Raw genomic sequence first — 106,830 nt, 5'->3', positions numbered from 1 at the left:
ATAAGTTAGCACAGCACAGTTACATAATGGGGAGTCATAATGCTTCAAAGTACCTTATTTCAAAATCCCCGCCTTGATCTGTTAGCAGTCTTTCTGGTGCACCAAATTTGTAAAATAAATCAATAATACAATTTGCTGACCTCATCTGCTGTTTTGCTTTTAAGTGGGTATGCCTCTGCCCATTTGGTGAAATAATCAACCATGACACATATGTACTGATTGCCACCATCTGTTACTGTGAGTTTACCCATTAGGTCCATTCCAACAAGCTCCAGAGGCTCTGTTACCTGAGAAGGAAAACAACACATGAGCATCGCAGTACATCACTGTTGACATGTTTAAAAGCTGAAACTGTCTTGTACCTCTATAGGACTGTACTCCGTCTTCTCTTTGACAGTGGCCCTCTTTGATAGGCACTGGGGACACTGAAGAATCTGAACAAATAAACACTATGAACTTTTCTGTGTTACACTTTTGTACCATAATGTGTAATTTACCTCATTATTTTTTAACTCACCCACTTGCGGATGTCCTACTCCATGCCAGGCCATCTTTTAATTATGGCCTCGTGAGTCTTTTCCCTTCCAAAGTGTCCACCAATGGCTGCAGTGGAACTCAACGAGCTTGTTGGCTTCTTTTGCTGATACCACAACTTTTGCAAGGTGCTCAGCCCTATCTCTTTTTCTCCTGCATATGTAGTGCAGATCCCCATCTAGTATTGAAATGTCATAATTATACACAGTATTGAGTGTTATCATAGTAGATGATGTTCTGAAGACCACTTGTCTGACATTGTTACCTTTAATACTGAAGGACTCAGCTCTTCTCTTGATAACAAACTTTGTTTGCTAGTCAAGCCATCAGGATAAATATGGTTTATAAGTGAGAATGTAAGAATAGCTGTAGGGCTAACTAGAGGGGATGGATCCAAACGTTGTTAAACAACGTTTGGATCCATCTCCTCTAGTTAGACCTACAGCTATTCTCTCCCTCCAACACACACACAGGCAAACAACTACTCACTAAACTACACAGGCAGTGGAGACGCACAGCTGATCGACAGCTTGGACACAAACGACCATATACAAAAAAAAAAAAAAAAAAAAAAAAATTCAGATCCAGTCGTCATGACTCCACTCCGGAGGGATTCCCCGATCATTTCTTACAGTTTCTCATCAAGATAAAAACATGTATTATATGGATTCAACTTGTGCTGGACTTACTTTTCTGGGGTTTACCGTTACGGCCCGTCTACACTACAGGCGTCGAAAAAGCTTGAAGCTGGGCGTGTCTGAGGCTTGGCGATTTTTTGCGAGCAACGCGACCAACAACCAATCACATGAATCTCCCGCCCCCGACATACAAAGCAATAGCAATGTTAAAACGAAGTAAACTGGATATAAAATCCCCAAACAGGCGAAAACCTACCAGTTTCATCCACTGTCTCTGCCACCTCCCTCCATGCCTCGCTCCTCCGGTTTGTATCCCGGTAGATCAACAGAAACTGATCATACAGCACCGGGTGATTCACTACCGCTATAATGAATTTTCCCTCCATTTTTTTGAATATGAGGAAATGACCTGCGTAGTCTCTCCCAGTAGAGATGGGCGAGTCATGATTCATCCGGATCATTAACCCGGATCCTAGTAATGAGCCGGTCGTGACGAGTCTCCCTCTCGATTAACCCGAGTCCTTTGAGTCCTACACCTGATGTGACGTAACAATTAAAACTATAAATTACGTCACTCTTTACTCTCTTTATAACGTGTACAATCACATTACAACGTTGTTGTATCCAGAGATCCAGCAGACTCGTCGCCATGCACGAATCAACAGCAAATTCAGCCCCTCCTCCGGCTCCCGCGAGAGTCCCGTGAGCCGTGAGTGAGCCGTGAGTCGTTGGACTCGCGGGAGCCGTGAGTGAGCCGTGAGTGAGCCGTGAGTGAGCCGTGAGTGAGCCGTGAGTGAGCCGTGAGTCCGCAAATCTCTGAGTCTGCTGCGACTCGTCGAGGGAGCCGTGGGACTCGCGGGAGCCGTGCGAGCCGGAGGAGGGGCTGAGTCTGCTGTAGATTCGTGCATGGGGACGAGTCTGCTGGATCTCTGGATCTGCTGCCTGCTATATGTTACGGCTCTGAGTCAAGGGCGCCGGAAGCGGGGGGGCCAGGGGGCCATTGGCCCCCCCACTTTACGGCCCTGCCCCACATTTTCGCAGCAGCGGATGCCGCGGAACCCTGTACCCATCCCGTTTCAATAATTCCCCTCTACTCTAAAGTCGCATCTAAAAAGAACGCCATCTGATCTAGCTGTGTATATTTTGTTATTGTTGATTGTTATATTCAATCTCATTAGCTACAGGCATTTTTGAAGCTTGTAAAGGGAAGAACACAGCTCGCCTCTCACTCGCCACTCTGCTCTTCTACAGCGCCGCTTCCCCTCCCTCCGCTGACATTATGAATGTAAGGCATAGTAATCATAGATAACACCGCAGGGTCCGTTACAGTTTGTTTTCATCTGATTTCAAATAAACAAAGTCTTGGCTTTCAGAATATTAAACTTGTTTCGGCAAATTCAGGTGATAAATACAGCTTTGAAGCTTTTAACGGCATAATTACAAGCGGAGAACGGAGTAATTTGACGTCACAGCAAGCATAACAACAGCCGGTGTTTCTCCTGAAAGTTTTCCCCGGGAAACAAACGCAAAAATACACAAACGTGCTATACACACACACACACACTCGCGAGCTCCCCCCAGACCAGTAATCCAAACGAAAATATCTTCCCTCCGTACTACTTTGATCATTTGCTCCGCTAATAATCAATCAGATCGATCCAGAGAAGAGGAAACTTTAAGGCCTTTTTCTCAAAATGATGACTCGGTGACAGTCATTATATCATGTGACATATTTTGCTTAATATAGTACAAAAACAATCTTGATATCATTAGAAAGCTAGGAATCTCCTCTTTCCAACAGTGTATACAACTCAAAATGTGTCTTCGGATCAATATGACTGATTTCGATGGAGCAGGTCACTTTGCATTAGGTAAAATACAGCAGGCAGACATAACAGGAAGAATATGTACATTTTAATCCAATCAAATAGGACATTGTCACACCATTCAAATGTATCCATGTACATTACAACCAATAACAAAGCTTAGATGTGTTTATTTGTTACGTTGTTTACGTTATGTGTTACGTTGTTCAGTGTGTGTCAGCCGTTAACCTAGATAGATAAACTTGCAAACATGTCAGAAGAACCGGCGCATAAGAAAACAAAATACAGTCAAACTAAGCTGAAATTCAACAACTTGAATGTCACATCCCTGACATCCACAACTCCGGAGCCTGGTCCTTCAACCATAGAACCAGCGCAGCCAGATGAACCCCAGCAGCAGCTCTGCATCGTTGAACCGAAACAGGCTGGTTCCGACTGCATGGAGGTTTGTTGTCGGGACATTGTGACGGGCAAATAAAAGCTTATTTGGGCAAAGAGAAGGTACTTCAATGCAGAATGGTACAAAAACAGAGAGTGGTTAATTATTTGCAAAACCACTAAACGAGCCTTCTGTGAAATATGCAGATGTGCTGCTGTCAAACGGCTTGTAACTTTCTCCAAATGTGGAGATGACAGCTTTGTAAATACCGAGTTAATAACTGGAACTTTTCACAGAGCTTACTTCAGTCAAACACCAGTCAACATTCAGCTTGTCAAACAAGAGCAGCAGGAAAAAAGAAGAGATGGAATGAGCAACTGCGCTGTCATATGTGTGGGCTGGTCTGTATAGTTTAATGTACAGGAAAGGAGTGAGCAGAGGGTTGAGTTGTCCATTCTTGTTCTGTTTTCTCTGACTATCTTCCTCCTGAAGACCCTCTCAGACTTTCATTTGCTCGCGCTACTAAAGAGACACGTTACCATGGAAACCAAACAATGGTGTAGCTGTATTGAAGTCCGAGTGGAAAGAGTAACATTTGGTGCGTTATGTTAGAATGAAACAAATCAGATTTAGTCAGAAATCGGGAGAAATGCGGGATAAATATGACCCCGGGAGGAAAACGGGAGTCTCCCGCGAAAATCGTGAGGGTTGGCAAGTAGGCTATGTCACATACACATGCACTTTTTGCCCCCCCCCACTTCTGAAATGAATCCGGCGCCGCTGCTCTGAGTCCTCGTAGGCTACTGGTCTCTCTCGATCATTGACCTGGATTCACGGATCCCGCGATTTTTCCGGCTCTAAATTAAGTTTCAGTGTAGACTTCTAACAAAATGGTCATGTTGTGCAACAGTCTCCTGTAATAATATCTGCATTTCCAATAAGGATCATACTTGGAAACTCGTTTATTTTGAACATGGCACACAAAAAGAAACAAATGATAGAAAATTGCAAAACAGTTAGAATATATAAAATGTAATTATACAATTATTATTATTATTATTATTATTATTATTAAATGAAAACACAATTGTGCAAAATTAGCTCAAGTACAGGAACATATTAAAATAACTATATACATATAATGCAAAACACTTATTTTTTAAAATGCACACACACACACACATGTTTTATTAAAGCAAAAGACACTGTGTAGCGGAGGTTAATGTAACGTTAGTTTAATATGCTGGTTAAATGCAACAACTTTTCGGTTTCACCGGTAGGATTTCTACGGTCTTGGTCATGCTGATTCATATGACTCAAATGACTCAAATGACTCAAATGACTCGTATGATCCGGATCTCTTCAATGATTGACTCAGAAGACTCAGAGTCCATAAAATGATCCGGATTTGCCATCTCTATCTCCCAGCATACACGCGGTTTGATTGGCTAGAGCTTGTACTGGCAGATTTGCATAAACGGGATTTGATTGGCTGACGCCAGCTTCGAGCAAGCATCGAGCCTCAAAAGTTGAACATTGTTCAACTTTTGACGCCGATAGACGCTCGCGATGCTTGCAACGCCTTGCCATGCTACCCACAATGCAGTTCGGCGAAGTTTGAAAATATTCTACGTCACCCCATTCAAATGAATGGGCGAAGCGTTGACAGCATTTTTTGACGCCTGTAGTGTAGACGGTCCGTTACTGTGACATATCAGTATTAGCCATGGAAGCTATTTTGTTTGTTTCATTCCAAGCTATGCATCAAGCTTGGAATGAAACCCTTTTGGGTTGGAGGGGAGAAGGGGTACCCGGGCGCCATCATGACTACTGTAGCACATATATTGGCATACAAGAAATAAAAAATAATTGACAGCCACTTAAAATAGCTGCTTTAATTACCGTTTGCTTTCGTTGCTCAAATATTATAACATGTTAAAGTTTCCTCACCTTTTGTTTGTCGAAGTGCACCTCAATAAGGTGCACCGGGATACTATTTGGCAGCTGTGTGGCTCGCGTCTGACTTCTGTGGTTGCGCTCCCTGATAGTGATATGGACTGTATACACAGAGTCCTGAAAAGGTGGGTCTCTAAAAAAAAGTCTCCAAGCTCTGTGTGTCACCAAAGGCAGAGAAAAATCATTTTATTTTCCTCACTCACCTGCTGCCTTTATATTGTGATGTGAACGCGCCTGCATGGGCACTGATTAACTGAACTGGGAACAGGTGTGTTAATCAGCGGGCGGAGACTCACAGCTGAGAGACTAAAGGCAGTGGAGACATGTGAATGGAGGTTGGAGGACGCGTATGTGACTCGGCACTCTTTTGGGTGGGAGGGTGTCGTTTGCAGCGGATTATGGCAAGCCATTTGAGTATTTATTCCATATCCTTGATATCAGACGGCAGCTGCCTATTAGTTGGCTCTTTGATTTCACTTGTTAGATATATGTCACACTTGTTTGGCACTCTGCTTTACTAGTTCAATAAAACATTATATAGTCACTATGGCAAGCCATTTGAGTATCATATCCTTGATATCAGACGGCAGCTGCCTATAGTTGGCTCTTTGATTTCACTTGTGAGATATATGGTCAAACTAGTTTGGCACTCTGCTTTACTAGTTCAATACATTATACTAGTCACTCTTTTTCAGCAACTAGTGGCACTTTTGTCCGACTAGTTACCACATAAGCCTTACTAGTGACGCCAGGAGCAGCACTAGTAGCACCAAAGTCCCAACTTGTAAGCTTTTTGATGAACTAGTGACCCTCTGACCGTACTAGTGACTTTGGTACGTATCAGTTTACTATCTGTTAATATAAAAATTGCTTCAGCTTTACGTATGTAAACTGTTGTTAGTTTAAAATCTAACAAAACATAATTGATATTCTCTTCACTTTTGTATGCAAAAATCTTAATTTATAAGGTAGCTAGTACTAAAGCTGCCGGATAGAAGTAATGAAGTAAAAAGCACAATATTTACCTTTATGATGTTGTGGAGTAGAAGGTGGCGTGAGAAGAATATACTTAAGTACAGTACAAGGTACGTACTATGAGCAGCTTTTTTACGGAACTTTAATTTGAGCTACTGCTGGGTCATCTGTAAAAATGCATTAAACAAACTTCCTCTATTAATTGTCTGTTTTTTGTCTTTTCATTTGTATTGGAGATTTGCATAACAAGATACTACAAAGAAAGGTAAAACAAAGATTACTTTCAACTTTTTTTTATTGATACCAAAAAATTAAATCTTGAGTCACAGCTTAATGGCATCAACATTCAAATGACTCAAGGAAGATTTAAAAAAACAAAGACTTAAACAGTATAAATCAGCAGGTAACGTAGACTTTTCTTTTATCTTAAAGATATCAAAAACATGTGAATAAGGTTCAGAGGGTGGTGGGCGATGGTGTGGAGTGAGTAATGACAAGAGGAGCGTTCGCAGAAGATCTGAGCCCACAACAGCTCCGCTCTGCAAGGCGCTGACATTTGATGCCACTCAAAGTTTTTCTATTATCAAGCAAAGTTTTTAGAAAACAAACTCCTTACAGATCTGTTACATTTTCCCAGAATGCTGCTGAAGAGAAGGGAACTGAGAGGTTGGATTTTGTTTCCCAGTCAGCCAAGAAGAACTCCTCAAAGACGTATTATTGTAGGCCTGACATATTTCTGCCACAAACATGTTCAGGAAACCGTTGTCTTCAAAACGAGAGAGCCGGAGTGGTGAAATGCTTTCAGGTTTTAGGACTCATAACTGCACCAGTGACTATTAGTTTAAACTAAGCCACGGTCCAAGTGTTTATTTAATCACCCTGTTAGCAACAATCCAAACTTTTAAATTATTTGAAAAAAAGGCTTGTAATGTTTGATTCATCTGAATTTGTGATGCAGAGTTTTAAATAATCCCTTTACATTGTGTCCATCACCGTGAATCCTCCTTGTCAGACTCAAACATGGTGTAATCTGACGCCTGCTGCTCCGCACCTCGTCTGTCGTCCCTCTGCAGCTCTCTGACGGCGAGGATTCGTACGAGCATGGCCTCCATGGTGCTGTCGTCCAGAGGCGCGGAGGAGAACCATAGGGGGCTGTTGGGAACACAACACTGATCCGGGTGGAGGTAGAACAAGTCGCTGCGCTGCCTCACCGACTCTGAGCTAGAGGACGAGAAGACACAGAAAATGAAGATTGTCAATAAGTGAATCCCCCTGAAAGAGGAGAAAAAACGAGAGATAAAGAGTCAAAAACATGACTAAACTCAAAATAAAATGACGCACCACTTGGAGAGGTAGAACTGGTAGAGTCTGACTGGACAGCGGAGAGGGTTCTCCGTGTTCTCCATCATCTCCACGATGTCCTCTTTACTCTCAGTTCTCTTACGCTTCTTAGCTGGGATGCCGTATGAATCTGAGGAACACACATAACCACATCCACAAGTTCTGTAAGGCTCAAACAGCAGTCCCATTGGCTCACTGGTCTTAGCCATGCCTTTCTTGGTTGAAAAGCCCATTTTCATTGAATTTGCACTTCCCTGTCGAGGCAAGCTAGTACACAGTCATCTGCTCTACGATACGCTGAGTGTTGTTGACATCGCCATCTTCATCCACACAATGTTAATGCAGGAGGCCTTTTGGTAAATTCATAATAAAATAGATGTTACCAATTATTTAGGTAATTTTAACTGCAATATCGGAAAAAAAAACGTTCATAAAATAATCCCCATGTTAAAGAGATAATGTGCAGGCGGTCATTAATTTAAAAAGGACACCCTAAAGGACCATGCAGTTTTCCCGTTAATTTGTACTTCCTGTCTGTCTTCTTCTGACGTCCAGTGCTCTGTTTAACCTCTTTCCTTCTCTTGTTTTCCTTTTCTTTACTGAGGAGTTTAGCCATCATGAATCCACAGTTTTGTGCTCTCCATAAATATACATTACATTTAGCTGACGCTTTTATCCAAAGCGACTTACAATAAGTGCGTTCAACCAACAAGATACAAACTTGAAGAAAACAGAATCATATAAGTACATCAGGTTTCATAGAGCAAAAACATTTCAAGTGCTACTCAACTGGCTATAGATAAGCCAGTCCTTTATTAGTATATAAGTGCTTTGTTAGTAATTCTATCGCTCGAAGTGGAGTCGAAAGAGATGAGTTTTCAGTCTGCGCCGGAAGATGTGCAAGCTATCTGCTGTCCTGATGTCAATGGGGAGCTCATTCCACCATCTTGGAGCCAGGATAGCAAACCCACGTGTTTTTGCTGATGGGAACTTGGGTCCCCCTCGCAGCGAGGGTGCAGCGAGTCGTTTGGCTGATGCAGAGCGGAGTGCTGGGGTGTATGGTTTAACCATGTCCTGGATGTAGGAAGGGCCAGATCCATTCGCAGCATGGTAAGCAAGTACCAGTGTCTTGAAGTGGATTCTAGCTGTTACTGGAAGCCAGTGAAGAGAGCGGAGGAGCGGCGTGGTGTGGGAACATTTAGGAAGGTTGAAGACCAGACGAGCCGCTGCATTCTGGATGAGCTGCAGAGGTCGGATGGCACATGCAGGTAGACCAGCCAGGAGGGAGTTGCAGTAGTCTAGGCGTGAGATGACAAGAGCCTGGGCCAGAACCTGCGTCGCTTTCTGGGTCAGGAGGGGACGTATCCTCCTGATGTTGTAAAGCGTGTATCTGCAGCAGCGGGTTGTTGCAGCGATGTTTGCAGTGAAGGACAGGTTGTTATCTAGGGTCACACTCAGATTCCTTGCAGTCTGAGTCGGGAAACCAACAGAGGTGCCGATGTTGATTGTTAGGTCAAGAGTGGGACAATCTTTTCCCGGAAGGAAAAGCAGTTCAGTCTTGTCAAGGTTGAGCTTGAGGTGGTGAGCAGACATCCACTGAGAGATGTCCGCTAGACAAGCAGAGATGCGTGCGACGACCTGGGTCTCTGAGCTGGGAAAGGACAGAATTAATTGGGTGTCGTCAGCGTAGCAGTGGTATGAAAAACCATGCGGGCTAATGACTGATCCGAGCGAGTTTGTGTACAAGGAGAAGAGGAGGGGACCAAGAACAGAGCCCTGAGGGACCCCTGTAGTTAATTGACAAGGGTCGGACTCGGACCCTCTCCAAGTTACCCTGTAGGTACGGTCTTTGAGGTATGAGGTGAGGAGGGAAAGTGCAGAGCCTGAAACTCCAAGTTCTTGGAGAGTGCAAAGGAGGATCTGATGGTTCACCGTGTCGAATGCAGCAGACAGGTCCAGAAGGATGATGACAGAGGAGAGGGAGGCTGCTTTAGCAGTGTGCAGTTCCTCAGAGACAGCAAGGAGGGCAGTTTCTGTTGAGTGACCTGCCTTGAAACCAGACTGGTGCGGATCCAGAAGGTTGTTCTGATGGAGATAACAGGAGAGTTGTTTAAAGACAGCGCGTTCAAGTATAGAAGTATAAAAAAAAAAGACCCCCAAAGAAGGTAGATTAAGAAGGTCCACAGCAACGACAACATGAAACACCCTTTAATTTACTGCAACGACATGTCGGGAAACCCCGCCAAGGGGGTCCCATGCATAGTGCGCCGTAAGAAACTGCTTCTTAAATTTCAGTTTCGTTGCTCCGCGGGACTTTACTGGCATTTATCCGGACCAGTGACCTTGTATAAAATTCACAAGTAGACCTTTAATAAAAAGGTTTGAGTACCCCTGATGTACACCTTCTACCGAGGCGCCATCGAGAGCATCCTCAGCAGCTGCATCATGGTGTGAAGCTGCACCCCCTCCAAGAGGATCATTGGTGCCTCCCAAAACTCCTGGACCTCCACAACACCTTGAAGCACTCAGCATTGTGGGGGACCCCTCCCATCCCCCATACTACCTCTTCACCCTCCTGCCTTCAAGGAGGAGGTTCTGCAGCCTCCGGTCCAGCTCCACCAGACTCAAAAACAGCTTTTTCCACCAGGCTGTCAGGATGCTGAACTCTCTCCCCTCCCTCCCACCTCTCCACACTCAAATATATTGATAATAAAGTTGACTTTGACAATCCTACTGGTACCTGACTCTGCCTCGTTTCGGGGGTAGAAGCGCAGGAAGGTGTTCTTGCTGTTGTCATGGTTGGTTTTGGTGCAGCGCATGACGTGGGTGAAGGACAGCTGGCGGTGCTGCTCCACCGTAGTGAAGCCAAAGTACTTGCAGCAGAAGAAGAGCAGAGTGTTGAGGAGGACGATGGGGGAGTACGCTCCCAGCTGTTTACATTCCCAGAGAAACTCCTCCTCCACACGGGAATTGATATAACCTGCAGAGAGGGAGGACAGCTGTCAGAAGTCTGATCACTCTGAGCGGGTCATAGGCGGAGAAAAGACACTACGACTCACCGCTGGCTGAGACTGAGGGTCTGAAACTCTTCAGGATCTGGGTGAACATTGTGGAGAACTTGCTGTAGGTCAGATCACTGAATATATTCTCCATACGGGCGTTCTCAAACAGGTACTGAAGAGAAAAGACAACATTTAAGTCCGATAAATAAACAAAACTGTGTGAAAGCACTTACATCAGACCCTTCAATAACAATCGACAACACAGTGAATGTGATGAAACTATTATAAAGGGTCCCATTATTAATAGAATTAGCATTATAATCACATGATGTCCAATATATATTAAATGTACACAAACGTTAAATGTCATATGGAATAAAGCAAAAAACATATGACCCTATATCTGTATGAAACAGTTACTAATGGAGAAACAAGCTTATATGAGGAATGTTTTCACATTTCTATTACGCATTATGAATGATGGCACATGGTGATTATGTGGCGTCTTATTTTGACTGACTATCCTGCATAATGTACGTAAATGTATTTAACAAAAAAAGATACGGTAATGTAGATTCTTCACAGTTTTTTCATATCAATAACTGTGGTTGATTTATTTATTTGATTCACACACATACATATAATTCATATGAAAATAAATACAATATAAAGTATGTATGTTCCTCATACATACTTTAGATAAAAATGTGTAATATTTATATACGTAAAAAAAGCAGCAGTACAGAGGGCATGTCCTATAATAATATAACATAGCATCTATGAGAGTGCATAATAAAATGTGTGTGTAGTGTTGCTCATCTTGCCTGTTGGATGCTGAGGCAGAGGTAGAAGAGGCCGTCGGGGGGGTACGGCTCTCCGTCAGGACGTTTCACCTCAGTGATGAAACGACACAGGCTGTCGCTCAGCTCTGCCGCGGAGCAGCGGAGAATATCTTTGTTGAACGTCACGGCACAGGCTGACAGGAGAAGAGGCAGGAGGACGTGTCAACAATGTTGTGTTGGGTTATCATTTACTTCATACGTTGTTTATTGAGTTCAGGTTCCACTGACCTATCTGTTGAGTTATCTAAATTAAAAAAAGATTCTTCTTGAAGTGAATTCTAATCTAGATTGTTTGGGCTTAAGCTGAAATACTACCATGCGTGCCAAAAAAATATACATTTTATAAAAATGTAATAATAATATCTCAATAATGATAGAAGTTTTAGTTTCAAATACCTTTGCACAAACAATTGCAGACATCTGGCAGTTGTTAAGATTTGTTCCAACTCAAAAAATTAAACTTTTAGTTTAGGTAAAGAAAGTTGAAGTAAAAAAGGAAGAAAGACAGAAAGACATACAGGAAACCAGGTCCAGGTCAGTTTGAGATTCCCTCCACTGTATCCATCTCTTCCAGGCGGCGATCCCACGTTGACTGTTCAGTTTGTGGCGCTTCCTCGTACTGACCTCCTCTCTTTGGGACCTCTCCGCTTTAGCCACGTTGGAAGGCTGTTGCGGTTTATGACCCTTTAAAAAGAGAATTTAGACAAGATCAAGCCACAGAGAGATGAGACCAAAGCATCTAAACTCCCAGGTGGTTTGTTACCTTGTCCTTGTTGTGGACTGTCCCCACAGTCTGTTGTGATAGCAGAGAGACTGGTGCAGGACTCAGTGAGCTCTGGGAATCCCCTCTCAGCTCCAGAGGAGGAGGGGGGGGCTCATTGGCCTGGCACAGCTCTAAAACCGGAGAAGGTTTTTCGCTGTTGTTTGGTCGACTGAGCGATGCAGAGCTGCTGCCAGAGGAGGAATCTTCCTCGTTGGTAAAAGTGGCCTGATGATCTGAGTCCAAGTCATCGCTACACTTACTGCTGTGGTCTAGAAATAGATAGATAGAAAATAAATAATTAGATTCAAGTATAAACTATTGTGAATCCAGATTGTTTGAATGTTTTTGGTTTTTCTAAAGCTCCTTCCAGATATTTTTTATCAATACATTTGAAATATTTTCTACTACGTTAAATGATTACCTATACTAAGAATGATCAATAAGCGCAGTAGTATTCTTCAAGTCCTAACGATACTCATCCCTAGAGTAAATATTCACTGAGAGAAGAAAGTTGAAAGGAAGCATAAACAGCGCTAAATAAAAAACAAAGAAAAACAAAGACGAGAAAACAGAATGAAAGACACTCTGACTAAATGAAAGGAATGCATGAATAGATTGACAAATGTAGGGGGAGTCTAATGTAAATTGCAGCCTCCACTTCCTCTAAAAATGAGTCAAAAAAAGTGTCAGACTCAAGGACACGAGTGGAAGCTCTTATCCGTTTATCCTGTGGGATAACAACCTCCCTCTGTCATCTTACACAGAGCTGTTTTAGATAAGTGAAATAAAAAAAACAGCTCCGTGCCTTGACAATAACTGTGTTGCAATTGTTAATCTAAAAAGAGAATTCATCTCTAGAGTTTTTTTATCCTGTGAGCACTAAAAGGAGTTTGTGCAACATGCTGAGCATTACATCAGAGTCTGCCTTAACTCCTGAATGACAAAGTAGATCAGAATCAGATCAAAGGAGGACCAATGTCTTACCCTTTGGAGCACGGTTTTCTCGTCTTTGTCCCTCTTTTGTTACCAGCGTGTCTTCTCTCTCCTTCCTCTCATCCTGTGCTTTCTTCAGATCAGACGTGAAGCTGAGTTCTCCCTCCTGCAGGTCGTTCATGGATTTCCCGGTTGGATTAGGTAGAAACACGGGCACAGGCAGCTGCAGCAGGACAGTATGACAAAGACAGGGTGGTACGTTTGAAGGTAGCACCTGGAGGTTTTGTTGCCTAACCAGGGGAACCAATGGGAGGAGGGATAGAGTGGGGAGGCTGGATGTGTCTTAAATGTCAGAAAGATGCCTGAAAATACTAAATGTTATCCCTTTAAAACAGACATTCAACACTTTTCCACACACTCTTTTAAATGTCTTTACTGAAATCTCAATCTACTGTCAACTTCAGCTGTTCTTTTTTGTGGCTGTGTTCAAATATGACCTGATGTTGCTGTATGACAGAGAATGATTCATCCAAATTAAATTGTAAAGAAATGTAAAGGATGTCATGTCGTTGGTGTCTATCCTGACCAATACAAATAGGTTTGAGGTGGAGCAAGTACACAAATATTTGCAAAAAAAATGTAAGTAAGGGCATCTTCATTTGGAAAAAAAAACAATTAAATGTGTGTGTGCTTACCAGTGCATCATGTAAGGAAGAAGGGAAACACTGATGTCTAAATGTGATCAAGGTTAGCAGGAGTTTTACATACCGGTATGGGCAGGCCCACCAGCCTCGGTGTGTACTGGCTGTACATGTTCATTGGCAGAGGAACGTACACTGGCACTGGGACAGGCAGGACTATGACTTTGGGGAAAGACTTGTCTTCACACACAAAAAAAGGGGAAAAAAACAGAATCACATGTCTTTTTTCAGGATAGAGGGTAAACGTGTACAGTACATCTTTGCACTAGTATATTTTCCATAAGAAAATATGTGTGTTGGTCACGAACTCGCTGATTCAATAAAACTGGCTAACATCTTTGATTTGGTAAGGATCAAAGAATGGATTCACAAGAATCAGACTAGCATTTTAGAAATCCTGAAATGATGTTTACCTGTCTGTGTCTCTGTGTTGACAGTCTGCGTCGTGCAGGAGACTCCTTTGTTGTGGACCAGCGGTGTGCAGAGCATGGACTTATTCTTCAGCTGCTTGGGGGAGGTTTGAACACTGGCCTGAAGAACAGACACAACAACAATAACAAAACATCAAAAAGGTTAGATATTGGCTCATTCAAATGTGTGCTTGGAACAACTTTTTAAATCTAATATGGGTAGGAGTTTCTGGAATAAACTTACATGTCCAACCACCTTTGTCTGAATGTCAGAGACCGGCACTGAAGAGAAATGACAGCTTTAGTCAGAAAAACAAAGATGTTCACAGCAACTGAAGAAAGTATTTGTAGCGTTTATCACAACAAAGGCTGTACCATGTCGTCTTTTTTTTCTACATTCAAAGTTTATTTTTGAATGTCTGTTGTCATATTTTATGATGTCATTACCCTAACCAGAGTCCTGCATCGGGTCGGGTGACCCGACGGGTGACCCGCAAAAAAGGTGATTCGCGGGTGGTATTTTTTCAAACGCTTTTTTCCGGGTTCGGTTCTGGGTAAAACAAAGATGATGCGGGTCGGGTCGCGGGTGTTGCATAATAAATATATTAAAATATGAATAATTTAGTTTAATGTTTAAATCCTCAGACCTCTCCCCCGCGGGACCGCGCATAATCATAACCTCTGCAGCGCATCAATCTGCTGCTGTGCGCGCCACATTCGAAATGGCTGAGGTGAAGCTCTCTAGCGGAGAATACAGCATTTTCAATAACACTTCCTCAAGAGCGAAATCCAACGTCTGGGAGGCTTCTGGTGTCCTCCTAGATGGAGGAAATAACCAACATCCCACGCTTTTTGAGAGAAATATGAAACTGCGTGTGTTAATAATTGCATGTTTTCACTGCTCATAGGCTATGCGGGTTCGGGTCGGGTTGCGGATCTTGTGCCGACGGGTCGGGTCGGGTTGCGGAACTAATTGGCAATATGTGCGGGTAGCGGGGCGGGTTCGGTATTGCACGTCGCGGGTGCGGGGCGGGAGCGGGTGTTGAAAATCAGACCCGTGCAGGACTCTGACCCTAACCATACCTTTTTAATCTATAAATTCAAATGTTTTACAAATAAACTGAATCTACAGATGTTTTGACAGTGTGTGAGCTCCAAGTAAATGCAGCTACATAATAGGGTCTTTTTTAAACAACTTACATAATTGATGAAATATACAATGAATGCCTTTGTTGTTGGGCACATGATATACATGTGATCATAGAGTGTGTGTGTGTGTGTGTGTGTGAGTGTGTGTGTGTGTACCTTGCTGTGCAGAGCTTTTAGAGGCACGGAGATGCTTAGCCAAAGCACTAGCGAGCGACATAACGTTAGCGATGACGGGGAAGGATTCCACTGTGCCTGAAGATCGAGGAGGCGAAGAGACTGCAGCCAGGAAACAAAGAGGAGTCAGCAGGGACTGTTGAGATTGATTTTACAGCATTTTATACTGACGACAAACAAAGATCAAACCAATACATACCTGTGCTGCCCATCTGGACCTTTTTATTGCAGAAATGTAGGAGACATCTCAGGTCACAGAAGTGTTTGATCTCTCCCAGCAGGGGGAGACTCTGCCTCAGTTCACCGTCAAGACCGCAGGTGTCACATTTGGCGACCTGAGAGATTCAGACAGTTATTGTTTAGTAAATACGCAGCACCTCTTCACTATTTTCAAATAACAGCTTCAGCTTTTAGGCTTGCTTATATGCAAGTCGGCCGCAATTAACTATTCGATACATTCAGATTACAAGATTATAAGACGAACAAAAGAAAAAAGACTTCAGTGAGTTAAACATGATTGGGTGACTGTGTGCACAATATTTGTATGTTCTCCTATAAGAGAACATACAAATATGTTCTCTTATAGTTTTAAATAATTTATCTGTAATTTTAAAGCATCATTTACATCAGGGGTGCCCAATACGTCGATCGCAAAGGTAGATCACATGATGGCATTGAAAAAAAGAAGAACATTTTATTTTATTTTTTTAAAGTTAGCCTATCATCCATCCTCACTATGGCATTTGCCACTTGATTGAAGTACAGGTAAGCCAGTCAGAGTTGTATTGTGCCATACGGGTTCATGCAGTTATGAGGGGGCCTCACCTCCTTATCTGAAGCGCCACAGTCCACTACACTAGCACCCCCCCCCCCCCCCGCTCACGACACAGTTTGGGCTATAGGTAGATAGGTAGATCATTTGGGCGTGGTCATTTTAAAAGTAGCTCCCAAGCTGTGTGGGCACCCCTGATTTACATGATATATTTTGAACTAAACATTAATTAGCAAATAAAAACATACAAAAAATATACAAACTAAAGTGTCAAAGGTTATTTGTGCAATAAGTCAACTTGTAACTCTACTTACATGGCAGTAGAGCAAATTGTACTGTGAGCTGCAGTTTTCAGAGCAGAACTCTTTGTCAGTTCCTTCAAACTTTGCCGTCACCACCGCCTTAGAAATGGAGGAGCAGTGCGCACACGAGCCACAGTGTTTGCCCCACTTCTTTCCCAGCTCCTGTCCAAAGAACACCCTGCAGCCTGGGAGGAGAGAAGGGAGGCTCAGAGATTCACAGCTTTATAATCCTGAATTTCCTTTATTTGTGTTGCTGTTCTTGATTGTAATCATATAAGTGCAAAACAAAAAAAGGATAGAGTATTTGAACGTGCTTCTCACCATCGCTGCAGAAGTAGCAGTCTTTGCCGTTGACCTTCTTGACGTCGTCGATGATGCTTTCGTTCTTACAATATTCACACTTTCCCGTGATGTTGTTGACGCTCTTAAACTCTTGAGAGCACGCCAGGCTACACAAAAAAAATATTTTTCCCTGTGCGGAAACACACAGTGTATTTTAAGGAAAAGATAAAAACATCAAAGCGGCATTACTGTTTCTGAGATATCACGGTTAGAGGATTGAAGCTGTTCTGAACAGTAGGTCAACATTGTCAAAGCAGAACTTTGTGAATCAATGGACACTAGTGTTGTCACGATACCAACATTTTGGTTTCGATACCGATACCAAGTCAAGAATTGCGATTCCGATTATTTTTCGATACTTTTCTTAAAAAAAGGGAAACAGTCTTAAATTTAATTATTGTGCTTTATTTCACACCAGAACCATAACCATAACACAAACTTTTAAACAATGAGAACAATAAATTAAATAAATGACTAGAATTTGTATTAAATACAATTAAGCATCATCTATAAACAACTTTTTAGTTTTTCGCTTCTGGCGTCTTTTTTGTCAACAAGCCGAGGCGCAGCGGAGGTTGCACTCCCACTTGCAGCCATGCTTCTCGTTTTCTCACATGCTTTGGCAGCTAGCGCGTGCACGAGAGAGGGGAGGCACTTAGAGCGTGCACGAGAGAGGAGGGACTGCAGGCACGGCTGCAGTGCAGGGATTGGAAGCAGACCGCTGAACACAAACGGGTCTTATTAAAACAGCGCTTTCTCACCGGAGTACTTTTCCCCGTCATTCTGAAAGTACCGATACTAATGAAACGGAGGAATCGTAACTTTTTTAACGGCAGGGTATCGCGGTACCTTTCAAGTACACCGTGCAACACTAATGGACACAACACAACTTTTAATCACATCCTCTGGTTTAACTAGCTTTCTGTTTGAGCTGCCTATTCCATCTTTGAAAATGAAACACACCTTTTTCTCGATGACTGTGGGTGCACTTTTAATCTTGCGACGACACTGGGCACAAGGCAGTGTCTCTGGTGCTTTGAGGAAGTCGCCTTGGGTTTGGTCTGCGGCTCCTGTTGTTGAGGCAGGGGCAGGAGTCGTGTCTTTATGGGACTCCTGTGGCAAAGAAACGTACAGAGGTTTTAGAGATCCAATGTGTAGGATTGAGTGACATCTAGCAGTGAGGTTGCCAACAGAATACCCCTCCACTCATCCCTTCTTTTCCAAGAATGTTGGAGGAATATGGTGGCCTTTACGTAACGTAGATACTGTATACTATTGTTGGTCTTGCTCTCTTTATATCATTACAATTTTATTCAAGCAGTAGTGATTTTATATTTTAAAACGGTGTCATATCCATCATCAATCATAATTAGGTATTCCATTTAAAATCTTCTTAATTCATTCACACTGCGTAGTCTTGTGGGTGTGGCTAAAAAGAGGAGTCAAGGCTCCATCTCCACCCTGAATAATACCCAGTCTCCTTTTGTATCTTTTAAACTTGATGTCCCCTAAACTTAAAAATGACTACTATGTTATACTAGGGTTGGTGGGAGTCTGTCTGAAGGAGGCCCAGAGGAGTCCCTCTTTCATTATATCATTTTCTTCCTAAAAGTAAAGTGCAACTTTCTGCAACAGCGGAGCACTGCAGTTTTTGGCAAAAGTGCTGATGTATCGATTCCTTTCCCTTTTTTAATTTTTCAGAGTTGTAATTTAGGAAGAAAAGTATGGGCTTTGAAACTAAAACACTGGCTAGTGAAAGCCGTAGCTATTACCTTAAAAGTCATGGCACAGGTTAGAGAGCAGAAGTTCCTGATGGAGGCATCTGACATGGCGAGGTGGCAGGCTGGTAATGTCTTCTTACCACACAGGTCACAATTCCGTGGAGTACCTGGGAAGGAGAAAAGGTTTTGATGATACAAAAATTGCAAAATTAAAGAAACATAACTAATATCACAAGTATTAGTAACACTTCATTTCATCGGTTTACACGCCAGGGACAAGACAAGAAAATGGAATATGCACATTTTTCACAGATACCTACACACGTTTTTTGCAATAATTAAGAAAATAAAGTTTTGTTCCCTCACAAAATCATAGATGTATTGTTGTTTTTACTGTAATAAACCTTCACTCAACTCTACACACTGGAGACCGACTATTTCTTCCAAGTGTGCAATTCTGTGTAGAAAAGTTCAAATGTGGTTATATATTCCATAGATGGCACTAAATAAGCATGTTATTGTATATTTCTGAGCGTCATTGCACTAGGTTTCTATCATTTGTGACTGGAGTCCAAATATATTTACCCTACAATCTGTATGTTGTTAATATATTTGATACATGGCTTTTAAAACAAGACTTGGAGGACAAGGGATAATACCTTTTAGGCATCGCGGTTTCGTTAAGATAGTAACAGATAGTTATGATTGCCTAACACGACGATCAACACATTTTCTCAAACGTCAGTCATTATTTCATTGGTTCGTTATTGCTATTATCAGCATCCAAAATCCATAGAAATAATTGACGTGCAATTTATTCTCAGAAATTATTTAGTTTGAACTGAAAATACTTAAATTCTCTCTATTTACATTTTGAGGAATTAGACCAATCGACTGCATTACATTTTATCTTCATTGACATACCTATTTCATTGAGAGCTATAATTAAAAGACAGGTAGAGAAAGAGAAGTACAAAGATAAAGGGCAGCTGTGTTGTCGAAGTTTAAGTGCAGTACCTGCTGCGTTCACTGCCTGGATCTTGGCTGCCATCACACAACTGTAGTTACAGAAGAGCTCCACCAGGTCCTCGCTGAATTGGTTTTCACACATTTCGGACATTAAATGGGAGGTGCGGCACATGGCACACGGCTGCATAGTCTTATTTTTCTGCAAAGAAATAAGAAAATAGCACAGGTAATAAAGACAATTCACTGAGTATAACTAAGAGCATTACAATTTAATAAGTAATTAATTGGAAGCAATAGCCGCGTTCACACCGCAGTACTTTTCCCACTTTAGTTCCGATATAGTTCCGAAATGTCGCGTTCACACCAAAAATCCATTACATTACCATTACTTTAAAAAACATGTTTCAAAAACCACGGGCAGTGGTGGTGAAGTCCATAGGGACTTGGCTTGGCAACTGGAAGGTCACCAGTTCCAGTCCCGGAAAGACCAAGTGCTACCGAGGTGTCCCTGAGCAAGGCACTGTTCCCTACACTGCTCCCCGGGCGCCGTACATAATGGCAGCCCACTGCTCCTAACACTAGGATGGGTCAAATGCAGAGAAACCGTTTCGTTACTAGTACCTACGTAATGACAATAAGTTGGATCTCCAATCTTCTATAGTAGCCCAGAAGGGATAAATGATACCCTTGGGTATAAAGGGGCATTTTGGTGGCAATGTGGAACCTCACCACTAGATGGCAATGACACACATTTTAGTTTTTGTTATCACTAGCCTAAAATTATTCAGTACCATTACCATAAAATTCACAAATAAACTTAACTTGATACAGCTAAGAGCCTTGAAGTAAATTCTGAAACTTGGATGAAACTGTACTTTTAAAATAATGTTTTTTAGATTGTGTTACCTGTTTGAATTGGGTCAGACACTCGGCACTGCAGAGTTTGATGCTGCCGCCCTCCGTCTTGAGCATGACTGATTTGTAGCAGCGGGAGTGACAGTTCTCACAGATTGACAATTTGTTGATGTTGCAGAAGCGGAGAAAGCAGGGCTCACTGCAGATCTTGTGGACGACGTCCTGCTTTATGATCTCATGTTTGCTCTGCAGGACGTAGACAAACAACAGAATGTCAAACATACATAACTAATTTAAATTTCATATAAAGCTAGTAAACAAAGAACGGAGAGTTAAAATGTTTATATGTGAGATGAAGATATTAGTTTTGCATGCAATATTTATAAAGAGTTTATAAGTCAAATCTATTTGGAAAAACATTTGTTTTCTATTATCGGAACGTGGCCTATAACACAAACATGTAGTTGTTTAAAAGGACACAGTTTGTTGCTTAGATCATTCTTATAGCAGGCATTGTTTTACCATTATTGTAGGACAGTGGATTAGAGCCACTGTACGGAAACAAATAATTAAGTAATTAGCCCGGCAAGAGGGTTATACTCAGAACAGAATATCAAGATTTAAGTCGTAAATTGACAAGATATATATATTCTCTGAGATAAGAAAAGCGTACTTTTGTAATGAAGAAATGTTTTTGTTGGAGATTCAAGTCAATGAATCAAGTTGCTTAATTTTAAAGAAACATGAACTCTAATTGATTATTTTAATATTTTCCCTTTTCCTCTTACAATGCAGTATCTGGTGCACACGCTGCATTGTGACTGAGATGGGATCGGCTCGAGGGAAATTTTGGTCGACACAACTCTCTTGTAGTTGAAGGAGGACAGGCAGGTCTTGCTGCAGAAATCCATAATCGTCCCCTCGTTATGCGCCTCAGCCTGGAGGACGTCCTGAGGCTGTGTAATCCCCCTGAGAGTACGAGGAAGGCTGAGATCAGTTCAAACTCATCTTGAAGCTTATATGAGTTTAGCTGGAGAATATTTAAAACCAATTTCTTTCAACTTGTCAGAGGGACAGGGGAAATGTTAAGATGACTCACTGGAGGCAGAAGTGGCAGGTCTTCTTAACTTGGTCAAATGTCCAAAGGCAGGGAGTGGAGCAGAAGATTTCAGCGTGGCTTTGCCTCTGGAAAACCGTCTCTCCGTCCATCAGGGGCTGTTTGCAGTTGAAGCAAGACGCAGGCAGATTCATGTGGGCTAGAGTAGGCGCTGAAGACGTAGAAGAGTCTTCTGTTAAAGAGAAGACTGATCCAATCTTCAAGTCCTCCTGTCAGAAACAAAAAGAGAGTGATCAATAAGCTGCTAATATTGTTTTTACTGTTATCCTAATTACTATTGTTGATATAGTTTTCCTTCTCATATAAAGCGTTTCATGTGTCCTACCATAGCAACATCATCTCCGGCCTTAGGCTCATACTTGATGTCTTGAGTGGAAATGGCTGATGGGAGATTCTGGCTGTACTCTTGTTCATCATTGGGCTCTTCTTTGATCTTGATGAGGAGTGAAGAGAGAGTCGGATTAGTTGTAACGTTTACAACAGTCTGTGAGGAGAACTGCTGTTGTTGGGGTTTCTTTTGTTTGCACTGCAATACACTCAAAAATAAATAATTGTGGTACTCGTAATACTGAAGTCCAACTGTCGGTGATATTACTTATCAAGCACAAAACAAGCTATACAGTACATCAAACACATTACTACAGAAAATTGCAGAAATCATATTCATTCAACTGCCTCGAATCAGGAATCTGTGGCTTTCAATAATAACAGAAGAGTTTATTCTGGAAGAAATTCAACATACATTTTATATATATATACAGTGGGGCAAAAAAGTATTTAGTCAGCCACCAATTGTGAAAGTTCTCCCACTTAAAAAGATGAGGCCTGTAATTTTCATCCTAGGTACACCTCAACTATGAGACAAAATGAGAAAAGAAAAAAAAATCCAGAAGATCACATTGTCTGATTTTTAAAGAATTTATTTGCAAAATATGGTGGAAAATAAGTATTTGGTCAATAACAAAAGTTAATCTCAATACTTTGTTATATACCCTTTGTTGGCAATGACAGAGGTCAAACGTTTTCTGTAAGTCTTCACAAGGTATTCACACACTGTTGCTGGTATTTTGGCCCATTCCTCCATGCAGATCTCCTCTAGAGCATTGATGTTTTGGGGCTGTCGCTGGGCAACACGGACTTTCAACTCCCTCCAAAGATTTTCTATGGGGTTGAGATCTGGAGACTGGCTAGGCCACTCCAGGACCTTAAAATGCTTCTTACGAAGCCACTCCTTCGTTGCCCGGGCGGTGTGTTTGGGATCATTGTCATGCTGAAAGACCCAGCCACGTTTCATCTTCAATGCCCTTGCTGATGGAAGGAGGCTGTTACTCCAAATCTCGCGATACATGGCCCCATTCATTCTTTCCTTTACACGGATCAGTCGTCCTGGTCCCTTTGCAGAAAAACAGCCCCAAAGCATGATGTTTCCACCCCCATGTTTCACAGTAGGTATGGTGTTCTTTGGATGCAACTCAGCATTCTTTCTCCTCCAAACACGTCTCGTTGAGTTTTTACCAAAAAGTTCTATTTTGGTTTCATCTGACCATATGACATTCTCCCAATCCTCTTCTGGATCATCTAAATGCTCTCTAGCAAACTTCAGATGGGCCTGGACATGTACTGGCTTAAAGAGCAACTTGCAGGTTAGACACACCAGTGAATAAATGTGTAGGAAAATGATCAATACACTAGATTTTCAAAAAAATATACAGAAATATACACTACAGTGACATCTGGCGGCGTTTTAGTAAGACATTTTTACTTCCGCATAAAAAAGCCTCCGCACGTGACCTCCCGCGTGTGACGTAACATGGGGGAGAGCGGCCGGTCTAACGTATGATTAAACATGGATCACAATGCTAGTTTTGACACAGAAGAGGTTGAAAATATATATTCGAATGCATATGATTATAATTATGAGCCTGCTATGCATCCAAGAGACCAGGAGCAGCCAAGGATTAGAAGAAATAACGGCCATCGGCGAGAAATGGAGCTGTGGTGTGAGGAGAACCAGTGGAGAACAGGGCACAGTCTTGGTGAGTGACCGGCGTTAGCTACAGACAGGGGCGGACTGGCCATTGGGAGTACCGGGAGTTTCCCCGGTGGGCCGGTGCTGTGTGTGGGCCGGAGGGCCAAAAAAAAAAAAAAAAAAGTTTCTAAAAAAAAAAAATCTTTTTTTTTTGCCTAAATCCTACCGGCCCACATTTGAAAGTGTTCCGGCCCAGCCCAGCCCAGTGGGATGTGGCCAGGGTTGGGTTGTAACGGAATACATGTAACGGTACAAAAATACAATACAAAAATCAAGTAACTGTATTCAGCTCGCGTTACATTTGAAAAACGAGTAATCTGATTACAGTTACTTTCGTAAACCTGAAGTGAATACATTTTGGATTACTTATTGGAATTATTGGTGGAAAGATTTCCTCACAACATTTAATATTCATTACTAAAGGTAAAGCCGAATCATCACCGCACAAAACCGCGCAGATGGACCAAAAAGGGGAGCGTTTGAAATTTTTTTGCAGGTCCGCTCAGTGAAACAATAACAACGTAACATGGAGGAACAAAAGTCTGCGTTTAAATCGTGTGTGTGTGTAGAGGTGTGTGTGGTTAAAACACATCAGCCACACCGCTCTTTAGCCTTTCTAATGATTCTGAAGGTAAACACAGTGAAGGCGGTGCGTGAAAGGCGGTGCGTGAAAGGCACTGCGCTCTCCTCTTCTCAGAGGCTGAGTTAACCCTCCCGCTGCCTCCTGGTGCTGCAGAGATTTCATGAAGTGAAGGAGGTGTTCCTTCTATAAAACAGCTGTGGGCAGCAGATACTGTGAGAGTCACAGACATGAATACATAGATCAAAGCAGACTGGTGCACACACTCTCCTGTTTTGCCAATCCGGTGCTTAAACAAATATAGATCTACACCCCTGGCCGAAATGTCCTTAAAATGAAGTCCGAGTTCGACATTTTAATTCATGTCCTGCCAACACTGGCAGGACAGAAGGCGACACGCCCGTTCTAAGCCATGTCCTCACATCCCAAGCTGCATCCCCAAAAAGTTTATTATGTTACAACAGGGTTCAGGGGGAGTGGCTGTACGGCTGTACGGCTGTACCCGTAGGATAGAAAAGGGGGAAGTGACGTCTGACTCAGAGGTCGCGCGGCTGTGGAGAAGAACGTGTTGCCCACATTCTGTTACTGAGTTTAGGCTAGTTAGCTAGCAGGTTTATTGTTTTGGGTGCAGTCACTTTTGCCTCCACTTGCTGTTCAAATAAATGTTGAAAGAAAAAGTAAATCTGTTTACAGTTCTGTTTTATATGGGTGAAGAAGAAGAAGAAGAAGAAGAAGAAGAAGAAGAAGAAGAAGAAGAAGAGAAGAAGAAGAGAAGAAGAAGAAGAAGAAGAAGAGAAGAAGAAAAGAAGAAAAGAAGAAGAAGAAGAAGAAGAAGAAGAAGAAGAAGAAGAAGAAGAAGAAGAAGAAGAAGAGAAGAAGAAGAAGAAGAAGAAGAAGAGAAGAAGAAGAGAAGAAGAGAAGAAGAAGAAGAAGAAGAAGAAGAAAGAAGAAGAAGAAGAAGAAGAAGAGAAGAAGAAGAAGAAGAAGAAGAAGAAGAGAGAAGAAGAAGAAGAAGAAGAAGAAGAGAAGAAGAAGAAGAAGAAGAAGAAAGAAGAAGAAGAAGAAGAGAAGAAGAAGAAGAAAGAAGAAGAAGAAGAAGAAGAAGAAGAAGAAGAAGAAACCCTCTTTAATGGTCACACATGCAGAGCACACAGCACACACAGTGAAATGTGTTCTCTGCTTTTAACCCATCTAGTACTAGTACTAGGAGCAGTGGGCAGCTATTGTACAGTGCCCGTGGAGCAATGGGAGTGAGGGGGGAAGGGGGATGTCTGGTGCCTTGCTCAAGGGCACCACGGCAGGAGGTGAACTGGGACCTCTCCAAGTAGAAGTCCACACTCCAAATAGGTCTGGTCGGGGACTTGAACCGGCGACCCTACGGCTCACAGTCCAAGCCCCTACTGACTGCCATAGATTTAGTCCCTAATTTTGCTCTCAAAGTGCACCAGATTGATGCATTTAACTTCAACATTTAAAAAAAAATCTCCCCCCGGACCCCCCCTAGAGGAGGTGAGGTCCACCACCTGCCCACACCCCCTGTTAAATTGTCTCACCCACATTGAAGATGCTTCCTACGCCCATGTTTTATTCCATGTGTCAAGTCAGGCAAATTGGGTCAAAATGTTATTGCATCAATGATCTGTTAACATTAAAATCACTAAATATATGCTGTAACTATTTTGCTCTAGACAACTCAAGCGCTCAGGTAATGTGATTACTATATGAATAATTGTCCAAAATAACATAAAATGCATAGGGTTTTTTGTTAAGTTACATACTTTCGTCGCCGGCCGGCCGATACATGCCGCGCATTAAGTGGGCCTGTCTGTCAATTAATCCCCGGGCCACTTTTTCCCCCCAGTCCGCCCCTGGCTACAGACAGTTAATGTTAGCTAACGTCAGTCACATCACAACATTGGAAAGTTAGCTATCATATATCAGGCTATAACTAAAGTAGTTTTGATAATATAGTAACGTTACTGGCAGGACTGTTGATACTGATCCATAACAGAAACTAATGCGCAAGTATCAGCCGTATCTCGCGTTACCTAATGCAACTCCACACTACGTCTTACGGCGCTGTGTACCGGAGGGGAGACGCGAGATACGGCTGATACTTGACGATCTGGCGGAGAAAGGTTGTGGAGTCTCCGTTGATATGCCGTTGTAAATGGCTTGATAGAAAGCAGGTGTGTAGTCGGGGAGGGTGCACAGCTGATTGCAGCAGGTGAGTGGAGGTTGAGCCGGGAGCCAGGAGTGACAGCCACCACGCCCACACAAACAACACAGACAGGGGGAAACAAACAAACAAACACAAAGGAGACGGCTGGAGCAGTACAGCTACCACAGCGTTACCTAATGCAACTCCACACTACGGTGCTGTGTACCGGAGGGGAGAGAGAGAACAGCGAAGGGGGGAGAGAGAGAGCAGCGAAGGGGGGGAGAGAGATGTAATACGGTTTGCTGATAAACGTTTTGCTTGATATGCTTCAGCTGTGGAGAGTATGTGCTGCAGGAAGGTGGATGCACCTCGCACAACGCACTCAGGAACGAACGCTAGCTCCGGTCCTGTTCCTGTTAGGGAAACTGTGGACTCGATGTCCTGACAGGCTGGAGTTTGTGCAACCTGCACAAACACAAGCTCACCATGATTACAAATGGTGAAATGCAATGTAAAATTACCGAAACAATACCAGCTCACTAAATCCCAACCGCTCAAAACTACTACCGCGGATTGGGCAAAAGGAAGGAGTCCGAGAAAGTTGCTCCCCCATGTGACGTAATATGACGCGTTTCACGTATAACGTTACAAAAAAGCAGTTTTTAGTAGCAGAGCTCAAAACGGCTCCTTTCCCTCTGAATTCCTGCCCTTATGTCTTGTAAAACATATCAAATCCTGCATTAACTTTTTTTAATTGTAATTTTCAGGCAAGGTAGTAAAAACTAAAACCTGCAAGTTGCAGGGGGACACGTCTGGCACTGCCGGATTTGAGTCCCTGGCGGCGTAGTGTGTTACTGATGGTAGCCTTTGTTACTTTGGTCCCAGCTCTCTGCAGGTCATTGACTAGGTCCCCCCGTGTGGTTCTGGGATTTTTGCTCACGGTTCTTGTGATCATTTTGACCCCACGGGGTGAGATCTTGCGTGGAGCCCCAGATCGAGGGAGATTATCAGTGGTCTTGTATGTCTTCCATTTTCTAATAATTGCTCCCACAGTTGATTTCTTCACACCAAGCTGCTTACCTATTGCAGATTCAGTCTTCCCAGCCTGGTGCAGGTCTACAATTTTGTTTCTGGTGTCCTTTGACAGTTCTTTGGTATTGGCCATAGTGGAGTTTGGAGTGTGACTGTTTGAGGTTGTGGACAGGTGTCTTTTATACTGATAACGAGTTCAAACAGGTGCCATTAATACAGTTAACTAGTGGAGGACAGAGGAGGCTCTTAAAGAAGAAGTTACAGGTCTGTGAGAGCCAGACATCTTGTTTGTTTGGAGGTGACCAAATACTTATTTTACCGAGGAATTTACCAATTAATTCATTAAAAATCCTACAATGTGATTTCCTGGATTCTTTCCCCCCATTCTGTCTCTCATAGTTGAAGTGTACCTAGGATGAAAATTACAGGCCTCTCTCATCTTTTTAAGTGGAAGAACTTGCACAATTGGTGGCTGACTAAATACTTTTTTGCCCCACTGTATATATATATATATACACTGAACAAAAATATAAATGCAACACTTTTGTTTTTGCTCCCATTTTTCATGAGATGAACTCAAAGATCTAAAACATTTTCTATATACACAAAATAACCATTTCTCTCAAATATTGTTCACAAATCTGAAAAAATCTGTGATAGTGAGCACTTCTCCTTTGCCGAGATAATCCATCCCACCTCACAGGTGTGGCATATCAAGATGCTGATTATACAGCATGATTATTGCACAGGTGTGCCTTAGGCTGGCCACAATAAAAGGCCACTCTGAAACGTGCAGTTTTGCTTTATTGGGGGGTCCGAAAACCAGTCAGTATCTGGTGTGACCACCATTTGCCTCACGCAGTGCAACACATCTCCTTCGCATAGAGTTGATCAGGTTGTTGATTGTGGCCTGTGGAATGTTGGTCCACTCCTCTTCAATGGCTGTGCAAAGTTGCTGGATATTGGCAGGAACTGGAACACGCTGTCGTATACGCCGATCCAGAGCATCCCAAACATGCTCAATGGGTGACATGTCCGGTGAGTATGCTGGCCATGCAAGAACTGGGATGTTTTCAGCCTCCAGGAATTGTGTACAGATCCTTGCAACATGGGGCCGTGCATTATCATGCTGCAACATGAGGTGATGGTCGTGGATGAATGGCACACCAATGGGCCTCAGGATCTCGTCACGGTATCTCCGTGCATTCACAATGCCATCAATAAAATGCACCTGTGTTCGTCGTCCATAACATACGCCTGCCCATACCATAACCCCACCACCACCATGGGCCACTCGATTCACAACATTGACATCAGAAAACCGCTCACCCACACAACGCCACACACGCTGTCTGCCATCTGCCCTGAACAGTGAAAACCGGGATTCATCCGTGAAGAGAACACCTCTCCAACGTGCCAGACGCCATCGAATGTGAGCATTTGCCCACTCAAGTCGGTTACAACGACGAACCGGAGTCAGGTCGAGACCCCGATGAGGACGACGAGCATGCAGATGAGCTTCCCTGAGACGGTTTCTGACAGTTTGTGCAGAAGTTCTTTGGTTATGCAAACCGATTGTTGCAGCAGCTGTCCGAGTGGCTGGTCTCAGACGATCTTGGAGGTGAACATGCTGGATGTGGAGGTCCTGGGCTGGTGTGGTTACACGTGGTCTGCGGTTGTGAGGCCGGTTGGATGTACTGCCAAATTCTCTGAAACGCCTTTGGAGACGGTTTATGGTAGATAAATGAACATTCAATTCACGGGCAACAGCTCTGGTGGACATTCCTGCTGTCAGCATGCCAATTGCATGCTCCCTCAAAACTTGCGACATCTGTGGCATTGTGCTGTGTGATAAAACTGAACATTTCAGAGTGGCCTTTTATTGTGGCCAGCCTAAGGCACACCTGTGCAATAATCATGCTGTCTAATCAGCATCTTGATATGCCACACCTGTGAGGTGGGATGGATTATCTCGGCAAAGGAGAAGTGCTCACTATCACAGATTTTTTCAGATTTGTGAACAATATTTGAGATAAATGGTTATTTTGTGTATATAGAAAATGTTTTAGATCTTTGAGTTCATCTCATGAAAAATGGGAGCAAAAACAAAAGTGTTGGATTTATATTTTTGTTCAGTGTATATATCGTTTCCCACTGTAGAGTGAGGGGATTCTGCCTGTAGTGAAACAGACAAGCTGGGAGAATGTGTATTATTTGTGTATCGGGATATTTATAAAATGTAGGCAGCTGTCTTTGCAGATTATACATCACTAAAATCCCAAAATATAAACTCAAGTGTCAAACAAATGTTGAGTCTCTAGGCAAAAAAATATATATAGTGGGAGAATCACTAACCCTGCTCTCCGGTGATTAAAATTGAAGCTCAGAAAGATCGATTTCAAAATCTTAAAAAGGGACAGTTTGTTTGATTTGGCAGCATGGAACCACCAATTGCAAAACGGTGGTTATACCGTGTTTGCATAGATAGATAGATCCCCATAAACACTGGTCCTTTGAAATCTGGTATACAGGGTTTATTTAAATAAAAAACATGTTTTGCACTCAATATATATTATGAAGGCTATAATGCTTCATGATATCTATATAAACGCTTCCTTGTGGGAAGTAATAAAGCCTGAAGTTCTCAGCCACTATCCCAAACCCTGCTTCCACTGCAGAGAAAGAGGGTTACAAACATAATACTCACAAAATCCAAATTTTGTAGTGATGGCTTCACTTCTGTAATTTCTATCTCTTCTTGCAAAATCTTCACTTCTTTCATTTCTTTATCTTCAAGTGATGGCTTCACTTCTTTGATGTCATAATCTTCTGGAGATGGGCAGTTCCTTCCTATAAAGAAATGTTAAAAAAGAGAGTTAAAGGTGGGGTAGGTAATCTATTTCAGAAAACACTTTTTGTTATATTCCATGGAATGCTCTTAACATCCCGATAGCGATGAATACATTAAATGCTTTGACAATAAATACATAAAAAAACGTCATCTGTGGAAGCCGTGGCGCTGTAAAAAGCACAACCAATCATTTTAGCCGGGCCGGCTAAAATAACTGGATGGCCTACCTGCCTGTCAGCCTTCCATCTGTGCATAAATGTATCTCGTGCCCTCATTGGTCATGTGCGCGTTCGTGTGTGTTGGAGGAGGGGCTCTGTAAGGAAGTCTGAGGGAAGGGGCAGATTTTTTTCGGTTGTGTATTTTCAAATTCTAGCGCACTTGAGCTGGTTTCTCTATTCTTACCTACCCTACCTTTAAGTGGTCATAGATGATGGTCTACAGAGATTGCTTTCTGAATTCACTTGAAAGAACATTAGATGGGATAAGCAGTGTTAATAATAATGAGCTTTCACTCAAAAAGCGATCGGAAAAAGTTTCTGCTATTAGTATTATTTCTTAGAACAGTAGGCTGGTAAATGCATCCCGTTGCTTGTCTTAAATGTGTGAACTGTTGTCAAAGCTCATCAATTATTCAGTTAAAAAGCTATACATTATAATTTAGTGCTAAAACGGGGGTAAAAATATACTGATAGAGGATAACCTTGATATTGGAAAGAATTCAATATGACAATATTGTGTAAATATTCCAGTTTTCTTTAATTGCCAAATTCCTTTTATTCGTTCTATGATAGTTATTCATTTGGCGAAAAGAGTCAAAATGCACAATAAACAAAGCTAAAGATATGACTGGCAGCATTATTTCCTTGATAATTGTGAAGAGAAAGTCCGATATCATGACAGCCATAGTCAAGCCAAAAAATAAACTGAGTGCAGTACCTGAGCCATTTGAAGACTGAGATCTGTGTACCATCATACATCTGTTGCTACAGAAGAAGTCCAACCAGCCCTCGTCGTTCTTATTTTCCACCATGTCCGATAACTGATGAGACGTCCGGCACATGGGGCAAAGCTCAGGCGTTTCAATTTTCTGTAAAGATGTGAGAGTAACAGCAGAGAAACAAAGTGAGCAAACATGCAGGATTGGATGGGAACCCTTGTATTATATAAGCTGAAAATGTTTTGAAAATATTAAAATTCCTCTTTACTCCTTAAAGTAAGCAGTTTCTCAGTATTTGCTCTGTGTATTTGTATTCAAAACACAGAACATATTTTTAATACTGTGGATTGCCTTTTTCTTTTAAATAAGCCTTTTTCTTTTAATCACAAACCATATAACATAACCTGATGTTTAAAAACAAACTCCTGTGAATTAAAGTGGGCTTCTACTAACAAGAACCAAAACAAAAGATTATCATAGTAGTCCAAATAAAATTAATTAAATAATTTAAATGAAATGTAGCTCAGTGAAGCTTTATATCTTTCGATGAACCACCAATCCTTTTAAATAATTCAAAACTTTATTTTTGTCTTACACTGGCTTATTTTTTAAATATCTGGTTGGTTATTTATTCATTCATTTATTCAGTCATTAAATCATTAATTAATTAATTATTTTCCAATTCATGCAACATAATTCAAACTAAATGAAGTAAATAAATCTGATAATTCACCTACAGACTCGTGCTGTTTGTACACAAACGGGAGTTGTAGATATTCCAACACTAGTTCCTCAATATTTACGGTGTCTTGGTCAAATGAATAGATGGTGATTTTGAAATGAATTCCTTACCTGTTTGAACTCGACCAGACATTCCTCACTGCAGATGCTCTTACTGCCGTCCTTCTCCTTCAGCAGGAACTGTTTGTCGGTGCTGATGGAGCTACAGACACCACAGGTGTACAGTTGCAGGTTGTTTACTTTTTGGTAGTTGATGAGGCAGGCGTCGCTGCAAATTCTGCCGATCTTGCCATCCACCGTCAGCTTGAATTTGCTCTAGGGATGAGAAAAGAGCTTGTTGATTGATAGTATTTTTGAAATTCAGATTATTCAAAGTAGAAAGCTACTACTATATTTTTCTGAATATCCTATGAACATTTTTTATTCCTCTGCTTAACAGACGTTATGGCTGCAAATAATGATTATTTTCACAATGCATTTATCTGCAGATTCTTCCCTTATCATGCAGGCTATAAATGCCAGAAAGAAGTGAAAAACATTCATACCAGTTTCTTTAAATCCAAGTTATATTTTTAAGTCTCTTGAAATCTCCATATTATCCATCCATCCATCTTCTCCCACTTATCCGTGGTCGGGTCGCGGAGGTAGCAGTTCCAGCAGAGAGCCCCAAACTTTCCTTTCCCTGGCCACATCAACCAGCTCTGACTGGGGGATCGCAAGGTGCTCCCAGGCCAGCGAAGAGATATAATCCCTCCACCTGGTCCTAGGTCTACCCCTTGGTCTCTTCCCAGCTGGACGTGCCTGGAACACCTCCCTAGGGAGGCGCCCAGGTGGCATCCTAACTAGGTGCCCGAACCACCTCAACTGGCTCCTTTCGACGCGAAGGAGGAGCGGTTCAACTCCGAGTCCCTCCCGGATGACCGAACTTCTCACCTTATCCCTAAGGGAGACACCAGCCACCCTGCGGAGAAAACCCATCTCGGCCGCTTGTATCCGCGATCTCATTCTTTCAGTCATGACCCATCCTTCATGACCATAGGTGAGGGTAAGAACGAAAATGGCCCGGTAGACAGAGAGCTTTGCCTTCTGGCTCAGCTCTCTTTTCGTCACAACAGTGCGGTTAAGCGACTGCAGTACCGCTCCCACTGCTCCGATTCCCCGGCCCATCTCACCCTCCATTGTTCCCTCACTCGAGAACAAGACCCCGAGATACTTGAACTCCTTCACTTGGGGTAAGGACTCATTCCCTACTTGGAGTGGACAGTCCATCGGTTTCCTGCTGAGAACCATGGCCTCAGATTTGGAGTGCAAAATGCCTTTCTGACATTTTCGCATGAATATGTATTTTAAAATTTAAAAAAATCAACATGGCTCAAATGGCTGAGAGTGTATCAAGCTCTCGATTGAACAAACTTCATCAACATATGTTCACAACGATCCCTTTCACTTACATTAAACATGATTTAGTAATCCATTATAATTTATGGAGCCCTGTGCTGTGGTCATTTCTATATTATCCATAAGGTTGAACTTGCTGGCATATTTATTTATTATGATCATGGAAACTATGTGTTTTTTTGTTTTAAAAAAAAAGTAAACTCCATTTACTCTACTGCTGCAAATACTTGTTGCACTAGTATGAAAACTATTCAAAAGGTGAAAATAGTTCCCAACAAATGAGCCATTTACTGCAAGTTTGTTTAAAAAAGACAGCCATCTTGTCCTTAAAATGTCATATCACAACATAAGACTGCACAATCCCCAGTGTGGTATATTAAAGGCATTGATGCAACTTAAAGTCAAACAAAAGAGTAAGTATATTTTATTCTTACATAGACTTTTTGGAAGCACATCTTGCACTCTGAGAGAGGTGGAGGTTTGGGGGCCGCCAACTTCCGCTTGGAGTTGACAGAAGCGAGGCAGGCGTCGCTGCACAAGTCCCTCAGAGTTCCTGAATCATCCACTGGACAACGAATCATTTTGTGAGGCCGCAGGATCACCCTGAAGGGGAGGAGATCAGGGTGGGATTTGTCAGTGTTGCATTGGGTGCTTAGCTTTCACACAGAAACCTTGTTTTTTTAATTTATGCATTTTCAGTCTCTTGAGTTTAAGGTGTTTGTTTGTTTTAAGAAGACATATAATGCTTATTTTCAGGTTTATAGTTGTATTTTATGCTTCTACTGTGACATGTTTAAATGCTTCAATGTTCAAAGGAGCGCTAGCCAATAGAAGCAAGAGTGTTACATAGGGATGTCATTCTGTTTCGGAAGTAGAAAAGGTTTCCAATGGAGGCGTTTGAGGCAGGGGGGGGGGGGGGGGGGGGAGTGTGTGGGAAAGTAACTCGCTTTGGAGGAGACACAGGGATTTTAACCTTTGCAGACCATGTACTGAACATGCACAAAAACATATAGAACACACTACAGGAAAGGGAAATCCCCCAAAAACATAACAAGGCCTCTTTAAACATAAGCTCAAGATCTTCAATTTATAACCACACCTCACAGCCCAGAAGCTTGAACAAGGGAATGCTTTTTTAAATGTTTTCTCTTGAAAGAAACAAATTGATTTTCCAAATATTATTCTATAGATAATGTATACTATACAATAATACTATACTGTAGATAATGTATCATAACTGATGAACTTTGTTAGAAAATTTGAATTTAGTACATTTTGTCTGTTTTATACAAATGCACACATACAGACCAGAAACAGCATATATAGAAATATCCAGGACTTACTGGAAGCAGTTGTAGCACGTTTTGGTGACAAATGTCATGTGGGGATGCTTTTTGGCGAGGCATTCTGGTGAGCAAAAACTCTCCTTGGAGCTCTTTGGCTTGTAAAGCATCTCTCCCCGCTGCAGTGTCTTTCCACAGCTGCAACAAGCAACCGATGAACATTCAAAGAGGAGTGTAGTTATGACATCTGCAGATGCATCATTTTCGCTTGCAGTGGAGGGCTCACTGATCTTTCCCTCTTCCTGTGGGACAACACACAGTTATGGTACTGTTACTTATCTAGGCTCAAATCAGACAAACTTTGTATTTACTATGAATTTCTTTTATGCAATATACTCACAGTATTTAATATTTGTTCTGACTGCTTGTCGCTTTTCTTCTTCCTCTGACGACAGCTTTTCTTTTCTGAAGCGAGAAATCATAAACACATAACAACAATTATAAAACGCCCTGTAAATACACAAGTTATCTTTAGCTTTTATGGCGTGTGGTGCAGTGGATTGTGCATAGGTGTTCGGATCAGGGGGTCACAGTTTCAAACCCCACTGCAGTCAGCATGTCGTTGTGTCCCTGAGACACTTCACCCCAAATTGCTCCTGTGGGGATTGCCCACAGTATTGAGTATGTAAATCGCTTTGGATAAAAGCGTCTAACAAGTAACATGTAATGTACTCATGGATGCACACAGGATTAGCCACAGTGGTTGACAATACATTAATAAACACATCAATCTGCTCACAACGACATCCTAGTCTGTTATAAACCATTATGAAAGGTTTATATATTAATTCAAATGTTATCAAGATTAAGATCAACATTTATTAACCCACGAGGGGGAATTCAGTCAGTAAAACTGGACATCCCGGATCATATTTTATTTGGGGATGCACCAATTGTGAAATTCTGGACCAATACCAATGCTCAAAATAATAATTTGGCAGATATAACCTTTCAAATTAAAGTTCTACTGCTTTCTTTTGTGGAACATATGGTTCTAGTTGCTGATCTTTCTCAGAATTAGTTCCACTTTTTCTTTAACTTTTTTGTAAAGAAACAACACATGGATGGCACACTATGCCAGTGTCTGGTTAAAATTAACTGAGCCCAACACATGACCAATACATTTAGCCAGTGTAAAATGAATAGAAAATGTATTCTCCAGTACCTTGAAGCTTGTTCTCATTTCCAGGCCACAGCTTGTACGACGCCACACATTGGCTGGAGCAGAAGAGCTTCACCATGTTCTCATTGTTTTTGTAATCAAGCATTTCGGACATCGGGTGAGGAGTGTGGCACAAGATGCATTGGTGGGGTGAGTTGATTTTCTGCAGAATATAGGGGGAAAAAAAGGCAGAAATGTTTAAAGTCTGCGATCAAACATCTCAGTGTCTTGCTTTGTGCCTTTAAGGTCCATTTAAGCACATTTTATTTTCACATTTTTTATAATCATATTTTAAAGAGTAGTGGGTTTTAAGTGCTGGTATTGATGTTTTTCGGTGGCTATATTTGCTGCTGTCCTCATCCACAGCTATACATTTCTTAGCTCCTTTCTCTTTCTCCAAACTGGGGCCCAGCCAACATCATCTACCCTTACATATAGGAATATGGATAAATACCTCATCAAACCCTGCTAACAAACATCCAAACTTTATCAATTGAAGTAAAGTTTTTTTTCTTTTCTTTTTCTTTCGCACCTCTATGAACTGGCGCAGACAGTTCTCACTGCAGATGGTCTTGGTCTCCTTATCCACCTCCAGCTTCAGAGGTCTGTTGCGGCAGGTGGAGCTGCAGATCTCACAGACGGCCTTAATCTCCCCGAGGAAACCCTCCAGACAGGAGTTGCTGCAGAACGTGTGGACATCTTCATTCAGGGTTAACTTGCATGTGGTCTGAGGAGGATGATGATAAAGAGCCGTCAATACGACAAAAACGTTATGGTTACAATAAAAAAAAAATTTTTTAAATGTTTTTTGCTTACAGTGCAGGATTTGTTGCACATGCTGCAGAGCTGCTGTGGTGTTTGGGTGCATACAGGGTTGGACTTAAAGGAGATGAGGCAGGTGGGACTGCAGAAGTCCTTTATAGTTCCTTTAGTGTCCACTGCAGCCATGATGAGGTCCAGAGGCTTTGATATCGCCCTGACACAACGAGGAAAACAGGTACAAAAAATGTGAGTACTAAAACTTTATTTTCTGTTTTAAAGTCGTGTTTTTTAACAGACTCACTTGAGGCAGTGGTGACAGGACTTGGTGTCTGGTTTGTTGTTAGGGAATATTTCAAAAAGGCAGTTTTTGGAGCAGAAGACATCTGTGAATCCCTTCTTCTGGTAAGCTGTTTGGCCCTTCATCATGCTTTTCTTGCAGTAGGAGCAGTTCATCTGTGTCACCTGAGATGTGAGTGAACATGGCAAAAAAGTACCTGCTTTGATTGACTGTAGTTTGTTGGGCAAGGTTTAAACACATACATGCTAATCAAGCAAAAGTATAACAAAATACCTGGCATTTAAGTTATAACTGCATTAACTTTATACAACATAGAAACATATCTAGAATACTATTTAGAATGAACCTGTATATTATTGAGAAAATTGAGAGAAGTTCCCAATGTTTGCACTTTTAGAACACTACTGTTCTTACAAACAAGACAATTCATAAGATAAATCTTAAAAAATATATATATTTTGCTCTGAGGATTGCATAAAGGAGTGTGGTTTCTAAAATCATGATTATACTATATATGCGTTTACCTTTGCAAAGCTCGGCTTGTCTCTGACGTTTTTGGATGTAGAGTTTGTTTGCTTGTTTTCCTCATGGATGGACGGATCTTTCACTGGCGATTTGACGGAGTTACAATCAGAGGGTAATTGGGAAATGTGGACTGAAGTCTGAAACTTTTCCTAGGACAAAACATAACAACAAATAACAATATTACCAAATGGGGAAACTGTGGCTCTTGTTATGCAAATGATAAAACTTTGTTAAAACAGAAAATAAGGTTTTTATGAGACTTTTCAAATGTGTGTCGTTCATAATTTCTTACTACATAGGCTAGTTTTAGCAATCTACATCCAGCCATAGGTGTACAATAGACACTCATTACAAAAAAAGAGTGATGTGGTTGCCAACATTGCATATAAAGAATGTATTTGATGTATTAGTATTGTAGTAGTAATAGTAGTAGTAGTAATGTATTTAATTCATACTTCAAACCAGATTTTGAGAATGAAAACGAAAAAAAGTGGATACTCACAATGTCAAGTTTGGGGATTAATATCTTCACTTTTTTCATTCCAGCGACTGCAGCTAATAATTTGTTCTTCTTTTCTATAAAAAAAAGAACACAAAGTAGGTGTAAAACTATTTAAATGTTATACAGTTATACAGAAGTTATTCCTTGTACGATGTGAGGGTCTAAGGACAGAGGGTGTCGTATTGTCATACTGATATTCTGTACAAACTGTGAAGACCACTGAGACAAATGTAACATTTGTGATATTGGGCTATATAAATAAACATTGATTGATTGATTGATTGATTGATACAGTCCACATGCTTCTTTACAGACATTCATGGTCCCCAGAGGATGAAGCTTACTCACTAAGGTAATTCATTTTCTCTTTGCTTATCCCTGGACTTAATTGCAAATAATAGGCCAAGTTTAAAACTTATTCAATAAATAGTCTGACATTTATTTTAGAAGGATAGGCACAACATTTGATTTGGACATTACTGGTTTCTAGATGATGTATCCTTCTTAATGACTTAGTTGGCTTAAGAGATCTCTGGTTACATTTTACCTGCATTTATGAAGTCAGGGGAACTCCTGATATCCACATCCATGTTGTTTGCTCTATCACCTTCCATTGTCTCTTCAAGCTTTGCATCCGTTGCGCGATTGTTAAGTGAACAATTGTTCTTCTGACTATCACTGCTGTCATTGTCCTGCTCCGTCACAGACAGGCGTCGTTCTTCATAATTTTCCCCATTTCTGACAATGTCTTCATCTGTGTCCATGTCAAAGTCTGCATTCATATCATCATCACCATCACTGAAAGACATGTGTGTAGCATCCTCGTTGGTAGGAGACATGGTCTTCTCAGGCGTGATAACAGCAGAGCTCTCAGGCATCTTCTGTGACCGGTCATCTTTCTCTGTGTTCAGAGAACACAGAGAAGGATGACATTTTCGGATGACATTTTCCACATCGCTCATCTCAGAAGAATCACTGTCCTGCCTCTTTTTCGGGGCTTGCCTACGTTTCTTCTGGAAAGGAATTGTTTTGGTTTCAGAAGAGTCTTTTGTGAATGGAAGACCTAGAGGAGATACATTTGAAAGAACATTATGAAAACTTGTATTATTCACTATTTACTTATTCCTTTCCTCCTTTTGTCCTTGAACAAATCATGATCTCAAAAACAAATGACACATTCAGTATTCCATATCCTGTATAAAATGATACATCTGCGCTGCTCAGTGCAACAGGCTGAAACCAAAAGTCATGGACAAAAGGTCAGCGAAACTTGTGCTAGATATAAATGGTTTAATATTTATAAGAACTGGAGCCCCGATTTCATTTGTGGGAAATTAGAATAATATGGTATATATGGATAAAATACATCTGTTTCATCTTACTTTTTCATGAATTATGAAAAAAAAAAAGTGTAATACTACATAAAAAACACATTGCATTTAAAACTAGACCTGTGAGTAAAAAAAAAGGAACCAAACTAGGGCTGTCAGTCGATTAAAATATTTAATCGCATGATGTCCATAATTAATCGCGATTAATCGCAAATTAATCACACATTTTTTATCTGTTCTAAATGTACCTTAGAGGAATATTTTTTAATATACTTTTTTAAGTTTTTAATACTCTTATAAACATATGAGTGGACAAATATGCTTTATGTAAATGTTTATTATCATTGGAACAATGACAAATATTCTCCTGAATATTTTCAACACAACAACCTGGAACCTCTCTCTCTCTTACACTCTCTCTTAGTCTACTTCTTTGCACTGAGCCAGTTGCTCAAACAGACAAGCCGGTTTACAGTTGTCGGCGAAATGCCGACAACTGTAACAGTACTGACGGTAATCTTGTGCCAGTGAATGCTATTGTAATGATGCTTTCTAACAGCTTCAATGCCACAGAAAATGTCTGCATGGAAAAACTATTATGAATTACAGATGAGTATTGGAGTTAACAGTAGGAGAGTTTGTGTGTACTACGTACTTCGCAGCAGAAGAGAACTTTCTGATTCTTCATTGTCCTCCTCAGCATCATTGTTCTTGGAGTTGTCCAGCTCTAATTCATCTGCAAAGGAAAACAAGATACATATTGTGGTACCACTAGGACTAGGTGATTTGGATTATCAATTCATGACATTACTCCAAAGATTTATATTTTTTAATTGAATAATCAGTTAAAGGCTTCTGTCTACTGAGCTGAACACATACCTTGAATGTCAATTTCCTTGAGTGATTTGCCTTCATATCTTTCAAGAGATCCATCCTCCACTGCTGACAGGAGCACTGAGATTTTTGCAATGTCAGCAGCTGCGTCTGGCGTCTGATAGTACTCTCTGTCAGTCTGAATGTCGCGGCCCAACAGTTTGGCTAGCTGACCAAGCTCGTCATTCGTGAGGCTGACAATCTGGAAAACTTTGGCAATATGTTTATGGAAAAGTGCAAAGCGAAGGTTTGACGAGTTCTTTGCACCACAGCGAGCTGCAAAACTGGTGGCGAGGCGATGTCCCTGGTAGAAGCTTTTATGTGAGCCATCCGGTCTTGCGAATAAGAAGGGATTTTCTGTATGTACACCACATGCCTCTCTCTTGTTCTCAAGCAGGGTTAGTGCAGTGATCAATTTAGGGGTCAATGTAGCAGTAACTTTTTGGCCACCAATGGTCTTAACGTTTATCTTCACGGTGTGGTTGGACAAAATGTTTTCAAACTTTGACTGGCTAGCAGAATCGTCTTTATGAATCTCTGTCTGGTCCCGTTCAAGGAATGACTTGAGCGTTGCTTTTGAAACTATTGCCATCTTTTTGTTTAAGACTGACACTTCTGCAGATGTCACCCTCATAAGTGTAGTGTAGACCGAAGAGCTTTCATGCATTGTCAGACTTTGAACCGCCAAAGCTGCTGTCTTCTGTATCCACTGATAGAAAAGCTGCACATCATGTATGAATGGTATTGTTGGTATATTGTTTGCACCTGATCTCAGTGGGACAAAGTTCCATTCTTTCTCACACAGTTGTATGAATTTCTGTGCTTCAAGGATCTTCTCTGTATCAGCATTCTCTTTCCAAGCTGTGGCAAAGCTAATGTCAGCAATTTTCTTAAGCGAATTTCCTAAATCATTCATGAGAGTTGGTTTTTCACAGGACATGGTTTCTTCATTGAAGCCACTGAGCTCTCTCACTGCTTCAACGACTTTGCTGAAGTTTTGCAGTTTAGTAGCATCTTCCAAGCTACATATCGACTTTTTCTTCAATGCTAACAGGAGTCGTCCAATTTGCCTTAGCCTCAATTTGACACCACTGTATGTTTTTGCTGTTGTTTCTTTCCTGGGGTACATAACCTGTGCCAGCTGCAGTAGTAAGGGACTATTCCAGATTTCATATGAAATGTCATCCCTCTTCAGTGTTTTTAACAACTTCCTCACAGCTGATGAGATTTGTTTGGGGTCTGTTGACTCCGCAGCAGCTGAAACTTGTGTCCTTTTACCTATCTGAGGATCTGAGGACTTCTTTGCAGAACAGTTGGGCATATGTCGCATAAGTTTCTCACGAACAAATATGTTCTTACAGTACAGACAGGCTGCATAGGTTTGAGTAGGGGTGGGAATGCTTGGTCTCCTTTTCACTTTAAGTTCTCCACAGCGAGTCTTCAAAACCTCTTGATTGTGTTTTTTATTTCCTCTGTCACGTAACTCATTCAGTAGAGCTTTTCGTTGTTTGGAGTTTCTGCGTAGTTTTAACACTGCAGCTATATTAGGCTCTTCATTTCTATGGGTAAAAAGGTGACGAGAAATTTTAGTCTGAGCTGCCCCGCAAACGTAACAATAATTTTTTTTGGTGAATGAGGGGTCTTTGAGCTCTTCATCAGAGCTTGAATCAGTGTTGTCCTGCTGCCTGGTGTGTGGGGCATCAACGTGTTCTTCAAAGCTGGATGCTGCAGAACTGAAGGATCCCGCTGACTCCTCAGCCTGGACATATTTAAAACAAAACATTTAGTAATTCCCCACTATGCCATAAGAGCACAGCCTTAGACTCATATATTCTACTTTTAACATTGTTAAGCTTGTTTTCTTTTTCTTTTTCTCTTTGAAATAAACTGGAGCAATCTAAGATGTTCTTGTGCTGCTTTCTAGTTAGGTAATTCTAAGACAGATTTATGCTTGATAAAAATGGATTAACAGGAGTCCAGCTGCAGAAAATAACAGCATAGGTTTGGAGTTATAGTTCAGCACTAGAGCACTCATTCATATCACCACCTCAAGCATAGACATGAAATACACCCGATTAAGCAGTATTGCACTTTGATTATATTAGAGTCTTACTTACTACTACAACCACCTTAATATTGTCATCACGGCCAACAATCTCTCATGGCATCAGAAAATTGCAGAAGAAAACACAAAGCACTGCATCAATTTAACATTAGTACCAGTGGCAGTTGTTTTATCTTTGTGTTGTTTTTTGTGGTCTTACTCAGACAATAGCAGCAACAAACTCAACTGCAGATTCTTTGAAGAAGACTCTGGATATGCACCATTCTACCATGGTGTGAAAGCTTTGACTTGTGCCATGAAAATGTACGTCCAAATCAGCATAGCGATGCTTTGTTTTTTTTGTTCTGCCGGTCGGCCACATTTACCATGTGTTTTATAAGGATAATACATCAAAACACTTACGCTTTCATCCTCAGATGAAGATTCTTCAGCATTTAGATCCGTTTGTGGTGTATTCTGTTCACTGCATTCCTGTAAAAATTGAGCTTTGAGTTTTATTCTATTAGACATTAGTGAAATTCAGGCCTAGGGACCCACTTTTTCTTTTGTCAATAAATCGCGACCTGACATTTCCATAACCACTCAAATCTATTCAACAAAAAATCGTGCTGTAATATATATACGCTTTTCAGCATACAATATCGAAAAAACATCAGCAAATATGTTTTATTGAGAAGATGATCACTACGTGACAGAAGTTTTCCAATGCGTAATTCATGCACAGCGTTAGAAAATCGGGCCTTCAAAATAAAAGTTAGACTTTTTTCCAAAAAAAAGAATTCCATTTTTTTTTTTTTTTCTCTCACACATCTGCGACCCACCAGTTGAGAACCACTGTTCTAGAACATGTTTTGTGAGATTACAATAACCTTAGACCACGGAATTGTAATCAATTAATCTTTCAGTCCATGCAAAATGTGTATAATATCCCTCCAGGTGCTCCTGAGATAAAATCAAGAGAATGGGACGGATAAACAATATATGGATAACTTAAAGTCATATGGCCTTCCTCCTAGGCTGTCACCACTGTTGAGGCACAAACAAAGATTATAAACTTACCCTTGGGCGCCACGGATAAGAGGAGTCTCCATAACTGTAAGTTATCTCCTCGCCTGGAGATATTGCTGTCACTGTGAACAGGCACAGGTGTGGTTTTCCCTCATAGACAATTTTCTTCATTTCACAGTTTGGACTTATATGATTGTCATTCACGAGTCTCCCGAGGGTCCCATCTTCATTCAAAGCTGTAATGCTAGAAAGAAAAATATTCTTAATGATACTAAAACCACGGACAAAATATATTTTGTACAACATTGACTGGGCTCGATTTGTGACAGATTGTTAGATACTTTATGATTTCATTATTAGCAACTTAAACCTGATGCACTCCAACAACTCAGTTTTGCAGGTGAATTAAGCAATTTAAATTCTACCTATCTAACTTTCAAATGTACACTGACATGGTAGCCTGATGTTGAAATATATTGTGTAAATGTACTACACACACACATGTTGATAAATCAATGTTTAACTTGATTTGATAACATCATTTTCTGATCAAAAGCCAAAATATAGATTTTTTTAACTGAAAAATAAGTAAACTCACCGCCAGTCTCTTCCGATCCATGAGAAGTCAAATGAATAGTTTTTCAAAGTGTCACCACACTTTTTTTTCCTGGTTTCTTTGCGACGGGAGATGTTCCCACGATACTCAACAACAAAGGTGGATGGTTCAATGGATTCATTTGTAAACACACCCCTCCCTATAAAAGCAACAATAAAAGGAAATTCCATGTTACATCCAATTATTGACCAACAAATTCAGTAAGAGTTATTGTGCAGAGCTCATCCTATAGTGCACCGGTCTTTCTTTAGGACCCCCCGTTAGCTAAAAAGAAATAAACTAAACAAACCTTTAATGGGGTCAATAAGCCGTTCCTCCAGGAAGGGTTTGTCTCCGCATGTCTTTATGTGCTCAAGGGCGTCTTGCTCAGGAGTCAGGCCTTGTTGTTCCGCAGCATCTAGAAACGTTATTATGTGTTTGATCAATTTCTGTGTTATTTGGGAGATGAAAGTATGAATAAAACAGAAACATTTGACAACATACCCCTCCACTGAAGGAAAACATCTGATTCTTTAAAGTACTCTACACCATCATCACTTTCAGAGTTGTCCAGCTCTGTATCTGACTCCAATTCATCTTGAATAAAAGGCAAGATATAATTAGTTATATGGTTATTTGTAGTTTTAAAACTAGCAGAAACAAACAGTATAACACTGGATGCCTACCTCCAATCTCAATTTCGTCCAGAGATGTTCCTTTGAATCTTTCAAGAGTACCCTTTTCCATTGCCAGAAGAAGTTTTGATATTTTTGCAAGTTCCAAGGCTGCCTCTGGCGAACGATAATAGTCCCTGTCGGCCCGGATGTCCTGACTCAACAGTTTGGAGAGGTCATTGAGCTCGTCGCTCTCCAGGTTGAGAATCTGGAAGATTCTTGCAAGGTGCATTTGAAGATGTAACGACGTGAGATGTAATGGGTACTTTGCACCACACAGACCTGAAAAGAAATTCATGCAGCTCTTTCCAGAGTGGGTGCTTGTGGGAGAAGAATCAGGCTTTGCAAACACGAAAGGATTGTCTTTGTGTACGCCACATGCTTTTCTCTTGCTCACAAGCAGATTTATTGCACTGACCATTTCAGAGGTCAACAAGGCAGCAATGTGTTGGCCTCTCCTGCTCGGAACATTTATCCTGATGAAGTGTTTGGACAACCCTTGGGTAGAGTCGTCTCTTTCCTGGAATGTCTCCAGTGTCATTTTTGAAACCTCGGGTGCACATTTGCTTAAGACTGATGCTTGTGCGAGGGTTACTCTGCAAAGTGCATTGTAAACCTGTGGGCTTTCATACTTTTCTATGCTTTCACTGGCAGAAGCTGATGTGGTTTCTAGGTTCATGTAGAACATCTGCACATCTTGTGTGAAGGGTATGGTATATGGATTGTTTCCTTTTCGTCCACCCAACGAAGGTCGGGATGTTTGGGCGACAAGTTCACACCATTCATTTTCAAACAGTTTCAAGAATGCTTTTGCGTCCTTCAACATCTGCTCATTACTATTACTTCCAGTGAGGACAATGGTGCAGATTTTTTTCAGCGACTGTCCAATTTTCAAAGGAAGACTTTGTATGTTATAGCTCTGCATCTTTTTATCAAAACCAGCGAGGTCTTTGACAGCTTCTACAACTTTGTAAAAATGTTTTGGTTTGATAGCATCCTCAAAGCTTAATATCGACATTTCGAACAATGCCAACAAAAGTCTTCCCATTTCTCGCAGACTGCTTCTTATTTTTTCATATTTCTTCTGGTTATTTCCATGCTTCTTGATCAGATTCTGTGCTAGCTGTATAAGAAGAAAATCATTTACAACTGCAGATGATATCTCATCAAGTTTCATAGTTGAGAGCAACTTCCACACATCAGGTGTAATTTCTTTGGAGAATGGTGACTCTGAAAGAGCAATTTCAATTAAGACTTTTGCCCTGCCGTCCTTTGTGGAGTATGGCGTTGTCCTAGAAGGACATCTGGATACGTGCCTCCACAAAGCATTACGTAAATACATGCATTTACAATGAATACAGTGCACATGGGTTTTAGAAGTGATCGCACTGCTGGTAGGTCGTCTTTTCAGTTTTAACTCTCCACTGTTGTCCTTTAACACCCCTTGGTTATGTTGGTAATTTCCCCTGTTACGAAATTCACTAAATAACTCTTTTCGTTTCTTGGAAGTCTTCGGTAATGACTTAGCTTCAGCGATTTCAGGAACTTCCTTAGCATGCTTTAAGAGATGGCGAGAAATTTTAGTATGACCTTTACCGCAGACATAACAATAGTTTTTATTGGGACTAGAACATCTTTTGGGTTTTGGTCTAGCCTTCCTGGATTTGGAGTCTCCATTCCTGTCGAGTTCCTCTGGGTTGAAAGCAGAGTCGTCTTCCTGCTGGCTGCAAGAAGCATTATCTGGTTGCAGCATAGAGGTCCCCATCATCTCCTGAGAAGAGTCTAGATCTGCAATAGCTGAATTGTCCATGAAATCCAGCTGGTGGTTCATCTTGGTAAAACTGTCACTGCCAGGACTTGTTCGACTGTCAGGAAGTTCAAAGTCATCATCATCAGAGCTGGAATTGTCCGAGCTTGAAGCTGACGAGTCCTCATTCTGAAAATAGAGTACAAGCAAGGCATTTTATATAAACAGTAGATAACTTGCATAAGCACACTCATATACACAAACACACATGGAAAAATATGTAATCTACTGCTTTGCCACTAGAAAACAAACAGCCCAAAGTTTATTTCTGACAGTAAGTTTCAGATGTGTGTGAAAGCAGTATACATGTTGCTAATAAAGTGGTACAGTATTATTTGTAGATAGTCTTTTATATACCCTTTCATTCCTTGGTGTTGATGTAGTAGCGTGAATGCCTGAGTAGGAAGTACTCGATCCATCATAGGACGCCTGTATAGGTTAAATGCCATAGAAAAGTAATGTGGACATTTGACACATGGATTACCTGGAGTGGAGTCATTGTCTACTGCCTGAATTAATACAAACCAGGTGTTGGCAAGATGCGTGGAGGCCCTACGTTTTCAACATTTCAAATGAAATGCCTGTACCAAATGTTTATTTTTTATATATTCAAAGCTTCTAGGGAAGTTTCGAATTAAGCTTTGAATATCTGCATATTATGATGCAATTAACCTTAAAAAAGTTGTTTTTTAATTCTCGAATAATAGAAAGTGCTTCCTTGGAAAAAATGTGTACGTCTGTTTTAATAAAATGAAGCTTATCTTATGAATATATGAAGTGAAAGAGTTTGAAATGCTAAACACAAACTAATATGGTTTTGAAGCATAATATTTTCTTTGATAAATATTCCTTTTTCCTTTTCTTTAATTCAAGCGATAAAAACTCTCCATCTTCTCTCGAATTATTAATATTTTTGGACGCCCTCGGCTCGAGTTCAGGGCAAATGACGGCAAGACGCCCCCCTGGCGGAAACGCTGGTCCACACACAGGTCTGTTCGGGGACCCTACGCTTCACAGTCCAAGCCCCTACTGACTGAGCCACTGCCGGTTAGGAATTTAGAAAAATATGACATCCATCTTTCTTAAAAGATTTCCTATCATGTTATTTTAGGCATATATTATGGGTCTCAAATATATAAAAAAATATAAAAAGCATGTCTACGATGTGTTTTGCTCAAAATAACAAACAGATCACCCATTCTAGCCATGCCTCATGCCTGTTTCAGCCCTGTTAGAGAAGGGCTGATTTCGGGTCCTTAGCTTTTAAAAAAAAAAAAAAAAAAAAAGGATTATTTCTGAAACAGTATGGAGCTCAAATTAGGGCTGCACGATATTGTAAAAAACTGACATTACGATATTTTCTTCCCCTGCGATATATATTGCGATATGAAAAAATACAGGAATTGAAGAAAATACCGTTTTTTTTGTCCGCAAACCATCCTTTCTTGAACTTTAATGCTATACAATTGGTATTTTTTTAAATAATATTTAACCGGATGAAGGATTTTAGTCATGGACCTCTGGATCTTAAGTTATCAGAGCAACAAGCTGAGCTAGCTCGGTTATCCTGCTGTGATCTGATCAAGAATGGTTGTGATTGGTGTTTTGCTGTGTATGAAGGTAGATATGGTGCAAAATGCGAGAGCGTGTAAAACCTGATGTGAGCACTTGCAGAAAAAAAATCTGAGCTTGTGTGCATACATTTACACTTGTATAAAATATCCACGTAACTGTGAACCAAATGTACACTTGTATAAAATATCCACGTAACTGTGAACCAAATTTGAAGTCATCGAAGAAGAAAAAAAGTGTTGTAGCTTGTAGAAAAAAAATGAACTTTGTGATGAAATGTTCACTTGCAGAAAAATACATCTTTTTTAAATATATTTTCCATTACAACTGCAACTTGGTTATTACAACCTCTCAAATCAGTCATTACAACTTGACGAATCTGCTCTGTGGCAGTATAAATCGACGAATCTGCGGTCTTGACTTTTGCTACACTTCTTGCGATAAATGTGTCGCAAAAGTAATTTTCACCTGTAGATGTGGGGGGAGGGAGGGGGGTTGGAGCGAAGGGGAGGAGCTATCAGAAGGACGAGGCTCGAGTCAGTCACACATGCCCCTGGGGCCCTTTCACACCAACGCGTTTTCAGCTCTGGCTCGGAGCTGGAGCCTGAAAAGTGCTTACGTCGAGGCGGTGGCAGGGGCAGATTCGTCATTGAAGTAGATGCTGAAGACCACAAAGAAGTCTTGCATTTCACATGTGATGTTTGTAAAGTTCCAAGTAAAGTCGTCCGATGCCTTCCATTTCATTTCGTAAGAGGATAACCAAAGTGAACAGTGCTTCAATACAATCGGCCATTGTTGTTGTTGTCGATGTGAGGGATTTCCGCACGGTTTGGATTTTATGAAGCAGGCACGTAAACGGGGACGTCATGACACAGCAGCCGCAGCTCTGGGCGGTGTGAACAGAGCGGGAGCAGAAAAGGGAAACCGGAGCTGAACCAGAAAAGCTCCCGCTCGGAGCTAGAAAGGGAAAAGCGCTGGTGTGAAAGCCGCATGATCAGTCACAGCCATAGTCACATAGAACCGAATCTCTTTCACACATAGTGACGTCACGAGCTACACACAATGCAACGCGCGCCATATATATATATATAAATACGCCATTTTCCTGGAGGTGCTAATATCCTAGAGGTGCTAATATAAACAGCTAGGTAATGTAGCCAGGCAGAGCGCACTAGTTTTTTTTTCTGAATTAACGACCGAAGAAATCGCTGCATGTCTTCGGATTACATCTCTGGACTTGAGGGGTGTGCTCTAGGTCGTTACCAGCGTAAACTAGAGCTGTGTGGGTTGCCCTTACAGACTGCCTGCAGATGTATGGAAAAACGACTCTCGAAAGTGGCCTTCGGTCGATTTTGGCAGCATCTACGTCTATCTTCTTGAAACACCAGGTGAATACCCCACTTGTCACAATAATATTATCATGCCAATGCATATATGTGGTATTTTAGAGTTGACTAGATATTGATTAAGGCAATAGACTATGATATTCTGCTTGCACCTCGCGTGAACTGGTGGATACCGGAAGTACGGTGTCGCCCTCGGCCCAAAACCCGTATGTGTGTGTGAAAGAATGACTGCGGGCCAAACGGTTCGTGTCGCTACCAGTCCGCTGACATGGCGTGTCAATCAAGGGTAAGTTTTGCCCAGTATTACTTGCCCAGTATTACTTTGAGTATTATTATTGTGATTGAGGATTAAATCCGCTTTGAAGACCACCGTTTTATATCGTGCAGTTTAGCGGCAAAATAACGTCAGTTAGCCAGCTAACGCTAGCTTTGTTGAGTTTATGCTAGCTAAACAAGTAGTGGTTGTAGTCTACAGCAGTAATTAATATATTATAGCCTACTGCTTTGGCACTAACGGTTGATAACCGTTTATGAAAATAAAACCAATTGAACTGTGCTGAAATAATGACAAGTTTTATAATTGTCTTGGGCTCCTGCTGTGTTTTTAAAGCCTTTGTAAATTATCCATGCTATTTTCTATTTAGAATGAAGACTTCAGAATCTTAAAATCCCTTAACGTTTGTATGCAATTGTGCTAAATTCAACTCTGGAATCAAGCAAATATGAATATGTTTGCATGACAGTTATTTATATTTTGCCATCACTTAAATTATACGTTTAATACATTTAAGTCAAGCTAAGGTACACATGTACCTTAGATGGTGATGATAGCTAGTTAGTGCTCTTACCTGTGAGGCCTCCTCCAAACAGCATAATAACCAGACTGTATCATTAAAACTAAGTACCAGTTCTAGATCCTTGACTTTAGACAAACAATTCAAAAGACAACATTTATTTAAAGACCAATCTTTATTTAGACCCTCCAGAAAAACGTGATTCTGCGATCGCAGAATTTACCGCATAATCAGCAAAATGGCGCAGATTTTTCAAAGGCCGCATATTTATCAAAAGGCCGCATAATCCCCGCATTTTTCCACACAAAGTTGAGAAAGAAAAAAAATTAACTCGTCTTGACGCGAAGTAGTGATGATGACGCAACGTCATCAGCCCGCGCATCACAGAAGGCAAACACCGTCGTGTGAAAGTGTGGAATTCACACACCAAGATGAACAAATCGAATCCATCACATTTAGCCACAAACATTTCAGCTAAAGACCGGGCAAAGCAGTACCCCGATGTCTTGCACGAAAGTGGGGGGAAACTGTTCTGCACCCCGTGCAACTGTGTGTTGGAGTATAAAAGGAAATCGACTGTGAAGACCCACTTCGATTCGCTCAAACATTCAAAAATGCTTTCTGCTGCTGCGGACAAGACAGCCAAACAACTGTCGTTCACCGAGGCATCAACCTCCAAAACCCTTTCGAGGGTTGCAAGAAACGAGGTGAGTAGCCTACAAGATTGAAGCTGGTCAGATAACGAAGTAAAGGGGTTTAACTTTTATTTATTTGTTCTGTCTTTGTATAGGTACGTGTATGTATGTGCATGTGTACATGTGTGTGGGTATGTACACACATGTATGTGTATATGTGGGTATATGGGTACATGTATTACTGTTACTATTCTTTATTCCCTTATCTATTAATTTTCTTTTAATATTATCTTCTACATTACTTTAACCTATACATGTATCTACTTATTTAGTAGTTATTTAATTTACTAGCTAGGACCGGGAGGGGGGAACAAAAAAATAAATATTGACTGTATAAATGTAAACTCATTGTGCCTGACTCAATAAAAAGAAAAAAGAGGGTTAACGTTAGTGGCAGGTTGTGTGTGAGAGAGAATAAATAAGACAGCCCAATATTTAAAAAAAAATCTATTCTTTTTTTGGTATATTTGTGAGGCCTGGGTCGCCACCTGCACTGCTGTCAACATTCCACTGTCTAAGAGCGACCATCCTGCAATGAGGAAATTCCTGAATGAAAAAGTAATCAATGGCGGAGCCATTCCAGGATTTCACCAGCTTCAAGAGAAATACTTGGGAGCAGTATATGAGAAGGAAAAAGAAGAGTTGAAGACTCTGTTGCTGTGATATTTGATGAGACTCCAGATGTAGAGGGGAGATGCGTGCTGAACATCCTGCTTGCACCACTCAAGAAGGATCATTCTGGTCGGATCTTGGCCTACCTTGCAGACACCGTGTTCCTTGAGCAGTGCAATCATTCCACTGTATCTGTGGCTGTCGTGAAGTGCCTACAAGAATACAGCATTCAAAATGAGGATGTGATTGTGTTTGACACAGATAATGCAGCCTACATGAAGAAGGCATTCAAATCTGCTCTGCAGGCGCTGTACCCCAACTCACTGCACATCACGTGCATGGCACACATAATGAACCTCATCGGTAATGCCTTCCGCAAACCTTTTGTTCAGTTGAACAGCTTCATGATGAGTTTCTCCCAGATGTTCTTCAATGCTGGATCACGCAAGAGAAGATATCTCTGCTTCATGACAAACAAGCTGCCAACAAAAAAGGTGACCATGCCTCCAAACCCCTGTGCAACACGGTGGAACTCCTGGTTCTTTTGCAGTACAATACCACAGAGACTGTACAAGGAGTTCATCGAGATGGAAACACAGGTAAATAAATGTGTAACTTCACATAACAGTAATTATCCCTTTCTCCACCAATTAGGCCCCTTACACCTACACACACAAACATGAATGTGTTAATTATATCAACGTAAAATGTAGTAACATTTAAGCCTTACTGTATGTTTGACCTAATCACTTTCTTTCTCTTTGTGATTTTCATTCACAGGTGTGTGGAAGAAGTGTACCACAGTCTGTGGAGACTCCAGGACATGCTTCAAGACCCAAACCTGGCTCAGTCCCTGAATGTGCAGATCAATATCATGGCTGACAAGTGCAAACACATCCTCAATCTACTAGACATCTTCGAGAACAGACGCCCAGTGACCACAAAGATCTTCAATTATCTGGAGGATCTGCAGGTGGTTTTTGCTGCCAATAAAGAGATGTAGTATGAGGTATGTGACGAATACTTCAAGGAGCTTGACCTGCCACGCCGCACGAAGACCGAGATCCTCCGCACAGTTGGCGAGGTATACGTCAATGCTGAATAAAAGCTCACCAAGTACATGTCAGATGGGCAGCCAGTCATAGAGTTTCTCCAGGAGGTCAGGGTGTTTGATCCTCGTCACATCACATTCCTAGATGACTCTGTAGAAAGCTACAAGGCCATTCCAGGTTTCACTGAAGTGCCAAGACATGAATTTGATTCTTATTTTACAGCCCTGGGTCCAGCAGCACTCAGAGCTGCACTGTCTGGCGTGGTGGATTTGGATGTGTTCTTGGATGGCGTACAGGAGAGACTTCCTGTACTGTCTTCCTTGGCCCACCGATACAAAGATGCTGTCTCCAACTCAGCCGATGCTGAACAAAGCAACAGCATCTACAAGCTGGTGTTGTCCAGCCGAAGGAGATCAACTACCAACCAAAACCTCAAAGCCTTGGTCTTCTTATGCCATAACCAACGGATCCTCAGTGGAGCGTTTGAGAGGGAGGAGAGGGAGAAGGGAAAGGTGATAGAGGGGGAGGATATGGAGGAGTGGGAGGACATGGATATTGAGGGAGAGGGGATGGAGGATGATGAATGATTGGACAGTGACACAGACTATGCAGTCGTTTTCAAACACAGTGGACTCTCATTTAATGCAGGAATTAATACAACTTGAGAGTTGTAAGATTGCTCTTGAAAAAATGTTGGTAACCTATGTGTTCATTTTTAATACACTGAACTCTTGTTGATGCATTCAGTAGTTAATACAACTTTAAAGTTGTAAGATTGCACTTTTTCTTGTGTGTGTTATTCTAAAAAACCTTACAGTTGTAAGATATTGCACTATTTTTGTGCACATAGCCAGGGGTGCACATAACTTTTTTGCCCTGGTTCTCAAAGGAGCACCTGGAGATGTTGCTTGGTGCTCATCCTTAAAATGAAATAAACCGTAACTTTTGAAGGGGTATTTATTTGACAGACACACGCGCTGAACACACATGCAGAGGTGAACACAGAACACACGTGCAGAGGTGAACACAAGACAACATTAGCACGACCAGTAATCCTACAAGCTGTCATCACTACCCTCCTGACTGTTCTCCTCACTGTCTTCCTCTCTGTCAGACATGGTAGCTGATGATGTAGGCCTACTTCTTCCTCTCTGGTTGAGTCTGCGATTAGATGCTTGCATCCACAAGTCAACAGCTGGGTTTGGGTCGAAAGTCTCTGTTGTCATCTTAGACAAGTGGATGTAATCAAATAAGTATGTGAACATAACCAATAACCTACCATAGCCAATAACAAATGGATGTAATTTATTTTATTTGTGTTGTTCATTCATATCTTATTTTACCTTTTTTTTAAAAATGTATCTCTCCAGTTTTAAAGGATATGTTTGGTTACTGTCCTATAGTTGGAATGATTTCAAACCTGTTTATCCCAATAATTATAAAGGAGTGCCTTGGAAATATGTGTTTACATAAATTGTGACCAAATCGTTTGAACTTAGACTAAAGTTAACTATCTAAACACTCAAGATTACTTTACCTCACTGAGCTTTATTATCAGCCTCTCAAGTCTGACTGGAGAGGACTCTCTCTCCACATTATTCTAGAAACATCTTCTTCTTATATCCGTTAAAGCAGCTAGCACCAGATTATAATAACAGCGCCGGTACCGGTGCACCCTCCCTCTCTCCCTCACTCACTCGCATTTTGGCTGTGAGCTGCGGTTGCCAGATAAGCCAACATCCCCCATTTTCATCACTTACAGCGCCCATCGTACAGGGCAAATGAAACGTGTAACCGGGGTGAAAAGGGTGTACATTTACTTAATTGTGAATATCGTTATATCAAGGCCGAAAATTAGGATGAGCACCAACGATCAAAAAAATGTTTTTCCCTCCCAAAACTGCCAGCGCAGCGCCTCCACAGATCTGGCGCCCTAGGCGAACATCTATTACGCCAGTGCTACGGGCCGGCCCTGAGCTCATATGCAACTCGCAAATATATTTCTCTCTTCTCTCTTCTCTTTCCTCTCTCTCTCCTCCCTTCTCTCTCTCCCTCTTCTCTCTCTCCCTCTCTCTCGTTGGTGCGCAAATGCGCCTATTTTCAAATGACCCGGTGCTCTTTTTTTTAGCGGAGGTGCGCATGCGCACCTGCGCACCAGTTATGTGCAGCCCTGCACATAGCTTAACTTTACTATAACCTTACAGTTGAGTTGTGAGAGATTATTGCACTTTGTTTTGTTTTGTTATTGCATAGTGTTACCTAAGTTGTATAGAACCATTCAATGGTCAAGTAGATTTGCCTCATTGAGAGATATGTTATATTCAAAATCCTGTGATTTTGGCGAGTTGATGTTCAACAGTTACTCAGTTTCTGTCTTTGAAAATATTATTGTAGCATAACAGATGGTCTGTTCTACCTCACTTTTATAAAGCAGGAAGCATTTATTTAATTTTTTGAAAATGTTGTGACTCAGGAATGTTTAAGCCATGCTTAAGTTGAGAAAAATAATAAAGAACTAAAACATTACCAGCACTTTCTGTGATGTAGCTTGCTTCTAGTATGCTTGTTTATCATAGGAACTCTTTAAAAGTGCTCCCTTTCATTCAGTAGTAGCCTAGTAACAGGGTGTGGGAGAAGAATCACCTTTTTTCCGCTCTCCGCAACTTTCCCGCATATTACGCAACTTCCCGCAACTTCACCGCATAAAATCACATAAAAACCCCGCATGTTTAATCGCATAATCAAGGATTTTAGCCCGCATAATTAAGGATTTTAGCCCGCATAATCAAGGATTTTAGCCCGCATAATTAAGGATTTTGGCCCGCGTTTTTCTGGAGGGTCTATTTATTTGAAGGTGCCTCTTAACCTGAGATATTAGTTATACAGTAATAGTATTGACAATCTAAAAAAACTGAGCAACTCAACAGTCAACTTTATATTTCTTATTGTCTAAAGCATTTATTATTTTCATTTTTCCCCTCTCATATTCAGTGTGGACGGATTGAGACAGCGTGGTGTCCAGAGAGCTGCAGAGACTTCAGGGAGAAACCTCCGTGTGATGGACATCCTATCTGTTGGTTTGGAGAGGACTGAGGGTCTTTCCTCAGCGAGGAGGACCAGGCCTGATGGAGGAGGAACAGGCCTGATGGAGGAGCCCATGCTGGGCATAGCCGATACCAACTGCACAGGCCTAGTCTGTCACTTTATTTGACTAAATGTGTTTACTTATACATTAAATAGGTTTACACCTTCTGTCCATATGTGCTTTTTATTTAAAACATGTTTGATTAACTTTTGGTTCACATTTCAATAAATTGTATTTGTATTCCTTTTGTCCATTATTCTTACTGAAAATAGATTACACATTCACATCTGACTGAAGATTGGCCCCATTTATTTGTGACGTTGCAAACTCTGCGGTACAAGGCACAAGTGATGTGAAGCTCATAAAGTGAGGCAAATAGAAATAATCAGCTGATGGAGTGTAGATGTGGAAATAGATGCATCCCATCAGCTGACTGTGTTTTTCGCCACACTTTATAAGCCTGACTATAACCACCCCTTCTCTGAGGTGCAGGCAGCGTCACAAACAAATGATGGTCCTGATAGACTACAAAAATATTCGGTGTGCAGATCTTTGTTTTCACAATAAAAGTAGTTTCTTAGTGAATGTCCTGTACTGGTCTTAAAATCTCATAACATCAGCTTTTAATGTTCCTCTTGGATGTTCTTCTTGACCCTCAGAGAAAGAGGAGATGCTGAGTCGTGTCTTTCAGGCATGTCCTTTCCTAACAAAAATGACAGGAAACATAAAACATTATTGCAGAACAAGTGTGTTATTTATGAAAGATGTGTGTTTGGGGCAGTGGTTCCCAACCTTTTTTCCCAAGAGCCCCCCCAAATGACTCCTGTTGGAAGTTTCCCCCCCCACACACACACACACACACACAAGGGGGGGGGGCGTAACAGCGGTAATTAAAGTTTAAAAGTCTCAAAAATGCTACAACTACTGTCACAAACTGGATGAATGTGAAGTATTTTGTTAAAGGAGGATGAAAGCGTAATTAAGGAGCACTATTGGAGTGACTTTGATGGTTATTGGACTCAGGATTAATTCATTTGGATTCCCGCTGTATGAAGAAATTAAAGAACGGCGCAAGTGGAAACAATTCACAAAGGGATTAAACTGTTTAAAACACATGCTCAAAGTAAGCCGGATTTTGCCGATGTGTTTATGTGGATTCAAAAGTGGTAAATAATCTACAAAATGGAGGAGACCGATCTGATTGGAGGAACTGTGACAAATAATCCAACTGAAACCGGCATGGACAATGACTATGTTGCGCTTATCCAGACAAACCTGGTTTGGACACATTATGGGCAGAAGAAACATTTCTATTAAAGAAAGAATTATACATTTCTGTCTTTTTATGCCTTTAATACTAACTTGAATTAATTAATTAAAATTAATTAGTCAATTATTTTTTATTGTAATGTAGAGACAAGGCTTTCAGTGACAATCATGTATTGCCTTACAATTATATGTAAAAAAAAAAAAGTCTAAATATGATATTTGGCCTCAAATCATCTGAGGCCTGGCGCCCCCCCTGCGATCTTTGGCGCCCCCCCCCAGGTTGGGAACCACTGGTTTAGGGGCTGTTGATATAATTATTTGTTTAATTGTAATCAGATTATGAATGAACAGTATGAAATTCATCAACATTGAAATATATGTTATTATCAAAATAATATTTAACTGTTATCAAAACGTAGTGCAACTGTAGAAGCTTGCTCTGTTGTCTCACTGAAAGAATAACTTTTACCACGTTTTTTACAGACAATATTGAGAGATAAATAGTAGCAGTTCTCACTATGTGTTAAATAGCTTTGCCTTCAATACATTAAATTAGAAAGCTGACAGTCATATTGCTTGTTAACATCTAAATGTAACCTTTTGCATGGAAAAAACCCTCAACTTCACTGATGTGTAGGTGATCTAGTATTTAGTATTGTTTAATGGAATGTATATTAGTGTATTAAAGTCAATACTTCATTTATTTAAACCAATATCTTTCTTGATTCTTTGTACAGTATGAAAAAAGAGTCTTTGTACCTGTGCTGAAGTTCACTGCTGTGAGGAGTCCAGTTCTGTCTCTCACTCTCTGGTCCAGCCTGTCTGCATCACCTGGACACCTTAAACAAACAGATATATATATATGTAAAGTACCATGTGTACAAACAATATAACTGATTATCTTCTGTTGAACATGTTGGATTGAGTATTGTCCGAGTCAGGGTCCTTTTTATTTTACTGTAACTTTGGAAGTTGTGTTACCAATGCTTACTGTTTATTTGATATCAATTTGGTAATACAATTAATAAAAACAACAAGGTTTGGGTTCGTTCTTCAGATGACTGTGACGTTAAGTTAACGTGTAAACTCAATATTGAACTCCAGCTCAACCAACCATATTGTAATATCTAAGTAATCATCTTTAAATATGACATTAATAATTGTAATATACACACATCTTATTGTGAGGTTGATTTCACATACACTACTTCGATGTTAGCTAAATAGAAAATAGCATGGATAATTTACAAAGGCTTTAAAAACACAGCAGGAGCCCAAGACAATTATAAAACTTGTCATTATTTCAGCACAGTTCAATTGGTTTTATTTTCATAAACGGTTATCAACCGTTAGTGCCATAGCAGTAGGCTATAATATATTAATTACTGCTGTAGACTACAACCACTACTTGTTTATCTAGCATAAACTCAACAAAGCTAGCGTTAGCTGGCTAACTGACGTTATTTTGCCGCTAAACTGCACGATATAAAACGGTGGTCTTCAAAACGGATTTAATCCTCAATCACAATAATAATATTCAAAGTAATACTGGGCGAGTAATGGGCAAAACTTACCGTTGATTGACGCGCCATGTCAGCGGACTGGTAGCGACACGAACCGTTAGCCCCGCAGTCTCCAGTCACCCGAGCCACGTCCTTCTGATAGCTCCTCCCCTTCGCTCCAACCCCCCTCCCTCCCCCCACGTACAGGTGAAAATTACTTTTGCGACACATTTATCGCAAGAAGTGTAGCAAAAGTCAAGACCGCAGATTCGTCGATTTATACTGCCACAGAGCAGATTCGTCAAGTTGTAATGACTGAATTGAGAGGTTGTAATAACCAAGTTGCAGTTGTAATGGAAAATATATTTTAAAAATATGTATTTTTCTGCAAGTGAACATTTCATCACTGAGTTCATTTATTTTCTACAAGCTACAAAACTTTTTTTTTTCTTCTGTGACTTCAAATTTGGTTCACAGTTACGTGGATATTTTATACAAGTGTACATTTGGTTCACAGTTACGTGGATATTGTATACAAGTGTAAATGTATGCACACATAATTGTGACACGACGTGATTGAGTTCATTTGACTACTTAATATCGCACGTCCTTTTTTTTTTTTTTTTTTAAACGATATATCGTGTAGCCCTAGCTCAAATGCTTTTTCTCTTGCGGGTTTACCGGGGACACATATTTATGTATAAAAATCATCAAAAAGTGCATTTTGCATGATAGGACACGTTTAATAAACTTTTACTTTGGGACTTTACAACACTGGAGTTACTGGAAATGTTTGGATCACACAAGATTTCGACAATCCTACATAGTCACTCTGGACTGGAATCTATATCTTCAAAGAGTGTAATACTAATAATATCAGTGTAGCCTCTAAGCCAAATAATGACCGTAGTTGCAACTGAGCACATAAGTAAATAGAATTATCAGAAAATAAAGCTTTTGAATATTTGATAAATTATTTTATGCATTGTTGCATTATTTATATGTTTTAGGTCATTATAGTAATTATTATCTTCAAATGCGTACTATTTGTCACATCGACCATTTTATTTTCATATTGGTCTAAAATAATTAACGGCATACCTTTTTGTTAATCAAGACAAACTGAACAGATAATGTATGAGATTGTCTGTATGAGCAGATGTCCCAATTTAAGAAGAGCTGTAGTGTGTATAAAATACATTGTTAGATGATAGTTCCACTGCAGAATGAAACATTAGCATTGCAACTAGTTGCTGGTATTAGATCATAGACAACCTTTAAAGGACACCTATCATGCTATATTTGAACAATATATTGTAGGGCCATACCTATATAATATAGTTTTTTTTTCAAAATACCAAAAAGATCCTGCATTTTAGCCATGCCTCATTTCGCTCTATTTGCTCTTTCCAGCGCTGTTTTTGCAGGGGCTGATTCTGTGAGCTGTAGCTGACCACGCCCCCCTGCAGGAGAGGGGAGCATGCTCTGAGATCAGCTGCTAGGCTGGCTGCAGCGGGGAGAAGAGGGGGAGAAAAAGAGATCTCCGCACCGTGTTTTATTCTTATAGAAGTAAGTAGAGAAGTAATGGAGCAGAAACCCTCCTTTTTACGCAGCGGTCCAGACATAGACATCAAACGGCGACACATATTCAGTTGCCAGGTACTTTTTTGCATTAGGGCAGGGATATCTAGATACTTTCCAAGTTTGACATAATGAATTGTGCTACTTTTAAAGCAAGCAACGATGTTTTCAAATCTGTAATCAAAAAGCTCCTCAAAAACACTATCGAAGCAGTTCCTGCCGTTGCTACGTTAGTTCAAACGGTAACAACGGACTATTTTTCTTAGCGGATGCATGTCAATTTAAATCAATACAACTATTTTTTAAATCAATAAAATCATTTTTATTAATATTGGGAGTCACGTCGTTACTTTGTCGAGAATGTGGCCATGTAATAAGCGGGATAATGTGCACATTGCATAATGTGCCTTCATGCTGATCTAGATCCCTCCGCTTCGCGTCGGGCTCCTGATCAGCCTGTCGGTGTTCTTTTCCCCATAATGACCGCGTCGCTGCACATTATCCCTTACATATGATTATATAGAGTCATTATTCATTTGTTTTAAAGCAGGAGGCGCAAAAGCTTGCCTCGGGGAGGGAGAAAAAGAGCCACAGCGGAGAATAAACAGAAGGGCAACCATGCAAGGGAAGGGAAGTCTTCTTCTCTGCTTTTGTGGCAGACTACAGCGCCACTTACAGGCCTGGCATATGTACTATGGGTTGGGTTTCATCCACTTGAATGTGCGCAGTCAGATTTTGTCCGTATCTGGGCGAGCTCGACTGACGCTGACGTCATTGTTTTATCAGAAACATGGCTAAACAAATCTATTTTGGCCTCTGACATTGCCTTAAATGGTTTTAATGTGTATCGTACCGACCGGCCTAATAAAGGTGGTGGCGTTGCCATTTATGTTAAGAATAAGTTCAGTGTAACCGCTGTAGTTTCCAAATCTATCAGTAAGCAATTTGAATTTTTAGCCTTAAATATAGAAGTGGCAAAGGGTCAACAGGTCATGGTCGTGGGCTGTTACAGACCCCCCTCAGCTGTCAAAGACTCCTTGTCTTCACTAGCAAATCTTTTATCGCAAGTAGACTACAAGGAAATAGTGCAACTTGGAGATTTTAACTGGGACTGGTTAACTGCAGTGTCAGAGGATTTTAAAAACCTTTGTATCTCTTTAAATGTTACTCAGATTGTTGACAGTCCTACTCGCCCTAATATTAAGTCCCCAAATAAATCCTCCCTAATTGATCTCATTTTAACTAATGTTCCCTATAAATACTCAGCTGTGGGAGTATTTGCGAATGATCTGAGTGATCACTGTGTTGTAGCCACAATTAGGGACACTAAGGTCCAAAAGGTTAAACCTCGTATTATCATCAAGAGAGACATAAAACATTTTGTGGAGCAGGGTTTTGTACATGATCTGTTTGGGTTTGATTGGGGAAAAATCGATTTGTGTGCTGATGTTGAGACTGCATGGTCTTATTTTTATCTTGGTTTTATGGAGATCATTGATAGACATGCACCCCTGCGTAAATTTAGAGTGAAGGGACGAGACAATCCTTGGTTTTCTGCTGAATTATCTATTCTCCTACATGAGAGAAACAAGGCCTGGGCAAAGGCTAGGAATTCAGGCTCAGAGGTAGAATGGCTGCGTTTTAGGCAGCTAAGAAATAGCTTCACTTCACATGTCAAAAGTGCTAAATCTAAGTATTATCTGTCAGTTACCACAAAGAACCTGAGCAACCCTAGAAAATTCTGGAAAGCCATAAAATCGATATCCACCGGTGATATCCGTAATGAGCTACCTCCGTGCCTTACCACAGTATCTGGCACTATATCGGATAGGGCCACCATACTAAATTGTTTTAATGAGCATTTTGTGTCCTGTGGCTCTCTGTTTCATTCCGTTTCTAATTCTGCTTCTGTGAACACTACAGTCGGTGACTCAGAACAATGTGGTCTGGAAAACCCTTTCAGTTTTACTCCTTTTACTGTTGATGTTGTTCGTGAAGTCTTAACCAAGCTAGATCCTAAAAAGCCGGCTGGTCCGGACAACGTAGAACCTTTCTTTTTAAAGATAGCTGCAGATTTTATTGCTCCACCTCTTACTACTCTTTTTAACCTCTCTCTCAGCACGAACAAAATCCCAAAAGTATGGAAGTCAGCGTATGTCCTGCCACTACTAAAAGGAGGGGAGGCCACCTTATTAAACAATTATAGACCCATCTCTAAATTGTCAGTTCTGGCCAAGGTTCTTGAACGCCTAGTGAGTGAACAGGTAAAGGTGTTTTTATGTAACAATGACATCCTGTCTAAACATCAGTCAGGCTTCAGAAAGCAACATAGCACCATCACTGCCACAATGAAAGTGGTAAATGATATTACGAGTATTTTAGATAATAAGCAGAGTTGTGCAGCTCTATTTGTTGACCTATCCAAAGCTTTTGATACTGTCGATCATCGCATCTTAAAGCAGAGGCTACTCAGTATTGGCATATCCAGCCATGCAGTAGGGTGGTTTGTAAACTACCTCTCTGAAAGGTCCCAATGTGTTCAGTTTGATGGGCTGTCTTCAGAGTGGCTAAACATCACTAATGGTGTACCACAAGGTTCAGTTTTAGGTCCGCTATTATTCTCTATCTATATTAATAGTTTAGGTGAAAATGTCGAAGGAGCAACCTTACATTTTTATGCGGACGATACCGTTATGTACTGTGCAGGTCCCTCGATTAACGAGGCTGTTGTTAAATTACTACACAAGGAATACAACTTGAAGTGGTTACCTGTTACAAATACTTGGGTATCTGGCTTGATGACTGTCTCACTTTTAAACTTCATGTCAATAACCTGCTTAAAAAGCTGAGGGTTAGGCTAGGTTTATTTTACAGAAATAAGTCCTGTTTCTCGCTTGAGGCCAGGAAAAGGCTAGTCACTGTGACCTTTTTACCTGTGCTGGACTATGGTGATTTGTTATATATGAATGCACCTGCCAATTACCTGAGCAAGTTAGATGCTGCGTATCACAGTGCACTGAGATTTTTGACAAATTGTAAAGCACTTACGCATCACTGTACCCTGTATACCAAGGCGGTTATGCCATCACTTACTGTACGGAGGCTCAGTCACTGGTACTTTTTCATTTACAAAGCCATGTTGGATAAACTACCATCTTATATCTGCTCCCTGATCTCTCTGCGAATTGAAAGTACTTATTGCCTGAGATCGCATGCTGTGGTTTTATTAAATGTGCCAAGTGCTAGGACTGTCTTAGGGAAGAAAGCTTTTAGATGTGCAGCTCCACTAACATGGAACAGTCTGCAAAAAGAATGGAAAATTACCAAGCTAGTACCACTACATGTTTTTAAAGCTCGGTAGGATGCTACAAAATCAGATGCTGTTGGTACCTGTACATGTGGTTAAATATGTAAATTGTAATCCCTGTACATTTTGCTGTATGATGTCTTTTTGTTGTTCTGTTGTTTATATTTTTATGTCTTCTTGTGGAACCTACTGCTGCAGGTCTCCCTTGAAAAAGAGATCATTGATCTCAATGGGATTTTACCTGGATAAATAAAGGTTTTGAATTGAATTGAATTGACTACAGCGTCTCCAGCGCTTTCGAGCAGCAATGGCCGGCCGTGGCCCAACCTCTCATTCCCCTGATAGGTGGAGAATTGACCAATAGCCGTAGCGCGACTTTACTGACGTCAGTAAAGTGTTGAAATCTGGATCAGTCTGTATCAGATCCGTTGCAGCCCCTTTTTTAGAGATTTGGGTATGGAGGAAAATAGAGAGGGTTGTGTTTTCTGACACTTGGTGAGTTCCCTGGAACACCGGGGACACATATTCATGTATGAAAGATGTACAAAAGTGCATTTTGCATTATAGGTCCTCTTTAAACTATTTTGTACTTGTTTTATTGAAGCCGTTTGAAACCAAAACCACTGGTAGTGATTTGTATGACTGTAATTGCATTCCCGCAGTGAGTTGCAGTAAGTTCGATTTTTGGGAAATTATACTTTCACTTGTGTTTAATATTTGTCTATCCCATTTATGTCAATCAGAGTAGACTCTTCTCATAAACATTTTCAACAAAATCTTGACGCTATACAACCTTAAAGAAAGGAAGATTGATTGCAAGACTGTTACGGTACGTCCACAATGCAGCTTTAAACAAATCTTCAACCGCTTCCAACGCTTCTCTGCCCATTGACTTTGAATGGGGATGACGTCACTTTGCCTCGCTTGTCGCCGAACTGCATTGTGGGGGAGCGAAGCGAAGATTTCCAGGATTTTCAGGATTCAAAAGTTGAGCAATGTTCTACTTTTGAAGCTGAGCTGGAAGCGTCAGCCAATCAAATCCCGTTTATGCAAATCTGACAGTAGAAGCGCTAGCCAATCAAACCGCGTGTAAGCAGGGAGAGCCAGACCGCAGTTCATTTCCTCATATTCCAAACGAGAAATTACGGTAGCAAATCACCCGGTTCTTTACGACCAGAACTATTAACGGGATACAAACCGGAGGAACCAGGCATGGAGGGAGGTGGCAGAGACAGTGGGTGAAACTGGTAGGTTTTCGCCTGTTTGGGGAGTTTATATATATATATATATATTGCTCGCATAAAATCCCCGGGGTTTTTTGCTTTGTATGTCGGGGGCGGGAGATTCATGTGATTGGTTGTTGGTCTCGTTGCTCGCAAAAAATCCCCAAGCTTTCAGACACGTCCAGCTCCAAGATTTTCAAGATTTTTGAAAAGCTGCAGTGTGGACATACCGTTAGACTGAACTACTTTGAATATGTCTGTAATTCTTCTTATACAAAGATCAAAAGTCATGCTCTGTAATAAAAACTTACCATTGATCGCCATGGGTAAGACGAGTCCCCATAGTCGTAAGTTATCTCCTCACCTGGAGATATTTCTGTTACAGCAAACAGGCACAAGTGTGGTTTTCCCTCAGAGAAAATGTTCTTAATTTCACAGTTGGGACTTATGTGATCGTCATTCACAAGCCGTCCAAGGGTCCCGTCATCCTTTGAGGCATCAACGCTGCAAAAAAAAAACCGTTCTAATGAAACAAGAACATTTGAAATGACTACGCTTAACCATGTTGTTTTCTTAAAAAAACACTTTAGATAAGCTAACCATGTCTCTTTCTGCTGTAACTTACCACCACTGTTCTCCTTTCCATGAAAACTCAAAGAAATATTTGTTCAGATTATCGCCACATTTCTTCTTACGCGTTGTGTATTTTGGAGAGAAGATTTTCCCCTGATATTCAACCACAAACGCGGATGGTTCAATGGCTCTGCTGGTAAACACTCCCTTTCCTATGAAGCATAGATTAATATGAAAGCATTAGTCTGGTAATGATGAATTTGGATGACCACAATCATTGTTTTATTTTATCAAACATATTTTCACTATGAGACAAGACTTCTCCTGACACCCAAAATACATTTGGAAAAAGGAATGAATGCCTTTTATATAAATCTTGTGGAATTGTTGACTTTGTCTGCCATGTATAACTCTAAACTGGGTTATCGTAAATGTACTCAGGACGTCTTACTTTAAATCGTAAAGAACAAATGTACCATACTAACAATTACAAGTGTGGACATATTTAAGTCAAAAATAGTCTGTGATGACCTGTGGTTTTTCACTCCTAGTGAATTTATAAAAACCTCAATTATAATGCACCAATGTTTAGATTTTGCACATCTTTCCTCAAAGGACTTATGTCATTTAAACTCCTTCTAACACACCAGTTAAGGAGGCTTTGGGTCCATCAAAAAAGGAGTGACTGCCATCAGAATTGTACCTCTTACCTTTAAAGGAGTTGATAAACTTTTCCTCCAGGAAGGGTTTGTCTCTACAGGCAACTATGTACTCCAGGGCATCTTGCTCTGGAGTCAGTTGGCGTCTTTGCTTCTCCATGACAGCTAGGAAAATGTCCTAACATAAAAATATTAGGTTAGGGATTATATGAGATCTGAGCATACATATATCCATAAATATATAGCAGGAACATTTTTTGGTTTTAGCAAATTATTACTTAAACCACTTACTGTTCTACAAATACAACACTTTATGTTAATCTTGTTAAGCATTGTTTCACATTAAGATATGAGTCTATTTATGTGTGTGTACATTAAGAGCAATTCATAAGGAGTCAAATTCCTTGTATGTGTACATATAGGTAGAGATAAATGGTGATTTTGGAAACTTGAACATGACAGTAACCATTCTATTGTCAGTTTAGAGGAGTTAAATATTACCATTTTCTGTGAATCAAATAAAAAATAAAACACAAGGCAGTCTGTAAAGTAACTTCAAATATTTACTTACATGTGTACATAAAAAGCTAGAAACATGTTATTCAACTATGACCAAAGTGTTGTGTTAATTTCTGTATAATTGCATTTTATTAAACCAGTTTTGTTTAAATGTATAAAGTTGGATCTGACTGTGGTGTTTTCTACCTTGCACATGTCTTGCTAGCATGCTAACACACTAACTAGCAAGTGGAGAGGCCAGTATTGGTTTTCCAACACATTGCCCACTGATTTTGACCCCAATAGATGTAGTTTCAGTAAAGATATTTTTAAACACGTTTACCTTTCTTTCAATATCCCACAGTAAAAGCAAGAAGGGCTAAAGATGTATCTAACACAGTGGCAGCCATCTTTCCTCTGTCGTCTTTTTCAGGAGACCACGTGACGATGAAGCGACGACATCTACGGCGAGCAGCAGCAACTCCGACCAATCACTGACTGTAACGTCACAGGATGACTCTAAAAGCAGCCAATGAGCGGACGTGGATGTATCCACTACCGTGAGGACATACAAACCTACATTACTGGCGTGTGTGGTTTATGAGGACCCAAGGAAACAAAACATATTGTAGCATTTACTGTTCCTACATTGAAGAACACAAACATTAGGAAACGCATACAACAATTTAACAACTTCCACCCCAGTAACTGTTTTCACATAAAACAACTACATTTCAAAGGATTTTATTCAAAAACAACATAGAATAGAAAATGTCAAGACCATTGGCAGCCATACTTTAAGGAATGGGGGTTAATATAACCAAGATATACATGACAGAACAGTATTTTTTTTATAAGCCAGGGAGTCAAGGTTATGTAACAAGTCATATGAGAGGACAGTTGACTGAAAACAGTAGGCCCTATGTCCAAAATGCAGTCATCAACACTCACTTCAATGCGTTCAGTCAACCAAAGGTAACTTAGTGAAATGTTCCAATGGTGTGAAAGTATTTTCAAACATAATACATTGCTTTAAATCATTTTCTTTCAAATACACTGAAATGAATTCCTAAAATCGGTTAATTTGTCTGTGAGTGAGGCAAAACGAAATGTAAAAAACTATTTGAATCTTTCATTGAAACTTATTTTCTTTTGTTGAAGTTCAGTTTCTAACATTTTACCAAAGGCAAATTGGAGAAGCCTCTTGAATCATTTAAACCAGCAGATATAATGGAAGAATGCACAATCACAGCACATTTTGGTAGTATTTACATTATGAATTCCTATGAATTCTATGAATTCTTTTGTTATGAAATGTGCTTCCTACATTTTCATAAATGACATTCGAACAACCCTTAGGGTTTAACAATGGCGCCGCTCTTTGACTGACACCAAATCATAGTATCGATGCATTGTTAAAACTCAAGTATGTAAATGTTGGTCGCCAATTTACATTTACATCACAGTAAGCTGTTTGTCTTCTGGACATTTACTCACTGATAACCTAAACCAAAATTGGGAAGCTACCATCTAGCAGATAAAATACAGTATAGCTTTGTGTCCAATTGAGCAAGTAGTTGATGGTCCGAATTCTTAGTTGAGTCTTCCATCTCAGTTCCAAAACAAGGAATATCACTTTAATTGCAGTTCTGAAAATAGTACTTATGCTCCATAGGGATTATTCTGTCCGTTTCTGTTTATTAGGTCATATTCAAATGATCTAATCTCTTTATTTATAATATTTCCACGACAAGTTGATGCACCAAAAGGTTTTTCTTCCTGCATCACTTTCACTCTGAATCCCCCTCTTCTTCCTTGCCAGGTATGAATGGTAGATCATCGGATTTCTTCTGCTTTATCCCTCCATCTTTCTTCCTCCTGACATGCAGCTCTCTGACAGTGAGGATGCGAATGAGCATGTTTTCCTTTGTGCTGTCGTCCAGAGGGCTGGAGGAGAACCACAAGGGGCTGTTGGGGACGCAGCAGCGCTCAGGCTGAAGGAAGAACAGGTTGGTGCGCTGTTTGACTGACTCCGAGCTGGATGGAAGACAATTGTAAAATATCAACATGGTGATCAGCATTTTTTCAAGTTCCTATACAAACAATAGGCAGGTGCCCATTTTAGAATTGAAACAGGCTGCTGTAAGTAGTTTGGTAACGGAATATACCCACCACTTGGAGAGGTAAAACTCGTAAAGTCTGACTGGACAGCGGAGAGGGTTCTCTGTGTTCTCCATCATCTCCAGGATATCCTCTTTACTCTCCTCCTCCTTACGCCTCTTAGCTGGAACCTCTGGATCTTTAGAGGACACAAACAGTTCAAACTGTTTCAATATTTATACATCCAAAGTTGGATTTAACATGTACCTGCTGGTTAAAAATACTATTAATAAATACATTTAGAATAACAGTAAGATGTTTACAGTTATGTGAATCTACAGCCATTCAACTTGCACTACATAACTAAACTAACAATAGACACAGATTCACTTTTGAAATAAAACGCCCATGTATTTTTACAAAAGATAATACTGTCTGCAGTGTGTTTTTTTTTTTTAAATGTTTGCATGATGAAAAACTCTAATTATATGTAATTACACTAATTATACAGTGCAGTATTTGACTGCAAAATAATTGCTTGACTTTCTCAAAGACTTCTTAAATCACCAAATGTGTGATAGTTAAGTTAAGATTTAGGAAGACTTTTGAGGTGTTTTTAAATATGTTTTAAATACATAGTGGAATGGAACTAACAGGTATTTATTTTAACCCTAGGCCATTCTGGTACCTGGCTCTGCCTCGTTTATGGATATTGGGGGGTAGAAGCGCAGGAAGGTGTTCTTGCTGTTGTCATGGTTGGTTTTGGTGCAGCGCATGACGTGGGCGAAGGACAGCTGGCGGTGCTGCTCCACCGTAGTGAAGCCAAAGTACTTGCAGCAGAAGAAGAGCAGAGTGTTGAGGAGGACGATGGGGGAGTACGCGCCCAGTTGTTTACATTCCCAGAGAAACTCCTCCTCCACACGGGAATGGATATAACCTGCAGAGAGGGAGGACAGCTGTCAGAAGTCTGATCAAATGTTTGAGTCAAACCAGGAAAAACGGAAATATTGACAGAAATTGCAAGAACATGAATAACTCACCACTTGCTGTGATTGAAGGTTTAAAATGTCTTAGATTAGTAGTGAACTCTGTGGCGAACTTGTTGTAGAACCGATCCATGAAGATGTTCTCCACACGGCCGTTTGTAAACAGATGCTGAGGAGAGGGGAACGGTTCCAGGGTCACAATGAGAATAGTCAAACAAGCGTCAATATCATTTCATTGAATGAGGAGAATATATGTACGCATATTACCTTTCTTGACTTTTTGTGATTTTATTTAGTTTCATTATTAGATTAAAAAGCTACAAGAACGAAATCAGAGCTGGAACACAAGTGCTTTTATTGTGAAGAAGTAAAAGGAAATTATTTAAGCTTTGTTACCATTAGAAAAAAATGTGTATAATAAACCCTCATCAACTAGACACATTCTGAGCTGTTTGGTCAAACTTTTTCCATGAGTGTCCTATGACTTGCCTGCTGAATGCCGAGGCAGAGGTAGAAGAGGCTGTCGGCGGAGTACGACTCTCCATTGGGTCGTTTCACCTCACTGATGAAAGAACAAAGACCGTAGCTCAGCTCAGCCGTGGTGCAGCTGAGAACATCCTCCTTCAACTCTATGGGGCGAGCTGAAATCAAGATATAAGCAGTCAACAATGAACAAAGTTTAAAAAGATATTACCAAAAAACATGGGCAAAAAGATAGTATATAAGAAAGTATGTCACAGTGAAAACCATCACCAATCACCTGAAATCAAAACTTGAAATATGTGGCGTCAAAGAGAGGGGCTTTAAATCAAAGGCTTTCAAATAGCTGTTATTGACTTGAGGCCTCGAGTTATTGAACAAAAACATCCAAATAATGAATGGATAGTTAATCAAGATTACAAATGTTATGTCCTGTGATTTAGCTCAGTAACGGACAATTATTTTAATGTATTTATCTGCATTAGTTTGACAATTAATCGTTTGGTCTATAAAATGCCAGAAAACAGTGGAAGATGTCCATCACAGATTCTCAAACTCAAAGGTGTCTTTAAATTACTAAGACATTTGGTAAGTCAAAAAAAAAAAAAATGCTAATAAAACAGCAAAAAGCAGGAAATCCTTATATTTAGGAGAATTAAAAAAATTATTTTCTGCTTTGTTAGCATTTAAAAAAACTAGACGATTAATTTTGAAATTCTCACAGACAACAACCATCAAGGTTTTTTGTTGTTGTGGCTCAGTCAATTGGATTTTCCCTCTTGGTATTTGAGTGTTCTAAAATAATATTGTCCACTCGATGGAAACACTAGTGCATAATCAGGTCAAGTAAAATAACTATCAGCTCGGCTTTAGTGGTTGTATTTACTTTACTTCCAGACTTACAACCAAAGCGTGGTTTCTCCATGTTGGGTTGAGTTGGCCTCTTCTGGATCCATCGCTTCCAGGCTTCAACTCCATATTCACTCTGCAGTTTTGGGACCTCTACTGCCTCGGCCTTTTGAGTCGACACTTCAGCTGTCTTAGACGAGCGCTTTGGCTTACGACCCTTAGACAAAATGGAGACATAAAAGAGGTCGACTCATAAATACAATGAGGGTGAGACAACAAGCCATATAGTAGGTATTCCCAGTGTCTAACTACACATTTAAGCACAATCCCATCTTGTCTTAAATGCACAAGCAGCCTCCTTTCTGTTTCCCCAGGCACCTACCCTTTTTTCTCTGGCTTTCCTGTGAGCTTGTCGTCGCCTTGGAGTAGCAGGCGGAGGGCTCGGGGTGCGCCTGGACTCGTCTCTTAAACGGGCCATTTTCTCCAATGTTTCTGGGAATAAAACCAAATTAGACATGCCCACCAAACGATGTGTTTTCCCAAGCACTTCAACTACGCTCTTTAAACACAGGACAAGGGGAGATCAAATTAAAATGTTGTCGCATGCCATAAATGTGCAAACCTCACCGACAGTGAAGTCTGCTTCGATGTCCATGGCAGGGTTGGGCTTGGGGAAAGGCTCATTGGTCAGGCCCAGGGGAATGCCTATAACGGGGTTGAGTTTCTCGTGAGCGTGCGGCCGACTGGGAGACCTGACCGCTGGATCAGAGGATGCTTCCTCCCAGTTATTGAGAAAACTTTCCAAGTCTTCTGTGTCTAAGTCATCACTGTAATTACTGGCGTGATCTGTGAAATAAACATGAGGAACTCTTCATATAGTGTGAAACGTGATATTTATATATAAATGATATTTATCAAACTAAAAGGGAAATAATTTGATGCGACAGGTAATGGATACACATTTATCTCCAATTTCATTATCTTTGAGTCACGCAATTCTATCCTTTTCCATACACTGTAATAATATCCTGAAAAATTGCCAGTTTACTATTTTTTTAAATCAAAAGTCAAGTCAAAGAGATCGAAATGACGTTTCCAACAATTCCGAATGTAAAATTATACAGTTATGTATACAAATATGTATATCCTATATACACAATCAACCGACACATTTACACATATGCACACATTAAGACAATCAAAAATAACAGTCACTTCAATATAGGGGTGGGCGATATGACGATATATATCGTCGAGACGATATTAGGTAGACCCTCCAGAAAAACGCGATTCTGCGATCGCAGAATTTACCGCATAATCAGCAAAATGTCGCAGATTTTTAAAAGGCCGCATATTTATCAAAAGGCTGCATAATCCCCGCATTATTCCACACAAAGTTGAGGGGGAAAAAAGTTAACTCGTCTTGACGTGAAGTGATGATGATGATGACGGGATGTCATCAGCTCGCGCATCACAGAAGGTAAACAACACCGTAGAGTGAACGTGTGGAGCTCACACGCGAGAGAAAACACCAAGATGAAAAAATCTAATCCATCTCATTTACCGACGAACATTTCTGCTAAAGACCGGGCAAAGCAGTACCCCGATGTCTTGCAGGAAAGTGGGGGGAAACTATTCTGCACCCTGTGCAACTGTGTGTTGGAGCATAAGAGAACATCGACGGTGACGACCCACTTTGATTCATTCAAACATTCGAAAATGCTTTCTTCTGCTGCGGACAAGAAAGCCAAACAACTCACGTTCACCGAGGCATCAACCTCCAAAACCCTTTCGAGGGCTACAAGAAACGAGGTGAGAAGCCTACAAGATTGAAGCTGGTCAGATAACGAACATGAAATTAAATGAAAACAGAATGAGGCGGAGAAGTGTGTGTGTGTGCGAGAGAGAGAGAGAGAGAGAGAGAGAGAGAGAGAGAGAGAGAGAGAGAGAGAGAGAGAGAGAGAGAGAGAGAGAGAGAGAGAGAGAGAGAGAGAGAGAGAGAGAGAGAGAGAGAGAGAGAGTGTGATTAAAATAGCCCAATTGCTTTTACAATAAATAAACATTGAATGTGTTTAATTGTATAGTAAAGGGGTTTAACGTTAGTGGCAGGTTGTGTGTGAGAGAGAATAAATAAATAAGACATCCCAATATTTATTTTTTCCGCATATTTAGCAAATTTCACAACTTCCTGCAATTTCACGGCATAAAATCACATAAAACCCTGCATGTTTGATCGCATAATCAAGGATTTTTGCCCGCGTTTTTCTGGAGGGTCTAATTAGGTCTCCACGATATGCCTTTTCAGAGATATCATATCTATCGTGATAGTGCACCAGGGTAGGATTTTCACGGCGGCCATGACGGCCGGTCTGACCGCGAAGCCCCGAAAATAATTGTACGTCCTACGGCCACCATGGCCTGCGTGCCCCTGATACTGTTAAAATCTCGAAGTTGCTTTAAAAGCGTCAAAACAGTGGTTTCTGAAATACATTATGCTGCATTGGAGTTTCACCGCGGCTGTCAGCTGTGTTTACTCCGGTCATTCAAACAGGACGCGCTGGAGAGGGGGCGGGGCTTATATCCATGTAAATACTGTGGTGGAAACCAACTACGACAAAATGTACCTATTTTACCGTGATTTAATTGTAATACACGTTTCAAAATGATGCCGAAGTAACTAAATACTGATAACGGTTAGTAAAACACAAGCTGTCTAGTCAGGATTCAGACAGTATTGCACTTCATTTATTGTCTTGGTTGATTCTGTTGGCTTATATTTTATTTTATCAATAAGCTATTTATATTGTTTTTCCCTTTGGAAACAGATGTTCAGTTATGTTAAAGTCTTTGATTGCAGTTCAAGTCTAAATTTTACATTTTAATTGTTTGGCACTGACTTTTCCTCATTGATGTTTTATGTTTTACTTAGTTATGTTTTACTCTCCTTTTCATGTTTATTGATGTTACATCACTGCTAGTGCTACCTAAAACAGAAAGTGAATATTTATACTGAGAAACTGTGCCTTGAATATTTTATTTTATTTAGCAAGAGAGTGCACTTTACTTGGTGAATAAACCAGTGTTAACGTTTGTTGTGTAGGGTGTAGGCCTACCTACTTGAACACTGAGGAAGCCATATCAAAATTCCTGTTGAATTGTTCATTCAGGGATTCACTGCAGAATTAAAACCAGCTTGAAATGGTATTTTGGTCTGTTACTCCTTTTTATTTGAGTTTGTGTTACCTTGTAGGTGGTTGTACTATTAAGTAACTTGAAAAATAACCATAATAACCAACATGATACTGCTTGAAAAATATCGTGATATTATATTTTTCAATATCGCCCACCCCTACTTCAATATCAATATCTTTGGTGCAAGATTGTCCATAGCAGCGTAAAAAAAGTGTATTTTGCTCTTGTGCTCCTACTAAAGTATTTGTAGACATCTCCAGAGTATTAACCCCCAAGTTTTTACCCCACTACATTTGATCTTGAAGTTGTAGTTATTCTGTAGATTAAGTAGTAGTAGTAGTAGAACCTTTATTTAGCCAGGAAAATCAATTAAGAACAAATTCTTATTTTCAATGATGACCTGACAAAGGCTTCCTGAGGGGATGGGGGTTGGGAGGAAGAAAATAAAAAGACAGACTCCGGTCACTACAGAACCCAGGAGACAACACAATGACACAGAGCAGAGATGACAGGCATAGCAGTTAAACATATAACATATTTAAAATAATACTGCTGGGGTTCAATCAGTCATTAAAATAATATAGAACCATGCATGCCAACCTTTCCAAATCCAAAAGAGGTAGGTTTGCGCACGGCAAATGTGCACACCCAAATGAGGTAATCAGAAGAAATGGAACCCCAGTAATTACATGTATAAACCATGTATTTAACATATATTGCATAATTCTATGCATTTTTCAGAAAAAGTGGTACTTTGGTAAACAGTGACATCAACGACATGTCTGGTCTGTAAAATGCCCGAAAAGTAAAAGAATGGGAAATAAATATCCCAAAGTCTCCACATTTTATTATATTTTTAGTGTGTTTCTGGTCCTCTTTCAGTTGAGACAGTGTAGATGAAGGATGTGTCAGGATGTAGAACTCTTGTGTGAACATTGGATAAAGCCAGGTTCATATTCTTGTTTCATGTTGATGATATATTAGAGTCAAAGGTTTGCAGAGAGCAAAATATCTTTGTGTTGCGCCATAAATCAGAAAATACTGCATTAAAAAAGTAATTTCCTGCATGTTTCTACTGATAAAGTGTGATACAAATAATGTACAGGCTTTCAGATTGCTGTAGTTCACTAAACAGAAACATTAACGACATGTTTGGTGTTGAAAATGTCAGAAAAAGTGAAAGAATGGGAGATAAATATCCCCAAATCTCAAAATTGTATAATATTTTTTGTGTGTTTGTGGTCCTCTTTCAGTTGAGACACTGTAGGTGAAGGATGCTTCAGGAAAATACCAAACACTGGATGTCTTTCAGTCGCCAACGGGGAAACCCTGCAGGACTCAAATGCCTCCTTAAACTAATTTGGGAGTGATTACCCATCAGCCCTGGGTAACGCTGCCTTTCCTCTGCACGTTGTTTCTCTTTCAGAAACACAGAGAACTGTTTTTATGATGAGATCACAGACACGCTGCAAACGGTGTCCGCCAAAAGTCGAGTCCAGTGTCTATGTAGTGTCATTTTTATTTGTTATAGTTTGGGAAGATTGAAAATCGGTAGGGAAAGTCAGCTAAATCGGTAGGCGGTAGAAACATGTCAAAAGCGGTAGACTACCGCCCAAACCGGTAGGGTTGGCAGGTATGTAGAACATTCATCCATTCAATCATTCATTCATCCATTCATGGCAATGCATACTATAGGAGAGGTCAAGACATTGGTAGTGAGCATCAGGCAAAGCAGTTGCCTGTGTGTACCAGCGTGTTTGTAATAGTGTCCCTGAAGGTGCGGGGGAGATAAAGGTCTTCATTTTCAACGTTTTTTGTATGATATTCCAGCCATCAGCTGCTGTAAACTGAAAGGCGGAGCGGCCAAAGGATGTCTGGGCTTTGGGGATCTTTAGCAGGATGTTTGTAGCTGACCGGGTGTTGTGCGTCGGGGGTGGGCGAAGTTGCAGTAATTGTGTGAGGTAGAAGGGGGTGAGGCCTAGGAGTGTTTTATAAACAAACATCAGCCAGTGGATGTTGCGCCTGGTCTCAAGAGAGCGCCAGTTAGCCAGTGAGTACAGATCACAGTGATGTGTCCTGTAGGGGGCATTGGTGGCGAAGCGGATGGCGGAGTGATACAGAACGTCTAAATGATCGAGAGCTCCATAAGATGTTCTATACAAAAAAAAGATGTAACTCTAATTCATATTATATATTATTCAATGTCTAAAAAGTGACTTTACCCTTGTCTAGATTGATTATCCGAGTTCCCTAATGCCATTCTTTCTTTTCATGTTTCCTACTGAACTAAAACCTCAAAATGTTCTCTCTTACCATCTGGAGCAGTTACTTGTTGTCTGTCTTTTCCCGCCACCTTCTCCTTTGGTCTCTCCTCCTTGTTGCTGTTCTCATGTTGTTCTGCCACCATCTCGGCCATGAGGATGAGCTCTGCCTCGAAGGGGTCGGACGGGATCTTTTGCTTTATCTCCTGGATGGTTTCTAAGATGCGTTCAGCGCTGTCCATTGTCACAGGCAGGAACATGGGTACCGGCACCTAGGGCAGGCAGGAAGGAAGTAACAGAGTGTGAGGGGCTGTAAGGAGGATGGCATACACCTACTTTTTAATAATTATTTTAAATGAATTTGACATACTGGAAATGGCAGCCCCATAGGTTGGGGGGTAAACTGGCTGTACATATTCATGGGTACAGGAATATACACCGGCACTGGGACGGGAACGATCAGGATTTTAGGAAAGATGTCGTCTGTAGAGAGGGGGAAAATAAAGACAATGTCAGAGTTGTAAAATCAAAATTAGAAGGGATAGGTCAATAAAGAAGTTTCGGGCCAGCGCCTTCAAAAGTTGTGCTAATCAGGAAATAAGGATTTTATTGTAGGCTATTAAGTACAAAACAACACTGCTTAATATTTGTAGGGGTATGTAAAGACAAAGATGTATAAACCAATACACACACACAAACAGAAAATCGAAATGGATAATATGTTTTTTTTAAGATTTACCAGTTGGCGCCTTCTGCAGGAGAACAGTCTCTAATTAAGATTTTAATTTTATTAAAATACTGATTTGTAATAAAGTATATGCTTGCAGAGACTTAAAGCATTTGTAGAAACATTCATAAACAACTTCAAGTTTTCCAACTCAAGGTCTGCTACTGTTATTACGTATTCAGACATGATTATCAAACATTACATACAAAAACCAGCAATGACATTGGTGTATAGTCTATTTGTTTGACTATGGAGCAGATATGTCGTTACAATAGGAACAACGTTTGGTATTTACCCGTTTGTGCTTCAACATCGACTGTCTGCGTCTTACAGGAAATCGCTTTGTTCTGCACCAGCGGTCTGCAGAGCACGGCCTTGTTCTTCAGGATTTTTGGGCGGGAAGGAGAAGGAACGTTCACTGTATCCGTCTGAACACCAAACTGAAGGAGGAAGTACATAAATAGTAACAACTCCAGAATAAAAACACTTCAAAATACTTATAAGATACAACAACTTACATTTCCAAAGCTCTTGGGATGACAGGATGTGCCTGTTGAGACAATGACAGAGTAAGAAACCATCACATTCAACACTGGAAAATAATCGAATGAGGAAACAGCATGTTTTTTTTCTTATAGGTTTGAATATAGTTCATAAATACCTGTGTTTGTGTGTTGTGTACTTGTCTGGACAGTTCTGTAGGAAACGTTTAATTCCTCTGTTGGAGGTCCTGCAAGTGAGATGACGCTGGCGATGACGGGTGTGGCCTCCGCTGTACCTGAAGTAGGAAAACACAAAAGGGAGTCAGTGGGATATATAGCCAATAGAATTCATAACATTTTTATTAATTTGCGCATGCTTTTATTTAATTTGTTTCAAATTCCAATCCTATAAAAAGTATTGTTATTGTGTAGCCAAAATACAGAACAAAAATGTGCCTAATTAAACCTACTAACACTACTATTTTTGACAGCCAAAACAGCATAAAAAACACAAATTCAATTTTAACAGGTTTTAAATCTAGAATAGGGTTTCAAAGTTGTAGTTTTGACTATTTTCCACCAGCTGAAAATAGTTTATAATGGCCGCCAAATAGATTCAAATGTTTTGGTTGCCCAATTAAAAAATTAAAATGCAGAACCATCAATGTTACTAAATATTGACAGACTGCGACATAGGATTTAGTACACAGAAAATTATTAAAATTCATCATTATTCAATTAAAATAAAAAAGAATAAAATGTTTTAATTGTGTCAGGAATAATTTATGTAATAATACTGTAACCTTTTTTTTTTTTACGTGGGCATTTTTTCCTCTAAGGACATCAGATCAATATGTGACCTGCTCTATCGAAATCAGTCGCATTGACCCGAAGACACATTTTGAGTTGTATACACTGCTGGAAAGAGGAGATTCCTAGCTTTCTAATGATATCAGGATTGTTGTTGTACTCCAAATATTAAGCAAAATATGTCACATTATATAATGACTGTCACCGAGTCATCATTTTGAGAAAAAGGCCTTCAACGTTTTCTCTTCTCTGATCCATCGATCTGATTGATTATTAGCGGAGCAAATTATCAAAATACTACGGAGGGAAGATATTTTCGTTTGGATTACTGGTCTGGGGGGAGCTCGCGAGTGTGGGTGTGTGTATATACGTGTGTGTGTGTGTGTGTAATTTTGTGTTTGTGTGTGTTTCCCGGGGAAAACCCTCACGAGAAACACCAGCTGTTGTTATGCCTGCTGTGACATCAAGTTACTCCGTTCTCTGCTTGTAATTATGCCGTTACCAGCTTCAAAGTTGTATTTATCACCTGAATTTGCCGAAACAAGTTTAATATTCTGAAAGCCAAGACGTTGTTTAATTGAAATCAGATGAAAACAAACTGTAACGGACCCTGCCGTGTTATTTATGATTACTATACGCGTACATTCATAATGTCAGCCGGAGGGAGGGGGGGCGGCGCTGCGGAAGAGCAGATTGCGAATGAGAGGTGCCTGTCTTCGTCCCTTTACAAGCTTCAAACATGTATTTATTGTGTGATTTTGGAAATAAAAGTTTCATATTCTGAAAGCCAAGACTTTGTTTATTTAAAATCAAACAAAACACCCGAATAGTTTTTTACGCAAATCCACGTTTATTCTGAAATGAGCCGTTGCGACTTCCGACTGATTTCGATAGAGCGGGTCACATATTTGTTTTCAAATGAGGGGACAATACTGTATGTTAAAAAAACATAATTAGAGGAAAATAATTCCACACCTTTGACGATTTCTCCCTGCGTGGCCACTTTATCACAGCAGAACTGCAGCTGACAGATCAGATCACAGAAGTGTTTGACCTCTCCCAGCATGGGAAGACTCTGCTTCAGTTTCCCTTTGCGGCCACAGGTGTCACACTTTGCAACCTGAGAGAGAAACAGTGAATAAACATTTAGATCCATTTTTTTTCTTCCACCTATGATTTTAAAAGCTGCATTGCTTACGTGGCAGAAGAGCATAGTGTATTTGGAGCGGCACTCGTCAGAGCAGAACTCCTCGGTGGAGCCTCCGTACTGAGCCGTCACCAGCTCCTTGGACACACTGTAGCAGTAGGCGCAGGAGTTACAGTGCTTCCCCCAGCTTTTAGTCTGGTCGTGTCTGAAGAGGAGCTTACATCCTGGGAGGAAGGAGAAGGGAGGCTTTATCAGATCAAGTGTGTTCTTTAAACATATACAACACAACTTGTACATAATTATATTCTTTGAATGAGTTTTTTATCGTCATCAGGAAATTAAATTATCCAAATACTATTATAATATTTTTGACTGTAGAATGTAAAAAGAATTGTCATATACATATATATAAAAAAAGCTTCTCCCCAGTTTAAGTTTCCTGAAAGATTCCATATTGTTGCCATGTCTGGTGCCACTGTGTCAGTGTTTACAATTCTAGAGTTTAATCTGAGTATGTAAAAAAAATCGTTTCAGACAGTTATTGCAATTTTTAGTATGTATATATTTCCATCTGTCTGGTTACCGTCGCTGCAGAAGTAGCAGTCTCTGTTGTCTATCCTCTTAGCGTCTCTGGTGATCTTTTCGATCTTACAGTATTCACACAGGCTCGTCACGTTGTTGTCTTTCTTGAACTCGTGAGCACAATCAATGCTGCACACGAAAACCATTTGGTCCTGCACACACAGAGGTATTAACATTAGGCATGTCAGTATGTACATCAAGTTCTCAACTCTCAAGGATAAGATACACATTTTTACTTTTTTCAAATTCTTCAGGATTATGATGAAAAGATTGCAATGTTGGATAAACCATACAACACCACACTTTGTGTATTTTACAGGCAGTTCAAATTATCGGTTTTAGCAAAAAGGAAATACTTTAGTCCAAAATCCCAAGAGGGATTGGGCCTATTTACAAGAAAACAACATACTTGGAATTCAATTAAATCTACAGATGTGGGATTTGTCCATGATTAATACTGTTACATCTTCTCACTAACGTGTTGCATTTCCTGTTTACCGCCAGCTTCTGCGGTGTGATGAGATTCATCCAACCTTCAAAGTGGAGAAATGTGGTTCCTTGACAAAAAAAGCCTTGTTACCTTGATCTGGATGACTTCAGGTAGAGATTGTATGTTGCGGGCACACTGGAAGCAGTTCAGTTTCAGTGGTGCTTTGGGGATTTCTTGCTGATTTTGGGCGGAGGTGATCTGGATTTGGGGTGATCCGACGGGCAACTTGGTAAAAATATTCACCTGTGTCTGGGACTTCTTGAACTTTTCCTATGGCACAGAAAACAATAAACAAGAGTGAAAATTCATTCATGTAGAGCAGGGGTCGGCAACAGGCGGACCGCGGTCCGGATCCAGACCCAGACGCCAACCTATACGGACCCGGACCTATAATCAATACATTAATAGGGGATTTCAATTTTGACGGGGCGATTCTATTTTAACCGCCGCCGACAGGGGGCGAAAGAGACGAGTGAGCGATACAGGGAGAGAAACACAGAAGAAGAGATGAGAGCGCGGCAGAGAGGAAAGTGAGTGAGAGAATAATTAGCGATACAGGGAGAGAAGACGGAGAGGAGAGTGAACAGGTGTGTTAGCGGCAGACAGACAGAGACAAATAATTACACATGGCGCTCTCCAAGAAGAGGAAAGTGGACAGTGAGAACAGAGCTTTTAACCCTGAGTGGACTCATTCATTTTCATCCTGCCCACTGGGAGCACAGAGCCAGTGTGTCTCATTTGTTCAGAGACCGTGGCGCTCATTAAAAGTGCCAAAACGCCACTATGAGACAAAACACAAAGTGTTTGACCAAACATTCCCTCTCAAGTCAGAACTGAGCTCACAAAAAATAAGCAGTCTCAGAGCCCAATATGATCAGTCCACCAGGATCCAAATTAAAACTAAATATGGTTCCAGGGCAGGCTAACCGAGGCTAACCAATGAGCACCTGCATGTGTGTATGAGAATGGCCCTGACACCATTTCAGCCCAGATTTAAACTCCTAGCAGGACAAGCTCCAGCTCAATTCTCGCACTGAATTAAAACAAAGTGAGTGAGGGACTGCAATATAAGAGGGAAAGAAAGAGAAACTTTAAAACTGTTCAATTGTTATGATGTGTAAAGACTGATATTGTTCTATAATCGTCTGAAACTGTTAAGTCATGATGTGAAACGGTTAACAAAGAAAAAGGGAAACTCAAGCTGCTGCTACACTTTATTTTATTTATCTAAAATTAAGCACTTTTAAGATGCACATATTTTCAAAAGCTATTTTATTTATTTTCTCTATTTTATTTTTAAATGCAGGCCGAGAGGAACATTACACGTATTTACTGTATATCTGTATAGTTCAAAGTTAATTGACAATAAATAGTTGTTTTTGAATTGTACTTTCTTTATTTGATTGGCAGTCAGTTGTTGATTACATGCAGACGTTGATAAAGCTGCAGCTACTTCAATATATATCACACTAATTCATAAAGCAAGTTAGACATGTTGATGTTCCGGACCTTTGCATGGGGAGATTTTCTCTAACTGGACCTCGTTGAATTTTAGTTGAATACCCCTGATGTAGAGTTTCTAGGCAGAGTAATTAATGAGCAAAACAGCTAACTACACATTTTCAACAAAGGATAAGAATTGTATGTAGTGATAATAACCATTAGTTGTGTGGATATATTGGCTAAATGCGTATATGCAAAAAATTGAACCGCAAGAACAGGAACATTCAGAAGATGACATCTCTGTTATACAGCCTTGAAAAGAACCTTATTATATAACAACATCAGAAATCCAAGACGATTTCTTACCTTATGTATCTAATATCACAATATCGATACAATATTGATATATTGCCCTGCTCTAAATTTGTATTTACTATGTAAACAATAATCAAGAGTGTGATTTAAGAAGTAAACCTCATTACCTGAAAAGCCATAACACAAGGCAGAGTGCAGAAGTTCCTGATGGAGGTATCTGACATGGCCAGGTGGTAGGCGGGAACTGTGTTTTTCCCACAATTATCACAACTCACCCGAGCACCTACAAAAAAAGAGAAGGAAAGAGTATTACAAATATTTCAAAACATCAAAGCAGCCAAGAGCGAGGTAGTAAATCTGTCTTGTAAACTTCTTGTACCTGATGCACTGACGGACTGGACCTTGAAAGCCATCACACAGCTGCTGCTGCAGTACAGGCTCACTGAGTTGTCACTGTTCTTGTTGTGAATCATTTCTCCCATCAGCCGGGTAGTGTTACACATCACGCAGGGCTGGTTGGTCTTAGTGTTCTGTTATGAAATGACAAGACAGATATTTGAGGACTTTTAACAATCTTTTGCTTTGTGTCAAGTACATGTTTAAATCTGCCAGGCCTCAACTTTGATACTCAAACTGTACGGATCAAACCATCTGTAGATCATACTGAACATAAGCACAGACTGTCTTGTTTTGTCCAGTGACTCTTCTAATAAAAGGTTATTGCATAATATTCTATGATACAGAAAAAAATATAAAAATGTTTTAATGAAGCAATTCACTATTGACGGTAACAAGAATTCAAGAAAAACATGGAGCCCCGGGTGTTGTTCTCATATAGTTGGTAAATGTGCTCTATTGTTTAGAGGGTATCTATATATTTGGCACACTTTAGCCATGCTGTAATGTTTAAATGTGTTGTTTATCTCATAATGAGGGTTTCTGGAATTCACCTCTTGCAAGTAGTGAAAGAACCACATTTGTTTATAACTACAAAATCTGCTAAATAAAAGTAGTAAATGTTTCACTTAGTTAATGTATGTAGCCTTAGTACGGTAAGCAAACTGTAGCGTGATTAAGTAAACTGTTTAAATCCGTTCTCACATATTTACACATCAATTTTTGTTATCATTTGACACCACAAATGATTAGCAATACATTGTTGAATAATCAGTTTTATGACCTCCTTGCCATATTCTGCACCAGTCTGACCCTGAATGTCATATTCATACCTCTTTGTACTTGGCCAGACACTCTGCATTGCACAAAGTTTTGTGGCTGTCCTTCAGCTTCAGCATGAGCGATTTCTTGAGGCAGTAGGAGCCGCAGTTTTCGCAGCCAGCCATGGAAAGTTTGTTTACTTTCCGGAAACGGTTGAAGCAGGCGTCGCTGCAGAGCTTGTGGACAGCACCGCTCAGGATCACCTCATGTTTGCTCTGCAGGAGGGAGGACAAAGAACAGTGGATGTTATTTCAGAAAATAATCCTGTCACTACAGAAAGTGTAGGTTACAGGGTCAGCAGTTCTCTGTACTACTTGTGTAACATTAAACAATGCAGGTTTTTTCGAATCTAATTTAAAACTGAAGATGCCACATTTTCTTTGTATTTAATACTGAAATTCCAGGATTTTTTTATTGATTTATAACAAAACGCTGGCTTTTTTTGCCAGACCAAGAAAAAAGCTATAGAAAAATTATTTCTTTATCAAATGGGACACAAATAACCACAAACCATTTTTTATTTTTTTATTGACCACACAGTTTTATTTTTATGAGCCTCTACCAACTGGTTGAGCTGGCCTTCTATGGTAAAAGTGCATCATATACAGTTCAGTATTTGTATGCATCAAACTCAAATAAAACACAAACACATTTTTTTCTTTTATGGAAGATGAGCAATACATACAACCAGATATATTCATACAAATATATTATAATCATGGAAAAAGTGTTTTTCATAATAAAAAAAGACTTGCTCATTTTACAGTATATGCTGAATTGGCCTAACAATAAACAACTGGCCTAACAGCAAATGTATATATCCTGTGTTGGCCTAACTTGCTCATCTGTGTGCAACAGCACAAATTATATTTTTGGGGCATTAGATTCATTACCATTTTTTGTGGTATACTACAAAGCATTGCTGGCTAGCGTTCAAGCACAGAAAAACCATGCATTTCCCACATTTCCATCTGGACACTCCCTTTGGACAGACCTTGCACCGGCCCCGCATCTCACTGTGAAGTGGCCAATGTCCACAGTTGTCATAACGCACATCTGGTGGTGGTTGTTGAGCAGTCTGGGTGTAGTATTTATTTTGAGACATGGGTGGTGGTGAGGAGGGGGGTCTTCCGACTTTGGCTGGCTTATTGACTTGCTTCAAACTGTGGGCGACCTCCAGGCGAAACCTTTTGAGAGGCATGGGTTTCTTGTTCAGCAGGCCACAGTCCCTCTTGTAGACCAGCCAGGAATTTGAGACGGATAGGTCAAGCATGTATCCGAACAGTGGAAAGTACCATCGCCTTGCCTTGGCTGGGGTCTTGTATAGGTGGACCAACATGTCGGAAAGATCAATCCCGCCCATATGCTCATTATAGGCAGGAATGACTGAGGGGCATGTGATGGGAATCTTTGCCTTGGCCTCTTGGCTCCACCGCTTGACAGTCGAAACAGGCTCGACCCCACAGGCATTGCTTAGAAGGTTGACGCATTTGTTGTCAAACCATTTGATTGCGACGACCCCTTCAGAAGATCTGTAATCAAAAGCTCCACGCCCTTTCTTCATCAGCTCTTTGTCTGTCATCAAGGGAGCTCTACCGTTGCGGTTTTGTCGGACATTGCCGATGCACTTGATACCCAGTCCTGAGTGCAGGTTCTGGATCAAGTTGAAACTGGTGAAGTAGTCATCACAGAAGACGATTGAAAGCCGTGGCAGTTCTATGGTTTTGCACAGCGTTGTCACCACTTTCGCCCCTAGAAGTAGCTTCTGCTCCTGCTCACTTAGGCCAACGTTGAAAAACGTGGACGCCCCTTGATAGAGAAGCATGTCATGAATGATCCCAGAGGAACTGGCCCGGCAGAACAGTTTGAAGCCCCACTTGTCTGGCTTGTTGGCGATATACTGGCGGAGATTGCCAGCCCTTGTGCCCTTACATGCCACCATGACCTCATCCACACTCTGCTTGTAGGTGGAAGGGATCTTGAGACACTGCTTACGAAGCATCTCGAAGAGTGGACGGATTTTGAAGAATCGGTCTGGGCTGTCATTGAACTGCTGATTATCACTAAAATGAATAAACCTGCGTAACTGTTGAAATCTGTTCCTCAACATGATATCAGCAATCAAGTTGAAACGTGACGCTCCGTGCCAGTAGTCTTCTATGGCTGGGAAGTGGAAAACACCCATGAAGAGTAGTATTGCCAGGAAATCTTCTATCTCTTCACAGCTCGTCTTGATCGGGTCTCCCAACTCCTGGGCAGAGTAGAGGTTGGTATGGTGAGTGATATGTTCTATCATCTGGTCAGTGAAGATTGTTTTGAAGTACTGAAAGGGTGTCTTTACTTCATCTGGGGGTTCAAACCTTGAATCAGGAACCTGGAATTGCTCAATGTCTTCCTTCTTCCAGATTCTCTCAGTGCCTTTTTGTGGGCCAGGGATCTCCTCTAGCTCCTCCATGGAAATTACTTTGAGGGTGTTTTTCCTTCTTCTCTTCTTCCGGGGAGGTGGTGCTGAAGATGTGCTTGTGGAGGCTTCCGCATCATCAGATTCAAAAGGACACACTTCTTCGAGAGTGGGCAGATCGTCTGGATCATCTATTTCATTATCATCATCACTGAGATTCTCTGCGTCAGATTCTTGGGGATTCTCTGGTATCAGAGCCAGAAGATTGCGGGGCTTTGTTCCATAAAAGCGTTTAGCGTCCATCTATCAATTATAAAATGGAAAGAAAATCTCAATTACAAACCATGTACTATTATAATACTAGAAATAAGTTTACCCCTGTCATTACAAACAATAAGATGGAACATTATTGAATGTTAGATATTGTTCTATAAGGCCTTAGCTATAAATGCACATCAAACAAAAAACGATATACAACAAGGTGAGCTCAGTTCAGCTCTTTACTGTAAGTTTAGCTACATTTGTAAAGCACTTTGGGCTGCATTTCATGCATGAAAGGTGCTTATAAATTATTATTACTATTTCACTCCGACACTCATAACGCAGTACTAGATTTAGTAATATTACCATGAATCTAGCTATTTATTCACCATATTTGGAAAACATCTCTGAAACTCTGAAAAAGTCATATTGCTAGTTTTACAATAAAAGGCCAATTCGACCGGTTGGTTGAGCATATTTTCAAAAAAATAATTACACCCTTGTTAAAACTTTGTTTGTGCATTAAGTTGTCTAATTCTGTTCAGTATGTGCTCTGACACTAAAATATATCAAATGATATGCTTACCTTACAAAAGTTGACCAAAAAGAGTGATTTCTTCAGGAGTGATTTTTAGCATGCCAACTTTCTCAGTAGGCGCTTTCACACTTTTCCCACTTTAGTTCCGATATGTTGCGTTCACACCAAAAAAATCCGGGACAAAAATTAGTTCATGAGAACCTTTTTACCCTTTTTTCCGTCCCGAAAAGCAGGGACTTTCGTGGGAGAAAAAGGTTCCTATTTCTGATTGGCTGGGCGGATTGCAAACCACGCCCCGTAAGTTTTGTGAAGCCGCCATTTTATTATCCTCGTATTAGCATTATTAGCAAGCGCACAAACGCAGAGAGACTAACTTATGGCAACACAAAAAAAAACATGGGAGCGGTGGAGATGAGGAGGTGTCGGTGTTCTGGCGATTTACTCGGAAGGCTTCAGTAGCTGCTGGGAGTCCCAGCAGCTTCTACTGAAGCCAGTCCCCAACTCCGGGGGCTTCGGGTGGCAGTATACGCCGTGAAGTTGTTTGGGCCTGCCAGTAAACCCAAAGCAGAAGAAGAAGAAGTGACATCAGCGGCTTCATTTGCCTAATCCTCCCCCAGGGACTTACTCCGGTGTGAACGCGATCTGTACTTAGTTCATGAGAACTAAAGAATTCTCATGAACCTTTGTGAGAAAAGTACTGCGGTGTGAAAGCGCCCATTGGAAGCTAGCTGAAGGGCATTCTGTTCGAACCACAGTGATATCTAGAGGTTGTTTTGTGCATAACATGTCAACCAAATGGTAGAGATGGCCGAATCAGATGGAGTTAAACTTGTTCAATAAGATATCAAGACACAATATGTGCACTACCAAATGGTGGCGCTGGGTGTTAGAGGGTTAAAGCTGAAATTGCAGGATTCAAAATTGTATTTGTTAGAAATATTTTTTCAAGATTGTTCGATAATCAAATATCAGATGACTTTTGAGGCTTAATGCTGTAAATCAAACAAAGATTGATTTACTCTCTAAAAGTTGCACAATGTTTATAATAACCTTACTTTAAAAATAAAATATTATATCTGGGTTAATTATTATTTGTGAAAATAATCGTAATGTAAGGAAGGAAAGATAATAATATTGATGTTAAACATTCAATTAATTTTAAAGCTAATATAAGCACTTTAAAGCTAATATAAGCAGAAAATAAATCAGCAACCTTTTCTTTTCTTACAAAATGTTAAACTGTTTTTTGTAACATTTTGACCAGCAACAGGGGTTGGACACAAACACACACATCAGCAACCATTTTGATAATACATGAATCATTTCAGTATTCTTTACAAATGTACAAAACAAGACACTTGTTCTTGAACACTACAATGCTGATTCGTCACTCTTTTTGACCTTTTATAGACCAAACTATTCATATGTTAATCAGGCAAATAAACAACAGATCAATAGATAATTAAAATAATATTGAGTATGAGCACTGTTGTGTTTGACTTACGATGCAGTATCTGCTGCACATGCTGCAGAGTGACGGGGTTAATTTGGGTTGAGATGATTTTTTGATGGCGTCTTGCTTGAAGTTGAAGCTGGTCAGGCAGTTCTGACTGCAGAATTCTTTCACGCTGCCACTAGCATCTGGAGCCAGGATGATGTCCTGAGGCCGAAATATCAACCTGGGTCAAAACAATAAGAGATACACATTCAGTTATAGTTTATTTGGGTCATGATCTTTCACAAAATAAGCACATGTTTATTTTTAAGATTCATAACATGTCTTCCATCACACTAGTGAAAAGAACAAATCCAACAAACGCAATTAGCTTTAGCATTGTCTACTTTTGATTTAAGGTTTCCTCTTCAATTCACCAAAATTGAATCAAAGCTTTAGATAATACCTTATTTGCACATTTAAATATAATATTTCAGAAAGCTTGAGAAACAAAAAGTGATTGTCTTACTGTAATTAACCAACTGTGGACGTTTTAAGGTGATATCAATTGCTAAAAATATTTTACCATGATAACCTGGAGTCCCCTTAATATTAATTGTGTCAAAGTGTCGTTAGTTTTGAAAGATGTTACTGTTTTCTGTCTAACTCACTTTTGGCAGTCGTGGCAGACCTTAGTGACTCCTTTGGCTGCGGGGAGCGACGTGGTGAGGCAAGAGGTGGAGCAGAAGAGGGCGGGGGAGCCCTTCCTCTGGAAAGCTGTCTGTCCTTTGATCAGGCTCGACTTGCAGTTGGAGCAGGACATGTGCAGGGAGGAGGGGTTGACGACGGGCAGCAATTGAGCTTCAGCAGCTGGGGTCACAGAGAAGACCGATCCGATCCTCAGGTCCTCCTGTCAATAACAGAACAGGAAAAAGTATTCAGTCGTAGTCTGGATTTGACTTTTTTCGGGTATTCCATTTGAAAAAGTGGGGGTAATTTTATATATACGAGGACTAGAAATGCGCTCACTTTTCTTTGTCTAATGGGGGTATCAAAAAAAATGTAGAAAGGTTATTTGTTTTATTTTGAGACGTTTAAAATGTACCTGTTAATCAAACTCAACTTTAGCATTTTTAGAGTTGGCACAGGGATCCAAATATCCACACAGGTGATTAAAATCTTAGGGCAAGAGTGTCAGATTATTGCTGTGCTTTTTTTTCACCTAATATGGCCGTTATGTTACAAGATTAACATTCATAGTAAATAAAACTTGATCAGACATAGTAAAATTGTTGTTATGACCATGAGACTAAGACATTAAACTGCCATCAGAGGGCTTGTGACCTACCTTTGCAATATTGGGCTCATCTTTCACGTTTGCAGTGGAAGATATCAGAGCTTGATCATAATCTTCATCTATGGGCTCATCCTTCACCTTGACCAGAGGTGGTGAGGGAGACGACCTGATTGGCTGGTTAGCAGCATTTTCCTGCAATAGGGGAACAAAAAAGAAAATGATTGTTGTTGTTGTTGTTGTTTTAAACATCCATGGTAAGATGACATCCAATGTGTTTCTATGGACTGGTTTTCATATACACATTTAAGTGGATTGTCTTACTTACTCTTACAGTGTCTAATCTTGGTATCAGCAGGTTAACGACTTTTATCCCGTTCACTTCAGTCGCTGGTGAGGATATGTCCCTTCCTACAGGAACATAAGCGACATGTTGATTTGTTAAATATGTGAATACGTTTGCAAATTAAGTCATATAGAAAATACAATAATCCATTCATTGCAACAGTGACACACAAATGAAAGACAAAATCATGAAGTATGTGATTGAACCAAAATCAAAATGAAAACACAACTGGACAAGAGGATGTAAGGAAGCATCAAGATGCTAGTTATATTTTATTTGTGGAATGCTTATGACCTGTAATTAAGTAACATTTTGAGGTAATTGACTGGAGGTAAATACTTGAGGTTATTGGCTTTATTGCTACTTCATACATCTACCCCAATACATTGCAGAGAAAAATATTGTACTTTTTTTATTCGACTACATTATTATGAAAGCTTTAGTTAATCTGTAATTTTTTTTAAACAATGTTATTTTGACTACAACAGTGTTCATCTCAGCATTAAAAGATGAGCAGTGCAGTCGCCAAAAGCTGGTGGACATCAACCATTTTAAAAGTTTCAAGGGACATTGAAAACTTCACTGGTTGGTAAAAGCCTGCAAGTGTGATGAGAATTGTATACGTTAAAGGGAGGGAATGCTCATGACACGCATTTTTAAATAATTATCATCCGATAAAACAGACCAGTCTCTGCTAGTCTTTTTTTTTTTTTATCCGATGACGTTATCAGTGATTTTAAACTGATTAATTACCGAAATAACATCAACCCTGTGGGCGGCGCCATTTTGACGAGTCACATGACTTATTTTACCGGAAGTGACGTGAACTATGCGTTTGGTGTCGAGGACAAATTGACGGATGTGCTTTGTTCATGTTGTTTACTCTAGTTACTCTCACAATTCTATAGAAATATGCCTCATTGTATCGCGAAACATTGCCACAATTCGGATAGGAACAATCCACGGAATGCTCGGTTCCATCCAGGAAGTACGTTCGGAGCCAGTGGCTAGCGAAATGTGCTCGGCCCGAACCGAAAGATCCACAGGCGCATGTATGCAGCGAACATTTCAAGTTTCCGGACGACTACTCTGAGAGTATGATGAAACATAAAATGGGATTTATTAATCACCCATTACTTAATGGGGATGCAGTGCACTGCCAATGCCAGCCAGCGTAAGCACATTACTCAGCAGACTTTACTTATTGTTTACTACGTAAGGAAGCAGGAATTGCAGGACCCAGAGCGCACAGAGCACAAAGCGGACAGCAGATAACGGAATTGCAGTTTTATTGCTTATAGATTATCAGAACATTTCAAAGGGGACACAGTCACATTGGATATTAACCTATGGATTAACTACATCATCGTTTTTATCGTTTTAATGCCATTGAAGACCAGTTTAGACCAGACAAAGACCAAGGTAAGCCATGTTAGCCTAGCGCATGTTAGTACCTAGCGTCACTTGTTTTGATGTACGTTTTTGTTGATAACGTCGCGAGTTTGTATCTTTCAGTGTTGAGGTGGGCACCGTTAGATTCTGTGTCTTTACGATCATAAACGATGTGTTGGATGTGCAGCTAGGATAAGTAATAAGGGAGCTAGGAGTGATTTTCGGAGCAGTAATAGGTTAGCATTTTTCGCTCGGGGCTAATTCAGAGGCTCACTGTTAGCATTGTGTGTTTTTTTTTAAAGAAAAAAATGAAAAAAGATCAGTTAAATTAGTTTTTTTCCCGTTATATGGATATAAAATATTCATAGTTTATAAAATATTAAGGTTCCTTAGACGTTGTTTCCTGCAAATGACGCGATTTGGGCCCCGGAACCGGGTCTGTGGGGCCTAAGAGGATAACAGAGTATGTTTTTTATTTTTTTTACAGTTGTATTTGGATGGAATGAATACCTATAGTGATAATTCAAAGTAAGTCCGCCTGGACTTTATTTTTCTAAACTTCTTCCTCGGCTGATGAGTCCGAACTCAAATACTCCGCCATGTGACGTCACGACCTAGTTTTTCGGATCATGTGACTACTGAAAATGGCCAAAATGGCAGCTGCCTGACGGAATATACAGGTTTTGATCAAAAAAGAGCTATGAAATCATTATTTACCGGGGAACATCGCTGATTTCTTCAGGGTATGGTTTAAACATAATGTTTCACTAAATACTGAAGTTTTAAAAAAAATATCTAATGACTGGAGCCTTCCTTTAAATCATGAATGCACTTCATTTTACCCCAAACCACATGCTCTGAGGCCCTTTCTCATTTCTCTAACTCCCCTCCTCGACTCCTATCCTCGAGACTTAGTCCCGCCCACAGGAGATGCGAGCGGAGGACTGAGGAGGGGAACCGAGGAGAAAGGAGAAAAATATCGACTCTGTTTGTAGATATCTACTAAACTAAAGCATACAAATAAAGAGAGTAATGTAGGCCTGTTATACTGTTATACTGAGTGATATATATTATACTAGGGATGCTCCGATCGATCGGCCACCGATCGATATCGGCCGATACTCACTCTCTGCCGATCGATCGGTGCTCTCTAAAAATGCCTATCGCGAGAGCCGATCGCATGACGTAAAATACATTTTTTTCTCTGTGCGCGGCAAAACAAGCTCGCAAAAATGGCTTCACGAGTCTGGCAGTATTTTAAGGTGTCCGAAAAAGACAATAAAATAGCGGTATGCAACGTGTGTGAAGCAGAAATCCTGCAGCTCCACCCGCTGTGACGGACCGGTGAGCGGAGCGAAACACACACCAAGAGTTAGACCTAACACACTTAGCTATTTTATCTACCTCTGGAACTAGCTAAACTAGTTATACATATATTTATTCTTCACTGTCGGGTCACTCATTACTGGATCAGTGAGCTGCATGAGATACTGACAGGCTGTCAGGAGAGAGAGAGGGGGAGAGAGGAAAAGAGAGCGCTTCCGCTCATTTCTCCTGTGTTATTCTCCAAAGTGAATGTAAACTTGAATAATGTACTTCATTTGAATGTAATAATTATGTTGGTTGTTGTTTGTGGAAGCGCCAGTGAATGAGCCCCATTAACTGAGTTTTAAACATCACTTTAAATGGAAGATCCCCATAGGCCCCGCCCACTCGATCGGATCGGCATCGGCCGATACTGATTCCGGCGATCGGCCCCAAAATTGGCGATCGGAGCATCCCTATATTATACACACTGCTCTGCTTTCGCCACGGACCTCACAGCTGTTCTCACTGGAAACATCGCTTCGCGATTAAAGCAGTTAATAAAATAATATCCAGGGGATGCATGCAGAGCTGTCCTTGGCTGAGATAAGTCCGGCCGTGTGCCACACGACTCTTTTAAACATCACTGTTGCCGGAAATACATCCGCGGATGATCCAAAGAGGACCCATCAGTGTATCTTCGATTATAGCTCCTCGACCCTCAGTCCTCGATGTGCATTTAGAGAAATTAGATGTCCTAGAACATGGCGCGCTGAAATCCATTTCCGGGTCACTATCGGAGGACCGAGGAGTCGAGGAGGGGAAATTAGTGAAATGAGAAAGGGCCTGAGGACACTTACCCGTACTTGTCGTGGCTTCGGGAGGTGGAGACGAGCTGGACCTCAGCATATCTAAAGCCACTTTCACGTCCTCCACCTGCTCCTCGTCTGGTTGGGGCAGTACGGGGGGTTTCACATCAACTTCCTCCTCAACAGCATTACTGTTACATAACACTGAGGATGTGAGGGAACATTTTAAAAAAAAAACGAAATTAGTTGGATGATATAAGATAAGATAAAAAGGGCTTTTATTGATCTCCGTAGGGGAAATTCTGGTGTTATAGAAGCAACAGAATAAGACAGAAACACAGATAGTACACATGGAATAATAAGAATAACATAAGAACAAATAAAATATATGTATTAATAGTATGAATATAAATAGAAAAAAGGTGAATGGACATACAGTATATACAGATATGTATAAAGGTTACATATATACACATTACATGCATATATGCAGGTAACACTGTGGTGAAAGTCCTGTCTGCATATTGTGCACATTTTATTGATATTAATATTTAGTGCAGGTTGGTTTTGATATAAAGTGCTTTGTTTACCTTCTCAGAAAGATGCTGCTATGTTTCAAAATGTTTTGACGATAAATAAGAATGTATAAAGTATTTAATAAGCAGCACTGAAAACAATGTGATCACCCTTTTCACTTAATTCCACTCCTGGGAACTTTCGCTACAAAAGGTCCAACAACTTCATCAATCAGAAGCTGGGAGGTGCTGAAAAATGGAAGTCATGCATCATAGAATTTGTTTACATTTTGTGGCTGAACCTGGCACTGGTGACAAAACTGATTTACCACTCTCCTCTAGCTCTCGTTTGTACTTACAAAGAAGTAAGGTGTGTATATCTGTCAGCAGGATTATGGAGACAAAAAATTGCCAAATTTCATTAAACTTGATGAAAGAGTGTACTCTGCTTAACTTTACCTGTATTAAAAATGGCAGGTGAATGGCTGCAGTCCTCCTCCATTAAATGATTCTCTTGCTCCTCTTTCATCTGAGCTTCCTGTTCCCCCTGATCTACTGTACCAATGTCCATCATCTCATCGAGGTCCTCTGCTTTAGGAACCCTGGATCTACTGCCAGGTGACCCCTGCTGAGTGCCTTTGTCCTTTGTAGTGTCCATGTCTGTTTCCATGTTTAAGTTTGTTATCTTCTCAACAGTATTGGGCATATGTGTATCCTTGCTCATATCAGGTCCTGCAGGATTTTCCTCTGAGCTCAACTCAAACTCTTCCTCGGTTTTCACCTGAGTACCTTCTTCTTCTTTCTCAGTCTCTGATGTGCTATTTGACCCAACACCGTGAACCATAACTGTGCTGACTGTCTCTTCAGTGGATAAAGTCTCTTTATGATCAATTTCTTTACTTTCTATTTCTTTTTGAGCAGCAACAAAGGTATCTTCCTCTCCATGTTCAGAGAGTCTTTGAGAAGCTGTGTGAACAAGCTGTGGTTCTCCAACATCTGCAGAAAATCCTGGCTCTGAAACAGCCTCCATAGACTCTCCGTCTGTTACCTGTGAAAGAAACAAAAACCTCCCATTATGTGCAATGCTATTGAAAATAAGTCATACACAAATCAGTATAGAATGTTGCGTAATTACTTAGAAATTATCAATCAGAAGTGTTTATCAGATAATCAAATGTTCTTGTCCTCCATTTAAAACAATGATACTTTTCTTTTGTCAATGTTTTTGTTATTAAAAAGGTCCTTCTCAAAAATGTTTGCTTTTATCACATCTGTTTTTATTATATTGTCCTTATCATATCTGTTCTTGCTATTTGCTGCCTCTCTTTTGTTATGCACTGGATTGCTTGTTTTTATAGTGCAATGTTTGAACTTCTCAACTTTGCATGTTTTCATTTATTCCCTCTTATCTTCAGTTTAATGTAAAACTTGTTGAACTACACACTGTATGAAATGTGCTTCATTCATAAAGTTGTATTGTCAATATATGTATAAAAAAGGAAAAAGTGAAAGAAAAAAGTAAATATACCGACTAGCTGATAACACAACCAGTGTACTACGGTTGCAGATATTATATCCAAATGCATGCATAACAAATATAGTTATTATAGAACTCGTGTTTTAGAAATGTAACCTGGCATTAGCACGCCCAGTCAGCCGTGTGTTAACCGTGCATCAAACACGACAACACAGTTAGCTTGTTGCTGCAAATGCAATGTAAACACAGCTAGCATCACTGCTGCAGAGCTGTTCAGACAACAACAGCGGTGTTATTACCTCCTTCTGAGACGCTTCCTTGGATGTGGCCATGTTGCGATGATGTGTTGACTAAATACATGAACTGCAAACAAGAGAAAAACTAGCTCACCAGTCGCTAAGCTAATCTAGCTTGCTTTACAAGTCTGCACGTCTGCACACGTTTCTGCCGTAGTCCTCCACAGTGAGCTAGCCTTATAGTAGCTCAATAACTAACCGCTTTGCTAATGAAATAACTTTTCTAGTTGTGTTATGTTGTATTAATGTCTTCATACAGCAACGTTATGAGGATGTATATAATGTATACAGCCGGAACAACGTGCCGCGTATTCGCGCGCCAGCTTCTTGGCATACGAGAATTGATTGGTAGTGAGCGGTGGGTGTCCATCCCCGGTTTCCGTAGCCGCCATGTTTGCTCCAAAATTTGAGTTTTGCAACTAAATATGCGAGTATCTGCGTTTAAAAATGTGGTTTACATAAACTCTGCAACCATAAAATACTTTTAATATGATCTCTTAGTACATATGTTGCATCCAGTCTATCACGTTGCAGTGTTTTGCTTCTTCTTTGAGGTTTAATGGTAGACTCAGACTGCAGCTCAAAGTTTAGGGGCATACAGCCACCTACTGTACCGGAGTGGGAAGCATCATGATTTTATATATTTTTTTATAATTGCCAGTAAAATCGAAATCATATAGATACAACACTATCTAAGATATTGCAGTATTAAAATCGGAGATAATATGCGTCTGGCAATGCGCAATATTTATTTTGTTCAACCCCCAACACCAAGTCCGACGATTTATTTTCTCAGCCGCTCCTCCGCAAGATGGCGTCGCGTGACGTCACAGTGGCCAAACAAACAAACCTTGGCTTATCGCTCACAGCTGCTTCCGCCGATAGTACAACTTAGTTTCGTTATCATGTCTGATTCTGAATAGACTATAGTCTAAAAGCTTTAGGAATCCAAACTATAACATATAATAAGTACCCTGTATCAAGATTGATGCAAAACAAGTGACGTTTGACCTTTTTAGAGAGGTTTAGAAAAATAAAGTCCAGGCGGACTCACCACTGGGTAATTTGGGAACCATCACAACCAAACACAATGCTAACAGTGAGACTCTGAATTAGCCCCGAGCGAAAAATGCTAACCTATTACTGCACCGAAATCACTCCTAGCTCCCTTATTACTTATCCTAGCTCCACATCCAACAGATTGTTTATGATCGTAAAGACACAGAATCTAACGGTGCCCACCTCTATAAGCACCCACTCGGCTGAAAGAAATGAAAGCATGGCGGAGGGCTTTTTTGATGCATAGGCCTAATGAAGTGGTTAGAAGAATGTTGGGTTTTCTAAGTGCTCACAGTCACTTTTAATTGCGCGGGGGAAATTTTTAATTGGGCCAGGAGGAATAATAGTGGATTTAATCCCTATCATAATGCATATTATTCACACTTTTCCGTTATGAGTGGAGGAGCGATGAATGAGCTGCAGATAAACTACAATGCTAACAGTGAATTAGCCCCGAGCGAAAAATGTTAACCTTTACTGCACCGAAATCACTCCTAGCGCCCTTATTACTTATCCTAGCTCCACATCCAACACATTGTTTATGATCGTAAAGACACAGAATCTAACGGTGCCCACCTCTATAAGCAATAAAACTGCAATTCCGTTATCTGCGTTATCTGCTGCGCTCCGTGCGCTTTGAATTCTAATCAAAAGTTGTTTACCTCAATTCTTTGGCGTTTCTGCATCGCCCGGCTCTTTCGTTCTTTCAGTGGTTTCTTGTGCTGAAATATGGAGGGGACGGCTCCGGGTTTCAGCCTCCGACGTGCTATTAATGCTTCTCCACCAACAGACTTCATGATAGCAGGATCAACGTCGTATGCATCACACGCGAAGTGGTCAGAACACAACTTGCTCCATTTTGTCGGTTGCCATCCAACACGATTCACTAAAAAAATCCATTTTTTGCGGATGATTTGGTCTTTGGGAAATGCATGTAAAACTCTCCCAGATCCCGCACCGTTCGTACAACAAAAAGCACAACAATAACCCATGTTAATTCAGTTTTATTTTCGAAAAACATGTGACCGAGACTGCCGAGTCGGGATATTTGGTCCAGAGACTGTTTGGTAGGGGTGGGCGGATCGATCCCAAAATATCGATACTTCCGATATTACGTTACGTTTCAAAATATCGATACTAGAGCCAATAGGATCGATACTGTTATACTTTTTTTCTCGTCTCCTCTACTCGTCAATTTCTTCAAAAAACTATGTGCAGACGAACACAAGTATATGCTCTTTTCTTCTCTCTCCACTGCTGTCCTCTTCTCCTCGAGGCTCCCTGCCTGAACGCCGATTATCAAGCTGACTGACAGCAGCCAGCAGGGCAGGACAGCAGCAGCCAGCGACTCGCGAGTGCAACACACACACGCGCATGATGGCTGAGAGAAAGAGCAGCGTTGTGTGGAGCAATTTCACAACTGGCAATTAAAACTTAGTGAACTGTGATGTGTGCAAGAAGACAGTTCGCTACTTTGGCCACTTTGTATTGTTATTTTTCATGTTTGCACTTTAAATTTGCAAAAGCAAAACGTGTATTTGTCTATAAAAAGTGTCCTGTCTTTATTCATGAAAATGAATTCAGATTTAGTCTATTTTTGATGATTTCAGCTCAAAAATCATGTCATGCAGCTCTCCCCTATATGAAAGTACATAAGACGCTTTTCATTAAAAAAAAGTATCGATATCGGTATCGGCGATACTGGCCATGAAATACTTGGTATCGGATCGAATCCAGATTTTGTGGTATCGCCCACCCCTAGTGTTTGGCCACTATAGAGAGGCGAAGTCCCTCCCCTTCGGAGAGCCATATGGGACCCTGGAAGCGGGAAATTATACATTGAAGTCAATGGAGAGAGAAAGGTTATCTTTTGATCCCGTTTGAATTGTGCCACGAATGACACATATGATGTTTGTCAATTTAAAAGAACATTTTACAAGTCAAAAAAAAAAAAATGTGTCGTAAAACTGTGAAGTTACACATTTTTTTGTGTGAAACCGCTCAGTGAATTACAGGTCTCTGGTCTCGCACAAAACGCCTCACCATCACAAAGACGGCCGTCACGTTAGCAAATTTCACCTGTTTCTTTCAGAATGAGGCGAAAAGTATAAAACGAGGTGAACATCACTACAAGTCTGGGCATGTTGAGAGCTGTACATACACGAAAGGGGAGTTAGTTGGTTCTGTGTTATGCAGAGGAGAGGAAAACAGGACACAGCAGATTGGGATTGTGGTGGAGATGCTGAGCAGTTATTTAATTGTTGCATGTAATTATTATTATACTGCGTGCTTCTTAGTTATTCCATATTTTGCTGTAACATGGATCTGTATGTAACTCTATATTTACTTGTTATCTACCACACTTCCTTCTACATCATACACCATCATTATACATGATGGTGTATATAGGATATATATATTTGTATACATATCTGTAAATTGTATAATTTTATTTAAACGTCTTTTTGATCTCTGTCTATAAACACAAACTGAGTAAGATTGACAATAAAGTTGACTTTGAAAAATATATTGTTTTTTTTATGAAAATAGTTGACTGTTGTCAAATGAATCCAAATGAAACGTTGGACTGAACTACAACTACGCCTTTAAATCTCTACGGACTGTTTTTCAGTGGGATGGCAAGTTCCTATCTTTAAACATTTATTAGTTTTTTCTCAGAACAGATTTGATTTTCTGAAGTTAATTTAACTTTGCCGACCATGTAAGGTCATTATTAAAAGGTACAATCAATTTGTTTAGGGTTGACTAAAATAATGAAAAACATTCATTTGGATAATTTACTGACAGAATAAGAAACTCAATGATGCTCTACTCACCTGTTCCCTTTTTATAAAGTGAAACAGTTGAAACGATAGATTTTAGTAAACTTAAAAACAAACTTCTCCAAAAGCTATCAAGGAATATACCGAATACTTGTTTTAGAACTTTATTACATATTTTTATATAAATAGTTTAATTATGATCCATAATTGACAGAAGCTTGTGTTTACACTGACCTGTTACTCATATATTAATGTCTTTGTAACTTCAGTAAACCACTACCTCACTAATTTATTTCATTCATCACGGTTCAGTAAACTAAGTGATACATGAACCAGTTTAATCATTATAATAACGTAGGATTGCAACTCTTTGAAACTGTAGGTGGCTCTTAAAAGAGCCGTTGTGTTTGGGTGTGCTGGTCTCGGGTCAGTCTAAGCCCTCTCTTCGCGGATGCGGCGGGCCAGCTGGATGTCCTTGGGCATGATGGGGACCCTCTTTGCTTGGTTCATCTTACTGGGGGGCAGCTACATGGATGTCGGTGCAGTCCACAATCATTGTGCAGTTGAAGGCAGAATGAATTTATTATTGACTCCGAATGAAGCACAACTTCATGTCATACAATACAATGACTTTATTTGTAATTGTGTAAAAAAATATGAGCATTGATTAGCAAGCAGGACCTGCAGGAACAGAGAATGGTGATGGATGGAGCTGGGAAGAGAGAATAATAAAGAAAACAGATCAACTTTATTATCGGATATGAAAAATTCAATTTCAAAACAAGTTGCCGCTCCTACAGTTTTCTAGTGTGTAAAGATGATTTCACATGACCTATGCAAAATATCACACTCAATACATGTGTGTCTCTGGGGGGTGCATTGTGCCTTTGATGTATATAAATAATATACCATAACCAAATACTATTACGTACAGTGGAAATCAGGTTGCCAGAGCAGGTCAGTGTGCATGTTCCTCAACGTCTCAGCAGTTACAGGTGAGGTAAAGAAAATAAAAGAGAAAAAGGTCAGTAACAACACTTTGAATAATTATCTCTTCTAACAATTTTCTCTCAGTAAGCACACAACGACTGTCTTTCCAACAAACAGATTGACTCACCCTCACTGTCATCACAATGAAACACGTCCAGAAGAATGTCATGCAAAGCTCCATGCCTGCTTTCGACTCTCCCTGAACTGCTTCCTTAGCACCCGGTGGAGGGCGCAGTAGGCTACTCTTCAAAAGTTTCACGAAATACTTACCATCATGTTTGGTTACTGTTTAACATTTTGGTTTACTTCATGTAATAAAATAATAACTTCATGGTAAGGCTACTAAAAATGACAAGGCTAAGTAATGTAATGCTAACTAACGTGCTCGCTACTCGTCGCTACTAGCTAGGTAGCTAACTTGACTATGTTCCATGGACAACATGTATATTACCTATGATATTACCTGATATGTCTGATCCAGCGACTCCTGGTCCTTTCATCAGACGGGAAGCGATAGAACGAGCAAGTGGTATGATCACTTTTGTGATTACAACCTGGTACAAAGCACACAGGCATCTTGTAAAAGTGAACCAACCACTTGGAGCATTATCGCCTGTGACATCACTTACGAGACCCAGAATGGGATTTGGGATTTGTAGTCTTTGTAGTCGCGTATTTTTCATAGTCTTATATTTCAACAGTTTTACGACAAAATGTGACTTTTTTGACATGGAAATGATTGTTTAAGATTGACAAACATCATATGTGTAGTTCGTGGCACAATTCAAACGGGATCAAAAGATACGTTTTCTCTCTCCATTGAATTCAATGTATAATTGTTCGCTTCCGGGGTCCCATGGACCGGAAGTAGATGGGCGTGACTTCGCCTCTCTATTACGTCACGCGCGCGGAGGCTGCTGGGAATTACATGTCAGAAATTCAGACGGCTTTGGGTCGAGTTTTGGATCAATCTTAAAAACAACATTTCTATAAAAATGTAGCATATTTGGAAGCTTTGCATTTGATCTTTAATGTTATTTATTGAACACATTGCACAATGCACATATATACACTGAACAAAAATATAAATGCAACACTTTTGTTTTTGCTCCCATTTTTCATGAGATGAACTCAAAGATCTAAAACATTTTCTATATACACAAAATAACCATTTCTCTCAAATATTGTTCACAAATCTGAAAAAATCTGTGATAGTGAGCACTTCTCCTTTGCCGAGATAATCCATCCCACCTCACAGGTGTGGCATATCAAGATGCTGATTAGACAGCATGATTATTGCACAGGTGTGCCTTAGGCTGGCCACAATAAAAGGCCACTCTGAAACGTGCAGTTTTGCTTTATTGGGGGGGTCTGGGGGTGTCCGAAATCCAGTCAGTATCTGGTGTGAGGGGTAGGATTAGGGTTAGGGGTAGGGTTAGGGTTAGGGTTAGGGTTAGGGTAATGTTGTGAATTGAGTGGCCCATGGTGGTGGTGGGGTTGTGGTATGGGCAGGCGTATGTTATGGATGACGAACACAGGCCACTCAATTCACAACATTACCCTAACCCTAACCCTAACCCTAATCCTACCCCTCACACCAGATACTGACTGGTTTTGGGACCCCCCCAGACCCCCAAAATAAAGCAAAACTGCACGTTTCAGAGTGGCCTTTTATTGTGCAATAATCATGCTGTCTAATCAGCATCTTGATATGCCACACCTGTGAGGTGGGATGGATTATCTCGGCAAAGGAGAAGTGCTCACTATCACAGATTTTTTCAGATTTGTGAACAATATTTGAGAGAAATGGTTATTTTGTGTATATAGAAAATGTTTTAGATCTTTGAGTTCATCTCATGAAAAATGGGAGCAAAAACAAAAGTGTTGCGTTTATATTTTTGTTCAGTGTATGTTGACAATAAGTAACCAAGTGAAACATTCATACATTCAAACATGTGAGTAAGAAAGGGAAAACAGCAGGAGCTGAGAAAAAACTTAACTTAAGTTATTATAATCATTATAATGATGATAATAATAAATATAATAATAATAATTACTCAATTACTATGCTTAAGTACAATTTAGAGGTATTTATACTTCACTGGAGTCTTTTATTTTAATGCAACTTTCTACTTTAACTCCACTAGCCTAGATCTCTGATGGAAATATTACTTTTTACAACCACTTAAATCTCGCAATTTAGTTACAAATTAAGATTTTTGAGATTATGAGCTCATCCTCCACAAACCTTAAAGGGGAAAGGAAACACCATTACAGCTATAATATTCCGGTAGTTTATTCATTCTACAATGGATATTGATCGTAATATTTATTGTATATGATATTACTCGCCAAAAGAAAATTAATTATCCGCCGGCCGGGTGGGGAATTCCGGGACCAGGCCGCTGCCATTAGGGGAGTCCCAAATGGTGACGTCACTGTGTGGGTCCTCGCTCCGGGTATCCATACCGGAAGTCAACACAACGTGGCAGATATGGCAGCGACGGAGGAATTTTGCAATGAGATCGACGTTTTGAACGATGAATTTGACTATTCGTCGGGAGATGACATTGATGTGGAAGCATCTACAGTTACCAGGAATCCCATGGCCTATGCTTATGAACCGATTCGGTCGAATACTAGAGTGGCAGATCCGGAATCCACCGAAAGTACCGACGGTTCTGAACTCGCCGAGTGGGATACCACCAGTTCCAGTACCGACTCGGTCTCAGAGGAAGAAGATGTTGCTCAAAACCCGGGACGAATGGACAACACAGATTGGTGTACATGTAACAATTGTGTGGTGATGCCATCGGAAAATGAACGTAGATGTTGTAGGGAAATTGGTATCGACCACATGCTCAATTCAGACGGGAATAATCTCCAGTGTATCATGGAACACCAACTGTTCCCGATGGTTTCCATCGAGAATGATATGTTGGCGATCGCAATGGTATCGCTACGAGACGTGCGTGCAGCAACCCTCGAACGACCAATAAATAGCGAGTAAGTGTAGGCCCTATTTAAAAATATATAATTTTTTTGTTCTCATCTGTGTAATTGTTTATTTGGGTGTTATAGTATGGGTGTGATGGCTTGGGGGTGGTGTGAACTCATTTTTTTTGGGGGGGGGAAAGTAGATTTAGGGTAGAAATGGTGGAATATAGACCAATTCGGCCGCCAACCATTTCGCCCGCCACTGGAAAGTAACGACCGAGCATTATTTTGTTGTGTATGGTGAGACGTAGTGTCGGTTTGGTCGCCCTTGAAAAGGGTTGGTTATATGTGTGGTAGAAGGAAAGCCGTAGAAAAAAACTCACAACAATTCTTTATTTATTCTCTCTCTCTCAAGACTGTTGATAATCATTTAAGTTCTTGGTTTTTTATATAGAAACAACTAGGTTGTGATAGCTACTATATTTTATTTGTCTTGCACTCATCATATTTCTGTAAACTCTTGTCTGTTAAATAAAAAAATGCAACCTTGTTACAGTAACCATTAAATGATTTGTATTTATAGGTGTATCCTATTTATTTCAGCCTCTACAGACTAACAGCTTATCGGCAATTCACCATCTGGACTAGAGGTTTCCTTGGAAAAGGGAACAGAGTGCCGATACCTGCCTGTGTTGTGAATCGGATACGAAGTCACTACCCATCAGTAACCTACAAAGGATTTGAATATTCTGGAGGGATATGATGTGACCAATGATTCCATGGAAGGCAAATCTTTGACAGTGAAATCGTGACATTTAGGCTAGCGAAGAAAAATCTACTTTGATAATGGAACCATTCATACAATGTTTGTGATATATCAGAACAGTATTTACAACTTATATTATCAAGCATATACATGTATCTCACTAGATTCTACAAATCTTTTTCAGTGCTCGATGTTCATAAAGTAATAAAGACCATTTTCCTGAACCAAACTATGTTTTTACCCTTCAAATAATAATATACAAATACTACCAACATATATTACTTCAGCCATAGACGTCCTTTATTTATTTGCCACAGAGCCCCACAGGCTCACTGACTTAATGTATTCCCCACTGACATATCAAGCCCCATATACAAGTTGTATTCATTGTTTTGTGTGTTAGCCATTATTTAGCCACTGATCTGTCCAATAATAACAAATCTTACTATACAATAGTGCACACACACCACCCCTCCCTGTCCACCCCTGCTATTCTGTCATCATTATAATACCACCTCACCCATGGCCAATGACAAAGGAACAACTTTCTGTCTTCCCACCCTTTTGTCATGGAGCTTACCCTGTGCCATCCACCCACCTAGTATCAACACTCCGTTTCTTTCTATGCCTGTTTTCCATGCCCTTTATATATTTAAAGTGATATCATTATCACACTATGTATTGGCCGACTTCAAATACCACAGACCCATTGATCACAACTGGCAGACTTCAAATACTAGTACCACAGACATAGAACCCCATGGGCGGACTTCCTATCCCACAGGCACATAGATCCCCACGGGCTGACTAAGCTTCATACACCACAGACACATTGAGCCCCATGGGCCGACTTCATATACCACAAACACAAAGCCCCATGGGCTGACTTCATATACCAGACACATTGAACCCCACAGGCAGACTTCATATACTACAGCCACATTGAGCCCCACAGGCTGACTTCATACATGTATACCACAGACACAGAGCTCCATGGACCGACTTCATATACCACAGACACATAGCGTGCCACAGGCTGACTTCATATACCACAGAAACATGGCATGCTACAGGCTGACTTCATATGCCACAGAAACATAGACCCCACAGTCTGACTACAGAGCTCCACAGACTGACCTCATATACCACAGACACAGAGCCCCACAGGCTGGCTTCAAATACCACAGACACATTGAGACCCACAGACTGTCTTCATATACCACAGACACAAAGCCCCACGGGCTGACTTCATATACTACAGACACAGAGCTCCACGGGCTGACTTCATACATGTATACCACAGACACAGAGCTCCATGGGCTGACTTCATAGTACCACAGACAGAGCTCCACGGGCTTTCTTCATATACCACAGACACAAAGCCCCACGGGCTGACTTCATATTCCACAGACACATTGAGCCCCACAGGCTAGTAATAGTGAGCCATGCTAATTGGCATATAATACAGGGGTTACTTGGAGAGGGTCCGAGTCCGACCCTTGTCAATTAACTACAGGGGTCCCTCAGGGCTCTGTTCTTGGTCCCCTCCTCTTCTCCTTGTACACAAACTCGCTCGGATCAGTCATTAGCCCGCATGGTTTTTCATACCACTGCTACGCTGACGACACCCAATTAATTCTGTCCTTTCCCCGCTCAGAGACCCAGGTCGTCGCACGCATCTCTGCTTGTCTAGCTGACATCTCTCAGTGGATGTCTGATCATCACCTCAAGCTCAACCTTGACAAGACTGAACTGCTCTTCCTTCCGGGAAAAGATTGTCCCACTCTTGACCTAACAATCAACATTGGCACCTCTGTTGTTTCCCCGACTCAGACTGCAAGGAATCTGGGTGTGACCCTAGATAACAACCTGTCCTTCACTGCAAACATAGCTGCTACAACCCGCTGCTGCAGATACACTCTTTACAACATCAGGAGAATACGTCCCCAGCTGACCCAGAAAGCGACGCAGGTTCTGGTCCAGGCTCTCGTCATCTCACGCCTAGACTACTGTAACTCCGTCCTGGCTGGTCTACCTGCATGTGCCATCCGACCTCTGCAGCTCATCCAGAATGCAGCTGCTCGCCTGGTCTTCAACCTTCCTAAATTCTCCCACACCACGCCGCTCCTCCGCTGCCTTCACTGGCTTCCGATAACTGCTAGAATCCACTTCAAGACAATGGTACTTGCGTACCATGCTGCGAATGGATCTGGCCCTTCCTACATCCAGGACATGGTTAAACCGTACACCCCAGCACGTGCACTCCGCTCTGCATCAACCAAACAGCTCGCTGTACCCTCGCTGCGAAGGGGACCCAAGTTCCCATCAGCAAAAACACGTGGGTTTGCTATCCTGGCTCCTAAATGGTGGAATGAGCTCCCCATTGACATCAGGACAGCAGATAGCTTACACACCTTCCGGCGCAGACTGAAAACTCATCTCTTTCGACTCCACTTCGAGCGATAGAACTATTAACAAAGCACTTATATACTAATAAAGGACTGGCTTACCTAAAGCCAGTTGAGTAGCACTTGAAATGTTTTTGCTCTATGAAGCCTGATGTACTTATATGATTCTGTTTTCTTCAAGTTTGTATTTTGTTGGTCGGACGCACTTATTGTAAGTCGCTTTGGATAAAAGCGTCAGCTAAATGCAATGTAATGTAATGTAATAATAGGTAGTGGAAGAGAGAGGGAAACAGAACTGATGCGTTGTTTTTAAGCACAATCAACAGTTGTGCTCCGGTAAATGAATATAGGCAGATATATCTAGTGACAAACGCTATGCATTAATTAATTAGCCAGCGATAATTAATTAATTGGTCGACTTCCATGTCACCAAACAACCACGCTCATTGAGAATGCATTAAAATATTTATTTATTTTAAATAAAAAAATAACTAATTGACAAATGACAATGATATAAGATTATATCTATCTATGTTAAAGTATTATTAGTATTGTTATTATTTCTGAGCCACTGAAAACCCAAGTTTGCCTGG

The 106,830-nt window shown here is 40.5% G+C and overlaps 2 protein-coding genes across 5 annotated transcripts; both read right to left on the bottom strand.

Annotated features, from left to right (window-relative positions):
• Window positions 1-6,585: 6,585 nt before the first annotated feature.
• On the bottom strand, window positions 6,586-66,603 carry LOC117536655. Of its 4 annotated transcripts, XM_034201600.1 has the most exons (48): window positions 66,487-66,585; window positions 65,697-65,823; window positions 65,039-65,198; window positions 64,725-64,917; window positions 46,733-46,804; window positions 44,581-46,504; window positions 44,399-44,491; window positions 44,205-44,312; window positions 43,898-44,054; window positions 43,351-43,543; window positions 42,694-42,762; window positions 40,233-41,985; window positions 40,009-40,089; window positions 38,570-39,085; window positions 38,023-38,096; window positions 37,520-37,669; window positions 36,999-37,159; window positions 36,752-36,911; window positions 36,468-36,662; window positions 35,939-36,098; window positions 35,114-35,178; window positions 34,774-35,015; window positions 33,865-34,033; window positions 32,144-32,347; window positions 31,291-31,441; window positions 30,211-30,353; window positions 22,027-22,134; window positions 21,684-21,910; window positions 21,373-21,553; window positions 20,636-20,830; window positions 19,778-19,928; window positions 18,812-18,927; window positions 18,003-18,152; window positions 17,019-17,169; window positions 16,710-16,882; window positions 15,823-15,958; window positions 15,606-15,725; window positions 14,545-14,582; window positions 14,304-14,421; window positions 13,958-14,070; window positions 13,241-13,412; window positions 12,257-12,525; window positions 12,012-12,177; window positions 11,476-11,627; window positions 10,709-10,823; window positions 10,390-10,629; window positions 7,650-7,779; window positions 6,586-7,529 (listed from the first exon to the last, which is right to left on the bottom strand). In XM_034201600.1, exons 2-48 carry the CDS (start codon window positions 65,803-65,805, stop codon window positions 7,298-7,300), a joined length of 10,755 nt encoding a protein of 3,584 aa, XP_034057491.1. In that variant the 5' UTR covers window positions 65,806-65,823; window positions 66,487-66,585; the 3' UTR covers window positions 6,586-7,297. The 4 variants fall into 4 exon arrangements, with proteins under 4 accessions (XP_034057491.1, XP_034057493.1, XP_034057492.1 ...); XM_034201602.1 differs by lacking the exon at window positions 65,039-65,198 and having other exon boundaries at window positions 66,487-66,603; XM_034201601.1 differs by lacking the exon at window positions 46,733-46,804.
• Window positions 66,604-66,871: 268 nt separating this feature from the next.
• LOC117536668 (zinc finger MYM-type protein 4-like) lies at window positions 66,872-95,836 on the bottom strand. The gene is made up of 27 exons (XM_034201625.1): window positions 95,298-95,836; window positions 93,981-94,569; window positions 93,058-93,210; window positions 89,483-89,565; window positions 89,209-89,349; window positions 88,532-88,770; window positions 87,930-88,104; window positions 83,237-83,440; window positions 82,387-82,537; window positions 82,175-82,290; window positions 80,340-80,519; window positions 79,761-79,911; window positions 79,229-79,401; window positions 79,006-79,150; window positions 77,400-77,516; window positions 77,257-77,288; window positions 77,034-77,178; window positions 76,382-76,494; window positions 76,064-76,283; window positions 71,186-71,404; window positions 70,941-71,050; window positions 70,613-70,775; window positions 69,719-69,870; window positions 69,284-69,398; window positions 68,932-69,180; window positions 68,316-68,442; window positions 66,872-68,180 (listed from the first exon to the last, which is right to left on the bottom strand). The coding sequence occupies exons 1-27, from the start codon at window positions 95,328-95,330 to the stop codon at window positions 67,934-67,936; spliced, it is 4,542 nt and encodes a 1,513-aa protein (XP_034057516.1). The 5' UTR covers window positions 95,331-95,836; the 3' UTR covers window positions 66,872-67,933.
• Between the last annotated feature and the right edge of the window lie 10,994 nt (window positions 95,837-106,830).

Source organism: Gymnodraco acuticeps, unplaced genomic scaffold (assembly GCF_902827175.1).
Source record: "Gymnodraco acuticeps unplaced genomic scaffold, fGymAcu1.1, whole genome shotgun sequence".
Classification (NCBI taxonomy): Eukaryota; Metazoa; Chordata; class Actinopteri; order Perciformes; family Bathydraconidae; genus Gymnodraco; species Gymnodraco acuticeps.
Note: the sequence above shows the minus strand (reverse complement) of the source record. Positions and strands in the feature narration are given on the sequence as shown.

Excerpts from the sequence above, each read along its gene's own strand:
- LOC117536655 (XM_034201600.1), bottom strand. The coding sequence starts at position 65,805 with ATGGAGAAGCAAAGACGCCAACTGACTCCAGAGCAAGATGCCCTGGAG. Across the intron at positions 40,090-40,232 it reads CAAGGAAATTGACATTCAAG|ATGAATTAGAGCTGGACAAC; the intron begins GTATGTGTTCAG and ends TTTCCTTTGCAG. Across the intron at positions 17,170-18,002 it reads CCACAGTCATCGAGAAAAAG|GGAAAAATATTTTTTTTGTG; the intron begins GTGTGTTTCATT and ends GTTTCCGCACAG.
- LOC117536668 (XM_034201625.1), bottom strand. The coding sequence starts at position 95,330 with ATGGCCACATCCAAGGAAGCGTCTCAGAAGGAG. Across the intron at positions 76,284-76,381 it reads CTATGGGGCTGCCATTTCCA|GTGCCGGTACCCATGTTCCT; the intron begins GTATGTCAAATT and ends TGCCTGCCCTAG. Across the intron at positions 69,399-69,718 it reads TCTGCCTCGGCATTCAGCAG|CATCTGTTTACAAACGGCCG; the intron begins GCAAGTCATAGG and ends CCCTCTCCTCAG.